Here is a 113,331-nt window from a genome sequence, read left to right as displayed (position 1 = left end):
TTAGTTAGATGCCAACAAGGATTATTTGGATTAAAAGTGAAATTACTAGATTTGATTATAAAAATAAAAGAGGGAACAATGTTACTTGAGCAATAGAGTTATTTGTTGTAAAGGATTGTGGAATATGTTGGAGTTCTGGAGATGCTTTGTCCTTTGATTTCAACTCTTCCTTGAATTCCTCTTCTCACCGCGGTTCCTTCCATGGCAAGCTCTATGTAGGGTGTCACCGTTGTCAGTGGCTACTTCCCATCCTCGCATGAAAACTATGCTCACGCACTCTGTCACAGTACTGCTAATCACCGGTTGGTTCCCGCTCCTACTGGAATAGAATCCCTCTTTTGCGTCTGTCACTAACGCCCAGCAGGTTAAAGTTTGAAGCACGTCACAGTCATTCAATCCCGGAATCCTACTCGGAATACCACAGACAAGGTTAGACTTTCCGGATTCTCATGAATGCTGCCATCAATCCGGCTTATACCACGAAGATTCTGTTGGGGAATCTAAGAGATATTCATTCAATCTGATGTAGAACGGAGGTGGTTGTCAGGCACACGTTCATGGGTTGAGGAAGGTGATGAGTGTCACGGATCATCACCTTCTCCACAGTTAAGCGCGAATAAACATCTTAGATAAGAACAAGCGTGTTTGAATGGAAAACAAAGGAATTGTATTAAATCATCGAGACGCTGCAGAGCTCCTCACCCCCAACAATGGAGTTTAGAGACTCATGCCGTCACAAAGTATGTAATTCAGATCTGAAAATGTCATGAGGTACAGATAAGTCTGTAAAAGTTGTTTAAATAGTAACTAGTAACCTAGGTTTACAGAAATGAATAAACTAAGATAATTGTGCAGAAATCCACTTCTGGGGCCCACTTGGTGTGTGCTGGGGCTGAGACTAAAGCTATCCACGAGTAGAGGCCTTTCTTGGCGTTAAACTCCAGGTTTTGACGTGTTTTGGGCGTTCAACTCCGGATCATGACGTTTTTCTGGCGTTTAACTCCAGACAGCAGCATGAACTTGGCGTTCAACGCCAAGTTACGTCGTCTATCCTTGCGCAAAGTATGGACTATTATATATTGCTGGAAAGCCCTAGATGTATACTTTCCAACGCCGTTGAGAGCGCGCCAATTGGACTCCTGTAGCTCCAGAAAATCCATTTCGAGTGCAGGAGGTCAGGATCCAACAGCATCAGCAGTCCTTTTTCAGCCTAAGTCAGATTTTTGCTCAGCTCCCTCAATTTCAGCCAGAAAATACCTGAAATCACAGAAAAATACCACACTCATAGTAAAGTCCAGAAATATGATTTTTGCTTAAAACTAATAATATTTAACTAAAAACTAATTAAAACATGCTAAAATCTACATGAAATTACCCCCCAAAAAGCGTATAAAATATCCGCTCATCAACTTCATGGGGCCATTTCCACCATCATACTCAACACTTACATTCGGTGGCAGTGGACTATGTGTCTAAGTGGGTAGAAGCAATTGCTACACCCACTAATGATACCAAGACTGTGCTGAAATTCCTCCAGAAAACATTTTCAGCAGTTTGGCGTCCCCAGAGTGCTAATCAGTGATGGGGGCACTCATTTCTGCAATAAACAGCTATACTCTGCTATGGTTGATATGGAATCAGCCATAAAGTGGCAACTCCGTATCATCCACAGACAAATGGGCAAGCTGAAGTCTCTAACAGAGCTAAAAAGAATCCTGGAACGGACGTAATGGCCCGAAGAAAGGATTGGCAAAGAGCTTGGATGATGCTCTGTGGGCATACAGAACAGCATTCAAGACTCCTATAGAAACCTCTCCATACCAATTGGTGTATGGGAAGGCCTGTCATTTGCCTGTAGAACTGGAACATAAAGCCTACTGGGCAACCAGATTCCTAAACATGGATGCACATTAGCTGGTGAGAAAGACTGCTCCAGCTGAATGAGCTAGATTTCAGACTCAATGCCTTTGAAAATGCAAAAATTTATAAGGAAAAGGCAAAGAAATGGCATGACAAGAGATTGTCAACCAGAGTCTTTGAGCCAGGACAAAAAGTTCTGCTCTTTAACTCTAGGCTCAAGTTGTTTTCCAGGAAAACTCAAATCCCGATGAGGGGTCCGTATGTGATTACGGAGTCTCACCATATAGTATGTTGAGCTTCAGGATATTGATTCTGACAAAAGTTCATTGTTAATGGACAAGAATCAAGCATTATCTTGAAGGCAATTTTGAGCAGGAGTGCTCAAAACTGAGACTTGAGTGATTCTCAGTGAAAGTCCAGCTAAAGACAGTAAAGAAGCGCTTGCTGGGAGGCAACCCAGTCATTAGGAAGTTTGTATGAATTGTTCTTACAGAGGCAGTATCAAAAATGAAGGAATTCACAGAGTTACAGAAGGATTCAGCTCAAAAAGCAGAGAAAATGAGCTTACTGGCGAAAAACGCCAGTAAGGGCATTTTGGGCGTTAAACGCCAGAATGGGTACCATTCTGGGCGTTTAACGCCAGTAATGGTACCATTTTGGGCGTTAAACGCCAGAATGGGTACCATTCTGGGCGTTTAACGCCAGGTGTGCAGCATCACTGGGCGTTTCAGAAAAACGCCCAGTGAGGAAGGTTTTCTGGCGTTTAACGCCAGCCGGGTACCTGGCTGGGCGTTAAACGCCCAAAAAGGGTGCCAAGTGGGCGTTAACGCCAGAATGGGTGCCATTCTGGGCGTTAACGCCAGAAAGGTGGGGGGACCACATTTTTGTTTTCAACTCAAATTTTTTCAAACTTTCCTCTTTTTACCCATAATCTTCTACATAAATGCACTTCACCTTTCATCATTCACTTTCAAATCTTCACAATCAAAACCATTCTTCAAATCTATTTCAAAATAATCAAATCTTCTTCAAAAACTCACCCTTTTCTCAAATTTTTTCAAAATCTTTTCAAATTTCCTTTCAAATCTCTCTTTTGTTTTCGAAATTCTCCTCCCCCCACTCTATAAATGAACGTTCCTCACCCCTCCTTCCTCACACCATTCGAATTTCCTCTCTCTCTCTCTCTCTCTTCTCTTCTTTCTTTTCTTTTTGCTTGAGGACAAGCAAACCTCTAAGTTTGGTGTGCTTTTTTCTGTGATCACTAAGCTAAGATCTATCAAGATCATGGCTCCCAAGGGAAAACAAACCAACTCAAGAGGAAAGAAAGAGACTAATCCAAAGAATCTTGGAATGAAGAGAAGTTCTTAACCAAAGAACATGAAGACCATTATCACAAAATAATGGGTCTGAGGTCAGTGATCCCGGAAGTTAAATTTGATCTGAAAGAAGATGAATATCCGAGATCCAAGAGCCAAATTCGAAACAGAGGTTGGGAAGTTCTGACCATCCTGAGACAAAGGTTGGAAGGAACATGGTTCAGGAATTCTACTCAAATCTGTGGCTAACAGATAAGCAAAGAATGACTGGAACCGCTTACCATACCCACAGAACCATGGTCAGAGGGAAAGTTATGTACTTCCATCTGGACAAATAAGAGAAATCTTCAACTACCTCAACTACAATGATCCTGATTCCTTCAATAGGAGGATGGTGAGAGTAGATAAGGGTTGGATCAAGTTTTAGAGGACATCTGCCTCCCTGGGACTAAGTGATAACCAATTCAAAGGGTGTCCCAAACCAACTCAAGAGGGGAGACCTCAAGCCAATTGCAAGAGGTTGGCTAGACTTTATTGGGCGTTCCATATTGCCCACTAGCAACCGTTCTGAGGTCACCATCAAGAGAGCAGTGATGATTCACTGCATTATGCTTGGAAAAGAAGTGGAGGTTCATCATGTGATTGCTTGTGAGATCTACACCATTGCAAATAAGAATTCCACTGAGGCCAAACTGGCTTACCCAAGCTTGATTTCCTTGCTCTGTAAAGAGGCTGGGGTGAAGATGGGAGTAGATGAGTTCATACCCATTGAACATCCAATCACCAAGAAGTCAATGGAAGGACAAGTGCAAGACAACTCTATCAAAAAGAGGGCGCATGAGTTTCTCCCTGAATTTCCTGAAATTGGCTACTGGGCCAATCTAGAAGCATCTATTAACAAGTTGCAAGAGACTATGAGCAACTGAAGGAAGAACAGCAGAATCAGAACTTCATGCTCTGCAAATTGCTGAAGGAACAAGAGAAGCAGGGCGTGAACTCCAAGATTAAACGCCAAAGCTCTCCTCTCAAGCTGAGGGAGCATCCACTTCTCAAAATCAAGGTTGTTGAGTCCTAACTCTGTGAAAACCTCTATCATTAGGACCTCTGTTTTTCGTTTTTTTTATTTATTTTCCTTTAGTTTGTTTTTATTTTTCGTTTTTCTAGTCTCATTCTATATCTATTTTTGAGTCTTGTTTTTAATTCATAATTAATAAAATAATAAAGTTTATGCCTTGAAGTTATGAATGTCCTATGAATCCATCACCTCTCTTAAAAGAAAAATGCTTTAATCAAAAAAGAACAAGAAGTACAGGGTTTCAAAATTTATCTCTGAAACTAGTTGAATTAGTTTGATGTGGTGACAATACTTTTTGTTTTCTGAATGAATGCTTGAATAGTGCATATGTCTCTTGAATTTGTTATTTTTAAGATGTTAAATTGTTGGCTCTTGAAAGAATGAGAGAAAGAGAACTGTTATTGAGGATCTGAAAAATCATCAAATTGATTCTTGAAGCAAGAAAAAGCAGTGAATACAAAAAAAAAAAAAGAGAGAAAAGAAAAAGAAAAGAAATAAGAGTTGTGATCCAAGGCAACAAGAGTGTGCTTAAGAACCCTGGACACCTCTAATTGGGGACTTTAGCAAAGCTGAGTCACAATCTAAAAAGGTTCACCCAATTATGTGTCTGTGGCATGTGTGTATCCGGTGGTAATACTGGAAGACAGAGTGCTTTGGGCCACAGCCAAGACTCATACACTGGCTATGTTCAAGAATCAACAAACTTAACTAGGAGAATCAATAACATTATCTGAGTTCTGAGTTCTTATAGATGCCAATCATTCTGAACTTCAAAGGATAGAGTGAGATGCCAAAACTGTTCGGAGGCAAAAAGCTACTAGTCCCGCTCATCTAATTGGAACTATGTTTCTTTGATATTTTGGAATCTATAGTATATTCTCTTCTTTTTATCCTATTTTGATTTTCAGTTGCTTGGGGACAAGCAACAATTTAAGTTTGGTGTTGTGATGAGCGGATAATTTGTACACTTTTTGGCATTGTTTTTAGTATGTTTTTAGTATCTTTTAGTTAGTTTTTTAGTATATTTTTATTAGTTTTTAATTAAAATTCACTTTTCTGGACTTTACTATGAGTTTGTGTGTTTTTCTGTGATTTCAGGTATTTTCTGACTGAAATTGAAGGTCCTGAGCAAAATCTGATCCAGAGACTGAAAAGGACTGCAGATGCTGTTGGATTCTGACCTTCCTGCACTCGAAGCGGATTTTCTGGACTACAGAAGCCCAATTGGCGCGCTCTCAACGGCGTTGGAAAGTAGACATCCTGGCTTTCCAACAATATATAATAGTCCATACTTTGCCCAAGATTTGATGGCCCAAACCTGCGTAGCAAACCGGCCTCAGAAATTCCAGCGTTAAACGCCGGAACTGGCATAAACTTGGAGTTAACGCCCAAACTGGCATGAGAACTGGCGTTTAACTCCAGAAAACGTCTCTACACATAAAAGCTTCAATGCTCAGCCCCAAGCACACACCAAGTGGGCCCGGAAGTGATTTTTCTGTCAATTACTCATTTCTGTAAACCTTAGGATGCTAGTTTACTACTTATAGGACCTTTTGACTTTGTAATCAGTACCGAATGCTACCTTATGACCTCATAACATTTTGTACACGTTTCTTCCACAGTATGAGTCTCTAACCCCATGGTTGGGGTGAGGAGCTCTGCTGTGTCTTGATGGATTAATGCAATTACTACTGTTTCTTATTCAATCATGCTTGCTTCGATTCCAAGATAACACTTGTTCTTAATCCGGATGAATGTGATGATCCGTGACAATCATCATCATTCTCAACCATGAACATGTGCCTGACAACCACCTCTGTTCTATCTTAGATTGAGTAGTTATCTCTTGGGTTCTTTAATCGGAATCTTCGTGGTATAGGCAGGACCTGATGGCAGCATTCAAGAGAATCCGGAAGTCTAAACCTTGTCTGTGGTATTCTGAGTAGGATTCAATGACTGAATGATTGTGACGTGCTTCAAACCTGTAACCTACTGGGCGTTAGTGACAGACGCAAAAGAGTGATTCTATTCCGGTAGGGAGGGAACCAAACCGGTGATTGGCAGTACTGTGACAGAGTGCGTGCATTAGCTTTCACTGCGCGGATGGGAGGTAGCTGCTGACAACAGTGAGACCCTACACGAGTTTGCCATGGAAGGAGACTTGCGTGTTTGATGAAGAAGACAGTAAGAAAGCAGAGATTCAGAAGATGGAGCATCTCCAAACCTCAACCCATTCTCCATTACTGCAATACAAGTAACCATTACATGTTCTTTTGCTTTATACAATCAATCCTGATAATTTCTGATATCCTGACTAAGATTTACAAGATAACCATAGCTTGCTTCAAGCCGACAATCTCCGTGGGATCGACCCTTGCTCACGCAAGGTATTACTTGGACGACCCAGTGCACTTGCTGGTTAGTTGTGCGGGATTGCAAAAGTGTTATTGCAATTTCGTGCACCAATAACATAAAAGATAAAGATAGAGATACTTATGTAATTCATTGGTAGGAACTTCAGATAAGCGCATGAAGATGCCTTCCCTTCCGTCTCTCTGCTTTCCTACTGTCTTCATCCAATCCTTCTTACTCCTTTCCATGGCAAGCTCGTGTAGGGTTTCACCGTTGTCAATGGCTACCTCCCATCCTCTCAGTGAAAGCGATTGCTAATGCCCTGTCACGGCACGCGGAATTCAGCTGTCGGTTCTCGGTCAGGCCGGAATAATATCCATTGATACTTTTGCGTCTGTCACTAACGCCCCGCCTGCTAGGAGTTTGAAGCACGTCACAGTCATTCAGTCATTGAATCCTACTCAGAATACCACAGACAAGGTTAGACCTTCCGGATTCTCTTGAATGCTGCCATCAGTTCTCGCCTATACCACGAAGACTCTGATCTCACGGAATGGCTGGCTCGGTTGTCAGGCGAGCACTCGGTTGTCAGGCGATCAACCATGCATCGTGTATCAGGAATCCAAGAGATAAACACTAGAGCCTTGATTGCTTGTAGAACAAGAGTGGTTGTCAGTCACTTTGTTCATGGGTGAGAATGATGATGAGTGTCACGGATCATCACATTCATCAAGTTGAAGAACAAGTGATATCTTGGACAAAGAACAAGCGGAATTGAATGGAAGAACAATAGTAATTGCATTAATACTCGAGGTACAGCAGAGCTCCACACCTTAATCTATGGTGTGTAGAAACTCCACCGTTGAAAATACATAAGCATAAGGTCTAGGCATGGCCGAATGGCCAGCCTCCCAATGATCTAAGATAGCATAAAAATGAAGATAGCTACCAAAGTCTTTTTAATACAATAGTAAAAGGTCCTATTTATAGATAACTAGTAGCCTAAGGTGTACAGAGATGAGTAAATGACATAAAAATCCACTTCCGGGCCCACTTGGTGTGTGCTTGGGCTGAGCAATGAAGCAATTTCGTGTAGAGACTCTTCTTGGAGTTAAACGCCAGCTTTTATGCCAGTTTGGGCGTTTAACTCCCATTTGGGTGCCAGTTCCAGCGTTTAACGCTGGGATTTCTTGAGGTGACTTTGAACGCCGGTTTGGGCCATCAAATCTTGGGCAAAGTATGGACTATCATATATTGCTGGAAAGACCAGGATGTCTACTTTCAAACGCCGTTGAGAGCGTGCCAATTGGGCTTCTGTAGCTCCAGAAAATCCACTTCGAGTGCAGGGAGGTCAGAATCCAACAGCATCTGCAGTCCTCTTCAGTCTCTGAATCAGATTTTTGCTCAGAACCTTCAATTTCAGCCAGAAAATACCTGAAATCATAGAAAAACACACAAACTCATAGTGAAGTCCAGAAAAGTGAATTTTAACTAAAAACTAATAGAAATATACTAAAAACTCAACTAAAACTATCAAAAACATACTAAAAACAATGCCAAAAAGTGTATAAATTATCCGCTCATCACAACACCAAACTTAAATTGTTGCTTGTCCTCAAGCAACTGAAAATCAAATAAGATAAAAAGAAGAGAATATACTATAGACTCCAAATTATCAATGAAACTTAGCTCCAAATTAGATGAGCGGGACTAGTAGCTTTTTGCCTCCAAACAGTTTTGGCATCTCACTTTATCCTTTGAAATTCAGAATGATTGGCTTCTTTAGGAACTCAGAATCCAGATAATGTTATTGATTCACCTAGTTAAGTATGATGATTCTTGAACACAGCTACTTATTGAGTCTTGGCCGTGGCCCAAAGCACTCTGTCTTCCAGTATTACCACCGGATACATACATGCCACAGACACATAATTGGGTGAACCTTTTCAGATTGTGACTCAGCTTTGCTAGAGTCCCCAATTAGAGGTGTCCAGGGTTCTTAAGCACACTCTTTTTGCCTTGGATCACAACTTTATTTCTTTCTTTTTCTTTCTCTTTTTTTTTCCTTTTTTTTTCGTTTTTCTCCTTCTTTTTCTCTTCTTTTTTTTTTTGTATTCACTGCTTTTTCTTGCTTCAAGAATCATTTTTATGATTTTTCAGATCCTCAGTAACATGTCTCCTTTTTCATCATTCTTTCAAGAGCCAACAATTTTAACATTCATGAACAACAAATTCAAAAGACATATGCACTGTTCAAGCATACATTCAGAAAACAAAAAGTATTGTCACCACATCAAACTAATTAAGCTAGTTTTAAAGATGAATTCGAAATCCTGTACTTCTTGTTCTTTTGTAATAAAAACAGTTTTCTTTCAAGAAAGGTGATGGATTCATAGGACATTCATAACTTTAAGGCATAGACACTAAGACACTAATGATCATAAGACACAAGCATGGATAAACATAAGCACTAAATTTCGAAAAACAGAAGAATAAAGAACAAGGAAATTAAAGAACGGGTCCACCTTAGTGATGGCGGCTCTTTCTTCCTCTTGAAGATCCTATGGAGTGCTTGAGCTCCTCAATGTCTCTTCCTTGTCTTTGTTGCTCCTCTCTCATGATTCTTTGATCTTCTCTAATTTCATGGAGGATGATGGAGTGTTCTTGATGCTCCACCCTTAGTTGTCCCATGTTGGAACTCAGTTCTCCTAGGGAGGTATTTAGTTGCTCCCAATAGTTTTGTGGAGGAAAGTGCATCCCTTGAGGTATCTCAGGGATCTCATGATGAGAGGGGTCTCTTGTGTGCTCCATCCTTTTCTTGGTGATGGGCTTGTCCTCATCAATAGGGGTATCTCCTTCTATGTCAACTCCAACTGAATAACAGAGGTGACAAATGAGATGAGGAAAGGCTAGCCTTGCCAAGGTGGAAGACTTGTCCGCCACTTTATAGAGTTCTTGGGCTATAACCTCATGAACTTCCACTTCTTCTCCAATCATGATGCTATGAATCATGATGGCCCGGTCTAGAGTAACTTCGGACCGGTTGCTAGTGGGAATGATTGAGCGTTGAATGAACTCCAACCATCCTCTAGCCACGGGTTTGAGGTCATGCCTTCTCAATTGAACCGGCTTGCCTCTTGAGTCTCTCTTCCATTGTGCGCCCTCTTCACATATGATTGTGAGGACTTGGTCCAACCTTTGATCAAAGTTGACCCTTCTAGTGTAAGGATGTTCATCTCCTTGCATCATAGGCAAATTGAATGCCAACCTTACACTTTCCGGACTGAAATCCAAGTATTTCCCCCGAACCATAGTAAGATAATTCTTTGGATTCGGGTTCACACTTTGATCATGGTTCTTGGTGATCCATGCATTGGCATAGAACTCTTGAACCATCAAGATTCCGACTTGTTGAATGGGGTTGGTAAGTACTTCCCAACCTCTTCTTCGGATCTCATGGCGGATCTCCGGATATTCACCCTTTTTGAGTGAAAAGGGGACCTCGGGGATCACCTTCTTCAAGGCCACAACTTCATAGAAGTGGTCTTGATGCACCCTTGAGATGAATCTCTCCATCTCCCATGACTCGGAGGTGGAAGCTTTTGCCTTCCCTTTCCTCTTTCTAGAGGTTTCTCCGGCCTTGGATGCCATAAATGGTTATGGAAAAAAAAACAAAAAGCAATGCTTTTACCACACCAAACTTAAAAGGTTTGCTCGTCCTCGAGCAAAAGAAGAGAGAAGAGAGTAGAAGAAGAAGAAATGATGGAGAAAGGGATGGCTTTGTATTCGGCCAAAGAAGGGGAGAAGTGGTGTTTAGGTTGTGTGAAAATGAAGGAATGAAGAAGGGTATTTATAGGAGAGAGGGGAGATGGAGTTCGGCCATTATGGGTGGGTTTGGGTGGGAAAGTGGTTTGAATTTGAATGGAAGGTTAGGTGGGGATCCTGTGGTGTCAAGGAAAAGTCATCCCTGCACCAAATGTTGCTCAAAATCACGTTTTGAGCCATTTCTGGCGTTAAACGCCGGGCTGGTGCCCATTCCTGGCGTTTAACGCCAGGTTCTTGCCCTTTTCTGGCATTTAACGCCAGTCTGGTGCCCCTTTCTGGCGTTAAACGCCCAGAATGGTGCCAGACTGGGCGTTAAACGCCCAACAGCTAACCTCACTGGCGTTTAAACGCCAGCAACATCTTCCTCCAGGGTGTGCTGTTTTTCTTCCTGTTTTTCATTTTGTTTTTGCTTTTTTCATTGATTTTGTGACTTCTCATGATCATCAACCTACAAAAAAGATAAAATAACAAAAGAAAATAGTTAATTATAAAACATTGGGTTGCCTCCCAACCAGCGCTTCTTTAATGTCATTAGCTTGACAGAGGACTCTCATGGAGCCTCACAGATACTCAGAGTCATGTTGGAACCTCCCAACACCAAACTTAGAGTTTGACTGTGGGGGTTCAACACCAAACTTAGAGTTTGGTTGTGGCCTCCCAACACCAAACTTAGAGTTTGACTGTGGGGGCTCTGTTTGTCTCTGATTTGAGAGAAGCTCTTCATGCTTCTTCTCCATGGTGACAGAGGGATATCCTTGAGCCTTAAACACCAAGGATTTTTCATTCACTTGAATGATCAGTTCACCTCTATCAACATCAATCACAGCCTTTGCTGTGGCTAGGAAGGGTCTGCCAAGGATGATGGATTCATCCATGCACTTCCCAGTCTCTAGGACTATGAAATCAGTAGGGATGTAGTGGTCTTCAATCTTAACCAAAACATTCTCTACAAGTCCATGAGCTTGTTTTCTTGAGTTGTCTGCCATCTCCAATGAGATTCTTGCAGCTTGCACCTCAAAGATCCCTAGCTTCTCCATTACAGAGAGAGGCATGAGGTTTACACTTGACCCTAAGTCACACAGAGCCTTCTTGAAGGTCATGGTGCCTATGGTACAAGGTATTGAAAACTTCCCAGGATCTTGTCTCTTTTGAGGTAATTTCTGCCTAGACAAGTCATCCAGTTCTTTGGTGAGCAAAGGAGGTTCATCTTCCCAAGTCTCATTTCCAAATAACTTGTCATTTAGCTTCATGATTGCTTCAAGGTATTTAGCAACTTGCTCTTCAGTGACATACTCATCCTCTTCAGAGGAAGAATACTCATCAGAGCTCATGAATGGCAGAAGTAATTCTAATGGAATCTCTATGGTCTCATTTTGAGCCTCAGATTCCCATGGTTCCTCATTGGGGAACTCAGAGGAGGTTGGTGCACGCCCATTGAGGTCTTCCTCAGTGGCGTCCATCTCCTCTCTTTCCTCTCCATATTCGGCCATGGTTATGGCTTTGCACTCTCCTTTTGGATTTTCTTCTGTGTTGCTTGGGAGAGTACTAGGAGGGAGTTCAGTAATTTTCTTGCTCAGCTGACCCACTTGTCCTTCCAAATTTCTGATGGAGGACCTTGTTTCATTCATGAAACTTTGAGTGGTTTTGATTAGATCAGAGACCATTGTTGCTAAGTCAGAGGTATTCTGCTTAGAACTCTCTGTCTGTTGCTGAGAAGATGATGGAAAAGGCTTGCCATTGCTAAGCCTGTTTCTTCCACCATTATTGTTATTGAAACCTTGTTGAGGTTTCTCTTGATTCTTCCATGAGAAATTTGGGTGATTTCTCCATGAAGAATTGTAGGTGTTTCCATAGGGTTCTCCTAGGTAATTCACCTCTTCCATTGAAGGGTTCTCAGGATCATAGGCTTCTTCCTCAGATGAAGCATCCTTAGTATTGCCAGGTGCATTTTACATTCCAGACAGACTTTGAGAGATCAAATTGACTTGTTGAGTCAATATCTTGTTCTGAGCCAGTATGGCATTCAGAGTGTCAATCTCAAGAACTCCTTTCTTCTGACTAGTCCCATTGTTCACAGGATTCCTTTCAGAAGTGTACATGAATTGGTTATTTGCAACCATTTCAATGAGCTCTTGAGCTTCTGTAGGCGTCTTCTTCAGATGAAGAGATCCTCCAGCAGAGCTATCCAAAGACATCTTGGATAGTTCAGAGAGACCATCATAGAAAATACCTATGATGCTCCATTCAGAAAGCATGTCTGAGGGACATTTTCTGATTAATTGTTTGTATCTTTCCCAAGCTTCATAGAGGGATTCTCCATCCTTCTGTCTGAAGGTTTGGACTTCCACTCTAAGCTTACTCCATTTTTGAGGTGGAAAGAACTTTGCCAAGAAGGCATTGACTAGCTTTTCCCAAGAGTCCAGGCTATCTTTAGGTTGTGAGTCCAACCATATTCTAGCCCTGTCTCTTACAGCAAAAGGGAATAGCATCAGTCTGTAGACCTCAGGGTCAACCCCATTAGTCTTGACTGTGTCACAGATTTGCAAGAACTCAGCTAAAAACTGATGAGGATCTTCCATTGGAAGTCCATGGAATTTGCAATTCTGTTGCATTAGAGAAACTAATTGAGGTTTAAGCTCAAAGTTGTTTGCTCCAATGGCAGGGATAGAGATGCTTCTCCCATAGAAGTTGGGAGTAGGTGCAGTAAAGTCACCCAGCACCTTCCTTGCATTGTTGGCATTGTTGTTGTTTTCGGCTGCCATGTGTTCTTCTTCTTTGAAGAATTCGGTCAGGTCCTCTAAAGAGAGTTGTGCTTTGGCTTCTCTTAGCTTTCTCTTCAAGGTCCTTTCAGGTTCAGGATCAGCCTCAACAAGAATGCCTTTGTCTTTGCTCCTGCTCATAAGAAAGAGAAGGAAACAAGAAAATGTGGAATCCTCTATGTCACAGTATAGAGATTCCTTGAGGTGTCAGAGGAAGAAAAATGGAAGACAGAGGTAGAAAATTCGAAATTATCAAAGAAGATGGAGTTCGAATTTTGCATTAAGGAATAGTGTTAGTCCATAAATAGAAGGATGTGAGAAGAAGGGAAGTAATTTTCGAAAATTAAGTAAAAGATTTTTGAAACATTTTGAAAAACATTTAATTGATTTTCGAAAATAAGAGTGGAAAAGAAATCAAGTGATTTTTGAAAAAGATTTTGAAATTAGAAATAAAAAAATTTGATTGAAAACTATTTTGAAAAAGATGTGATTAAAAAGATTTGATTGAAAAGATTTGACTTGAAAATAATTTTAAAAGATATGTTTTGAAAACAATTTTTTAAAAGATTTGATTTTGAAAATCAATGACTTGTCTAACAAGAAAAGATATGATTCAAACATTAAACCTTCCTCAACAGAAAAGGCAACATATTTGAGATGTTCAATCAAATCATTAATTGTTAGTAAGTATCTTTGAAAAAGGAAAGGAATTGATTTTGAAAACATTTGATTGAAAAGATATGATTTGAAGAAGATTTGATTTTGAAAAACTTTGAAAACTTGAAAAAAAATTGAATTGAAAACAAAATCTTCCCCTTAGCACCATCCTGGCGTTAAACGCCCAGAATGGCCTCCATTCTGGCGTTTAACGCCCAAAATACTACCTCTTTGGGCGTTAAACGCCCAACCAGGTACCCTGGCTGGCGTTTAAACGCCAGTCTGTCTTCTTCACTGGGCATTTTTGAATGCTCAGCTTTTTCTGTATAATTCCTCTGCAGCATGTTTTGAATCTTCAATTCTCTGTATTATTGACTTGAAAAGACACAAATTAAAAATATTTTTGGATTTTTAATAATCTAAATGCAACAAGAATGAAATAACAATGCATGCAAGACACCAAACTTAGCAGTTTGTATACTGCCGACACTATATGAGACACATAAACACTCAAGCCAAAAGAATTCAAAGATCAGAGTAAGAAATCATCAAGAATTACTTGAAGATCCTTAAGATACATGAATGAATGTATGCAATTGACACCAAACTTAAGATGAGACTAGTGTCTCAACAAGGAACATAACATATTTTTGGTTTTTATGAAATTTGTTTGATTTTTTTTTGTGTTTTTTTTCGAAAATTTAGTGGAAAAAGATATCAAAATTCTTAGTGAGAATTCCAGGAATCAGTGCAATGCTAGTCTAAGACTCCGGTCCAGGAATTAGACATGGCTTTACAGCCAGCCAAGCTTTCAAAGAAAGCTTCGGTCCAAAACACTAGACATGGCCAAAGGCCAGCCAATCCTTAGCAGATCACTGCTCCAAAAGCAAGATTGATAAAAATCAACAAGCTCTTGTGATGGTAAGTTGAAATCTCGGTCCAATGAGATTAGACATGGCTTCTCAGCCAGCCAGATTTCAACAAATCATCATGAAACTCTAGAATTTATCTTCAAGAATTTCGAAAAAAAAAAAATACCTAATCTAAGCAACAAGATGAACCGTCAGTTGTCCAAACTGAACAATCTCAGGCATTGTTACCAAAAGCTTGCTCAAAACTTGAACAATCCCCGGCAACGGCGCCAAAAACTTGGTGCGCGAAATTGTGAACAATACTTTTCACAACTCTCATAATCCCTGGTCATGAACTCCAAAAACTTGGTGGTTCAATTCCATGGCATTACACAACTTCGCACAACTAACCAGCAAGTGCACTGGGTCGTCCAAGTAATACCTTACGTGAGTAAGGGTCGATCCCACGGAGATTGTTGCTATGAAGCAAGCTATGGTCATCTTGTAAATCTTAGTCAGGCAGACTCAAATGTATATGGTGATGAACGAAAATAACATAAAAGATAAAGATAGAGATACTTATGTAATTCATTGGTAGGAACTTCAGATAAGCGCATGAAGATGCCTTCCCTTCCGTCTCTCTGCTTTCCTACTGTCTTCATCCAATCCTTCTTACTCCTTTCCATGGCAAGCTCGTGTAGGGTTTCACCGTTGTCAATGGCTACCTCCCATCCTCTCAGTGAAAGCGATTGCTAATGCCCTGTCACGGCACGCGGAATTCAGCTGTCGGTTCTCGGTCAGGCCGGAATAATATCCATTGATACTTTTGCGTCTGTCACTAACGCCCCGCCTGCTAGGAGTTTGAAGCACGTCACAGTCATTCAGTCATTGAATCCTACTCAGAATACCACAGACAAGGTTAGACCTTCTGGATTCTCTTGAATGCTGCCATCAGTTCTCGCCTATACCACGAAGACTCTGATCTCACGGAATGGCTGGCTCGGTTGTCAGGCGAGCACTCGGTTGTCAGGCGATCAACCATGCATCGTGTATCAGGAATCCAAGAGATAAACACTAGAGCCTTGATTGCTTGTAGAACAAGAGTGGTTGTCAGTCACTTTGTTCATGGGTGAGAATGATGATGAGTGTCACGGATCATCACATTCATCAAGTTGAAGAACAAGTGATATCTTGGACAAAGAACAAGCGGAATTGAATGGAAGAACAATAGTAATTGCATTAATACTCGAGGTACAGCAGAGCTCCACACCTTAATCTATGGTGTGTAGAAACTCCACCGTTGAAAATACATAAGCATAAGGTCTAGGCATGGCCGAATGGCCAGCCTCCCAATGATCTAAGATAGCATAAAAATGAAGATAGCTACCAAAGTCTTTTTAATACAATAGTAAAATGTCCTATTTATAGATAACTAGTAGCCTAAGGTGTACAGAGATGAGTAAATGACATAAAAATCCACTTCCGGGCCCACTTGGTGTGTGCTTGGGCTGAGCAATGAAGCAATTTCGTGTAGAGACTCTTCTTGGAGTTAAACGCCAGCTTTTATGCCAGTTTGGGCGTTTAACTCCCATTTGGGTGCCAGTTCCAGCGTTTAACGCTGGGATTTCTTGAGGTGACTTTGAACGCCGGTTTGGGCCATCAAATCTTGGGCAAAGTATGGACTATCATATATTGCTGGAAAGCCCAGGATGTATACTTTCCAACGCCGTTGAGAGCGCGCCAATTGGGCTTCTGTAGCTCCAGAAAATCCACTTCGAGTGCAGGGAGGTCAGAATCCAACAGCATCTGCAGTCCTCTTCAGTCTCTGAATCAGATTTTTGCTCAGAACCTTCAATTTCAGCCAGAAAATACCTGAAATCACAGAAAAACACACAAACTCATAGTGAAGTCCAGAAAAGTGAATTTTAACTAAAAACTAATAGAAATATACTAAAAACTCAACTAAAACTATCAAAAACATACTAAAAACAATGCCAAAAAGTGTATAAATTATCCGCTCATCAACCATGCACCGTTACTGCGAGCTATTGCAGCGTCGATAGAGGTATGGCGGTCAGAAATAATACCCACACCATCAATGGTAACAACATATCTCCGCAAATTGGTTAGAAAAAACTCCCATGCGTCTGCCGTCTCGCCCTCGACTATCACAAACGCAATAGGCACAATGTTTTGATTCCCATCTTGTGCAACTGCTACCAAAAATGCACCTTTATATTTTCTGTACAGGTGCATGCCATCAACTTGCACCAGTGGCTTGTAGTGTCTAAATGCTACAATACACGGATAGAAGCTCCAAAATATACGGTGCAGAACTCTTACACCTTGAACCTCATCATTCTCACAGTAAACAGGGAGCTTTTTTATTTGAACACGAGACCTTGGCATCTTCACTGTCATTGCTTTCAACCATACTGGCAGAGTCTAGTAAGAAACTTTCCAATCACCAAAAACCTTGACAACATCTTTCTGCTTTGCCAACAAAGCCTTGTGGTAACTCACAGTGTAGTTGAACCTGGATTGAACTTCTGTAATAACAGACTTCACCTTTAACGAGGGGTCTGATTCGACCAACGGCCTAATGGCATCCGCAATTGTGTCTGAGTCCAACTTGGCATGATCTTGTGAAATCGTGCCCACAGTGCACGTGTTCTTGCCATTGTATCTCTGATCTCCTGGTGCACGAAATTGTGATCATCAATGGCGCCATCAACATGGTACGCTCATTGCAATCTCAACTCTTTATCATAACTTCACACAACTAACCAGCAAGTGCACTGGGTCGTCCAAGTAATAAACCTTACACGAGTAAGGGTCGATCCCACGGAGATTGTTGGTATGAAGCAAGCTATGGTCACCTTGTAAATCTCAGTCAGGCAGATTCAAATGGTTATGGATGATATATGAATAAAGCATAAAGATAGAGATACTTATGTAATTCATTGGTGAGAACTTCAGATAAGCGAATGGAGATGCTTTGTCCCTTCCGTCTCTCTGTTTTCCTACTGTCTTCATCCAATCCTTCTTACTCCTTTCCATGGCAAGATGTATGTTGGGCATCACCGTTGTCAGTGGATTGATAAACCCCAATTTGTCGGTTTATCTTGTATTAAATTTAGAGTATTTTGATGACCTTTACCCACATTTATTCAATGAAATAGCATGGTTTTATAACTTCTCCTTTAATTGTGCTTAAGAGTGAAAACATGCTTTTTATGTCTTAAAATAGTTAAATTTAATTCACCTTGATTCCATTAGATGCCTTGATATGTTTGTTAAGTGATTTAAGGTTTAGGAGGCAAAGATTGGATCAAGGGAATGAAGAAAGAAACCATGAAAAGTTGGAGAACTCATGAAGAAATGAAAGAACCGGAGAGCTGTCAAGCCAATCTCTTTGCACTTAAATGACCATAACTTGAGCTACAGAGGTCCAAATGATGCGGTTTCAGTTGGGTTAGAAAGCTAACATCCGGGGCTTTGAAACGATATAAGATTTATCACAGTTGCTACACGTATGGTGGCGCGCACGCGCCGTTGCTGCCACCTGGTTCACTTAAAGCAAAACGTGGCCAGCGAATTCTAAAGCCTTGTGGGCCCAATCCAACTCATTTCTGATGTTATTTAACCCAAGGAGTCAAGAGGGAAACGGGGGTTAGTTACCATTAGTTTAGGATTAGTTTAGAAGTAGTTTCTAGAGAGAGAAGCTCTCACTTCTCTCTAGGATTAGGTTTAGTTCTTAGATCTAGATTTAGATTCATCTTCTTCTACTTCTATCTTCTCAATTCCTTGTAGTTACATTCATTCTTCTTCTATTCTTTTGGTGTAATCTCTTTTATGTTGTTCTTGTGTTTTGTTGTAGATCTACTTTTGTTTCTTCCTTTTTCTTTCAATTCAATAAGAGGTAATTCATGTAGATCTTGTTCCCTTTAATTGTTGTTGTTAATTCTTTACATTTGATTGTTGTTAGATTTTATTCTTGTTGTTGATTTACTATGCTTTCCTTTTATGCATTCCAAGTGTTTGATGAAATGCTTGGTTGGATTTTAGAGTAGAATTTTATGTTCTTGGCTTGGAAAGGTAACTTAGGAACTCTTGAGTTACTAATGTCCAAGTAATTGATGATTGGGATCCATTGCCTCTAGTTCTCACTAATTGAATTAGTGGAGAGTTAGGACTTATGGACTAGGATTGATATAGCTCATTTGACTTTCCTTTACTACTAGTTAGAGGATGACTTAGTGAGATTAATCCTTGCCAATTCTCATATTATGGTTAGTAATTAGGATAGAGATTCTTGACCACCAACCCTTGCCAAGACCTTTTTAGCCATTAGTTTACTTTTTAGCATTTAACTTCCATGTTTCTTACCAAAACCCCAAAAATAACTCATAACCAATAACAAGACACTTTATTGTAAATCCTAGGGAGAACGAACCGAGATTTAAATACTTCGGTTTATAGATTTTAGGGGTTTGTACTTGTGACAAACAAATTTTTGCATGAAAGGATTATTGTTGGTTTAGAGACTATACTTTAACGAGATTTCATTTGTGAAATTCTAAACCGTCGAAAATCCAATCATCATGGCTACAGTCCCGTCCTCTCAGTGAAAATGTTCAACGCACCCTGTCACGGCACGGCTATTCATCTGTCGGTTCTCAATCAGGTTGGAGTAGAATCCATTGATTCTTTTGCGTCTGTCACTAACGCCCAGCCTTTAGGAGTTTGAAGCTCGTCACAGTCATTCAATCATTGAATTCTACTCAGAATACCACAGACAAGGTTTAGACCTTCCGGATTCTCTTGAATGCCGCCATCAATTCTAGCTTATACCACGAAGATTCCGATTAAGGAATCCAAGAGATAAACATTCAAGCCTTGTTTGCTTGTAGAACGGGAGTGGTTGTCAGGCACGCGTTCATAAGTGAGAATGATGATGAGCGTCACATAATCATCACATTCATCAAGTTCTTGAGTGCTAATGAATATCTTGGAATAAGAACAAGCTGAATTGAATAGAAGAACAATAGTAATTGCATTAATACTCGAGGTACAGCAGAGCTCCACACCTTAATCTATGGTGTGTAGAAACTCCACCGTTGAAAATATATAAGAACAAGGTCTAGGCATGGCCGAATGGCCAGCCCCCAAAACGTGATCAAAAGATTCAAAGATCTCAAGATGAAAATACAATAGCAAAAGGTCCTATTTGTAGAGAACTAGTAGCCTAGGGTTTACAGAAATGAGTAAATGACATAAAAATCCACTTCCGGGCCCACTTGGTGTGTGCTTGGGCTGAGCATTGAAGCATTTTCGTGTAGAGAATTTTCTTGGAGTTAAACGCCAGCTTTTGTGCCAGTTTGGGGGTTTAACTCCCATTCTTGTGCCAGTTCCGGCGTTTAACGCCGGACAGTTTTGAGCTGATTTGGAACGCCGGTTTGGGCCATCAAATCTTGGGCAAAGTATGGAATATTATACATTGCTGGAAAGCCCAGGATGTCTACTTTCCAACGCCGTTGAGAGCGCGCCAATTGGGCTTCTGTAGCTCCAGAAAATCCACTTTGAGTGCAGGGAGGTCAGAATCCAACAGCATCTGCAGTCCTATTCAGTCTCTGAATCAGATTTTTGCTCAGGTCCCTCAATTTCAGCCAGAAAATACCTGAAATCACAGAAAAACACACAAACTCATAGTAAAGTCCAGAAAAGTGAATTTTAACTAAAAACTAATAAAAATATACTAAAAACTTACTAAAACATACTAAAAACAATGCCAAAAAGTGTACAAATTATCCGCTCATCATCTCCCAACAAGCTTTCTTTCGAATCAAGCTAGATCGGATAAGCCAATCGCATCCTGAACCATACCCCTTGCATTTCGCATAGAATGTCTGCGGCTCAGACTCATACACAGTGTAATCAACAGCTCTCGAGATAGTGTAGCTTTTGTTTGCAGATATCACCGACTCTCTCGAACCAAATTCCATTCTAACACTAAACTCGCCATCTTCCGCCGCAACGTTGCCTTCACCTGCGACATGCGCACCACCATTAGTCAGACGAGGCAAATAAAATAAACACTATAGGAAACTTGAGTTAATAATCATAACATACCCGTATTCGCAAACTTAGGAAATTCCGGGGCATGCATGGCTTCGAGATCTAGAGTCCGCATAAAAGATGGAACACCAAACAGGTGCTGGCTTACAATCGCATTCGCTTCATTTTGCACCTTCGAATTGCCTGCCAAGTCGCCGTCATCGTTTTTGTCATCGACTTCATAGTTAGCTTCGAACTCCTTTTCACTGTTATTATTATCTTCTTCCCAATGTATATCCCCGAGCTCATCAACATTGACCTCCTTACCGACCGCACCCAACGCTGACTGCTGTTCAAACTCAACGTACAGCTCTATCATCGGCACGTGAAATTGGGTTTGTTGATAAATACAGAACATCTGTTGCATACTGGCATCGTCACTGATGGGCATTAATTGAAACTGTATTAGCTCACCAAATACTTGCACAGGACTTCTGTATAAAAGGTTGCTCACCCTTTTCAAAATGTGGCTTTGAATGATATTACAAAACCCATTTTGCAACTCGACAAAACTCATGTCACATGGAATAGCAAATGACAACAGACATTCACAAACAAAAGTTACTTCTTCATGTGTGTTTGGTATAACTTCACCGTTATAATATACTTGCAAATTTGCAATATTTTCCATAACTTCAACTTCACCTAATCCGATTTTTTTGCCACACCTAACTGCCAAAAAAACTAAGAACTACAACATATGTATAAGAAAGAAGAGTATGATGAGTAGAAGTGGAGCGAGGCCATTTGGGCGAAGCTTGCTTCGTATTTATAGGCAGGCCTCTTCATTAAAATATTTTTTTCACAAAACGCAACCTGCGTTTTTCATTTCTCAAAAAATTAACCTGACACCACAAAAAACGCAACATGCGTTTTGCATTTCCCAAAAAAAAGCTAACATACAGCACAAAACGCAAGCTGCATTTTGTTATTACGAAAAAAATAAAAAACTAAACCCATCACAAAACGCAGGCTGCGTTTGGGTTAAATCACAATAAAAAAATTTGAAAAGCATGCAGAAAGCAAAACGCAGCCTACGTTTATTCCCTTTCCTGAACAAAAACAAAAAAAATAAAAAAGTGCCAAAAGTAAAACGTAGCTTATGTTTTAAATCTAACACCATAGCAGAGAAAAATTTGTCCATACGTCCATTACATTGAACAACACCAATCTTTGTTCCATGACAAAAAAAATGAGCCACGAACCCAATGCATTTTGAGACTAAAGGGATGTCAGTGATAAAAGTAAAGGAAAATAATTAAGTATAGAGTGGTATATATATAATTTACTCATTTCTAAGGTTTACTTTTAAATTCAAGGGCAACATAAGTACATAACCCTAATAGAACCATGTTCAATAATTCTGAGAATCACACATGTAATACCAAAACTAATGTAATTGACATAATAATGATTAAAATTGTTATGCAATTCAATCATAAAGTGACGCCCATTTGCAGAAAAACAACAAGTTTATTTGAAAATATATATTAAAAAAGAATAGATAAATAGAGTAACTACATATAGATATTGCTGCATGTTTAAGTGCCGCTAAAAATTTGAAAACAAGAAATTACGACTGCAACTGAAATTATATCAACAAAACTCCATCTAAATACCATCTTAAGAAAAGAACTAAAGTGGTTGTTGAGATTAATAGAAAATAAAATCTGTAAATATAATCAATGTGTATATTCTAAGTTATATGAATTACAACTGACAAAAATATTTTCGAAGATGAACATGTTCCATAATTTATGTACATATTGAATTAATTATGTGTTATAAAAAAAATCATCACACAATGTGCATAAAACTTAAGTATTTTGAAAAAAAAAGAATATATATATATAGAGAGAGATAGAGAGAGAGAGAGACTTATAGCTTAAATATGTTTATTTCCCTTAAAAACCACTCTTCCTATATGCTAGCGACCTCGCCCTGGAAAATCCAAAAACATGTTCCTAAGACTCCTAAATTTACTTAATTGTTGCTGACACTAGGGCTAGCAATGGGTAGGGTAGGGTAGCGTTTGGACCCTACCCTAATCCTACCCGCGAGTAGAAAATCTCAATAAAACTCTACCCTACTCTATTCGCAGGTTGAGAATCTCTCAACCCGAATCTTACCCGCACCCTAAATTACAAAACTCTACCCTACTCTACCCTACCCGCAGAAATATCAATTTTATTAAAAATAAATATAAAACTCAATCATTCTAAATTTCATACATATTAATAAAATAAAAAAATAAACAACTAAATTCAAATTAACATAAAAGACAATAAAATCTTAAAGAAATTTAACATAAAATTACAAACATACATATTGTTATATTAAGAAAATAAAAACTAAGTTTAAATTAAAATTAAAAACAATAAAGTCCTAAACAAATCCAACATAAAATTACAAATAGCATAATTATCAAGTTCTTAATAAAATTAAAATAACATAAACAAAGATAAATGTCTTCAAACATTTCTTTTAATTCTAAGTTCTTGCAACATTATTCTTCCGTCAGTTCAGAAAATGCATCATCATCTTCATTAGCAATTTGATAATCAAGTTTTCCACTTAAAAATCAAATACAACAATTTTATTATTTATAATTTTAATACAATTATAATTTCTAAACAAATTAAAAAACTTGAAAACATAAATAACCTCTTTTATAATATTCTGCCCACAACCAATTTTGATTGCACATAAAAGCTTCTACCGTATCTTCATGAAGACTAGCATGATGAGTAACAATTATACGGCCACTTGTACTAAAAGAAGACTCAGAAGCAACAGTAGCACAGAAATGGCAAATATGTCTCTTGCAATTTTCTGAAGAGTTGGAACCTAACTCTATTTACCTTCCACCAAGCTAATATGTGATCAAATTCCGTCTTCACAAATGAACCTTTTTCCTTCTTCTTTTGTCTAGTATACAATTGATAACCAACATCATCATCTTTATCTATATTAACCCTAAGTTCTTGTGTAGATTCCACTGACATATTGCTTGAATTAGATGTATTCTTTTGATATTCATGAAGTAACTCATAACATGCCTGTTTGATTCTCTCAACTTTCCTTGTGCATTCATTAGGATCTTCACATACCCTAGCAAACTTATATTCAAACCCATCAAGCTTATAGCTAGGATCTAGAATTGCAACAACACCCATAATGCCATGAATTTCTTCTCAATACTTATCAAATTTTCTCTTCATCATACATGTCATGCTACTAATAACTGAATTAGGAGAAACAACCCATTTTTCCAATCCAACATGTATCTCACATACTTTATTAAAGTAAATGTTGGCAGTTGAAACTTGAGTTCTAGAAAACAACTGAGTCACATCATAAAAAAATTTTAATTTACCACAAATTTCTTTTGCAAGTTTCCATTCCTCATTACTTGGCACATTTTTATAATTGGAGTCTTTTTGTTTTAGTCGAGCAAAGACATCTCTGTACAACCATACAGTTTCTAACATCACATAAGTGGAATTCCATCTAGTCATACAATCAATAGATAATTTTTTGGTAAAAGGAACACCTAACTTACTACACCAACTCACAAAGGTTTCATGTCTTTTACTAGTTGAAGTCCAATACACCACACTATTACAAATTTTCTCCATACTTTCTTTAACTAAATTGAAATCATCCTTCACAATTAGGTTTAAAATATGTGCACAGCAACGCATATGCAATAACTTACCCCTAACAACAAATCATTTGAGTCTAGACGTCCAACAACACATCAATCATAGCATCATTTATAGAATAATTATCCAATATAATAGTTGATAATTTTCAATCTAAGTTCCACTCCAACAAAACTTTCATTAATGTATTAGAGAGAACTTCACTTGAATGAGGAGCAGGAACATAAGTAAAGTTGAAAATTATTATAAATATATCAGATAAAAAATATCATAAGTACATCAAGTATTAGAAAGCATATCTTATACTAGAAGCAAAGTTTAAGGTATTACCATAATACTCGCATTTGTAAATTTCATAAACTATCAATGTAGTGTGCTGTAACAACCATGTATCCTTTTTCCTGGTTGGAAGTCCACATGTCAATTGTAATAGCCACTCGACTATCATTTGCATCCATCATCTTGTTTATGTTAAGCTTCTCCACTTCGTACATTTCTAAGATATCCTTCTTGATTGTGTTTCGACTTGACATCTTAAATGTTGGTTGCATTGAAGCAAACACTTTTCGTGTTGCAACATGATCCACATATGACAAATGATACTCATGCATACAAATAGACTTGGCAATTAATTTTCTTGTGTGAGATGCATCAAATATAAAAGCATGTGAACTATTCTTTCTATGTCTTTGAAGAGATTCGACAATTGTTGAATGTCTTGAATTTGTTAATTTTATTCTCTTACAATAATGGAACACATGTTTCTTTAAATTTGTAGGCCCATTCTTTGGATTGGCACCAAGAACAGACTTACAATGATTGCACTTTGCCTTTCACTCTTCTCCTTCCTTATATCTACTAAAGTATTGCCAATAAACACTTTTCAATAAAGATTTGTTGCTATTTTCACCGAAGGAAAATTCGTCTGGGACAAAATTAGCAGTTTTTTCAACAGAAATTTTTTCTTATTGTTCTTGAGCCACTACATCCATGTTGGTACTATCCATTATTGCTTACACAATAATAAAATAAATAATTAAATATTAAAAATTCAAGAATTCTGAAAAACTATTTATGCATAAAAAACTTAGAAACCCAATAAAAATTAGGAATCCAATTAAGATTCCAATATGTGATTACTATCCAATTAAGATTAGGAATCCAATTAAGATTCCATTACTATCCATTAAGATTTAGAAAAACCATTTATACATAAAAAATTTAGGAATCCAATTTTTATACATAAAATTTATCAAACTAAATTTACCATTTATCCAATCCACTTTCACTCTTTTTTTCAATTACAAGTTTCTCTCCTTAAAAAAAATAATATCCTTTTATAAAAATTGAAAATTTCTTATGGTCTGACTTCATATTGAAAAATCGTATGTGATTAAACTGATTTTTCATCGATTTTTGCCAAGTTCTGACCCTTACTTATTTGGGGGCTTATTTTTTCTCATCGTAAAATTAAGTATTTTTGAGGATAATATTTAAGAATAAAATATTTTAAAATATATTGCATTCACATCAACTGTAAATCTGAAGCAATAAATTTGATCAATTCAAGCATTTACATTCCAAGAAAACAAAATCGAGCTGGTTGGGCACAGCAAGCATTGAATAAAACTAAACAATACAGATAATTAATAGTGTAATTATGTCTTGTTGGGACCTCTAGACTCAAATTATTTGTTGTTAGGGGGTAAGTTATTATATATGCATTGCTGTGCTCATATTTTAAACCTAATTGTGAAGGATGGTTTCAATTTAGTTAAAGAAAATGTGGAGAAAATTCATAATAGTGTGGTGTATTGGACTTCAACTAGTAAAAGATATGAAACTTTTGTGAGTTGGTGTAGTAAATCAGGTGTTTCCTTTACCAAAAAATTATCTCTTGATTGTATGACTAGATGGAATTTCACTTATGTGATGTTAGAAACTGCATGGTTGTACAGAGATGTCTTTGCTCGACTAAAACAAAAAGACTCCGATTATAAAAGTGTGCCAATTCAAGTAATGAGGAATAGGAACTTGCAAAAAAAATTTGTGGTAAATTAAAACTTTTTTATGATGTGACTTAGTTATTTTCTGGAACTCAAGTTTCAACTGCCAACATTTACTTTAATAAAGTATGTGAGATACATGTTGGATTGGAAAAATGGACTGTTTCTCCTAATCCAATTATTATTAGCATGGCATGTATGATGAAGAGAAAGTTTGATAAATATTGGGAAGAAATTCATGGCATTATGGGTGTTGCTGCAATTCAAGATCCTAGGTATAAGTTTGATGTGGTTGAATATAAGTTTGATAGGGTATGTGAAAATCCTGCACAAGGAAAGTTGAGAGAATCAAACAGGAATGTTATGAGTTACTTCATGAATATCAAAAGAATACATCTAATTCAAGCAATATGTCAGTGGAATCTACACAAGAGCTTAGGGTTAATGCAGATGAAGATGATGATGTTGGTTATCAATTGTATATTAGACAAAAGAAGAAGGAAAAAGGTTTATTTGTGAAGATGAAATTTGATCACTATGTAGAGGAAGATGTTCATCCTTTAACTCCTGATTTTGATATATTAGCTTGATGGAAGGTAAATGGAGTTAAGTTTCCAACTCTTCAGAAAATTACAAGAGACATATTTGTCATTCCTGTGTCTACTGTTGCTTCTGAGTCTTCTTTTTGCACAAGTGATCGTATAATTACTACTCATCATGGTAGTCTTCATGAAAATACAGTAGAAGTTCTTATGTGCAATCAAAATTGGTTGTAGGTAGAATATTATAAAAGAGGTTATTTATGTTTTTAAGTTTTTCAATTTGTTTAGTTGTGTTAAAATTATTGTTGTATTTGATTTTTAGGTGAAAAAACTGATTATCAAACTGCTAATGAAGATGATGATGCATTTTTTAAACTGACATAAGAATAATGTTGTAAGAACTTGGAATTAAAAGAAATGTTTGAAGACATTTATCTTTGTTTATGTTATTTTAATTTTATTAAGAATTTGATAATTATGCTATTTGTAATTTTATGTTGGATTTGTTTAGGATTTTATTGTTTTTAATTTAAATTTAATTTTAATTTTTATTTTATTAATATAACAATATGTATGTTTGTAATTTTTTGTTGAATTTCTTTAAGATTTTATTGTTTTTTATTTTAATTTGAATTTAGTTATTTATTTTTTTATTTTGTTAATATGTATAAAATTTAGAATGATTGAATTTTATATTTATTTTTTTAAAAAAATGATATTTCTGCGAATAAGGTATGGTAGGATAGGGTTTTGTAATTTAGGGTGTGAATAGGTTCAGGTTGAGAGATTTTTAATCCGTCCGCAGATAGAGTAGGGTAGAATTTTATTAAAATTTTTTACCCGCAAATAAAATTAGAATAAAGTCTAAATCCTATTCTACTCTATCCATTACCAGCTCTAATGTGTATTGAGCAGGAAGATTTGGTGAAGAAAAATCACAGTAATAAAAGATGTGTGCGTAAAATAGTATGTAGGTAAGCTTGTACTTTTATTTTATTTTGTTCATTTTTTAGATATGTATGTGATCGTCACATTATGATATGCTTATATAGCCACAGAATTTTTATTTATTTTATTTTATTTTTTAATTACCTATAACAATAAGCTGTGGCAATAACCACGCATACGTATGCCCTATCTTAAATCCACGATCCTATTTACTATTTTATGTTTCATTTGTCTTATTAGTTATTCCACTTCATTTTATCCCACAATAATTTATATAGAATTTGTTTCGTTTCTACTCACATGTAATAAAAAATTAAATCTTAACTCATTCTGTTTTTATCTATTTTTATAATTAATAAAATTTAATAAATAAAATTAAATATTAAAATTTATATAATTATTATTACATACGTAATATAAATTAAAATAAAAATCTAAATATAATATAATATTATTAATTATTTTATAAATATTATATATATTATATATTAAAATTATATATCACGACGGATATTATTTATTATCTAAATCCGACTCTCTGCCACGCTCAAAATCCCATCCCACTAAAAATTCACTATCACATCAAAATAGGTCTAAACAGATAGGCGCGGAGTGAATATTCGTAGATTTGGATATATAGTGTTGCTATCTCTATTTGTGGCTTAACTCTATTGATTCATATGTTACGTTTGACTCTATTGATGCATATGTAGTAACGTGAATCTTCTTTGTACAATGCTGAAAGGCATCACTATGTAAGTATGTATAATTATTGAGAAATAAATGAGACACAAAATTAAACTTTATGAAGTTTATTTGCCTGTTTAATTTGATGATGGCGTGTTCCATCAATAGATAATATAAAAATGGTTTAGTCCACTCAAATTAAAGTAAAGAAATTACTCCAACTACTAAAGTATTAACATTTTCTCCCACTATATATAGATTAATAGTAAAAATAAAGAAGAGGCTCGTAATTAAGTTTGGTGTTAACTTTGAATAATGATAGACTAATTATCTTTATACATATATAAGAAGACATCCATATACATCAATTTCTACCCTATTCTTGAAATAATACATAAAAGAACACTTTGACGAAGAAAGTAAACCCTACAATGGGGATTAGGAATCTAACATTTATTTATATCTTAATTCAGTTAATTGTCTTATTTAAAGCAGGGATATAGAAAAATATTCAGATTGTAAATTCTACTAAATTTTCTAAGGCCGTCTTAGAAAAAGGGAAAAATGAAGAATATATATATATATATATATATATATGACAACATGCTCGTCAACACTATGTATAGAAATTTTAACACTCCTAATGTTGGATTCTCATCTTTAGAAAGTAGATAGGCAGATATAACTAAAAAATTGATATTGACTTAAACTATGACATATTATCATAATTTAATTGAATGGCACCTTCTATACCACCAGTATGAAAATCTTCTTCTTCGTAATTCTTTGTTTTTCCAAATAAAAACAATTTTTTTATGGTTGTAAGAAATTTCATGAAAAGAGAGAATGGAATAAAAACTAACAATACATAAGATATCAAGTTTCTGCTTTTCATTTTTTTTTAATGTTTTTGTCCGTTTGGTGGTGGATTTAGATTTTGTCCTCAAGTTCAGACAAATTTAATATAATTTAAGAGAGCAAGTCCGTTGTTATGTTTTTTTTTTTTTTTTTGTCTATCAATAACCATATAAGCAGATAAAGGAAGCCCATTACATTTCTCGCATATTGAACAATATTGAAGTCCAAACCCTAGAGATTGTAATTGAAGAAAAAATGTGGTAAAAGTGTGAGGAGTGTGTGGGTGTGTAGTATATCTAAGATTGAAGTCCAAAAAAAAAGACCAAAAAAAAAAACAATATTGTATCTTACACAAAATAAGATGAATGTTGAGAGTGGGATTTGAACCCACGCCCTTTCGGACCAGAACCTTAATCTGGCGCCTTAGACCAACTCGGCCATCTCAACTTCGATGTTAAATTTTTATATATTTTATAATTATTAAATTTATCTGATGCCAACAAATTACAAACGGAATTTGATAACGTGTGCCATTGTTCTTGTCATGTTATATAAAAGAAAACACAAGTGAAATTATATTTAATCATGATAAACCTTATACAAATAATATATATAGCTGAAATGTGACCCAGCAAGGGTAGCACTAGCAAGTAATGCAGAGGCAGATGTTCACTTCTTCCTTTTCACTATTATTTAATTCGAATGTTAGTAAGAAATCATGAAATAACCATTAGTGGGTATTTATTTAGAATATTCCCGCTTTCCGTTATAATTCCTCTCCTACCATTGGCAAAGCCAATAGTATAGTTTGATGGCACATATTTTTGGAACAAGTTATACATGTAAAAAAATCCAATGTCGGAAAAGGAAAAGTGGCCACTAGAAAAGAAGATGCTACTAAGTTAAACTAACTAGAACTACGAACTATGCTCTATTTAATGAGGATCAAATCAAGATTGAAAAATTGCAACAGCAACAATAAATGCATATAGTTTGGTTTTTGAACTCTCTTGATTTGAATTTGAAAGTCTACTTGTTAATAAAAGAGAAGAGACAATTTGGGTCAAGGCCGTACATAGATAGCACAAAAGACAGGAACACCAGTTGACTTAAGCAAGCTTTAAATAGTTGACACGTGACATGTGTGTGTGTATATATATATATATACACACACATGTCCCGCTTGATTATTCTGCTCCACCCGTTTGATCATCTGAACTCTGAAGAGATTCCTTGGAGTAGCTAGCTCTGCTAGTTTTATGAGATTCTTTAGGGTGAACTCTATGAAATAATTGCCACATTCTTGTCTTTGCTTTTAGGATGGGCCATCATATATATTGGGGAATCAAAGTGTTTTAAATTTCCCTTGGTAATACTATAGTAGCAATAAGTTTAGAAAGTAAAAGATGATGTTTTAATGAAGACTAATATGGCATTAAGAATTATCAGAACCTAGCTATAATTACTAGTCTCTTAATCCTAAAATCCATAATAAGATATGGTGTTGGGGCAAATGGACAAATTAAGTTTGGTATGTATGTGTTTTCTGGCACGCATGAGTTATGAACATGACTTGCCATACTAAGATACAGCAAAAATTTCAGACTGTTTAGTCAACACAATGACTTGTCCATTATTACTATGGTACTGTTGCATTTGTATTTTAGCTATATGCCATTTCCATTTATCAAATCAAATACCAACCATAACCATAACCTCTTTGCTTCACACTTTCATGTACCACCTTATTCCCATTTCTCAAGGGAATACATCCTTGTTTTTACATCCTTTAACTTTTTCTTTGTCTTCCTCAAACAGGTTATTGTTAGTTTGACCATGGAATGAAATCCATTCACCCTTTTTTACCTTGTTTTCATAACTTTTCACTCTTTCACTAATGCTTGGTAAACTTACTTTCTTCACATAGTGCGTGGATTCAACAATGAGTCACAACTCAGAATTACTATAAAAAATTTAACACCCACCATTCAACAGTGAATAGTAACTACTCAAATAAAGTTGTCTTCATGTGAAAACGATATATGAAAACTGTTCGATGATTCATGACATGTTTAACTAAATACTCATTTAACAATTTTTATCAATAATTTTTATAAAGATAATTTCATGTGAGTAGTTCTGAATATTTATCATTTTAATCTACAGATTTTTAGTTTCTCTTAATATATTCCTTCTCTTTTTTTTTTTTTTTTCTGGATGATAATATGATACATATAGTGGAATAACACAGCTTTAAAGAATAAAGAACTATATAGAGCTATCACATTATGGTTTAAGGCACGTAATATTAACTAATCAAGCTTTAGAATAATCCAAGTCAGTTCCCAAAGGAATTGATCTCAATTCCGACAATGGGTTCTTTTCCTTTAAATTGTTTATTACGCTTAGAGCAAGAGACAGAAAGATTTAAATCTTCCAAAAGAGGAGCAAAATCTAGGCTTCAAATCTGGCTCTAAATTAATATACACTATTGATTCCACAAATCACAATAAGACCCGCTAACTCGAAATTCCAAAGTGGAGCAACAACATAGTAGTATGCAACAACTTTACGCAATTTCCTATACATATATAACATAACACATACACCTTGCACTCCGCGAGGGAATATTAATTGGAATCTGCCATATTTTTTAGATGCACATTAGCAAGTGATGAAGCACTATCAGTATTAAAATTAAATAAATCAATATGAAGACTTATCCAAGGTTCATAAGTTTGCCAAGTATCACAAACGAACGTTACATGGTGAATTAAAGTACAAATATATAATTAATAAAATGAATAATTAAGCTCGATCATAATTGAAATGTATTTGGAAGCATGCATATATATGAGAACCGTGTCTATCAATGATTCAATATAATACTGCCAATGAAGATAAGAAGAAAGTCATTGCTTGCATGTGTGTATGTGTGTGTGTCTCTCCCTCGTTCTCTTTTTATATATATATATTCTGATGTGGCACTACAAATGGTGGCTTTGCCACTGATTTTGTTTTCATTACCAAGTGGAGAGGCAACTTCGAAGCATTCTATTCATTTTTTAGTATCTGAAAATTTCTCAAGACTGATTTTATTTGCCTCTATCACTAGAATTTAATAAGTTTAAAAACTTGATCTATGATATTTGTATCAAGATGAAGAACGTGCAGTTATCTTTACATGAAGTTATTAGTTGAGAATTCGTTAGATAATTTCACACGTTTGACTAAATTATTATCTAATGATTCTCAACTAGCAGCTTCTCATAAAAACATCTGCATGTTAATTTTTACTTTATAATAAACCTGAATTAATATTTTTTATTAGATATAATATATATGATAAGCGCACAAAAAAATGCACCTTTAGTTATAATTTATGATATTAAAGTTTTAATGGCTAAAAATCTAAAATTAATTTTTTATTGACTTTAAAAGAATAAAATTTTAATATAAAGCAAATAAAAAAACATATATAAAATTTACACAAACTAAAAATAAATAAATTCTTGTGTGAAGAAGTGTGTTGGACATATAAATAATTATATATCTTCCCTATTTTTATCAGGTAAATGATAGTTTTTTGCTTTGATTTAATTCAATCTTTTAAGATGATGAGTTCTTGTGATGCCTTAAATAACAAGGCAACTTCAAAATCAGAACAAAAAAATAGATGGCATGGTGGACTGATGGTGATGAAGATTTTGGCAAAGGTGAAGAATTTAATAGTTAAGAGAGGAGGGTTGGACAACAGCTGTCAGCAAGTCCTGATCAAAGGTTGACTTTTTGTTGACAGTGTGAAAAGAGTGCCACTATTTGCATTGATGTGGATTTTTAGGCAGTGTGTGACTGTGTTGCTTTGGACCACTGCTATGGCAGACAATGACTAAAGCACCTTTCACTTGCTACCATCAAATTGTGGTCCTGTCTTCTCTGGTCTCATCACACACTACTACCATGAACACTAGTTTATTAAGAGAGAATGATAATATAGTAAAGATTACTTACCTAAAATTGTTTTCATGTGAAAATGATTTAAATGTTAATATATATTATGTCAAGTAATTAAACTATACATATTAAATTATTTGATGATGGTGAGTGGGGCCATGTTGTGGTGAGTTTTTTTTTTTTTAATGGAAAAAAATTGCCTCATTTTTTTAGGAACCTTCATGTGAACAACAGTGTACTACTTTAATTAATTTGCTTGCATGATATTTGTGTGTATTTATATCCACTTTCTGCAACCTCTTTCTTTCAACACACACCTATCTATCCATTCCTCTATACTCTGCAGTTTGAATGATAATCATGATGAAGCCAACTCTTCACTATGGACTTTTTCTCCTTTTCTTTTTCCTTTTCTTTCAAGTTTTCTCATCAAAGCTAGAGGCTCGTCCACTTATCACTCAGCAAGGTACTAATAAGCAGTATTTGGTAGCTCTCAGTTATTTTGATTGTATCTGTTGAATGTTATTTGACCAAGTGGAACTTGCTTTCTTCAGGGGAAAACAGAATATTGGATGGATCCTCTGGAGAAAGCTTTGTTTTTCAGGAAGGTGGTGAATCTTCCAAGGTAAATCCTAAATTGAAACACATAAGAAATGTTTCTAAACATAATTCATTGTATTCAAGTGTAAATGAAGCTCGCGCAACATTCAAAACCAATTTTCAATAGATTATATGTCGATACAGAATACGATAATAACTACTGATAAAATAATATTGCTGTTGAAGTTGAACTAAACCTTATTATTATTATGTTTGCTTAATTGGAATCTAGCAGCTGCTGGGGGTGGAGGAATGCAATAGTGGAGATGAAGAATGCTTGATGAGAAGAATGACTTTAGAAGCTCACATAGATTACATCTATACCCAGCACCACAAGCCTTGATTATCTCAGATCTTCAATGACTACTATCTTCCATATATGGCTTAGATGTGTTAAAATAGGATATTTGTATCTCCTATTTGCTTTGTTATCACTACCATACTTGGGGCTTTGCACTAAGCTTATTATTAAAGTAGTATATGTGTCATAACAAATGCAACTGATGCTGAACATGTATAGAAGAAACCATGACTATTATTACTTTATTAGGTATATAATGTTATGTAACATGTGATGACTAATAATTAGTTCATCCAATATGGGCTCCTTTAATGGTTTTGAAGTTTGATCTTTGGAGTTTGGAGTGAAGAAAATTATTAACAAGTATATGAATAATCAATATATGTATTTATAGGTTTTATTTTTATTTTTTTCCTAGTTTCCCATCTATTTTTTTTATTACATAACCAAAGTCCAAGTAGGAAACTATATTCCTTTTAACTAACTTGATTTGGCCATTTCCGTTTGCCAAGTTTACTGTGCCATGTAAAAGCTCAACCAATTATCATCTTCGAATTTGGGGTTGGTTCTACATTTCTAGATTTCTTATGTAAAAGTCAAACAAAGTCATGACATGTTTATTTTATTCCACAATGTTATAGTGGTGGTTTATTTTATATCTCACTTCAAAAGCAGGACAGCATGGAAAGAATTTGTGTTTTCAATTTATGTCACTGTGAATGATATTGCATTTTGGTTTGCCCAATTTTGGCATTATAGCTTAAATAGAATTTTTACAGTGATTATCTTATGTCTAGTAGCATGTAAAGTTATTATAATGGTGGATTCAAAACAGAAAAAAGTCACGCGCCGAAAGCAGTGATACGAATATTTGTACAAAAGAAGATAAATCAAAGCAAAGGATGGGTAAAGCCAAACAAGCATATTTGCGCAAAGATAGAAAAACTATATGAGATTAGCCTATCAAATGCAAGCCTTGCATCATCGCCTTATTAATAGACAAAAAAAGAGAGAGGAAATTATCTTTATTTAACTTGTTCACAAAAATTGAGAAGCATCCTGGCCTGTTTCTTTTTCCTTGCTTTTCAAGAAACTCATGTACACCGATCATTAACACAAGAATGCTGAATTGCTGATCATCATCTACATTCGAATTAACACCCTACTTGTTTTTCAAATGGATTTAAATATATAGTAATTCCTTTCTTACCTTGTTTGTAAAAAGAGATGATTAACCTCTAGGAAGTTGGCAACCTCCTCAAAATAGTTGAGGAATGGTACAATGTAGAGTTTTTCATAGCAAAGCACTCTCTTCATTGTAGCAAAATGTACACACGCGATACCAATAAAGGTAGGATAGGATACATAATTTTTTCTGCCCTATCCATGTTTAAAAACTAACTTTTGACAAATTACAGTGTCCTCGTTACTCTATTAAATTCTTAAATCTTACAATTCCTTGTCTCCCATGGGTTTTTCTAATTAAATGTTAGAAAAGGAATGATAAATTATGGTTGATATTGGAAAAATCATAACAAGTCCACAAGGGAAATAATCAAGTTTAAAATGATGGAATTCAAATGAAAAACTAGAAAACCAGTATATCAGTAGATGTATAGAAGTAGAAAATATTTAAACTTTCAAATAATTGAAGTGGTAAATTTTTAATCTTAATGCGTAAAGACTTAACTTACGGAAATTCTTAATGCTATGGGTATAACTAGGATTAGCAAAAAACTTCATAATTTAATATCCATGATAAACCTTGTCTATCATAACATGCATTTGGCATTTATGTTAAAAAAAATGGCAAAAGCTAGGACTGCTTGTTATTCAGCAAAGACCGAATTAATGAGAAGCTAATCTTCTTCATAACTTAAGAAGTCAAGCAAACAAAGAAGAAATCTCTAATTATAGAGGCAAGTTTCAAACTGCTCTTACTAAAGCAGCCAGTAGCCCCTTCACCCTACGGCCACCCTAACTCAAGAGGGAAGCACTATGCCTTAGGCGCATCATCAAGCAAATCCCCATTGCTTGTGTTCAACAAACAATCCAAATATAAATAAGATTAAAACCTAACCCAGAAAAGCATAAAAATACATATAAGGTCCGGCTTTAAGAACCAAAAGTAAGACAAATCAAGCAAAAAGAACTACACACATACATAAGAATCAGAGTAATATGAATCCAACATGTAAGATAAAATTAGAAATCTACCAAAATCATATGCAATATCATGAAAAGGCTAGGTAGTATCATCAAGTTCTAGAGAAAGTTGTAGAACAAAGAGTCTTACAATTTAACAAAACTAAATATAAATATACCATAAATAGTTAAACAAAGACAGAAGGCATTGATCCTATCTTAGAACAGCAAAACTTTCAAGAACTAAAAAGCAAAAAGATGTCACACCGATTTAATCCCCCTTCTTCCTAAAAGAGCAGCCCTCCGTCAGCCTCGCTCGGCCGCCTGTCGGCTGGCACAATACCGTCTGGCAGTTTCCGCACACCACGACGGTCTGAGAGTGGCTGAATACAGTGGTGCTGCATTCAATCACAAATTTGAGGCGAAAACAGTTAAAACTAATTGAAGTGATTTAAAGCAAATTAGATAACACTAAATAAAAATCAACAAAAAAAAAAGGCAGAATCATCCAACTTACATGTTGAAACAACCTTGGCACTTCACATCCTGCAACAATAAAACGGGCAAACAAGAGACATAAAGGCTTGTTAGAGAAACAAATATCCGAAAAAAATAGGGAAAGATAATAAAAGAGAAAATACCATGAAGAAAGAGTTAGGAGACTGAACAAGACGCTTGAGCTTGTGTTTCCTCTTCTCAAGCTCAGCTGGAGGGTTAAGCAAATCGATGTCATTCTGAAGAACCTACTCAATCCACAAAAAATTTCAGTTATTCAAAGAAACCACATGGATAATCAAGAACAATCACGGATCTAATGAAATGCGAGGAAGAAGGACACTCACCATGATGGCTGCGGCACAGGATTTGGAAACCTTTCAGAGAAACCCTAATTGGGAGTAGAGTGCAGCACCAACAAACTCAAAGACTGTCCTCGGCGTTTGTGAATCAAAAACCAAATATTACTCCAAAATAGAGAAAAAAAAAAAACCATGCATACAGAGGGATTGGTTTTACACGTGGCCCAACAAGTAACTGGCCCAAAAAATAATAGTAAACGTTTTATGAAGGTTAGGTCCAAAAAAAAGTTGTATCATAAGTAATGACCAAAACGAGGTTTATGAATTTAATTGACATAGAAGATATTACAAAACAATAGAAGATATTATAACCTAGTTATAGATGGCAAACGGGCTTAAACCTGCCGGACCGGCTCGCATAACTCGCACCACTAAAATTGTAGGTTTTGTCGGGACGGACTTTTTTGTCAGGCTTAATTTCTTTTATAAGGGGGTATTTTTGTAATTTTTTTGCTAAAACCCAACTTTTCTCAACCCAACTTATAAGAGTATGTTTTGGATTATGTTTATATTGCTTTAGAGACAATATTTATAATTATATTTTAGATTATGTTTATTTTGCTTTGGAGACAATATTTATAATTATATTTATTAGATATTTATAATTACAAAGACTTTTAATATTTGTGAATATAAAAAATATAATTTTTTATGTCTTAAAAATTATAAAGACATTAATATGGTTGTGAAATTATATATTACTTAGTAGTTAATAATAAAAAAAAAAGAATTTTAGCGGGTTTAGCCGGTCAGTCCGCCAGTTAACAGTTAGGCGAAGCGAAATAAACCAGTCCACCAAAAGACGAATTTCTGACAGGTGGGGCAGACTTTCTCGCTTGCCACCCCTAAACCTAGAGTAGTTGCTAGATTTGTGGTGGGGGTGTTAAAAAAGATAAAAAAAAAATATTATAACCCAAAAAATATATAAAAGAGAATCCATGTATTCGTTTTGTATGTACGAATATGTTGGGTATGACCAAGATGCTGAGATCATTGTCTTTTATAATTTGTATTTTTTTTCTATGATAAAAAAAATTATATTTCGATTATAAATTTAATTATTTTATTATAATAAATTTAATTATTCCATAATTAATTATTTAATTAAAAAATATATAAATTAATATATATTTATATATAAATATATAATAATTATTTTAATAATTAATTTTGGTATCACGAAATATTTTTAACCGTTTGACATCTCACATTACACAAAGGACTTACACGAGAATTTTCCATTAAGCTTTTGGCATTACTTAGCTAAATTGATATACATATTGTCAACGGAGCATTTCAAAATTTTTAATATAAACTCAACCTCACACATCAATAACTTAGTAATAGCTAGTCCAATACTTTGGAGTTTTAAAGGCTTAGTTTGGTAAAATTTTGATTTTTTTAAAAGTAATTTAAAAAAGTTAATTTTTAAAAGGTGGTTTTTTAAAAATTGTAGTATTTATGTTTGGTAAATCAAATAAAAAATTGTTTTCAATAAATACAAGTAACATCAATTGCGTTTGGTAAAATAGTTTTTAAAATTTAAAAATATTATAATAGACATAAATGTATGCATTAAATTTAAAAATTAGTTAACATACGATGTTATATTAAATTTTTAAATTTTTAAAAGTACAAGCCAACTTTTAAAAGCTCTATTTTAAGTGCTTTAAAAAATACTCCAATCTTTTAAAAACTATAAGCACAAACATGTGATCTTTTTGATTTACCAAACACAAAATAAGGAATTTGAGCTTTTGAAAAGCACAAGCACTTCTTCTAAAAATTTTACCAAATCAAGCCAAGACATAGGGCTTGTTTGGGTGAGCTTTTAAGAAAAGATTTTTTTCGAGTTATCTCTTTTTAAAAGATCTTATAGAGAAGTAAAAGTAATTTTATGTTTAGATATCTCATGTAAAAAGGTCTTTTTATCTATCAATTATGTTTGGGTATAACAATATAAAAGTACTTTTTTGTTTATTTATTACATGAAAAACATCTTTTTTTTAAGGAAAAAAGATCTTTTAAAAAAAGATGTAAATTACAGCTTCTCAAAAAAAATCTTTTTTTTTTTATTTTACTAGTGCTTTTACTTTTACTACCAAAAATTTGCCAAATACGTTAAAAAATTAAAAAAGATCTTTTTTCATTGAAAAAAGATCTTTTTTTAACAAAATAATGGCGCCCAAACATGCACATACATTAAAAAAATTATAATAAAGTCTTACTATTTTTAATTGTTTCAATTAAGTTATACTTAAAAAAATATGTCAATTCTTTGAATTGTTTTTTTAGCGATAAACCCTAATTACAAACTCTTATATTATACAAAGTTTTAGTACAGAGACCAGCTAACAAATTTAATATACCTACAGATGTTTGAATGAATTAAATTTAATATAACTAGAGATGTTTAAATGAATTAAACCTAATAAGCGCAGGCAGGTAAAAAAAAATATATTTCCTTGAAAGCGATAATTTTATGCAATCAGAAATTAAAAAACATCTAAATCTGAGAAGGCAGAATGTCGAAAAAAAAAAATTAGTTGTGCATTAATAAACATTACCTACTTATCATGCAATGATATATGGATGCTAAAAGAATTTAAATATAACTTATTTTTTCCAAGGCAGAATGTCGAAAAAAATGAGTTGCGCATTAATAATCACTTACCTACTTATCATGCAATGGTATATGGATGCTAAAAGAATTTAAATATAACTTATTTTTTCCTACAAAACTCTACTTTTCTATCTATATTTTACTATTTAAAATACATGATAAAAATCCAAAATGTTCCATTCCTAGTATTGCATCAACAGTTCTTCACACAGTTTTATATTTAAAAAAATGCATAAAACTAAGAGTCTTAATATAAAATAAATAAAAGTAAAAAGTACTATGGATAAATACATAATTCATTATGCTTCTTTTTCCTGGGTTGTCTTGTCAATTTTAACTTCTTTCTCCTGAGTTGTCTTGTTACCGGTTTTAGCTTTGACAGTTGTATTGCGGTGAAATCTATATGATAATGGCCTTGGCGCTCCTGTCTTTGCATCAATTGCTCTCACACACACATAACCTGCAAATATGCATGTTGATTTCAATAAAAGAAAAGTCTAGTTTCAACTTATTTATGTGTACATTGTTATCTTACCTTTCCAGAAACAATCTTTAATCTCATCAGCTGACAAACCTATTTTGATGATTGACAATAATAAAAAATAAGAAAAATAATCAATTTATATTTGTTTTAAAATATATATTATTGAAAAAAAAAAGCAAATTAAAGATATATATTTCAATTGAATAAATATATATAGCTATACGTTATAATAAATATTTTGTAACCTTTCAAAATAGACGATGCTCCAGCCCCAAAATATGCTATTCTTTTCTCTAGATGCCATAACCAAGTTCTGGGAACATCAATTGGATTTTTCATTGAATCATAATCAGCAAAGACCTGGGTCAGAGATAGATAAGTATCAAAATAAAAATATTATGGGATGACTCATGGGACAACATATACTAGCAAAACATGTACATGTAACCTTCGCTAACCTCATTGACTTGAAAGTAGGTTCCGTTCAATGGAAAACGGCCTCTCATTGCAGTGCGACATGGTATCTATGTCATAAATTTATAAATCAGTACATATCTCACATATTACTGTTTATTTTTTTTGCTTTTTCTACTCACCAAGAGAGTTCCAGGTACTGTTAGAGAATCATTTTCTTGCAAGTTATTCATAATTGATTCGTTTGATTTTTCTAATTCGTCTGTAGACAAAATATTGTTAGATAAAAAAATATTAAAATTAAGCTATGACTATTAAACATTCATTTATACCTGCACTCCATATAACTAGACTATAAGGACTAGGATCACCAGGTTCTAGTGGAGTACGCTGCAAATAAATAAATAAATGAAAAGGTCAATATTGCATATACAATATACATGTATAGCTAACTTAGAGAAAAATAAAGATTAAGACTATCTACCTCTGTAAGAAGGGGGTGCCCATCATTAAGTACATAACTGCATTGAAGAAACGAAAAACAAATAAAAATAAACATAAATAGGTTTATTAACTCAGTGTATTTTCGTAGAAACATTTTCATTTTATTCTCAAATTTGCATTAATTTAGTGTGTAGTAGTTATTTCTATGCTAGTTAGTTACAACACATTCAACCTAACTATAAAGTCTAAATACCTAGGTTTTACAAATAAATCACCGTGAAAATTGTAATGGCTACGAAATTAACAACCAGAGTGTACACTAAGAAAGTAAACGTGATTAACAAGTGATTAACAACAAAAGGAAACTTACATTATTAACAAGTGATTAACAATTTAGTATAACAAAGGAAAACTTACACAAGGCGCTCGGTTCTTAATCGACTGGCATTTTTCATTTTTGGTGCAGGCATGCTTCCAGTATAAGGCAATGTTACTAATGACGCTGTTATATTCATATGATTCTTATCCTCCTGTGCAGAATGATTATGAGTTTCCTTAGTTTGACTGCTGAGATTCATTTCCAGAATCTTTTCATCATCAGGACTAGGATAATTCTCTTCCTCGTTGTTTGCTTCATCAGAAACATGATAATCCTCTTCCTCATTGTTTGCTTCAAATTCAAGCATATATATCCTCTCAGATTCTGCTTCTGGTGATGATGGCATTTCAATGATGGGCTCACACTCTCTGTATGCTTGGTATTTTGTTGTGGTCGAAGATTGATTCACCTCAAAAATAGGCATTGGTAAAAGGTTGTCTGTCACTATCTTGTTCTTATTTGGTTGCCTCGATGTTGTTCCAGGTAAGGATTGTGCACTGTGGATATATCAAAATGATTTAACAATAAATTAATTATTTTTTCATCTTTCACATTTTTACATTCTTCCATGCGTCAAAATTTAATGTAACAAATACCTTGCAAAGGCACTCTTGAAATGCTCACAATTTGTACTCATTGGACAAGCATTGCAATTTGGATTTTTCTTTGTGCAAAAAACCTACAAACATGTTGAAATGAATTGAATATCTCTATTAACCTGATAAAAAAACATTTGTCAAGACAATATAAGTTTTTTTCATAACAATATTTCTATATACCTTTCCAAAAGTTATTAGGTGATAATGCAACTGGTACCTACATATATAACATGACATGACATAAATGAAAAGAATGATAACTAAATATAAAATAAAAAAAAAGTAAAGTTTATGTTAATTACAAGTCCTTTGGAAGGAGATGACACAACCGTGGCCAAAGATATTTTTGAATATTATCAAACAATGGGTACCTAGTTGAAAAGGGAAAAATATATATTAGTGAATAAAATGACAGAGAAATGAAAAACTTAGTATTAAAATTATTGAAAATTTACTTCTCTAAATTATGTATTTGTGTTTCTTCAGGCAAGGGTTGGAGAGGAACCCATCCTAGGCGTACAGCAATTCTTCCAACATTTACGTCCACCTAAAATGAATACCATGCAATGAAATAAAATAAAAATATTCATGAAGTGAAGAATTTGATATTTTCTATACTTACAGGAAAAGCTTTGTTCTGAAGGGTTAAAAGTCGAATGCACTCTACACTTTTCAGTCCTAATCCATAAATGTCCAAAAGGCATCTCCTGTGATATAAAAAATTAAGAGAATTCATTATTTAATAAAGATAATCTAAATTAATTGAATAAAAGTGTGTAATCATTACTTTGCTTCCGTTGGCGGAGCATATCGCAGCCATTCTAAATCCAAATCTCCATACGAGTCATGTAATTCATTAAGTAAACTCTGAAAAATAGCATAAACTCATTTAATTGATTGGGTAAGCAACACAAATTAATTTAATTGATTGAGTACTTATTGATAGTTAATCTAACAATTATTTTGTACCTTTATTCTTTCAGCAATAACATTGTGTTGACCACGACCTGCAATAGCCGTAGCAATTTCCTTCACATCTGCACATCTCACTGCTTCCCAATCAACAGAGTCATCATGGTCACTGTGTCTTGTACTCTTACCGTACTCTTTTCTAAGTTTATCCCAACGTTCTCTAGTTTCTTTATCCACCTCTTTTAGTAACTTTCCTCTTGTTTCTTCTTCCTGCATGTTCATTTTTTTTTCTTGCTAAAATTCATATCATAAAGAAAAAAAATTCACTTCTACTAACATCTGTACCTTATTATTGGATTTAAAAGGCTCTTCCTTTATATTACTAGCTTCCATTTCTTCAACTTTGATTTTTTCTAATTCTTTGGTAAGTTCATCTCCTGGAAAAATCGCATTACTTTCAATGAATTGTATTCTTTCAACACGAGGTACATCCTCTATACATAAGTTAGAGCTGGTTGATGATTTGATGGGAAATCTTGCAGCAAGTGACATGTAGGCAGAACTGTAAAAAGATGGATAAGCATTAAATTTAAGTAAATCCTACTTAAACAAACATTATATTTATATAACTCGACCAAAAAAATATATTGCGTTGCATAATTCTAAAATAAAAAATTCTACGGTGTAATAGAAGTTTATTTATTTATTTCTAAAATAATAAAGTTTTAATAATATAATTAAATAATGATATGATACTGGTGGATGCATGATAGATTCTTGTAGGTAATATAGCATGGCTATCTTATTCACTTATCTGTGAAAGAAGATGTAACAGTTAAAGAGCTATTTGATTATAGTTAATCTATTTTTCCATTTTTAGGTGCATATAAGAATTGTTTTAGAAATTCTAAAAAATTGGATGCTAAAATGTATTATCTCAACTAATCACCTTTAATGTATGTACAAAGAATAATTAATAATATTTTTTAAGTGAAATGAATTACAATTATTGTATAATAAAAAAAATTTGACATTATTGAATACAGTAAAATTACCTTGACAAATGATCAGATACATTTTGAGTAAGGTAAGCTCCAATTACAGAATCTAAGACAGAACCTTTCCATGGTGAGAACTCCCTACTTCCTGTGAAAATTTATAATATAGCTTCAAACACACATCTATCAAATTTATATACAACAGAAGTCCATTTTGAGATGTCAAATTAAGTAAACCCTCTTATATATTTTTTTAAAATAAGATTATCAACTAAATATTTTAAATTCAAATGAGATATGCATGAAACTTAATAACTTTAAAGGAGAACCGAGAAGATCATACCTTGCAACTCATGCATTTTAACCATGAATACTCCAACCTTACATTTATAAGCAAATCTTTCACGTTCCCATTGCTGTTGCTTCAAGTCATCACTGTCTTCGTGTGTTTTTCCATCCATGATTAAGTTCCACACCCTCAACGTCTCTTCATCAAGTGCAACCTCAACTCTTAGCTTCTTATTATTAGGATCATGTCCCTTATAAGGTACTAACATTCGATCACCACCCAATCCTTCTTGATATTCAACTAGTTGACCATTTTTTCCGTTCGTTCTACTTTTTTTCATCCTCTTCAGTGATCGTATCCTCCTGATCAGAGATTTCATTTCTTTTTTGGTAGTAGTCAATCCTTCTATGGTAAACTTTTCTAGGGAACTTTTTTTCTTTCTAATGAAAATCTTTGACCTTAATCCCTTTTTGAAAGGGGTCAAGTATTTCTCTAACCTTGCTCTGATCCTTTTCATTCTTTTTCTCCTGCACATGCTTGGAAAATTTGCTCCAACTTGCCTACTATGCATCAAACAAGAACTTGAAAATGATGCCAATTTTTGGTAAGTCTCAAGTAAGTTGTATTGAGAACCTAATGCATTCTTGCAAATTGAACTCTCAAAGTCAAAATATTCTTGATCAAACTTATTGACATTATTCCCCAAGAATGGAAGAGAGGCTCCTCCTTCATCGTTAAGTAATGGCAATAGTAATAACTTGCATGAAGGAGCTCTTCTTGGTTGGTTTTTCTTCTTACTGGGAATTGAAGGTTTTGGGGTCCTACTTGGAGTCTTTTTCTTCTTGGGAGTTTTTGGGGCTTTGGGTTGAGATTTTTTTCCTACTTTCTTGGTATCTAGGCTTTCATCAACCAATATTCTTGGTCTATATATTTTTTTTCTAAGTTTTGTGTGCTGCCCATTATTATTTGACCCTTTCTTCTTGTTGTCCCCGCTTCTTTTCTTTGAAGATGGTGGATTTAGAGTTTTCAATTCATCATGGCTGGTATTGCCATCAGCACCTGCATTTGAATAAAAGCATAGACGAATTTAATTGAATATACGAACTAAGTAGCTATTCACATGAAATAGAATATTATATTAAACAATTTAATTAAAATATTAAATACACCAAGTTGTCTAAGAGTTCTCAACTAATTATGGATAAAAAAATAAAATTCACCATGAATTTTATATTAGTTATTGTTACGATGTCTAACAATAAATACCAAAAGCTCTTACATCTTGTACTCTTTCTAAAAATGTCTAAATTTTGAAAAATAATAACAAAACATACAAATCTTAAGATGTATTTTTTTTTCTCTAACTAATAACAAAGTCTCTTAATTTTGTGTATTTTCAATGGACTAATTATTAATTTAAAAAATGTTTGATTTAAAAAATTAATTAAAAAATATTCTTGAAAAATATATATTAATATTCATTCATAGTTTCATACCCACTTATTTTTACTATTGAATTTCATACAAATGTGACTTTATAAACTTAAAATTTTAAATTTCAAATTTTAAAATTTTTCTAAAAAATAATAAATTTCATTTATTGAATAAGGAGTATAAATAACAACAGTAGGATATATATAAAGGTTAAGAAAATAGTGATTTATCAATCAATTTGATTATTCAAAAGAAAACACTAAAAATTAAATCTAAAAAAGGCCGTCGTTTTAGTCAATGGAGCTTTTCCCTGATAACTCAAAATGTTGGATTGTAAAATACAAATAATAACAGTAGGATTTTTAAAGATCAAGAGGATAGATAAAATAGAATAATGACCCATCAATCAAAATATAAAAGAATAATTCAGTCGGTTGAGTTTTTTTATATACTTCAAAACTTTGGATTATAACTACAAATAACATTAAAGATTAAGATAATAGACAAAATAGAATACTGATTCGTCAATCAAAAGAGAGAAGTAGAAATTAAATTAAAAAAAAAAAGCCAATTCAATTAGTTAGTCAATGCAGCTTTTTCTTAATAACTCAAAATTTTGGATTGTAAGTACAAATAAAATAAAATAATGACTCGTCAATAGTGCTATTCCCCATACCTCAAAACTTGGATTGTAAAAGACACCATTTTTGCTAATTAAAAAAAAATAAAAAAACCTTATTTGATAAAAAGCTTAATCTAAAACAAAAATACTAATTCAATTATGATAATTAAAATATTTACACGGTATTAAATAATTTAAACAAACATATAACATCTTTTACCGATTAGAACACTCACATTGAGAAGGTGCATTTGGGACTTGATTGTTTGCAGCAGCGGCAGATGCATCATCCTCATCTCCGAGGTTTAGTATATCAAAATCCAATTTAATTGCAGAAGAAGAATTATCGTCCCTATTTGATAGTTTTTGTCTATTGGGAGAAGATTTTACCGGAGTTTCTGGTATCCATGAAAACTGTACTTCAGTCTCCATTTCCATGATCTTTTGTCGACTACAGTTCTTCGGTTGAGGTTGAGTAGTGTTTTCACTCATCACTCGTCACCTCAATTAATTGGGAGATTTTGAAAAGGTTGCTTTGAAAAAGAAATACGCCCCTTTAGAGAGAGAATGGAAATGAAATGAAGAGAGAGAATGGAAATGAGAACGTTGACAGAAATTAATGAAAATGAAAATGAAGAGAGAGAATGATAATGAGAATGTTTGCCGGGAATTATATGAGAGAGATGTGGTAGTCTGTTATTGATATCTTCTTTCTTTTTAGTTGACCAGGGTTTTATAACTAATATGAGTAGAGGGGAGTACACATGAGTACATAAGATAAGAGTACTCAGAATTTTAATATTAACTCACATTTTCAAATTTAATTGTGTATTTTCCTTAAAGACCATGAGAACAAATAATACTATAGGAAAGTTTTCAAGTGTAGCGTGATATCCGTATTTCAGTCATTTTTAACCGTTGATCTTAATTATATATATTATATATATTTTTATAATTAAGATCAACGATTAAAAATCAATAAAATACCGATATGACAGTACACTTAAAAATTTTTCAAAACTATATATATGTTCGTTAAAAAGGACAATAACAATAAATTAGATGAATAATTTTATCAACTTTAATTTTAATTAGAAGTGAATGAATGTTAATGTAATTTTTGTTTTGTAATTTTTATATTAAAATAGATTATATTATTTAAATTTATTTTAAAATAAAATATTATTAAAAATTATATAAATTTATATTATTCAAAATCACATATTTCTTTCTTTAAATTTGTTTCAATAATTTTTTTAGTATAATTTTGTTGAGAAAAAATTAGACTTATATGTTGAAATTTAATACAATTTTGACTATAATTTTTTAGTTTTTTGATTTGGAATTATTTGAGATTCAATAATTTATATTATAAAAATTAACAATATTAAACAAAATATATAATATTTTAAAATTGTACAAAGCCAACAAAATGGAATACATTACTAAGAATGACGGAAAAAATTGAAGTAGATAGCTGAAAAAAAATCTTGTATAGAGTTTCTAATGATTAATTTAATCTCTTTTTAAAGATGAGATTGAAGGATAAAGTTAATAAAAATATATTTGTGTTTTATGTGAATAAGAACTAAAACATATAGTTACGTTGGTTTTTGAAAAAAAAAATTGGATCCTCTAAATTTTAAATTTGTATTTTAAAGGGTAAAGTGTGATTTTTTATCTCTGAATAGTTTTTTTTTTATATTTATTTTTTGTCTCACTTATAAAATAAATGGTAAGAGATCATATTTTATTCTCTAAAATAAAATTCAAACTTTAAAAAATTTAAATTTTTTAAAAAAATAAGAAAGAATAAATAAAAAATTAAAGCATTAAAAGTTTAAAACATAGTAACTCAGATATTATGGTCTTGGAATTGATAATTAAAAGTTGTTATATAATAATTTAGTTAAACATATAAACTAATTCAGTATCATTCACTAAACTAAACACATTTGTTATTCAAGTTGGTTTTTACACAAATAATTTGATAGGTAGTGCTTTGTGCCATAAATTTGATTGGTATTTCCGATACATGTTCATATTTGGTTATTGAAGAGTAGAACGGGAGAAGGCACAAGCGAAACGACGTGCCTGGATGTTGTCGTATTGGTGATAAGCCCAACCAACGAAACCCTCTCTAATCTTTCTCTGCTTTGTGACACTCGCCACTAGCTGCTACCCACTATCACACTCACTCACTTACCTTATCTTTATCAAATTCACTCGCTCACTCACTCACTCACTCACGGAAATGGCGAAAGAACAAAACCAAGAGCCGAACCCCGATGAGCAGCAACGAGTCCCCAATGGCTCATCCGATTCCTCCGACTCCAACTCCGACTCCGATTATCCCTCCGATTACTCCTACTCCGACTACTCCGACGGCGAGCAGGACGAGGACCAGGACCAGGACCAGTACTTCCGCAAGGCTTTCAGTTTCCGGCGCGGCGACGAGCCGCTCCCTCCTCACAAGAACAACCCTGAAGTCAACTACCGCGACTTCGCCGAGGTGCTTGACAGCAAGGTCATGCAGAGTATCCACGAGGAGGAGGACCCTCTCTTCCTGGAGGACGAAGAAGCCTTCAACTTCCCCAAGGACCCTCGCAACTGGACCGAGGAGGATCTTGGAGAAATGTGGGCCGATGGGGACAACAACATTGGTGGCACCGGTTGGGACCCCGTTTGGGCCACCAAGGACGAGTGGGAGTATGTTAAGGATGAGATTGCTGAGGGCGGGAAGCCTCCCATTGCTCCATTTTATCTTCCCTATCGGAAGCCTTTCCCTGTTGTTCCTGATAACCACTTTGACATTGACAGCCCCAAGGCTGTTGTTCATGAATTGGATAGGATTGAGGAGTTCTTGAAGTGGGTCAGCTACATTTTCGAGGATGGAAGCTCGTAAGTCATTGATATTGTCAAATGGAGGGAGTGCTTTGTTTCTAATTTGTTTTGCTACTGCTAATTCTTTTCTTTTGCTGATTGAATTGAAGGTATGAAGGCACCGTTTGGGATGACTATGCTCAGGGAAAAGGTGTTTTTGCCTCTCAAGATGGTCTAGTCAGGTTTGTATCTTTTACTTGATCCTTGATTTTTGTTTATTTTTATCATGCTTGTTCTTTTAAGGCTGGGATAGTCTAGGTGTTGTATATGGAACATGAGTAGATATGAGGAATTGATTTTAGGAATAAGCCACATTGTAATTTTGAGGGTTAGAGTTCGGGTTGGAGCAGAGAAAATTGTTGAAATTGTTACTGTAGGCATGGTTTGCTTATAATTTAAGATTCAAATGTGGTTGGGCAATCAAATTCTTTATAATTATAATTAATAATTAATGACCGTGGATTGTGGTTCGTCTTGGGAATCCTTGGGGACTATGATTCTTTGCTGACTGTCAACTTTTACATTTGCCTCTTCCTTTTATATGTATAAGCTCATCATTTCTTCATATGTCATTGTGTCTTGCATCTGATGTTGCCTGATTAATGTGTTCACAGTGTATTTTTTCTTTCCTAGGTATGAAGGCGAATGGCTCCAAAACAACCCGGAGGGTCATGGGGTAATTGAAGTAGATATACCTGTTGTAGAACCTGTTCCTGGATCCAAGTATGTACCTTACTCAGAGGATGCTTCCTTATATGTTGCAGTGTGAACGTGCATTCATTTATTTGTAATCAAATTGGATTGTTTTTATCAATTCTCTCAGGCTTGAAAAAAAGATGCGAGCTCAGGGAAAAATACTGCAAATGGATTTTATGTCTGAGGAGGACAGAAAATGGCTTGAGATGGATATTGAAGATAGTTACCGTCTTGCAGATGGAAGATTAGAAATCCCATGGTATGAGAATCAGGAATGGGTTAGGCAATTTGGAAGCAAACCGTAAGTGTTACTTTACCGTATCTTCATGGATAATGAGAAATTGCAACTCCCCTGCATTGTTCTTTTATATCTTGGTCTGGTGCATTATAATACATTAACACTGACCTGAGAAAGCTTTTTATATATTGATGACAGGGAGAAAGGTCGGTACCGTTATGCTGGTCAGTGGAAGCACGGTAGATTTCATGGATGTGGTGTTTATTCAGTTAATGAGCGTATCACATATGTAGGTCCTTCCAAACTAACCTAACGTTTAAATTTATTAAGTCCAATAAGCCTCTTTTTACTTTACAAATTCTATAAGTGGGGAGGGAGCCGGTGTACAAGGTGGAGAAATAATTGAAAAAAATAATAGATGAAGTGCTTTAGCCTTTAGCTTCCTGTAGAGTGTCATACATTCTTCATGCTTATTGAGTCATTTACTTTTTATTGTGCATGACACCATTTTGGGCGTTACTATCAGAATTATTTGATTGAACCTTGCAACTTAGTATATATACAGTGGTGGAGGATATCCGTCATCTCAAGTCTCAACATAAGGGGTGATTGCATCATCACCATATAGAACCATGTTCAAAAATTATTTCTTTCGTACTCACATAATTTGTTTGTGTGCAGGGTAGATTCTATTTTGGAGAATATGTGGGTGAAGGTGAGGGATGCAATGACGAAACTTCAGCGGTATTAAATGCTCTTTTCATGTACAAACTTTTAATCTTTGAAAGAACTTTACATTCTGGAGCTATGGTGATAATGATATGTATTCTGTCAAATTCAGCTGCATTCTGGTATAGCAGAAGTTGCTGCTGCAAAGGCTCGCATGTTTGTGAACAAGCCAGATGGAAGTACGCCGTTTGACTATCTTAAACTTGCATTTTATTGAGAAACTTAAATTCATGTATTTATTTTTTCTTTAATGGGTTTTTATTGTTGATGGTTTATTTGCTAGTTCCATTGATTACCGAGTCAGATATTTTAGATTTAGGATTAAAACTTCATTCTTCACCTTGTCCATTTAGGCTTTCCACAACCAGTTTAGTAACCAGTTTCTGTTTCCTAATATATGGTTTTGTCTCATTAAATATGGGCCTACAGCTGGGATTTTATTTTATATATAGAATGTTAAAAATGACGAGGTTCACCTCTCTGTCCTTTGGATGTTAGCATGTGTGCTTGGCATGTTAGTAGAGTCTGTTCCTTTTCTTATACAACAAAAACCAAGTCTTTTCCAAGTAAGTGGAATCAAATACATAGATCAAGTGATATTGTCGCTTCATATTGTAAACCTTGTCTATAAACAAACTATTTAAATCTAAACTTATCTTTGTTGTGCATCCGCTTATTCAACAAAACATTCTCGTAGGTTTAATACTGAGCTTATTCTCTAGCCGACCAATGTCAGCTTTTTAACGCCCAACATTCAGTCCCATTTAATATTTCAAGTCTTTCTTCTTTGTTATATGTTGAAAATTTGTTGCTATATTGTAACAAGAACTTAAGTTATCTTTCTCCCCTCTATAGATTGACTCCATGCTGGTCATATCCTTTTCGTTGTTACTTATCATTTAATACTTTGCAGTGGTTAGAGAACAGAGAGGTCCATATAATGATCCACAACATCCCTACTTCTATGAAGAAGAGGATGTCTGGATGGCACCTGGCTTCATCAACCAATTTTATGAGGTAAGATTCTGTTGGCCAAGTTTCATTCTAGTACAGTTCTTATTTTCATTGGATATATTAAAATAAAAAATGGATACAATCCTGTTGCAGGTCCCTGATTACTGGAAAACATATGTGCAAGAAGTAGATCAGGAAAGGGAAATGTGGTTAAACTCTTTCTATAAAGCTCCTCTTAGGTTACCCATGCCCTCAGAGCTTGAATACTGGTGGGCAAATGGTACTAGTACATTCTTATCTCAGTTTTGAACGGTTTAGTTATATACCTTTTCTCATCTGTCAATGAATACACATCATTTGTAGTAATTCATTGTGCAAATTTTAATCAGAAAAGTATCATGCGCCTCCTGAATTCATCCTCATCAACAAGGAGCCAGAGCCTGATCCAGAAGATCCATCAAAACTTATATATACTGAGCTTCCTCTTATCCTTCACACACCAACTGGACATCTTATCAATTATGTTGAGGATGAAGAGCACGGGATTCGTCTATTCTGGCAACCACCTTTGAAAAAGGGAGAAGATGTGGACCCAGATAAGGCCCAATTCCTACCCCTTGGTTATGATGAGTTTTTTGGGAAGGTTACAGAGAAAGTCACGGGGGAGAGCCTGTGGGACCGACTTTTACTTGCAGTTGGAAATACATGCAAACCATGGTTTGACAAGCTAAATAAATGGGCGGAAGAACAGAAGAAAAAAATTGAACAGAGACAGAAGGAACTTGATGAAGAAGCTGAACTAATAGAAGCTGAAGTGCGTCTGGCAGATGCCATGGAGAAGATGGATGAGTTGTTGAGGTTACGAGAGAAAGAAGCACAAAAAAAGGCCGAAATGGGCTTACCAGATGAGGACGAAGCTGAGGATGACGATTTGTTCAAAATTGAGGATGAGGCCGAAGATGAAGATGAAGATGAAGATGAAGATGAAGACGAAGACGAAGACGAGAAAAAAGATAAAACTTCTGTAACCAAACAAGATAAAAAAGCTACAACTGTATCCAAACAAGAAAAACAAGCTGCTACAGTAGCCAACCAGGATAAAAAAGCTGCTCCAGTAACCAATCAGGATAAAAAAGCTGCTCCCGTATTCAAACAAGATGAAAAAGCTACTTCTATAACCAAACAAGACGAGAAAGCTCCTGCAGAGGAGGAAGAGGAAGGGGACTATGAAGGGGATGAAGAAGAGGAAGAAGATGATGCACAAGCAAGTTTTGGGTCTGTTGAGCAGGAACAAACAACGGATCGGCAGAAGGGAAAAAATGGGAAATCTCCATTTTCTACATCTTCACTTGCATTTGCCTCTGTCGGCCTTATCACTGCAGTGAGTTATGATTCCTTGCATTTGATGCATGTTTTTCTAAATGAACGAACATGTTCAGAAAGATACCAAAATCACTTTGTGTTTTTTAAAATAGAAAAAACTTCATAATTAGAAAATCAACTTTAATTAAAAACTAATAATTTAAGTTCAAAATATAGATCAAAAGCATAAGTAGCTTTTTGAAGATTATGATTATAAGCAAGGTCGATTATTTTGGAATTATTATGTTTTAACCAATTTGTCCTTAAGGATAAAAAATATAGTATAATTAATCATTCCATACCCTTTATAGTAATCTTATCATAGAAGAACAAATATTTTCATACAATTCAAATAAAACAAATTATTAGCTAAAATACGCATACATAAATTAATTCTCATTTAGTTGACTATATAAAAATACAATTATACAAATAAATGATTATCAAAGTAGTTTCAATCTTACTGCCTTTCCAAACATATCCTATGTATGGGGCTACATTTGATCAAACTTGTTAAAACATATTCCAGTATTCTTGGGTCAGATGTTTCTCTTTATTACATATTATGTCCCACTGAATAACTTTGAATCTGACATTTCATACTAAAATATTTTTCTTATCAACAACTTAGTTGACAGGTTATTTTACTTTTCTTCATGCTATGTAAATAACTTCAATGAGTCTCCTTGCCATTTACTATGGAGTTAATCAACCTAGTATTTGTCATTTCTCCTGCATATCTTGTTCATGGAGTAACATATTTTTTATATAAGTCATCTTAATTTCAAGTGTTTTTGTTGTCTTTAAAAACTTGTTTGCATTCAAGTTTGGATTTGATCAAAGTCTGATTCCTGAATCAAATTTGTCTGTTGCCTTATCAGGTTCCATGCATGCTGCAACAATCATTTACATTCTGGAACAAAGGTAGATCAAAACCGGAGCCAAAGGCACTGCACAGCTATCGAACCAGTGACCTAAAAACAGTTGATTCAGTCAAATTTCATCATGTAACTGGCCAGAAGATTCGCTTGAAGGCTATAGGCAAAGCACATAGGAGTGTCAAGGCTATAAGCTATTCAGGTGGCAAATTTAGCGAGGTGCGTTCTTTATCTAAGACTCGATCTTATTTATTGGATTCTGGGAATTCCAAAAGAAACTTGATGGAGCCAAGACCTAGTTGCATCATGTGGTTGCATGAGGCACCAGAGAGGGATTTAGACAGCATACTGTCGTTGCATTCGTCAATATGTAGTTTTAATGCGAAGAGAGGTTCACAACCTTGTTTGTAGGATTATTCAATTCATGAAGGCCATTTTTAATGCTTTGCTGGCCTTTCTGTAGCATAAAACCGGCATATTTTTGGAGCTTCTTGCCTGAAAAGCACCTTCCGATTGAATTGTTGAGTATTCTATGCATTTACACCTTCATATTCAAGGTTTCATTCTATTTCTTTTCACGCAATTTTGTAGTACTATAAATGGTTTTCTGCTTCTAGTACTTCGGTAAGTCAAAGCTTTATGTTTAGATATAAATATGTTAGCTTAGAGTTATTTTATTCTCGTGTAAAAATTGATATAAATAGTTTAGTTATAGGGCTTGTTTGGGTGAGCTTTTAAAAAAAGATCTTTTTTCGAGTTATCTTTTTTTAAAAGATTTTATGAAAAAGTAAAAGTAATTTTATGTTTGGGTATCTTATGTAAAAAGATCTTTTTATCTATTAATTATGTTTGGGTATAACAATATAAAAGTATTTTTTTGTTTATCTACTACATGAAAAACATATTTTTGTTAAGGAAAAAAGATCTTTTAAAAAAAGATGTAAATTACAACTTCTCAAAAAAGATGTTTTTCTGATTTTTCTAGTGCTTTTACTTTTACTATTAAAAATTTGTCAAACACATTAAAAAATAAAAAAAGATCTTTTTTCATTGAAAAGAGATCTTATTTTATCAAAATAATGGTGTCCAAACAAATACATAATCTAGTCAATTTTAAATAAAGTTAATCTCTTTTTTTGTTACCCATGTTTATGATAAACACAAACCCAAACTAGGATTGTGAAGAATGAGCGACATTATAGAAGTAACAACTAGAATTTATGTCTGAAACAGTGAGCTTGAGCTTTTTACATTTAAGTTTTATCTCTTGTTACTTGTTAGCAATTTATGTGTGCAAAGTAATAGATGGGTGTGAAGCGAAATTTACATATTTATCCTTTGTATATATTGCTTTAATTTTGTGATAATATTGGACAAGGGCATAATAGGAAAAAAGGACTTAATGAAAGTGGTTGAAGGTGCCACAAAGGTGTCACATAATAATATATAATTGTAAGTATAAATATAGTATAGATTAGTAAAGAAAGAAAATGTTTTTTTTTTATCTTAAAAGTTTATTTAATCCTTTTATCTCATTTAGACATGTTTTTATGAAATAAAATAATTATTCCCCTATTCTATATATCATAGAGGAAATAGTAAAATGTATTGCCATTTCTTTTACTTCTAAATTAATTATATACACTGTTGCTAATATAAGTTAAGATAAAATATTGATTTATTCTTGAAAATTAGAAAATGTGAATGTCAGAATGGACAAGCACGACAAGCCACCAGTCGTTAAAGTTGGATAATTATGTTACACACAAGACCCATTAAAGTTAGATAATTATGTTACATAAGACCATATATACTTATCTTCAATTAGAATATTATTAAGAATATTTGAGTGGAAAAAATGTCACCTACATAGATTGGAAATTGTTTTCAATTGCGTTAACCGTGTTGCACATGTGGTAGGTCAGTATTGTGTAAACCAACGATAAATTAGTGTTGATAATAATAATAATATTGCGCAGATGTTTGTTATTTGATTTGTAGATTTTTGTCAACGACGACATCATTTTCGGTGGAATAATAATTTGAATATTTTACTCTTTTTTCTTTCAAATGCCACACCCTAAAGGCCTAAAGCCCACTATATATACACACATGCTTGGAATTGTCGATCTCGTAGCCAAGACACACAAACACATTCATGAAACAAGAATCAGTACTATAATATACAAAAGATGCAGTTCACGATAATTGTAGTAATCTTGTTCTTTATCGTTCCCTTGGCATTGGCTGATCTAAGGGTTGGTTTCTATAGTTCAAGCTGCCCAAAAGCAGAAGCCATTGTACGAAAAGTTGTTCAAAGGAACTACTTGTACATTGATAGATCCATCGCCGGAGGCTTGCTTCGCTTGCACTTTCATGATTGTTTCGTTCGAGTAAGACACAAAACACAGGGCTGCGTTTGACAGATGACACATTGTTTTAAAAACACTTAATTTGTGTATTTTGTGTCTATCTTGACACGAAGGACACTGAAACACTAAACACAACTTATTTTTTTATTTTTTCTTTTATTATTCTTATTAATTTTTTATAATTATACTTTTTATTATTATATTTTTTTCTAAATTTTTTTGAATAAAAAAATAAGAATAAATTGAATTTTCATAATTTATTCTAATTTATCACCAAACAAAATACAAAAACACTAATTTTTGTGTCTCTATCTTTTATGTTTTATGACTTTATCTTGTCTTATTTTCATAATCAAATACAGCCATACATACATACACGAATTATGAATCATTAATTCTTTCTTTGAATTATATTTTCAATATATTACCGGAAGTATATATAAAGCATATGGAATGATAAAGAGCATTATGTTATTTTCTCATTTACATAGAATACTTATTAAATTATCCCTTTTTTATGATTAGTTGATTACATATACACTCCCTTCTCCTTTATAAAACACGTATGTCATTTTGTTTATCTTTATTATTATTATTATTATTATTATTATTATTATTATTATTATTATTATTATTATTATTATTATTATTATTTACAAATTATCACTTCAATTAAGAAAGTAGTTGATAATATTTGAGTTACAAAAGATAAAAAAAAACATTTTATAAAATTATTTTTAATTTATATTTTCAGATATTCTTACTTATCCGTAAGCATTATTTACTAAATAATCAAAAATATATTCTTGGTCAATAATAAAAATCGTAGTTCGATACACTCTAATGCGTTCTTTTCTATTTCTATCTTTCTCATTATATTAAATAAATAAATAATTGAAAAACAAATTATATATGAATTTAATCTTCATGGTAAAAGAATTTTACACATTTATATCCTATGAAGCACAAACATTTCGCTAAGTTGTCGTATCCGCGTGTTGGACACATTTTGGACACGACACTCATCGATACTCGTCCGACACGCGTGTCTCTGTCTAACTGTATCTTAATAAAAAAATAAAAATTCTTTTTTGGACATACCTATATAACATCACGTGTCAGCGTGTCCAGTCTTATTTTTAAATATATTCTTAAACTAAATTTAGATATAGTATATATTATTATTTATTAAAACAAAAAAAATATTTTAAATACTTGATATAATTAAAATAAGACATTAAAAATAATTAAAAATTTTAATTTATATTTTAATATCAATAAAATATCAAAATATTATTACGATTTAGTTAAAAAATACTTTATATTGTCCCGTATCATGTAAGATTTAAAATTCGTGTGTTGGCGTATTCCGTGTCGTATCCTGTCCCGTGTCCATATCAGTGTCCATGCATCATAGGTTATATCTAAACACATAGATTTATGAATTTAATTTAATAATTTTTTAAAAGTCTTTTACATTGAGATTCAACATTAGAATTTAACTATTGTATATATCAATAATTGATCACTACATTAATAAGTAAATTAATCACTTATAAAAAAATATATATTAAAATATAAAATACATATTAAAAATAAATTTTTTTATTAAAAATAGAAAAACTCACACTCAGAATCTCTAAATGAGTATGAAAAAATTATGTTATTTGAATTATAATTCATTTACATATTAAATAATAATATAATAATTAATTTAATAATTAATTTTAAAATTAGTAAAAATTCACTCGGTTAACTTTATATAAAATTAATAATTAAAAATAATTAAATAATTAAACAAATTTAATTAAATTATCATCAAACAACTCCGTTTTTCACCTTTAAAATTAGAGTAAATAAACATGGTGTCATGGATGATTATTTCGTTTTCAGGGTTGCGATGCCTCCATATTAATAGACCCAACAGAGGACAACGAATCTGAGAAAGATGCAGAAGCAAACGAAACCGTTAGGGGTTTCGTGATCATCGACAAGGCCAAGAAGAAGCTAGAAAAAATGTGCCCTTCAACAGTTTCCTGTGCAGACATCATTGCGCTGGCAGCAAGAGACGCCGTCTCCATCACCGGAGGACCATGGTACGCCGTTCCCACCGGCAGACGCGACGGGTTTGTCTCGAATCCTTCAAACGCAGAGATCCTTCCAGGACCAAGTTCAACGGTGTCACATGCCCTTCAAATCTTTACATCAAAGGGCATGACACTTAGCGAAATGGTAACCCTTATGGGAGCACACACCATTGGTTATGCTCATTGTGGTTTCTTCAGGAAAAGGCTTGAAGGTAGAGACTCAACAATGGATCCTTCTCTGAACGAGAAGCTTGTGAGGCTTTGTGGGAATAGTAGTAGTAGTAATAACAACCCTACGACGTTTTTGGATCAGAACACTTCTTTTGTGTTTGACAATCAATTCTATGAAGAGATCGTTAACAAGAGAGGGGTGCTTTTCATTGACCAGCAGTTGGCTCTGGATTCTTCGACTAAAGGGTTGGTCTCCAAGTTCGCCACAGATGCTGAGAGCTTTCGACGAAGCTTTGTGAATGCTATTGTCAAGATGGGAAGCATTGGTGTTTTGGTTGGAGATGATGGCGAGATTAGAACACGTTGCTGGGATTACAATAATAATAATAATAGTGATCCTTAAATTGTGACTTTGGATTTGTTTTTCATGCTCACTCTCATGGAAAAATATACAAATTATGAACCGTGATAATTATTAGCCATCCTACCTGATGGTAATGTCGAAAGAAAAATGATATATATAGCTTATTTTTAATCGGGAGATAATGTAAATGTTAAATAACGTAAATAACGGTTTAGAAAAAAAGAAAGTAAATCAATTTTTGAATTTAAATTAATAAGATTAGGCAAGTTAACCTCTTTTGTGGTATTATATTATCATTGGTTCATCTCAATTATTTTTGTTCTCCAACTCACATTTTTTCTTTTTACTATGCCGCGACGGAAACAGTGTCGTAACTTCAACCACCGCAAAATACAGCACCGCTAAACGTTGTGTACCATCGCAATTTTCTCCTCGTGCACCGCAGTCACCACCAAATGCTGTCCATCATTGCGGCACCGTGTTCGTGCGTCACCGAACACCGTCCATCATCACGGTTTTTTTCTCGCGCACCACAGCGACCGTCATCGCATCCCCACTCTACTATTATGATTGCAAGCATTATTATGTGTGATGCCTTCAAAATCATAAAAAAATAAGTCAAGCATACGGGATTACAGTTATTGGAGATATACTGATAACAACATGGTTGGTTTCATTGATAATGGTAGTTGGTGAAAGAATATCATATGACAAGTTACTATCTTTTTATTGGTATTCAGTTGCATAAAGCTATTTATTTCTCATTTTAGATAACAAAATTTATGGAGGGAAGCTATATTCTAATTGTGTCTTTTCTGTTCTTGACAATGATCATAAAAATCTGACATTACGTGTATAAAAAGAGGTACATGTTCGAGTTTAGAAATAAAGTTTCCAATGATGACATGTTCATGATTGCATGCATTATTGTTTGTTCTGCCGATCACGGCCCTCTTTTTCTTATTTTCACCTTGTTGTGGTCAATTCATAATATGTCGGATGGTCATTTTAGTAGGTATGTAGATGATTATTTTAATTTTTATGTGAATGGTTATTTGATTGAAATAAGTTTAGTTAGATATAATTAAAATATGTTGGATGTTCAATTCACTAAGTATGCGGATCATTTTTTTCTTTAAGTGGATGGTTATCCTTAAGCGCCGATGAGGTTCTTTGTTGACGAACTAGAGACGGTGAGGTGGATCTCGACAACGACGATGGGGCTAGTTGGCAACCAAGCGACAATAAAGGGTTTCGGGTTGAAGTTTGAGCTTTGGTAAATTAGAATATAATGGTTAAAATTTTTGAATTATTAAATGAAATTTTTTTGGTAATTTCGGCAGAGTATTTTTTTTATTTCATTAGGCCAAATTTTTACTCTGTTGTTCACGTTGTTTAGACTTTTCGTTGTCTACCTAGCGGAACCAATTTTTAAAAGAGATATATTAGATATTTCAATTTTATATACACAAGTTGAATAAAGGTGGCAACATGCATATACCCTATCCACGGGTATCCAACCACGACTCAATCTGATCGGGTATGATTGTCAATCCGATTCGTAACTGGTAGGATAGGATTTTTGTGCAAGTCGGGTAACCTCAATTCTATCCGACCAATTCGCACCCTAATATGTATATGTTTTATACTTATATAAAAATATGTTTTAAGTTGATGATGAGCCAAAAATCTTTCACTAAATGAAAAAAATTCTTAGTTACTAATGAGAAGATCATTAATTGATTATTTTTATTTCATAAAAATTAGTTCTATTTTAAATTATTATCAAATTATATAATAATATTACATTTTTTTTGTAACCCGCAAATAAGATCGGATATCCACAAATTAAAAACAAGTAAGATATAGTTAGAATTTTTTCAATCAACAAATAGAATTAAAATTGAATCTAAACCCTACTCTACTTTACCCATTACCACCCATTAAAATCGTTAGTGATAATCAACATGCCATGTTATAATACAAATCAATTATGAATGTAATATTTTAATAAAATTGATTTATGTATCAATATATAATTTTTGTTGTTAGACTTTTTAGTTATGTATCTTGAGATCTTGTCTTATATATTTCCCCTTTAGTTGGGCTTGAAGTATTTATTAATAATAATATTTCCTAAATTGTGACTATATTATTATTGCCCCACGCTAACTAAGTTGAATGTCAGGTTATTGTATTTTTTTTTTTTTTACATTATTCTCTAATTTTACGGTTAATAGATTGCTACGGTATAAAGCGAAATTTAAATTTATAATATTTATTTAAATAGGCTAATAAATTAATAATCAGTAATAAAAACTTTAATTGGGGAGTTCCTTTTATTTTTTGTTGGATCAACCATTTTGAAAGTGCTTGTGAAAACACTACTAGAGTTTTTGGGCTTATACTATTGGGCCCTTCAGCCTGTATTGATAATTTGAGTGAGCAAAACCCAGTTAGGTCATCTGTACCAGAAATAGCTTGAATAATGTTAAGTTTAAATGTTTAAGTTTTGTTCATGTTCACTCAATTTATTTATTTATTTCATGATTAATGCTTTGTTGGCTATTAGAATTTTTGGTGAATAATATAATTAGATAAAAAATAAAATTTTTTATTGAATATAAAAAGAATATGTATATTAAACATTATGAACAATAGATAGATCGAATATTCAATTCAATAGGTATACAGATGATTATGTTGATTATTTTTAATTGGATTGGTTATTTTTTTATTCCATTTACTCATGCACATAGTTAACAATGGTTGGATATTGAATTCACTAGGTGTACGAATGGTTATCTAAATATTAAAGTTTAGAAGGTAATTTGGGAGTGAATTGTTTTTTTATTTTATTAGGTCAATTTTATAACCAATTGTTCATATTGCTTAGAAAAGTCATTGTCTATCTAACAAAATCGTATTAATAATAATAATATTTAGTCAAAGTTTTATTTTATAGTAACAAGAATGGATTTGGATTCTCTAAAGTTTGAATTTCACTTTAGAGAGTAAATTGTGATCTCTTACTATTTATTTTATAGGTAGACCAAAAATAAATATGAGAGAGAAATCATTTAAGGATAAAAGATCACACTTTATCCTCTAAAGTACAAATTTAAAATTTAGAGGATCCAAATTCAACAAGAATATATAGTTAGGGTTTAGTGAAAAAGATTGTGCCACTAGGCCAGTATGCAGTTATTATCATTGTGACAAAAGTGCCCCTTAGCTTAGCTTGTGTATATCACTGTCAAAAATGGTCCTCTCATAAATGTTGCTTTCTTTTGGGAAAAAATGCTTTGATAAACAGCATTATTACTCCTCTTAATTATGAAAGTCGTCTTAGTACTACTTTTAAAATAGAGAAGGGTCAGCTTATACGATAAGTGTGGCACAAAACGAACGCTTCAAGCCATTTAACACCACATTCTTTTCAAGTAGCTTATCCAAATAAACTATATTGGTTGACACCTTGACTTGATGAAGGACCACAGGGTCACATCTGCATGCGTCTCTTCTTTAATTGAATAGAATCAAACCCATGAATTATAATTAAATCTATATCAATTGCTGAATGACTATATATAATAACCGACGAACTTTAAAAATTGGGTAATACTCATAATATCTCCCATCTTCCAATATACTTATATACATGCATCAAGCTATAATAAAATATCAGTTGTCTATTTAACTTTGGCTCATTACATGTGTCCTGTAACATTATACACATGGCGCCAAAAACATTTCTGTCACCAAGATAACTTAATAAGCATAAACGGATGGTTTGCTAGCTATTGGTAATTAACTAACCTATGAGCATGCGTATGCATAATATATAATTTAGTAATTTACATTCTCTACTGGCAAAGTGGCAAGATTTGTTACTTAACATTTATATATATGTGTAATATCTAATTTTATATGTATATTTATATATATGCACCCACCACTCACTTCGAAATGATTTACAAAGGGAAAAGTGACCTGTGAAAATTTGCTTTCTTAAACAATACATTACAATAATTATAAGATAAAAGTTTCATGTTTTGTTTTATATATAAGTAACGTCATGATGATGAAAGTTAAGATATTTTATAAATTAAATAATATGCCCAAGTTAAGAAGATAATTAAACCAAAAGGCGTCAGAATTAAAAATACTAATTCAATGGAAGCAATAAATAATACATCCTTAAATTTAACGTTATTGTATTTCCAACCCCGCAGTGGGAAGAGATTTTTTGCGATATACTACTATTAATTAAGAGTAGGAGGCTATTGTGTTCGTAGTGGAAAGAGATATTTGTGAGTATTAATTGAATATTAAAAGTGATACATACATGTTAAGAATTAGTTGTAATAGGTATGAGTTTAATTTTAATGGAGGCATTGTTATGTAATTATATCCGTTTTTTTAATGATTATACATGCAGTTAATATAAAAAGTAATTAATTTTATTGATATAATATTATATAATTAAATTTATATATAAAATTATTTTATATTATAATAGTGTATTAAAATTAAATTATATATATTTGATATATTATATATAAATATAGCTGATTTTATATATAATTTTTTACGTAATATGAGCAAATAATATATTATTGCGAAAGAATTATTGCTGATATATATAGGGACAACAAAAATCATATAAATTAAAGGAGAGGAAATTTTTTAAATTTGTTCATTATCACATGAGGAAAATAATAATAGCAAACCATTATTTTCTAAAGTAATTCATGTTTCTTTTCATTGACACCGTATATATAGTTATTCTCTTATTAAAAATAACCGGAATCAAATATTTGAAATTTATAAAAAAAAAGAAATATAAGGCTTTTAAAATTATATTTTTTTGAAGGGTCGAAAATTAAAATTTTGTATAATTAAATACAATGCTATATATTTAATAATAGATATAATTATAATTAATTTTTTGATTAAAAAAATTAATAAATACTTGTCAAATAAAAAAATTATCTCAGCTTTTATAATTTTTTTTATAGTTTTACAATTAATAAAATATAAAATTATATATTTTAAAATATTTTGTTAATTAATTTACTTTATTAAGTATTTATGTGACAGTAAGTTATATTTTTTATATTTTATATCATTAAAAAATATAATATAAAATAATATAAATTAATTGCACTAACAATTTTGTTATGTGAATTTAAAATATATTAAAGTATTTTTATATAATAATAGGAATAAAATTTAATTAAAAAATAATAAAAAATAAACAACTAACTAAAATTAGAAAAAAATAATATTATTATAAATAATATTAAAGTATTTTTTATATAATTATAAATGTTAAAATTAATTTTAAAAAAATGTAAAAAAAAAATCCTAAATTAAAAAAAATACAAATAATATAAATATATGTAAAAAAATTTAAACCCTAATATATAAAGAATAGTAACTCTTTTTACTAGCTATCACTATACTATTAAATTTTACTCTATACAATACATCTATTATAATAGTATATAAGCTTTTAAAATTTGTTGGGGGCCTCTATATATATATATATATATATATATCATTAGTTAAAAGAATAAAGATAGTATTTCTTAGCTTCAATCAAAATGTTGGTGAGAGACTATATATATATATCATTAGTTAAAAGAATAAAGATAGTATTTCTTAGCTTCAATCAAAATGTTGGTGAGAGACAAATGTTTTAAGTTTTAACTTTTAAGCAAGCTAAAATCCTAAAAGTAGACAACCTAATTAATACGCATATGGTACTTAGATTGAATGAATCTATGTCCGTTTTTGTTCTAGAGAGCGAGAGAGAGAGATTAGAGAGAAAGCTAAGGGGGTTGGGGGATGCATGGGGGAGTGATGGTTCATCCATTGAATAAGTGAATCAAGTGGCTTCTTGATTTGTCTTTTCAAACTCCCAAGGAATAATATGTAAATTGAATTATACAATATACAATATTTAATTTCTAACAACGTAATTAGATATATAAATACCTATCAAGCGCAATTAATAATAAATTATGAGAAATTTTTATATTAGCTATAGCAATTTTTAGTATTTTTGTTATTATTTAATCAATAAAAATACTAAACTGTCTTTAACAAGTAAATTTTATTAATTTATACTTATAACTTCTGAAAAATAAAACTGTATTAATTTAGGTGTAAAAATTTTGCCAAATATAAATTTAAACTATATACTTTTTGTATGTAAAATTTTTATAAAAATGAGTGTATATAAATTATTATTGGTCAAAACAAAAAATAATAATATTTACTAACTATGTTACATTACTCATAAATTATAACTATATATATAATTATTGTTTTCTTCTTAACTTTGTTTTTCTCTCCTTCAAGATTAGTATTATTATCTTTTTTAAGCTTTTATGTTTTGTTAAAATGTTTCATTATTTCATGTTCTGCTAAGGATTTTAATGGCACATTCTATATTTAATCTCTTTTGTGAATGAGTTTTTCCTTAAAAGACAGAAACTAAAATTAAAATAATTTGTGGCTGCCATTTTCGCATCCTTGCGCCCCTACCATGTTTGTCCCGTTTGTAATTGGAACATGGCAATAAGTTCATTATTTGTTATACATTTGTAACTGTCCCTAAACAGAGGCAAGCACTGAAGCACTCTCCTCGAATTAAAACAACTTGTCATATAAAAAAAATTAACTAATAATATACACAACTAAGGTCTAATCATGTACTTATATTATCTCACGTAAGACCAGAGATGAGATTCTAAACTTGCCAAACCTTATCTCCAATTAAATAAGATTTTATTTGAGTGGAATACCCCACACTCACAAACTTTAACTTGTTTTTCTATTGGTTAAATTTGGTTTGCACATGAAGTATCCCTGGCCAGTTAGTGAGGCTCTGACTGTGTAAGCCAATGTCAAGTTAGTGTTGATAATTGAATCTTTTAAATATGGGTTAAGTATGATTTTAGTTGTTAGACCATAAATTAAAAAAATTTTTTGTTTTGAATTTTTATTTTTATATAAAATTATTTTTAAAATTTAATTTAATTTTAAAATTATTTTTTATTAAAATTTTAATTTTTATTAATAAATTATCTCTAACTAAAAAAATTATAAAAAAAAAGAAAGAAAACAGATGAGAAGAGAAAGAGAATTACACAAGGGGGGAAGGAACAAGGAGAAAGGAAAAGTGGGGAGAAGGGAATCATGCGAGGGAGGAAGAAAATCCGCTGTGTTGTCGTTCTTCTCATCCTCTTCTCGCCAGTTGCCGTTGCTCGTCGCAGCTCGCCACTGCACCTCGTGTTCGCCGCTACTTCGCGTCCTCTTCCTCGCTAGCTTGTCGCTGCTTTTTGCTGCTTGGTTCTAATTCTATTTTAAATTAAGTTGATTATTCCGTTTTTATTTTTTATTTTGTTAATTAAGTTGATTATTCTACTTCTGTTTCTTTTGTTATTTGCATTGTTAGATTTGTTGATTTTGTTAATCACACTGTTGTTGTTGACTCTAATTTTATTCTGATTGATTCCATTATTCTTCTGTTTCTGTTTTGTTTCCGATTCTATTTCATTCTTCTACTTTTCTGTTTTGATTTGTTGATATTCGTAAGTTAAAATTTTGTTGTTCCTGTTGAAATTTTGTTGAAATTCTAGTTAAAGAAGAAGAAAAATAAAAAGAGATGATGTTGTATGGAGAAGAAGAATCGGATATTTTGGTAAAGAAGGAGAATGATATTTTAATCCGAGAAATTTTAGGGGACCAATAACTTTTGTATTTTGTAGCCAGCACTTAACCATCAAAAGAAAAAGGAGTGATCTCCTACCATTGATGTAATCTCACGCTATTAAAAATACTATTGATGGTCAATTGATGATTACAAAACACAAAAATTACTGGCCCCTAGCATTCCTCATTTTAGTCCGAATGACGATTTTAAAACTAAGTTAAACTTTATTAGAAACGATTTTTTATGCAAAAAAAATTGAAACGAAAACAATTTTCGACCTATATCTTAGGAACCAAAATCGTACTTAACCCTTTAAAAATTTATTCTATTAGTTAAAATTTATTTGTTTAATGAAAAAATAATCACGTCTATTCAAGTAACTGTTTTAATCATATATCAATAACTATTTATTTTTCTTTTAAAATTTATGTCTCTTTTGTTTTTAGACAATTATTATAATAAAAAAATACCGTTTACCCTCTATTATTTACTAATTTTGCAATAATCCATAATATGTATAAAAAAATGATACGTGCATGTAATCAATGTATTATTCTTATATACATTAAAAATATATATAAAAATCATAGTATACCAAAAAATTTGCATATGCATGATATATAGATGAAGCTAGAAAAATTTGAGATAGATCTATCTATGTGGCCAAAAGCAATTATATGGGACCTTATGAGAACTCGTGTAAGGAACATGGCAAATGGCCTAATAATTATATTGGTACCACAACACAAGCCTCTTAACTTGTTCAAATCAAGAAGGTTACATGGCAAAACCATATAATAATAAAATATACTCACACTCCAAAAATGGGCTCAAAGACAGAGAAGAAGGGCATAACTCAACTATATAAGTTGTCTTATCTTCTAAGTTCTCTCACAATCTCACATGTCTTGTGTTGGTGGAAGGTTAAGTCATCACTTGGCTTCTTTGACGATTCTCCATGCTGGACCAGTTGGCCACCATTTTTAGTTACAGTAATCTTAAGAGAAATAATATTTAAACTGTTTGAGCTTATTTTTGTTGTTTTCAAACATTATTGGTTTAGTTGTTGCCTACACTGGAAACGACGATAAAAATTGTATATAGGATATATGAATTGAATTCATGCAACTTAATCATTGATGCTAAAATAAATTAATATATAATTATAATAATGCCAACCACAGATTAGATTCCTCGTTAACCTATTCCTTTATTTTGGCCCCAATCAATTATTTTCGAGATACTATATGTTTATTTTATTTTAATCGAGGCGCTAAATTGATGTACACACAAAAATTAATAGTTGATCGCGTTATTATTATATATAATACAATTTAAAATATAAAAAAATTTAAAAAAATAAAATATATACATTAAAAATAATATATATATTAAATATTTTTTAAAATATAAAATATTCTCACATTTTATTTTGGATGCATACTACTTATATCTTCTTTAATTTGTGTAATATGATTAAAAACGTTTGAGAGGTCTAATTGAAAAATCTGTTTTTTTTTTTTTGTGTGTGTGTGTGTGTTATAAAACTGATATTTATCAAAATTTTATTTATTTTATTAATATGTATTTTTCTCTGGTTATCATCAATTTTTAATTATTTTTTATTTATATAACTACTGAATTACAATATTATTAAATCATCAGTTGTAATAAAATATTTAAAAAAGAGAGTAATATTTATTGTTTTTATATAATTATGTTTAAAATTTCAGGTTATCGTAATTCCTAAATGTATATGAAAAAGATAAAGTAATAGTTTCATCACTTTCATGCACAGAACAAAAACTATTAAATCAACATAATAACATAATAACAAAAGAAAAACCTAATACACTAATTAACTAAAAATAAAAGTAAAAAAAAAATAAATCTTCATCAAGTCTACTTTAATATGTGATGGCTTCAATTAATCAACTACAGCAGTGCCAAATAATTCCTATGGTTACTTTGGTGGGTTGATTGTACATGATGAAGGAATTGCAATTTTATGTGTTAGAAGATGATGATCATTATTTTGTATCTGAAAAATCCAAAAAATGTGAAAGAGAGTTCGAGGGAATAAGAAAGGTTGGTACGAAAAGAAAGTAAATAAAAAAATGTTAATCACCAGTAAGAAACATACATTTTTAATAAGATATGAAAAATTTTAACACATGTCAATTTTATATAGTTAACTAGGAAGACTCTAACCAAGTTGGGTTGGTCTAGTGGTTAGCTCACTAGTCCGCTTAAGCAAGTGTCGGAGGTTCGAATCCCACCTTGTGCATGCAGTAATCTATTGGCCAGCGACAAACCCTTAAATGGAGCTCAGTATCGCGGCGGATTAGTTCTTGACCTGTCGGGTTGGGGGATACGGTGGGAAACTAAAAAAAAAAAACTAGGAAGACTCTAACCATTTCTCTTATCTTGAAAAGTGAAAGCACATATTCTTAAACTTTAGGATTATAAGAGAGTCATTAGGCATTTATACTTGTTCAAATAACTATATGAAATAAGAAAAATGTGTTAAATATTTTGAAAAATAATTAAACTCAAAGGCTTGGATGTTTAGTTTAATTGCTTAAATACAATGCCTCCTCTTTTCATCATTGGCCATTCATACACATGACGATCGAGGACTTAGATCGATTTTCCTCCCACCTTTTTTATCTAACTTCTTTCCTTAAAATTCGAATAAGGCACACCAGTAAATATGTAACCTACATCTTGATATGAAATATGTACTCAATAGTGTTTTGGTTCACAAAAACATGACTAATGAATGATTGAAGAGGCAGCAGTCGGTGGACCTTGACAAATAGAAGGGCATAGATAGCGATGTATTCATGTATACATCACTCATAAACAAAAACATTGCTCAATTTGGGTGGCAGGTGCTTATTAAGGGTTGAGAAAATTAAATCATTCTAAACGCGGTTGTCGTCTGGTCCGGTGTCACATTTGAATAATTTGTTGCTAGGTCTATTGTTTCCCACGTTTTAGGAAAAACCCTTCCCATATTAATATTAATCTCACTCTATAATCATACATAAACTATAAACTCTTTAAAAAAAAATTCATTAAGTTTGTTTTGGTAGACATTCATGTATACAACTAGAATCTAGATTCTAGAACGATATACTTGAAAACACATTTTTTATGTCAATATAATGATGAATTATAACATATTAGGCATCCGTTTTACACGTGAATTGAATTTATGAATTTGGTAAAACTAGATAAATTATTAAGATTTCGGAGTGTTTAATTTAGGGTTAAATACAAAAAAAAAAAAAAAAAAAAAACCATGGAGTTAAGTATTATTCATGTTAAATTGTTACACATGTAAAAACCGTGGAATGACAAGAAAACCAAACAACTAGGCCATGCTCCAAGGACTCCGTCTCCGGCCGGCACGGCGACAGCCAAGTTGGCCTCACTCTCCACTCTCCGCTCTCCACAACAGTCCACGTCCAACTTCCTTCCGCAGTTTCTTAACGTCCTTAAACTGTTACTAATAATATAATAATAATTGCCACACACGTGTCCACCCAAAATTAAACATGACCGGAAAACTCTCCCGTCCCAATCCAAATCCGCATTACGCGCCCCTCCACCAAAACCGGTTTCACTAACCCTTATTCCCAGTCTCCCACCATAACCGGCTACCCCCGTTACTAACCACTTCTAACTAAACTAGCTCCTTTTCTTTCTTTTTAATTTATAATAATTATAATTATTCGGCATATAAATTGGGAGAGAGGGAGCTGCTTGGTTCTTCATAACAACAATCATTCCCATTTAACATTTGGATCCGTTCGCTGCCCCGGCGTAATTACAATTGTACCCTTACATGTTATGATATCTCCGGGTCGGCGTGCACCACAGAGCCGAAGCTCTTCCATAGCTCTCGGCTTCCCATGCCTCAGATACGTTAGGTACCGCCGTCTGAGGTAATCCAATTATCCAAAAAAAAAAACACCACATAGCCCTCTCTTTTAATTTGTGTATATATATTCCCTTCTTCTTTCTTTGAGGGGCTGTGATTCGATACGGTAACCACCATGCCGAGTCACAAGAGCAACCGTAGTGGCCAGATCGACACTCACCGGAAGAATAGGTTGTCCAATAAATCCTCATCGTTCCACAGCCACAACGCCATGACTCAAGCCGCCGCCGAACTCCGCCGCCCGAGGACCTTGCCTGACCTAATTTCATACCGGAACGCTGCTGTGGTGTCACCGGAGGTTACGCCGCGTCAACCACCGAAGATTCTCCTCAAGGTGACGTTGCTAGGGAGCGTGGCGCCGGTTCAGCTCCTTATGAGGCCGGAATCCACCGTCGGCGATCTGATATCCGCTGCTGTCCGCCAGTTCGTGAAGGAAGGCCGCCGTCCGGTCCTCCCGACCGATGAACCATCCGGCTTCGACCTTCATTACTCTCAGTTTAGCTTAGAAAGTGAGCCTCATCATCAATCTTATGATTTCCATGATTAATTATATTATAATCCTTAATTAATTAGTAGTATTAGGTTAATTTGATTGATTTATTGTACTTTGGTTGGAAATTGATTTCGGTGATTTTGGTTGTTTTATGAAGGTTTGAATAGGGAGGGCAAGCTGATAGAACTTGGATCTAGGAGCTTCTTTTTGTGTCCGAGAAAGGTGACTCACGGTGGCGCTGCCGTGGAAGGAGGTGTGACGAAGACGTATGCGTCGTGCGCCGAGGAGGCCGGAAAAGTGAGGGAGGTTAACGGTGGTGGTGCCTTTGGTTGGTTCAAGCTCATGCATTTCATGCTGTGATAGACGATATGTATATGATCCTATCCGCATGAAGACATGGAAACAAAATTATATATCTATATATGAATATATTCTTGGTTAGTTGCCGTTCGGATACTTTATTGTTTTGAAAATTGATCAATCCACTACTTTTTTTTTTTTTTATTTCAAGAATGAATGGCAGGTTAAAAGTATTATTAGTTGCATTTACAAATGTATATAGGTCGTTATTGAGTGAGTAGAGAGTTTGAGCTTAGGTCCTGACTATGCCAATCCAAAATAGAAAAAATGTATTAGTCTTGGCACGTTTGCATATGTGATTATTTTCGGGTGTATCTCATATATGCAAATTGTAAAGCAAATGTGACCAGATGGAATAGTTAGTATGATCTATATTTTATTGTAATATGATATATACTTGGAAAAAAAAAAAGAATATTGTAATAGTAAAATATCACATCACAGGTCAAAGAGTGTTGAACTAAATAATTTGCTTAAACAGTAAGATCTTGTTCTTATCAATGACTTTATGAAAAACTTAAGAGCTTTACTAAACAATAGCAGAATAGCTTCAGCAGTTGAGTGCTACACCATTCGGATAACTTAGCTTATCAGGCAGAAGTAATCAAATTATAACAATTTAATGAGAGAACAACATTTTTGGATTGAATAATAAAGATATTTCCGTAAAGTCATTAACCCAAAACTAAGATATCCATGACAAAATATAGAACAGATACTCCATTTTTTTCAGCGTGTTAAAAGAATCGAGGATTTTGTTTTTTATAAGTTTAATAATTCCTGTAATGCATGAGATAAAATAAAATTTATAATTTGATAAATTAAAACTATTGTATTAATTATATAAATTATAACCTTTTAAATATAATAAATAATATATAGAATAGATATATAACTAGGGATGCATATGGCAACGGTGGGGACGATAGATGCGTCCCTACTTCCCCTCTCTATCTCCGATTTTCTTTGCGGGTCTTATTTATTGGGGACCATTTTTTATTTCTCTAATAATTTTGATTAATCATTAATTTTTAATTTTTTGTAGAAGTTTCATTTTATAAAAAAAAAAAAATTTATATAAAAACATTCTACGTAGTATGTGATGATGCGTATGGTGCGTAAGAAAGGAGAATGACAAGAGAAATAACAGTATAAACAAAATTTTTAAATTGAAAAAGGGTTATACAAATAAATAAATAAAAATTAAAAATTTATAATATATATAACGTATAAAATGACTAAAAAATATATATAAGATATAAATTAATAAAAATAATTAAATAAATTTATAAATTTTGAAGATTAGCGTATATGAAATGAGATACTCGCTCGAATTCCTAGCTACCTCGGAAACATTTACCCCCCTTTCATCTCTAAAAAACAATTTTTATAATTGAATTTTTATTCGGGACAATTTTCAAAAATCTTCATGCCTCAAAAAATTTCACCATTCGTATATATAATCACTTGACCAATAGAAAACTACAATAGCACCATGCTATGATAAATTTATTATTTGTAACCTATTGTTAAAAATAATTATTGGAACATGCTTATTCTTATTCTTATGGTTTGAACTTTGAAGCAAAATTAGTCAAATTTAAAATTATTATTTCAATAAAGGTTTTTGTTCCGAGATTATTAATTGAACTGCATATGGAGATTGGACATCAGGTGATGATGATCCAAGAAAATCAACAGATAATTACATAAGTTAGTGGATGATAATTATCTAAATTTTTTTTATTGTGTAAATAATTTCAGCATGATAGAAAGTTATTTTTTGTTTTTTGCATGGATCTAGAGTAGAATAGGTTATGGGTCAAAAACCCTGATGAGAGCCCGTATGATTGTGAATGACCCGTTTTATCTATTGGATATCAATTTAGATTGGTTTATTGTTGGGCTTCTCAAATTATTGGGCTAGGAATATTTTTATTTTTAAATTATCTACTTTACTTTTTATTTGTTTTACACTTTTACTCACTCCTAATTTAAAAAAAAAAAATCAACACAACAAATAGAGCAAAAAAAATATATATATATTAAAAATTCTATTCACTATTTTACATCCGTTAAATTTTAAATATGAAAGCACTTATTACAAGATATAAAAGGATGACCACTAAATCAAGAAATTGCGAGTCTCATCCACCTTTTGTTTAGCAATCTAAAAGAATATGCAATATCAACTTAAATAATTGACTACAATTTTAACAACAATCATATTTTTATGTGTTGCTTTTATTTAAAATAAAAAAGAATAAAGTCAACTATACACAAGTAATTTTAAGTAAGACATTCATAATATGCAACTAAAACAATAGTTCAACTTGTTGTCATCAAATATTACTATGATATGTATAATTTATCTCAAGTAAACATCAATGTTATTTAAATTTCCCAAAAATCAACTTATCAAAAGTATTTTATGTCTTATAAAAATATATATGCACCTCAAACAACAACAATCAGTCAATCCGTTTATTTTTTTAATAAGTCCGATTTTTTCTTTCAAAAAGCATATTATTGTGTTGTATGTTAAATCTTATTTTTTACACCTTTCATGGATTCTCGGTAAGTTCGATTTTCTCCTTTCCATACCTTTAATTATTTTTTCTATTTGTGATTAATTTAATGATTGGATGACAAAAATTCTGAAACTGTTTGTGATTAGTTTGTGATCAAGGATTGTGCTTAATTTCTAAACCCTAAATATTGAATGATTCATTTGTGGTGCATTCCATTTCTGGTATTTTTCTGCAGTGACAATTCCAAAATTGTTGCTTCTAGATTAGCAGGACTATGTGGATGTAGTGATAGAAAAATTCTCATGGTATCAAACAGATTACATACATTTGCCAAAAGATTCTGGAGATGCCCAAATTGAAAGGTGATGTGTGAATTGCACAAATTCTATATTTTATTTAGAACTATTTTTAATTATTAAATCTGTATTTAATTTTTATTTAAATTTTGTTGTTTGTAGAAGGCAAATAGTTGCAAGTATTTTGAGTGGTATGATGATGAATTGGGGTCCAAGGTAGTTGGTACAAAGGCAAGGACACAAGTTTCTAATGATTACGAGGAAAAAAAGACAACCAAATGTAAGGAGAAGCTGCGTTTAGAAAGGAAGAAATCACAATGCTTGTTGGTGCTTCTGTTGGTTGTAACTACTGTGTTGTTGGTTCATTTAGTCATGTAATGACTTGTGGATTTTGTTCCTGTTTTTTTGTACTGTTATGAGGTGCAGTAGTGTACTTAGTAATGGTTGTATTTTAGTATATTATTAATTTATTATGGTCATGTAATCACAATATTTAGGAACAGCATCAGGCTCTTCAATGTTTATCTCTTCAGGAGCATTTTCCATGTTCATTCTTATGAAATTATGTAAGAGACAGCAAGCAATTATGATGCGATTTTGAGGGTGAATTTGCAATAAACTAGAGAGATAATAGGAATTTAACTCCTTTTAAATATACTTATAAAAGGAGAGGAGAAAAAGTAGCAAACTGAATTTTAAATTCTGAAACTCCACATTTTTAGGACAGTAGTTATAGGATTAGATATTATAAATAGAAAGACTGAAGAAGTTAGTAGGCAGGAAATAAGTGGAGTGAAAATCTAGAGGGAGAGAATTGACCTCTCGAAAGTCAATTATTCTTGTTATTCTTTCATTTAAATCTATAATATTACTCTGTCAGTGGGGTAATTATCACATCGATAATTCCTTCCTCTGTTCAGTTATTCTGTTCTTTCCTTCTACCCTTATCTTCTACACTAAATTCTGCCCTAACAGTAAGGATACTAGAGAAACCATAACAATTGGTATCAGAAGTTTGATCTGGATTTCTTCCTGTGAATAGTTTCCACACGCAGTGGAGGTGCGATGGAGGATCAGGTTGAGAGTCTGGAGAAACAGTTGAATGAGTTTCGATCTGAACAAAATAGAATAATGGAAACGATGACGCAAAGGATGGATGAATTAGTGATGCGAATCCCACAACAGGATTCAAGCAGTGGGAACTCACACATCAACGATCCGGGTGGAGGCCGTCAGTGAGATCCAACTCCAAACAGGGGTGATCTCAATCGTAGAGTGGACATTCCTTCGTTTGATGGCTCGGATGCGAGTGGATGGCTGGTTCGAATGGATCGTTATTTTCGCATATCGAGGATTTAGGTGGAAGAGAAACTCAAGTATGCGGTGCTTGCACTTCATGGGGAAGCTTTAACGTGGTTTGAATGGTGGGAGTCTCAATCCACATTCCCTTTATGGATTCGTTTTAAACAAGATTTGCTCAAACGATTTGAGCCATGTGCAGATGCAAATCCTCTTGCGTCATTATTGCAGGTGAGACAGCATGGGTCGGTTATGGAGTATCGGAGAGACTTTGAGATAGCGGCTAGGGCTCATAGATATTTGGAGGGGAGATACTTTGTTGTGCATGTTCCATAAGGACTCAAACCGTCGATCAAAGTGGAGATGAGAGTTGCCGAGTTTGAAAACCTCCAGGCGCTGATGGATAGGGCCATGATGTTAGAGTCGAGGAATGAAGCGTGGCGTGAAGAAGGAACGCATCCAGGAGGAAGACGAAATGAAAATACTAACCGTTTGGGCTGGAGCGGTGCCAGATCCAATAATTGGGCTCAGCCCACTTCACAATCACCTTCAATAACTAAACAGCCCACATCCATCCCACATAGTAAAACAGAATCCAATGCTTCCTCGTCCCCTTCCACCACTAATATAACAAAGCCTTCATCATGATAGATTTCAAATGAGGAATGGAGTGACAGACAGCATAAAGGTCTCTGTTTCTGATGCAGGGACAAGTGGAATCCTGGCCACGCATGCAAGTTCAGACATCAACAAATCATTCTCTTGGGGGAGGAGGATGAACAACCCGAGGATTGTTGCGAAGATTTGGCCTCAGAAGAACCTGTAGTAACCATTAACAGTCTTTCTCTTCATCTCTCTTCTCTAAGTTATTGGGGACTTACATCACACCAAACTTTGAAGGTACGAGCTACTATAAATGGTGTTGAGGTGGTCGTGTTGGTTGACCGAGGGGCTGAGGCAAATTTTATTTCATCTTTTCTCGTCTCCATACTGGGTTTGCCATTGGTACACCTGCCTCCTTTCCGAATTGAGGTTGGAAATGGAGCAATAGAGCATGGTTAGGTGGCTGTGAAAAGTAGAAATATTGGTACAGGGAATTTCTATTGTGGAGGATTTCTTGGTGATGGAATTTGGACGTTCTGAAGTAGTTTTGGGTGTGGGGTGGATTGCTAGTTTGGGCAAATTTGAAGGGGATTATAACACCTTCTCCTTGAGCTGGATGTTGAATGGGAAGAAGGTGACTTTGCATGGTGATCCCTCTTTAGGGAGAAGTCGAGCTAGTGCAAAAGTGACTTTAAATGCCCTGAGAAATAATGAAGAGGGCTTTCTCGTAACCCCTGTGTTTATTGTCGATTCTACAGAAGCCCAACTATCTATTTTGTCAGCAACTTTGGCAATTTTGCAGCAATTTGAGGATGTCTTTCAGTCCCCATATGGTCTTCCTCCACAAAGAACTCACGATCATGCTATAGTATTAAAAGACAGTGCAGAGATTCCAAACATTAGACCTTACAGATATCCACATTATCAGAAGACAGAAATGGAAAAAATAATTGATGAAATGCTGCAGATTGAGATTATTCGGCCCAGCAAAAGTCCCTTCTCGAGCCTGGTAATTCTGGTAAAGAAAAAGGATGGTGGATGGAGGTTTTGCGTCGACTATAGGGTCCTCAATAAGATCACGGTGCTGGACAAATTTTCTATTCCTATTATAGAGGAGCTATTGGATGAGCTCGATGGTGCCACAGTGTTTTTCAATTTGGATCTCAAATCCGAATATCATCAAATTCGAATGAAGGAGGAGGATATTCATAAGACAGCTTTTCGCACCCACGACGGCCATTACGAATTCCTTGTCATGCCTTTTGGCCTCACAAACGCTCCATCCACTTTTCAAGTTCTCATGAACACTGTACTTCGTCTGTTTCTCAGAAAATTTGCTCTAGTTTTCTTCGATGACATCCTTATTTATAACAAGGATCTCATTAGCCACATAGGTCATTTGTAGAATATTTTTGAGGTACTAAGACAGCACAGTTTATTGGTAAATAAAAAGAAGTGCTGTTTTGAAGCAACAAGTATTGAGTACCTTGGCCATGTTATTTCTGTTGAAGGGGTGGCGGCTGATCCTAAGAAACTCAGAGATATGCTTGACTGGCCTCCACCAAAAGATATTCGCAACTTGAGGGGTTTCTTGGGCTTAAGCGGATATTATCGGCCTTTTGTAAAGGGGTATGGTACTATTGCTGCTCCTCTCACCCAACTTCTCAAAAATGACTCTTTTAATTGGGGTAAGGATGCTGAATCTGCTTTTCAAATGCTCAAAACAGCTATGATTTCAGTTCCAATTTTAGCCGTTCCATGCTTTTCTAAACCATTCCAGCTGGAAACCGATGCATCCGGAAAGGGAGTGGATGCTGTCTTGATGCAGGAGGGTCGGCCAATTGCTTTTATGAGCCAAAAACTCTCGGAAACAGCCAAACAGAAATTTGTCTACGAAAGAGAGTTGATGGCAATTGTTCTAGCTGTTCAAAAGTGGAAACACTATCTCATGGGATAGCAGTTCACGGTTTTTACTGATCAAAAGTCCTTGAAGTTTTTATTAGATCAGCGAGTAGCAGAAGAAAGCCAGCAGAAATGGTTATCCAAGTTACTGGGATACAATTTTGACATTAAATATAAGGCAGGGACAGAAAACAGGGTGGCTGATGCCCTTTCTAGGAAATTTCATTTCTCCTCCCTGTCTTTTTCCATGGCAGTAGAGTATTGGCTGATGAGAAATTAAATGGGATTATGCAGAAGTTGTTGGTGGGGGAAGAAACTACACCCGATTTTGCATTAATGAATGGAAAACTCAAATATAAAGGGAGATTAGTGCTTGCAAAAACTTTTAAATGGATTCCAAAAATTCTGATGGAATTTCATAGCTCCAAGCTGGGAGGCCATTCGGGCTTCTTTAGAACTTACAAGAGGATTTCTGCTATCCTTTACTGGGAGGGTATGAAGGCAGCATTGATGAACTTTATTAAAAGCTGTGAAATTTGTCAGCAAAACAAACATTCTACCTTGCAACCTGCCGGTCTCCTACAACCACTGCCGATTCCTTCCAATGTATGGGTTGACATCTCAATGGATTTCATAGGGGGATTACCCAAAGCCAAAGGGATGGATACGATATTTGTGGTGGTGGATCGCATGACTAAATATGCTCATTTCTTCCCACTTTCACATCCCTTTACGGCAAAGGATGTTGCTGTTTTGTTCATTAAGGAAGTGGCACGCCTCCATGGTTTTCCATCTTCAATTGTCTCCGATCGAGACAAAATATTCATGAGTGCTTTCTGGACTGAAGTTTTTAAATCGGCCGGTACTACCTTGAAGATGTCCTCGGCCTATCACCCACAGACTGATGGCCAAACTGAGGCGGTGAATAAATGCTTGGAAACCTACATGCGATGCTTAACTGGTGCTAAACTTAAACAATGGTCAGCTTGGCTTTTTTGGGCAGAGTTTTGGTATAATACCTCATACCATGGCTCTATTCGGATGACACCTTTTCGAGCTTTATATGGCACGGAACCTCCAGCTTTATTACGAGGAGGGATGGAATCTTCAGTGGAGGAAGTAAGGGTCTTATTAGAGGAACAAAATCAGATGCTGGATGAAATTCAATTTCAGCTTAATAGGGCTCAGAACAGAATGAGACAAAGTGCAGACAAAAAAAGACGTTATGTGTCTTTTGAAGTAGGAAACTTTGTGTATCTCAAACCTCAGCCATATAGGATGAAGTCCTTGGCAACCAGATCAAATCAGAAGTTGGGTGCAAGGTTTTATGGTCCTTTTGAGGTGCTAGAAAGGATTGGGGCAGTGGCCTACAGGCTGAAATTTCCTGACACCGCAAGAATACACCCTGTTTTTCATATTTCCCAATTGAAGAAAAGTGTTGGACCTTCTTTACATCCTCAACCATTACCCGAAGCACTCACTGAAGAAGGAGAATTGCTGGTCAAACCTGAACAAGCCATTGACAGCCGCTACAATAATCAGGGAGATCTTGAGGTCCTTATCAAATGGAAAGAACTGCCAGATTTCGAGAACACTTGGGAGTCAACAGCAACATTACAGACAACATTTTTCTCTTTCCACCTTGAGGACAAGGTGGCTCTTCATGGAGGGGGGATTTATTGCAACAAACTAGAGAGATAATAGGGATTTAACTCCTTTTAAATATGCTTATAAAAGGAGAGGAGAAAAAATAGCAAACTGAATTTTAAAATTTGAAACTCCACATCTTTAGGACAGTAGTTATAGGATTAGATATTATAAATAGGAAGGCTGGAGAAGCTAGTAGGCAAGAAATAAGTGGAGTGAAAATCTAGAGGGAGAGAATTGACCTCTCGAAAGTCAATTATTATTGTTATTCTTTCATTTAAATTTATAATATTACTCTGTCAGTGGGGTAATTATCACATCGATAATTTCTTCCTCTGTTCAATTATTCTGTTCTTTCTTTCTACCCTTATCTTCTACACTCAATTCTATCCTAACAGTAAAAATACTTGAGAAATCATAATAGGATTGAATAGAAAGAAGGATTCTGTAAAATTGTCAATCTCTTTTTAAGGAGACCAAAACACCGCTATGTTACATTCTTAGCAAAAGAGTGTTTCTTCTTGAAAAATTCTTAGTAGTTACGAGGTGCACGGAAACCTTAAGCCCACTATTGCACATGATATCGCGTGCCTCTCTATATAGAGCTAAAAATTTTGAACTGTAGGTAATTACCTACGGATGAGAAAGTACTTACAATGGTGAAGGACAAAATAGTTAATACTAAAATAATGCTTTTCTCCTAAGTGGATTTGTGGTTATTATTTGAAGTCTCAAAGGCTGACCTCTTTTTTTTTTTTTTATTCTTAAGTATAAGTATTTACAAATTAAAATATTAAGCATCAATATGTCAAATTGTTGTCTCATGATGCAATAATATTGAAGCACCAAAATAATCAGTTCAGATCTGTCCATCGATACCTAAAAATGACAAATAATAGATTGGTTTAAATTTACATGACCAAAGTCCAAAGGCAGAATTTCGATATGCAGAACTCCATGAATATTATTTGTGTTTATCTCTAAAAAAAAATAGAAACAATATGATGAGTGAAAATACATAGAAAAGAAAGATTGACTATTGTTGAATGGATCCCGCTAGGGAGACAATGGACTATTTGTACAATGTGTACAATGGCTATTGAGTTATGAAATGAACATCCCCTATACTATTTAGAATAACCATCCGAGTACAAGGGATAATAAACATCTTCTCGAAAAATTAGTTTAAACTCTTGACCTTTCGGATCTAGCGCTTTAATACCATGTCATGATACCACTCATTCCAAAAACTTCAACTGATGGGAAAATGTAACACTAATGATTATATCTCTAATACTCCATAAACCTCCATTGTATATATTGTATAAATATTTCATTGGCTCCTCATACTTTCCCTTGTTGAATACCTAACAAAGCTATTAAGATGCTTTTGTGCAGCTACTAAGATCTAACCATGAAATAATAATCATAATAATAAAAAAAAAACCTGGTGTATTTTCATATTGGGAACTATTCCATTGGTTTATTTACTATATATTAATCAGGTAATAAATTTTATAGCACTTCAAGATTTGTTCCAGTGTACTCATAAGTTATGGTTGAAAAATTAAACCATATATATTTATTGGTGAAGACTACATTCAAAATTGGAAGACCCTTTTATTATTTTCTGTATATATGATTTTAATTATCTATGTATACATGTATCTTTCCATTGTTAATGATGATTTTCTATATATATATATATATATATATATATATATATATATATATATATATATATATATATAGAGTGCCAATTATAAAAAGGGGACAGAACAGTAGCATCTCAACACAATAACATTTAAACAAGGTATACATAAATGATGCATTTCATCTTATTGAAAGGAATAACACCAATTGCTTTAACTATAGGAAGATCGAACATAGATTTTTAACTTAGGGTGAAGCAGAAAAAATGATGCATTTCATCTTAGCACAAGATTAACACAGCTACAAAATTGCTTCTAGCACAAGATTAACACAGCTACAAAATCGCATCTAAGGAGAAGCAGAAAAAAAGGGACTGTAACACTCTAATTTTTAGTACCTCATGATCGTACTAAAAGTTTGAGCGGTATTTATCTCTAAATCTTTTTATTTTATACTATCTTTATTTAATATTGAGTTTTCGAGAATATAAATAAAAATTTTTAACAAAAAAATGAAAAGTATTTACTTTAAATCTCTTAATCACAAAAATAAATTTACTCATATAGCAATATATACATAGACTTATTTCAAGACTCTCTAATACAAGTCCTACCCTCTAAAAATCAAAGACAATAAATGGTGAGGGAAAAGTCTAAGACTAAACCAACTACAGAAAATACGTATACATATTTACATAAAGCTCTGATGTTCAGTCGCGGCTCCACGCCAAGGATTCCTGAACCTGTTACTTGAAGGAAAATCTGTAGGGGGTGAAAACGTCGTCCTCGCATGTTCTCAGTAGAGAAAGTGAATGCCGTAAAAGTAATTAACAAAATACGAATAATTGACTTTACTCAGTAAAACTATTCTTGTATCAAGCCTCTGAAAAATACTTTTTAATTTTGCTTTAGACAATCAGTTGCTTTCTTTAAAATTTCTGAACTTAAAACAAATCTCATTTACAACATTGATTCTTAATCACTTTAATACATAAATTAGTAGCACCAGAGACCCAATTGAATACACAAGCACGACAGAATAAGACAACCAGTATAATCACAGAGAAAATACAACAAGCAAAACACAACCAAAAGCAAATGCGTAAACAATATGATGCATGTCTGTCCTAAGCAAGCCATGAACTCATGCGTCGGTTGTCTACCCGGAACCCGAACTTACTCGGGGCGAACCCTAAATATGGTCTCTTTACTGTATCAATTAGGCACAACTATCATCATGGGCGAATCCATGTTAATTAAGATATCTTGGCATCACGATAAGAGACAGGCTATCAATTAGGCGAACATTCACGCATTAGCAATTTTAAGCTATCAGTTAGGCGGACACTTTCGCATTAACAATTTGGCACAAAGACTCATTCAACATACAATATGCTATCAATTAGGCGGACATTCCCGCATTAGCAATCTTAATCTATCAACCAGACGGGCACTTCCGCATTAGCACTTTGGCACAAAGCCCATTCTCTTTTTTTTTTTTATTATGCATTCACATCACCAATTACATACATATACCTCCGCATCACCTACATTATTAAACGTACCTCCGCATCACCGCTTAATTACACATACTTCCGTATCACCAAAATCACATATTCATTCATCTATCATAACCTTAAATCGATTAGTTTTTAAGTAGTCAAAATTTTTAACATTTAATAAAAACTCTTTTTCGTAATAAACCGAACTCAAATTATAACTTAAAACAAGAATTCCTTCTTAATGGCTTAAACTTAAAACATAGTGTTTTACTGGATAAATTGAAAACCAAGTAGTATGAATCTTAAATCAAATTTTCTTTTGAATAATGATTTAAATAACCTTCAAGAGTTCCAACCAAACCATTTTTCAATCTTTTCAGATAGCAAATAATTTTCAGTAATTAAAACGCTTTCTTTTAAGCTAAGCCACTTTCTATTTTAATAAAATTCAGCTCCCTTTCAATTCTTTTGCTATTGAATCAAACCGATAATTACTAATACATCAAACTGATATTTTTTCAAACTCTTTCCAACAGTTTCAAAACTCAAGTCACTTCTTAATATAAATTTATAACGCAAACTTTGAATACAAAATCCTTTTCTCAATATGAGTAAATATGCAACCAGATCTTTTTTAACATAGGATCATTTACTCAAAATAAGTTTATAAATAGAATTTCCAATACAATATCATTTCTTAATATATATATATATATATATATATATATATATATATATATATATATCAAGTTTTCAAAACAAAATCATTTTTTTGTTTGTTTTACAAAAATACAGACAGAACCTCTCCTTAAAATTTGACTTCACCATCCTTACGGACTCCCTCACTTTTATAATTTTTCGATAGTTTACCAACCTTTCACTACACTTAATCACCATCATACCAACACTATAATCAATTATCTTTCACTTCCACAACCATAAATTTCAACATCAATCACAATTTCAATTCAAACTCTATTTATAATTCAATTTAACAAGCAACACTAAATTTATCAACATTCACAATCACAACACAACTAATTCTCATCAATTAGGCATACAAAACATGTATAAATTATTTGCAATTACTCAATAAGCTTTTAGGCATTCTTAAATTAAAAACTGTTAATTTTAAAACGAAATCCCCTATCTCCATACGAAATTAAAATCAACAAAAATTTTGAAAAAACTTTTTGATCGAGTAGTTGAGGAAGAAAACGTTAGTAATTGCCTATACCTTCTAAAATTCTAATTGGCTGAACCCAAGGCGAAGAGAAGTTACATCACCATCAATTTCTATCGAACAAAAGTAACACCATTATGTAGAGAAAAAAGATACGAACACTTTTATCGAATTAAATTTTTTATTGAAATTACGAATCTCAAGAAATCGAAGTCGAAAGTTCGAAAGTTCCATAGTTTCTCACATTTCCTTTCTCTCTCGGTTCTTCTCTTTTTTTTTTCTATCCAAAAGTGATTCGGTCAAGAGAAAGAGAGAATGTGTTTTGTGATAATTATGATTAGGTGTTTATATATATAAAGGAAACGTGGCATGTTTAAAATATATGTATATACATGCATAATTTCATTTTCTTTTCTTTTGTTTCTTAGAGGCTTCGGCCATAATAATAATAATAATAATAATAATAATAATAATAACAATAATAATAATTTTTTAATTTTTTTTGAGATATTTTATCATAATCAAAATTATTTTAAAATCTTAATAGATTTTAAATTTAAAATATCATAATTTAATTTAATTATTTTTTAAAAAATAATTTTTTAAATAAAATTATCAAATTTAATAAATCATAAATAATTCAATATTTAATTTTCAAAAAAATTCGAGTTGTTATAAGGACAAACCTTTACTTCAGGGATTCAGAATAACGAGGAAGGAAAGGAATGGAGGATTAAGCTCGTTCTTGCAAGTCTCGGACTAATCTTGTCGGTGCGATGGAGGAAGAAGGAAAGCCACCTCGTCGTCTCCCTTTGATGCAGTTCAGAAGTAATGCAAATCTACACACACAGCCACTGTATAAACGAAAGAAATATGTTTAAGGTTAATCAGCGGCAATTGTGTGATTTTGGATGAAAAAACAGGAATATTTTTTAGAAAAATAAATAGTGTCTATGTTGACACCGTGTTTAACCTTTCTGTGTACCATCTTTAAGAAAGGACATAATGTCCTTAGTTATGTTAGGATACGATGTCTAACATTTTATTATTTGTGTATACAAATATTGAAATTTGGCACAAACCAAACATTAAACATACATTTCTGTGTCCACATATCAGTGTTAATCATACATTATCCAAACACACCCTTAGGGTTCATTTAACCGAAACTTCAAAAACACTTATATCAATAATTTAATTATTCTATGATTGTATCTATATCATTAGTTCAATTCTTCGTAATTTATAGGAATTGCCCATAATAACATTAAACTAATTTGACAAAAAAAAAATTAAATTAATTCAATATTTCACTATCACAACCTTTACATTTGTCTGCTTGTCAAGTGATCTGGTACCAAAAAAAGAAGTTTAAGCGATTTAAATATTATAATATTTTGATAACATTTTACCCTTACTCTTGTACGTATCTTAACCTTGAGGTGAAAATGAATTAATTGTTAACATTATAAAGAACAAAAACACTATGTTATCTTACCATAAGTTACAGTAACAGTTAGCAAATTTTCTCAATTGATTATAACTGATAGGACTTATACCCGAGACCTCTAAGTGAGAAAGGAGAAATTATGCCATTTTTTTTTGGACAAAGACCCGGATCAACAGTTCAGCCCAAGTCCAGAACAAAGGACCCATGCCCCTAACCGACCCGGAACCAATCCATGCTCCCCACCCCTTTGTGCGAGAGAGAGAGGTTGGATTCTAGGCTACGTTGCAGTTTCCTCTCCTCGGCAACTCGGCGCAGTGATCTGAACCCTGAGCGCTAGTGACGCCGCCGAAGACTATTTGTCTCTGGGCCGCCATCCAAACCGTCTTGCCTCCTTAGCACCAGACAAGACCTCGTTGTCGACGTCATCCATCGCCCAATTCACGACTTCCTTAGGTCGTTGCTGCTTTGACTGTAGCTGATACCTCGTTTGTCTCGTCTTACCGCACACCATCTCCTTTCATATCCCTGGTTTCAATTTCAACCCCACCGTAAAGATCCGGTTGACACTAAAACCTAGAACATCTACCTGTGTGACCGCATCGCATTGGGTTGCATGCAAACCCTGGTTCAAACCTCTTCGTTTTACCTATTTTGATTTTTCCTATTGGTCTTTCGAATTTTTACTTCATATTTGAACCTCACTTCTAATGATACTTTGTATGTCTGCAGATGGTTGAATACTCCAGCTCGAACATAGTGTTTTTTATTTTGTTACCTTTGCCACTGCATGAGCTAGACGATTTTTTTTCTGGGAGTCCAAGTCATTCCTTTTTCAGGTAAATTCTCCATTAGAATTTGAATATCTTGGATGATAGCCAATGCTTCTCCTATAGTTATCTTGGATTTAATTACTTGAATGAGCTTTAAGTTGTTTGATTCTATTAGAGTTTTTCCATTTGTAGATTGTTCATTATGATTAATGCTTGCCTTATTGCTTGGGCTTCCGCCACAGTACTTGAGTTGGCTTGAATCTTTTTTGAAAATCCTAATACAATCTTTTTTTACTGTCTTTGATCACCTCAATTTTTGCAAATGTTCCATTGACCTTTCTAAAGACAGCATCAACATTCACTTTTTTATTGGCTTCTATTTTTCTATGTCTACTGTTTTTTTACTAGTTTTTTTGTAAATTGTCTCTAGTGTTCTTGCCCTGCTGATTATCCAACTAGGATTCACTTCCTGTTGTTGAAAAAAATTGTTGCTTTTAATTTTTTATAAAAATTTGTTGTTTTTAGTTTTTTATATCTTCCCATATGAAAAATTCTAGTTTACTTATCCTCTTCTCCTGATCCTCTCCACCTTCTGCTCTAATCTTTCTTATGCATTTCAACATTCAACTTTCAATTGAGTTAATTGTCTTAACCGTTGGGATTCATTGGCATTCTGTCCCGAACCATATTGCTCTCTCCGAGTCACATAGCAATTTAGAGTTTAGGTAATTGACAATCTTTTTATTTATACTCTCTGTTGATCAAGTGTTTTTTTTTTTCTTGGTCTGGACTGTAAAGCAGGCAGAACCTTTAACCTCCGATGGTCATTTTAAGATAACATAGTAGGCCCAAAATGGCCATATTTGTAAACTATCGCAAACGTAGAATAGGCCCAATAAAACTGCACCAAAAAAGAAACAAGAAACAAGAAAAACTGCTTGACCAAAAAAAAAAAAGAAAAACTAATTGAGAGGGGAGAACCAGAGAAGATTGAAATTCGATCAGAAATCAGAAAAACCCTAGTATACTCAAAACCTTGCCATATATATAGTCACAAAACCCTTCGAACCTTCTTTCTCTTTCGGTAGTAGAAGTAGTCATTCTCTCCCAGCTCCGTCTCTTTCTCTCTCACTTTTGCTCCTAAAACCCTATTGCGATTCTTCCTCTCTCTTCATTCAATGGAGTTTTGGGGTAACATACTCTGTTCTTCACACATATAATTTCCCTCACTAGAAATGATTTCTGAATGCTAGTTATCATTCGTTATTTTTAGCTGAAAATAATCTGATTTTAAGTGTTGCTTTTCCCTTTATACGGCGTACATATATTTCTGTTTCTATAGCTTTTATTGTGTTGAACTTTATGCAATTTGTGAGAATGCTTGTGTTAGGGTTTCTTGATTGGACCGTGGTATGATTATTTGTTAGCCTTTTTTTTTATTCAGGTGCTGAGGTTAAGGTTGGTGAGGTTGTTAAAGTAGACAACAAGGAATCTGATGTCTGCATACACCTTTCTCAGGTTAGGGTTCTGATTGCTTGGTTCGGTTTTTCTACGTTTGTTATGTGTTTGGAAAAAGGCTTATGATCGGTTTATTGTGGTTTTCTCTATAGGTTGCTCTTGGTGAGTCCAAGAAGGACAAATCCAGTGAGCCTGTGGTTGTTTATTTGAAAGTTGGAGAACAGAAATTTGTTGTGGGAACCCTTAACAAGGAGAAGTTTCCTCAAATTGCTCTTGATTTGGTTGTTGAGAAGGAGTTTGAGCTTTCCCACACTTCCAAGAACGCCAGTGTCCACTTTTGTGGATACAAGACACCTGTCGCTGATGAATATCCTTTATGCTCCTAAATTATTATATTTGAAATTGCTGGTCTTTTTTACCCATAATGTTTTACACAACTTTGAATGCGTGTATCTATTTAATAGAATCTAAACATGCAACCTTAGTTTCCGTATATTTTTGCTCAATCTTTTATTTTTCCTTAACTTATGATTTGTTTCCTTCTATCACTGAGGAGGATGATTTTTCAGGTTAGGTTCAAACTGTCACTTAAACTTATCGCATGTAACATTTGAATTGGACTGTCTGCTGAAATTTGTTGTATTTTGTCTGACTTGTGCAGACGATAGTAGTGATGAGGATCATCCATTGCCAGTTGCACAAAATGGTATATTCTTCCTCTCAATCTGCCAAATATTTTTCTGTTTATTAATGTTACATGGATAATTAATTAATTTATAATACTTGTTCTAGGAAAAACTGAAGTAAAAGTTGAGGAAGTAAAGGTTTCTCAATCTAAAAAACCTGATGCTCAGGCTGGTGCATCAAAACAAGTAAAGGTAGTTGAACCAAAGAAAACAGAGGATTCAGACGATGAATCTGATGAGGATGATGAAATTGACAGTTCAGATGAAGAGGTATTTAGGATTGTTTAAAATAATCATAGGATGCACATTCTGTAATCCGTTATTTTTTCGTGAACTGCTATTAATCACTATCATGTTAGTTTTGTTCTCCTTTTGAGAGTATTTTTACATATAGGTAAAACATTATTATTCACCTTGAATGAATAGATGGTCCTTTTTTTATTTCGTTGGTTTCAATATTGTCATTGTAACAATTATGCCATTGGTTGTTCTAGATGGAGGATGGCGAGAGTGATGAGGAGGGTGAAAGTGATGAAGATGATGATGAGGAAGATACCCCACCCAAGAAGGTAATCATATATTCTGTATTCTTTGTATAATTTGCGTCCTTGTAATAATTCGTTCACGAAATGATATTTTTTTTTTAATTTGAAGGTGGACCAAGGAAAGAAGAGGCAAAATGAATCCGCGACAAAAACTCCTATTTCTAACAAGAAAGCAAAAAATGCTACCCCTGAAAAGACCGGTGAGACTTGTATATATAATATTGATTGATATTTGTTGGATAATTGGTTTATTTATAAAATGCTTCCTAGTGTGTTTGCAATGCATAGTTTGGTGTTTTGAGTTGCCCAATTGAAATTTTGCTTAGGATTATAGTTTGTTCTTTAGTCGTACATTTTCCATATTCTGGATTTCTGATAAAACAAAAAGTGTTCGTTAAATTTTGATGTAGATGCTAAGAAAGGTGGCCATACAGCAACTCCTCACCCAGCAAAGAAGGGTGGAAAGACTCCAAACAGTGATGGCAAGGACACTCCCAAGTCTGGTGGACAATTCCTCTGCAAAAGTTGCAACAAGTATGTTCTCTTAACCCTTGCAATAATTTGAAATTGTAGTTTTGTTTAAAGGAGTAAATTGTTAATTGGTTTTCATTGTTTTATCCAGGAATTTCAATTCTGAAACTGGTCTCCAACAACATAGCAAGGCTAAGCATGGTCAGTGATATTGGATTTTAAGCTGATTCATTTGGTATTTTTGCCGGATATATTAGTTTCGTAATGCAAGAACTTTAGGTATCATTGGTCACATTTTGACCTAGTAAGTTATTATGGGGTTCGCATGTTTGAAAGTTTTGTTTTGACATTGCTGGGCGTCACAATTAATTTCTTTAGATGGTTTTCTGTTTCATATTTTGATTTCTTTTTCTATATTTTATGCCAATATGATTCGACATTCTTGCTTAACGTAGGCACATTATCGATGATGGAAAAAAATTATCTTATAATATTTCTTGATTTCATAATTAAATGAAGGATTTAACTAAAATATGCTAACAATATAATGTATAATAATGAAAAACATTTTAAATTTTCATGTATTCAATACGTTTTAAATGTGTTATTGGATAACTTTATGTTGAAGTTTTTGTGTGGAGAACGAAGAGGAGTGTATAAGTTATCTGAAACTAATAAAAATTGAATGACACGTACTCTTAGTTATTTAATTTTCTACGAGAGAATCTTTATTTTTTCACTTTTTTTTTACCAGTGTGCATCATATTTATTGTCAGAGCTATTAAAATTTGATCTTTGGATCCATATTAGTAAGACCTTAAAATGAACTAAAGCTGTTATAATCCACACGCGTTTTTCCTTTTTGTTCAATTTAATCTGAACCCAACGTACGATTCAGCTACCGTGATGAAGTAAAATTTTTTCAGCACCTACTAAAATGAGGTAGAGGTAAGCAATTCTCGACACGTGTTATAGTTGTTGTTGCAGTAGCAGACATAGACTGAAAGAGAGCAGTGGTGACAGAAATTTATATGGATTGATTACGGTATGAAATCCGTAATATGAAGGCATTAAGGTGTTGTTAATGTGACATATTTTTGTTGGTTTTTGTTCTCATGGCGTGGGCTGTTTGGTTTTTAATAGAGCTAGATTTGGGAAGACAAAATTTGGTCAGAAAACAATTATGGGCCACGATAATATGGCAAGAATATAAACAGAAATAAATATACAAAAACTGAAGAATAATTATAATAATAATAAATTGATTAAATTACACAATTGATTCCTATATTTTCACTGAAATTATAAATTAGTTTTTACACTTTATATGCAAAAATTTATTAAAAAAACTAAACAAAAATATATATAATCATTTTCAGTATAAATATTTTACAAAGTTATACTTAAAATCAAAGTTTAATCATTTTTAATATTAAAGATATTAAATTAAAAATAATTAATATTTGTCTTAACTAATTTGAGTTGATTGGGTTTGTTTACTTAAGTGAGTATAAGAATTTAAATCTCGTGTTGTGCATTAATTTTTAGCCTACTGAGGTAGAAAATACTATGCAAAAGTGATTTTGAGTAGTGTAATCTAAATAACATTTATTTTATTATAATCCATTTTGATATAAAGATTGTCAAATATAAATCACTCTACACAAACTTATTTTTCATCAAAATTAAGTTTGCAAAATTAATTTTATTCAGACTCCCGTTTGTAAACTGTAATCCAAAACACACACTATGATTTTTTTCTTCTAGTGAACGAGCTTTCGTGATACAGAATCACGTTGGCGTTTAGAGGAAAAAAATTGCCAAACATCAAAGAACAGCGTTCAAAGCACTAAAACGTGTGTTTATATTTCAATATGTATTTTCTACTAGTGGCTACAAAAATATGACACATAAAAATAATAAGTTGTTTAAAATTAAAAAAATATTTTTTTAATAACATTTTAAGAATATCAACCAACTCTTGAATAATATCGTACAAAAAAAATCTCATTTTACTATATTCATGCCCACATACATATTTTTAAATTTGTTTTTATAAAAAATTAACGATTGCTTTTAAATTTTAATAATTTCTTCATTAGTTTACATCCGTTACACCATTAAAAATTACAAGTATTTGTTGAAAAATAACACTACTGCAAGTAATGTAATGTAATTATCAAGACCAAAGAATAAGTCAGCATATAACTATTGTTTAATAAAAATATAATTAATTTTACGACGACAGAAATAAAAAGATGGTGCTGTGATCAATATGGTTGTTGGTGGAAAGTGGTCAAAATGCAAAGTAATTTTCAAAGATAAAAAAAATAAGAAAAATAGAAGATAAAAATATGTATAAGAAAAAAAAATTTATAAAAAAATAATTATATACCGAAAAAAAATAAGAATTTGTATGAGGAAAATTTTGTTTAATTTTAAATTTTCTCTTTATTTTGACAATGATTTAAATTTAGAAAAATCAAAAATAAAAATATTGTTGAAATATAAAACATTGTGGTCTTTTGTTAAAATTTTGTAATATTTTAAAGAGTTAATAAATATTGTATAGTTATGGTGACAAGAAAAAATATTATATAATTACTAGAAGGAATTATAAGTGTCATCTATTTAAAAAATATAATGTCTAAATTATTTATAAGTATGACATTTATAATTCCTTCTAGGATTTTATAAGTATGACAAAATTTTGAATTTTGTATTTTGACTATGTACAGTTTAGAATTTTGGTTTTAGGGTTTATTATGTAAAGTTTTTGATGATTGAATTATGTGTGTTGTGTAAGATAGCAAGTGTAAACTTCAAAATTTAAACTTAAAGATTTTAGAATTTTAATTTGTAACGAGTCAATTATATTTATCGTTTTGTAATTAAATGTAAAACATAATATATAATTATCTAATTTATAATTGAAATTAATTTGTAATTTTATAAGTATGGTTACTATTATTATTATTATTATTTAATTTCTCGAGCTTTACCTTTTTTTTTATGTCAACACCCAACATTTGTTGGACCTAAAAAATGTCATGTCGCAAAAATTTTGGATACCTCAAAAAAAGTCCAACAATAAAATATGCTATCATAATTAAAATTAAATTATATTTAGAAATTAAAAAAAACTTTTGATAGTATTTTATAATTTGATGATTTTGATCTTTTAATTTTTTATAAAAACTTTGAAGAGCACAGTAAATACAAAGTAATTATTAATTAATAAATCATTAAAAATTTAGTTAATTAAAGATTTCATAACTTTTATTCAACTAATGTTGATTTAGAAGTTTTTTAAAGTTGATTTTAGTTTGCAATTTTTTGAAGTAAAATATAAATCTAATAGTATTATTAGTGCAAATTTATAAAATTCGAAATAAACAAAGATAGTAAAATATAGAGACTAATTTATAATTTCAGTGAAAATATAGAGATCAATAGTGTAATTTAATTAATTTATTATTATTATAATTATTCTTCAGTTTTTGTTTATTTATTTCTGTTTTTATTCTTGCCATATTATCGTGGCCCATAATTGTTTTCTGACCAAATTTTGTCTTCCCAAATCTAGCTCCATTAAAAACCAAACAGCCCACGCCATGAGAACAAAAACCAACAAAAATATGTCACATTAACAATCCCTTAATGCCTTCATATTACGGATTTTATACCGTAATCAACCCATATAAATTTCTGTCACCACTGCTCTCTTTCAGTCTATATCTACTACTGCAACAACAACTATAACACGTGTCGAGAATTGCTTACCTCCACCTCATTTTAGTAGGTGTTGAAAAATTTTTACTTCATCACGGTAGCACTGCCCATTGCTCAGTACCAAATAATGAGTAATGTAAATCTGCCAGAGCTGAAACGTGTAAACGACGATTTCAGCTGTTAGATAATGAGTTGCTTATCATTGTACGAAGTTTACCCTAATAAATTAAATCTATATAACGATTTTTTTTGGGTTATTCATTTATATAACTAATTTAATGTTTCGTTTCTTTGTTTTTTGGTATCAAATGTTTCGTTCCTATATTCTTTTTGAGTTTACAAATGAGGGCTTTCAAACCCAATATACTAATAGAAAAAAAACACTATATTTTCTCCCCACGGGGTACTGGCATAAGACAATGGACTCCTATGCAATCACGAATTTGTTTATATAATTTAATTCTAATTCAAACTGATCGCCTAAAAAGAAACTTTAATCATCATGTAGATCAAATTTTACCGTTGTTTACCATGCATATCTAGTTTTCTGGTGTCAAATTAGTTGGGCCAATTTTACTTTATTTAATCTTGCAAATATAATTGGGGCTGTGAAAGGTCATAACAACTACTACTACTACTATTGACTCTTTTTACTAGTAAATTTGGATTACAACAGTTATGAGCAAAATAACCAGGAAAAGAAAAAGCTTAAATGAGCAATGAGCAAGGCGCAATGCTTAAACACATGGAATAGGGCGTTATCAAATTAAGTACACCACCTCCAACTAAAAGGGAACAAATTTATTACATTGTTTCTTGCTATTAAAACGTTCGATCAGGACTCAGGAGTTAAAACAAATAACCAAATTAAATTAAACTACACATGAATGAGATATAACTAACTAACTAACTAATGGGCTAACGGTCTATGAAATGTTCTATCGAGTTTATTGTGGAAATTGAGGCTTTTGATTTCACCGTGGCTTGTGGTGTGTGTAGACTGTAGAGAATGAGAGAGATTTTATATTAGAGCTAGGGTTTTTCGTAGGATATTGTATTTATTAAATAAAGTAGAAGTAAATAATCCAACAAGCTGGTTTGCCCGAGAGGTTAAGGGGGAAGACTTAAGATCTTCTGCACATAAGTGCGCGTGGGTTCGAACCCCACAGCCAGCATTTTATAGTTTTTTAAAGCCTAAGTGTATTTGCTTTGTCAATTCTGCTCATCAAACCATTTTCCTCTCCATCTACATTTTCTTTTTATTTTCCCGTATGCATGTTTGATATGTTTTGGGAGCCTCACTTATATAAAAGAATTTGTAAATTCATTTGAAGAATACATATCTTATTAGTGCAATTTTTTACCATGTGCAATTATATCTGTCCAACAGATAGACTTTAAAGTCATATATACCTGAAAAATGAAACAATATTATATTTTGTGCGTAGGACATTGAAGGGGTGTTCATTAGTTTATAGCAATACCCACAATTGCAATGTGCTATCGCTCTCTTTCGTTCTAACCAATTCATATGATAAGCACGCCACAATGTTTTTTTGTGTCCCACAATGAAATATACTTTGAGGCCAGTAGGACCCATGTGGTCCAATATATTTTGTTATCCCACACTATACATTTGTTTCCACTTTCTATTTCTCTGCCTTCAATGTCTATGATATATGAGGTTGTTGTAACTACATATATAGCCTTAAATTTAGCCAAGCTTTCATCAAAATCACATCATTTTATTTACTTTTTATTACATTTTCATATACCATTAAACTTATCAAGAAGTAGTTATTAGGCTTTAAGAATGGTTTATGTTGAGTCAAGAATTGATTTGGTTTTTTTGTAATGACAAACATAATTAACAATATTTTAATGTATTTATTTTTTTATAAACATTGTAGGTATTAATAGAATGACAATTAAAGATCACAATCAAACAATCTATTATTCAAGCAAAAACAATTCATGATTAATTATTTATAAGCAAAAATCGATTCATACATAGAGAAAAAGTTGTTGCACATCCGATATAACCAAAGAGTGAAGGATTTCCTCTTCAATGCTAATGGCTACAACCATTAATGTGTAAATGACTAGTTTGATCAAATTAGGATTGATTCTAAATTAGGATCAAATTAGGATTGATTCTAATGTTAAAAGAAAATTTCATTCAAGGTAAAAGTAACTATTTTCGTGTATATTTTTAAACCATATAAATATTTTTATTTTCTTTGTTTTTGATTGTATTCATACTTTTTTATTGTCTAGATTTAAGTTTATATTGAGAGATATAAAAGATAAAGAGAGTTGATAAAAAAAAAAAGATAAATAAAGTAACATGAATTGAAATTAATAACAAAGATACATTAAAATGGAAATAAAAACAAAAAAGATAGATTAAAATTGAATACAAAGAGAATCATTCAACTTTTTATTCAATTTTTTGATGCAACAATAAAGAGAATCTTCAACCTAACTTGTCCATATCATAGTTTGAAAATTGAATCGAAGGAACTCCTCAACCTTCTACCTAATTTTTCGTGCAACAAAAGAGAGACTCATTCAATCTCATTTGTTCACACCATGGTTTCATCACAAAACAAAACAAAAAAGTACTTTCACACCTCTAATCACTCAATACTACGACTACAATAGCTAAAGAAATATTTATAACCTCTTATTAGGTTAAAATAAAGAAAACCTTAAAGCTCACAAAGTAAAGGCCAATCTAGTAACTAAATAAATAAAAATAAAAATATATCAAAATAAACTAATATCTTTTAAATAATATTTGATCTTTTCATATCACGAACATTTAAAGTACGTATCATTCTCCTCCTCTTAAAAAAAGATTTGTTCTCGAATCTTGTAACTAAAAAAAAGTATATGAAAAAGGACAAATATACAACAACAACAACAACATAAACAACAAAGCCTTGTCCCACTAGGTGGGGTTGGCTACATGAATCAAACGACGCCATTGTACTCTGTCATGTATCATGTCTACAGAGAGACCATTTATATGTAGATCTCGTTTGACCACCTCATGGATGGTCTTCTTAGGTCTTTCTTTGCTTTTCACCCATTGTCCATCTTCCATCTCATCCACCCTCCTGACTGGGTGTTCTGCCGGTCTTCTTCTCACATGTCCAAACCACCTGAGACGCGATTCAACCATCTTTTTCACAATGGGTGCTACTCCAACTCTCTCCCTTATATCTTTGTTCCTTATTTTATCCAATCGCGTATGACCACTCATCCATCTCAACATCTTCATCTCGGTCACACTCAGCTTATGTTCGTGCTCCCCTTTGACCGCCCAACACTCCGTACCATAAAGCATAGTCGGTCTTATAGCAGTGCGATAGAATTTACCTTTAAGTTTTAAAGGCACTTTTTTGTCGCATATAAAACCAGATGCACTCTGCCATTTTGACCAACTTGCCTAGATCCTATGATTTATATCCTGTTCAATCTCTCTATTATCCTATATGATGCACCCAAAATACTTAAAACTTTTAACTTTTGGTAGGATATTTTCTCCATTCTTCACCTTTATATTAGGGTTTTTCCTTCTCAAACTGAACTTACATTCCATATATTACGTCTTGCTACGGCTTATGCGCAGACCATACACTTCTAGAGCTTCTCTCCATAAGTCCAACTTCTTATTTAAGTCTTCTCTTGACTCTCCTATAAGGACGATATCATCGGCAAAAAGTATGCACCATGGCACAGGCTCTTGGATGTGCTCTGTGAGTACTTTCAAGACTAATGTGAAAAGATATGGGCTTAAGGATGATCCCTGATATAATCCTATACCAATAGAAAATTTCTCTGTCACACCACATTGAGTCTTCACACTAGTTGTGGCCCCATCATACATGTCTTTAATTGCACAAATATATGCGATTATTACTCTTCTCTTTTCTAAAACCTTCCATAAGACCTCCCTTACCACCCTATCATACGCTTTTTTCCAAATCAATAAACACCATATGTAGATCCCTTTTATTACTACGATATCTCTCCATCATCATTCTTAAGAGGTATATCACTTCGGTTGTGGATCTGCCTAGCATAAATCCAAATTGGTTCTCTATTACTTGTGTCTCTTTTCACAACTTCTGTTCTATCACCCTTTCCTATAACTTCATGGTATGGCTCATGAGCTTGATATGAAAAGGGACAAATATAAAGAAAATAATTTCTTTTTTTGTATTTTTCTCTTTTTTCTATATTTTTTAGACCGTGTGTTTTTTTTTTAAATATAAAATCAATAAGAACGATAAGATAATAATAAAATATAAACAAGAAAGACAAGAACATAAAGAAGGACGTGAGAGACACTTGACTCATTTTTTTTCGGATACAAGAAGAACATACATAGATTAATAAGGATTAATCCAATACCTGAGTTCTGATACCAAATGATACGAAAGAAGATAAACAAAATGACATCACTTGAAATTGGATAAGAAAGATATATTAAAATTGAAATAGAAATAAAAAATAGGTTGAAATTGAATACAAAGAGAATCACTCTACTTTTTATCCAATTTCTTGATGCAACAAGAAAGAGACACCTCAACCTAACTTGTCCACTTCATAGTTTGGAAATTGAATCGAAGGGAGTCATCAACTTTCTACCCAATTTTTCGTGCAACAAAGAGGAATTCACTCAACCTCACTTGTTCACACCATGGTTTCATCACGAAACAAAAAAAAAGTGTTTTAGCACTTCTAATAACTCAATATTATGATTTTTTTCAAAGATAATTATTTTTATTCCTTGAATAAAGTTGGTCCAAAACTGGACATCACACATAATAATTGCCCACATGAAAAAATTTCACCAATCAATTAAACAACTGTGTAATTGAAGTAATGAAAGAAACTGGTTAGGTCATCTTCAAGAAGGGGAAATGGAAAGGCAACGGGCCGTGCACTCCTCCATGAGCTTTCGCGCAGCGTGAAGAACTTCTACCAGCAACTTCCGCTTACTTTCAAAACTTGCTCATTTTTGGATTTTCAAATCTGTCATGCCACATTAGCTACAAATTTCTTTATCTCTTTCAATTGTCTTCGTCCTTTGTTCTGATTTTGCAATTCTTTCCAGTACCATCAAGGCTCATCGGTAACTGTTGGAAGATGAATACCCAATAGCCTCCAAACTTATGCTGAATCAGGACAGACCCATAAACAATGTGAAGTCGATTCCTCCGCTGAGTTACATCGTGGGCAGATAGGGTTAACTTGGGTTGGCTTTTAAGACTCCATATTTCTGACCATATGGATTTTTTTTGCACTGGATAGGAAAAAATTCTACTAGAGGATGATAAACCTGAAATGAAATTTTATAACCAGATAAGATTGAATAGCTTCCCTTCTTCACCTTCAGTCAGGTAATGTAGTCTTCTTCTTCTATAATTTCTGTGTTAATAATTGCCTCTGCTATTGCTGGGTTGAAATGTTCTTTTATTTTTGTTTGATTTTATTGTCTGTTTGGTAGCATTAGTTCTGCAACCCATTGTGGAGTGTATTCTGTATTTGCATTAGTTATAGGTGTTATGGTAGTAAACTCTTTGACCCATGAATCCTGTGTAATACTTATCATGCTGCCTCGTCCTATTCTCCAGAAAATGCCTTTTTCCAGAATTTTTTGACCCTTCTACACGCTCTTCCAACCCCATGACGGTTTGGTTCCTATCTCAGCCCGTAGAAAACTAGAAAATCTGTAGTATTTACTTTTATAAAACTTAGAAACCAGGAAATTAGGTCTAATTAATAGTCTCCACCCTTGCTTAGCTAACATAGCAAGATTGAAGGCTTTTAGATCCTTGAAGTTCAATCTCCCTTGTTTTTTGGCCTACAAGTAATTCTCCAACTTATCCACTGCATCCTCCTTTCGCTTCCCTTTTGTTCCCACCAGCATTATAGAATTGCCCTCTGAATTTTTTCGAGCAGCGTTTCTGGCAACTTGAAACAGTTTAAGGTGTAAAGTGGTACAACAGTTGCAACGGCTTTTATTAACACCTCCCTGCCACTTGATGAAGGTAAAGCCCTTTACCAGTGTTGAAACTTTTGCATAACCTTATTCTTTATGCAATTAAATGTTGCCCTTTTAGATCTTTGGATGACTAATGGGAGTCCTAAATATTTGTCTTAATTGACAATACGAGGAACTTGTAGTATGTTAGCTAGGGAATCTCGCGTATACACTGGTGTATTTCTGCTAAAGAACACTGATGATTTATCCAAGTTGACCTTCTGACCACTAATCTCTTCTTAGCTCTGTAAAATATGAATTAGTTCCCGACAATCCTCTTCCATAGCCTTACTAAACAGTATTGAGTCATCTGCAAAAAATAAGTGATTGATTTTGGGACATCGGTGATTAAGTCTCAATCCAAAAAATTTATGTCTCTGTTTTTCTCTGTGGAGCAAATGAAAAAGTTCCTCCGCACAAACTAGAAAGGTAGGGAGAGAGGGGGTCGCCTTGCCACATCCCTCTACATGGTTTAAAGAAACCATGAGGTTGACCATCCACAATAATAGAATAAGAAACTGTTGTCACACACTCCTTAATCAAGTCCACCCATTTATTACAAAAGCCCAACTTTCTCATCATAGACCATATGAAAGACCATTCCACCCTATCATATGCTTTACTCTCGATCTTCAAAGCGAAATTATGACTCCCCTATTTCTTGTTCTTTAGAAAATGCACGAATTCATGTGCAATTAATACGTTGTCACTAATCAGTCTTCCTTTAACAAAAGCACTTTGTATATCACTGATCAATCTATTCATAACAAACTGCAACCTATACACCATGATCTTGGATATAATTTTATAAAATACACTACTAAAGTTTATAGGTCTAATCTACTTCATATTCCTAGCATTTGAAATTTTAGGAATTAAGCAAATATTTGTATGATTAAAAGCCTTAAGCAGTTTACCTCCAGAGGAAAAACCTCTAACTGCTTTGATAACCTCCTCTTTAATCACATCCCAATAAGCCTGATAGAACTTAGCAGTGAGTCCATCATCCCCAAGTTCAGAGAAGGGGTAGATAAAAAAAATTGCCGCTTTGATCTCTTTTTTTGTCACTGGTTAAGCCTCCTGTTAGTTATTGCATCTATCTTCTTTGGAATATCCTGAATCTCTTCGGCTGGGTCGTTCGGGTTGGTTGAGGTAAAGAGAGTCTCAAAATACTTCTGGTCTGTTTCTGCTATTTCTTCCACCTCTATTGCTATATTCCCTTCTTCGTCTATATTCTATTTCTTCTATTACTCGCTTGGAACTTGGAGTGAAAGAACTTACTATTTTGGTCACCCTAATTCAGCCAATTAACTCTAAATTTTTCTCGTCAATATCCTCCTCTTGGTCCAGAACTTCCTCCAATTCAGCCTCTAGATTTCGGATTACGGTACCATTGACATGCCCTCCTTTTCCAACCTCTTTAGCCAAATTTTCTTTGACATTAAGAATTCTGACGTTACAGTTAGAGCACGAAGACTTTTGCCAATTCACAAGTTTATGTCTGCATTTTTTCAGCTTAGTTGCAAGTTGAAACATTGGTGAACCCTCTGTCCCTTCTCTCCAAGTCTCCTACACAATGGCAGTAACATCTCCCATCTCATACCATCTTTCTTGAAATCTGAATCTTCTCTTAAACCTCCTCCCTTCCTTTTCTGTACTTAATGAAATCAGTCTATGATCAGATCATGTGTCCTCCAAGTGTATGACCATAGCATTTGGCCAATCATCTCTCCAAACAACTAACTTATCTCCATAAATCTCCATAAGCTGTAACACTTATTTATATTGTTCAATCATTCTCACCTCTTTCGTACCCAAGTGCACTTCTATAACCTTTTATTTTTGCCCTGCTTGTTGATCATCAGCTGTGAAATAAATAAAAAATATTTGAGAATCTGAACTTGAATATTATCTTTCCACACTACTACCAGATCACCTACCAACCCAATCGGGTCCACTAAGAACATAGAATTATATCCTTGGGAAATTGTTCTTTGTCTCGCATAAGAACAAAACCTCGGGAGAATGAGATTTAATACTCTTTTTGATGCCGTGAACTGTTAGGGATTCCCCCAAACTCTGAAAGTTCCACATTTCCATCTTCATATCTCTTGGGGTACCAAATTATGGCCGGCACCCTCTTCCTTTTCAGCCAAATGTTGTTCTTCCGAGCATAATTTTTTATTTTGTGATCCTTCTCCAGCGTCTTCAGATTGTCGCTTAACCTCCGAAATTGATTTGAAAGAATATTTCCTCCTTGCTATATATTTCATATTCTTCTTCTTACCCCCTTATTACCTCCAAATTCCTCCCCTACTCCAATAGAAAATACATAATCCGAACAGCTTTTTTGTATTTGTTCAGCTCCATTTTCATTCACATTCTCCTTGTCTCTCAGAATATGTTGATCCTCCAATGCACCTTCATTTTTTTCCACTATATTATTATCATTCTTTCTGCTCTGTACCTCATCTTCTTCCTCCTGCACCTGTGAATTATTATCCTGGACAGATAGGTTGGCAAAATCTTTGATTAGACACACCGGTGTTGGTTTGTTTGATCTCTCTCTCCTTTCTCCAGTTTTGTTCCTCCAATTTGGGTGCGGATGTTTCTTTTGGTTATCAATTCTCCTCCCAAGTTGTTCAGCTCGCAGCCAAGGTCCCCACTGTTCCTCTTGTTAACTTCCCTTCACCAAATCCTCCACATATTGGTTACAAGCTCTGATTTCATGCCCTACACAACCACAGTAGTGGAAGAAGTTTCTGATTCTCTCATACTTGATCTGAATCTCTATGACTTTGTTATTTCTACCTGCAATTCTTAAAACCTTTCTCAAAGGCTTAATTATGTCCAATAGTATTTGAATTTTGAGAATTGTTTCTTCTTTCTCTCTCATAGTGAACACTTCAGCGTCTATGACCTTTTCCATCGCCTCTCTCCCACCTTTTTTCCTAAACGTGCCATCTTATATTGTTCAAGTAGTAACCACATCTGCACCCATGTGAGAACTAAAGTAAATTTCTTTTCATTAATCTCAATCTCTACTGACCACCTCCATAGGTTTAAAATGTAATTTTTAAATAGTCACGGTGCCCGTTTCTCTATTCGAAGTAGGTCAATTTTCTTTTCAAATAAAAATTGAAATAGATTTCCTCCATGGTCCATTACCTTAAAGCCCTCTGGTTGTCTCTATATAGCATATAGCACCGATTCAAGAGTTCCAGCACTGAATTATCTGTATGCCATGAGTCTGCCCACTAGGCTTTTTGTGCATTTTTTCATTCATTTCTTAATATATTCATCCTCAAAGTGAAAAACCTGATCCTCCTCTTTATCATGCACGAACTTGTCGTGATCTTGATTAGCAGGCGAAGCTGCCATGGTTACTGGTGCACGAAATTGTGATCACTACAACTTTGCACAACTAACCAGCAAGTGCACTGGGTCGTCCAAGTAATACCTTACGTGAGTAAGGGTCGATCCCACGGAGATTGTTGGTATGAAGCAAGCTATGGTCACCTTGTAAATCTCAGTCAGGCAGACTCAAATGGGTATAGTGATGAACGAATAAAGCATAAAGATAAAGATAGAGATACTTATGTATATCATTGGTGTAAGAGCTTCAGACAAGCGTATGAAGATGCCTTCCCTTCCGTCTCTCTGCTTTCCTACTGCCTTCATCCAATCCTTCTTACTCCTTTCCATGGCAAGCTCGTGTAGGGTTTCACTGTTGTCAGCAGCTACCTCCCATCCTCTCAGTGAAAATACGTCCCTGATGCTCTGTCACAGCATAGGCTAATCATCTGTCGGTTCTCGTTCAGGCCGGAATAGAATCCATTGATTCTTTTGCGTCTGTCACTAACGCCCTAGCCTGCTAGGAGTTTGAAGCACGTCACAGTCATTCAATCATTGAATCCTACTTAGAATACCACAGACAAGGTTAGACCTTCCGGATTCTCTTGAATGCCGCCATCAGTTCTTGCCTATACCACGAAGACTCTGATCTCACGGAATGGCTGGCTCGTTTGTCAGGCGAGCACTCGGTTGTCAGGCGATCAACCATGCATCGTGCAATCAGGAATCCAAGAGATATTCACTAGAGCCTTGGTTGCTTGTAGAACAAAAGTGGTTGTCAGTCACCTTGTTCATAAGTGAGAATGATGATGAGTGTCACAGATCATCACATTCATCAAGTTGAAGAACAAGTGATATCTTGGACAAAGAACAAGCGGAATTGAATAGAAGAACAATAGTAATTGCATTAATACTCGAGGTACAGCAGAGCTCCACACCTTAATCTATGGTGTGTAGAAACTCCACCGTTGAAAATACATAAGAACAAGGTCTAGGCATGGCCGTGAGGCCGGCCTCCCAATGATCTAAGAACTAGATGTCCAAAGATGAAAATACAATAGTAAAAGGTCCTATATATAGAAAACTAGTAGCCTAGGGTGTACAGAGATGAGTAAATGACATAAAAATCCACTTCCGGGCCCACTTGGTGTGTGCTTGGGCTGAGCATTGAAGCATTTTCGTGTAGAGACCTTTTCTGGAGTTAAACGCCAGCTTTTATGCCAGTTTGGGCGTTTAACTCCCATTTAGGTGCCAGTTCCGGCGTTTAACGCTGGAATTTCTGTAGGTGACTTTGAACGCCGGTTTGGGCCATCAAATCTTGGGCAAAGTATGGACTATCATATATTGCTGGAAAGCCCAGGATGTCTACTTTCCAACGCCGTTGAGAGCGCGCCAATTGGGCTTCTGTAGCTCCAGAAAATCCACTTCGAGTGCAGGGAGGTCAGAATCCAACAGCATCTGCAGTCCTTTTGAGTCTCTGGATCAGATTTTTGCTCAGATCCCTCAATTTCAGCCAGAAAATACCTGAAATCACAGAAAAACACACAAACTCATAGTAAAGTCCAGAAAAGTGAATTTTAACTAAAAACTAATAAAAATATACTAAAAACTCAACTAAATATACTAAAAACATACTAAAAATAATGCCAAAAAGCGTATAAATTATCCGCTCATCAGTTACCTTTAGGCACTCTACGAACAAAATTTGTAAAATTAGGATTTCTCTGCAAATCCTGGCAGAGCAAGAAAATAACCCTAGCAGCAAGACAACTACTCAATACTACGATTACAATAGTTAAAGAGGTATTTATAACCTCTTATTAGGTTAAAATAAAGAAAACCTTAAAGCCCACAAACATAAAGTCCAATCTAGTAACTAAATAAACAAAAAATCAAAATATATCAAAATAAACTAATAACTTTTAAATATTATTTGATCTCTTCATATCACAAACATTTGAAGTACGTATAAAGAGTTGTTCACATAAAAGTCATTTAATCTTTGTTTGAGTGTTTTGATTTCAAAAGTGTGCTACGTTAGAATACACTTTATTTCCCTTAATTAAGTTGAGTTAGCATCTAGACGATTTATTAAGTTTGGGATAACTTAAATAGTTTAGAAGAGTGTGAATCTCTTAGAATTAGAGATTGTAATCTATTTTGATTATAATAAAAATTTTAATATTATTATAGTAAAACTGAACGTAGATCATATTGCATTTCATAACCAAATCAAAATATACCAAAGCGTCACTCTTCTCTTTTCCTATTTTCTTTACTTTTTGTTCCGTATATTCTAAAAAACAAAATTGCAAACAATCTCTTAATACCAAAATTCTACATAACTTTTTTTTCAACTCACTTATACATATATATCCCAACATTTTTCTTCCACCCTTCAATTAAAGAACTTGGTTTCAGGACATAAATTAAGCTTTTATTTACACAGCTGCCAATTAGACAGCTCAGGAGAATCAATCTCGAACAATTACCAAACAATAGACAATAAGAGTAAAGGAGACAACTACTTCACAATACAATGTACTTTATCTTCAATAACGTAAATATTACTAGCCTTACTTTTTATAACTCTAGGTTCCCCCAATAAATACCTTGACCAGATCTCTGCCATTGATGTTGGGACATAATTAGTAACTTTCTGGGTTTTTTTTTTTGTGCTATATGTTCAATCAAAAATACTTACATGTTTCTAGAAAAATAATATATTTAAAGTGTAATATAAAATTATTTGTAATTATTTGTTTTTATTTATAATATATAAAAAATTTATTAAAAATTTAAGAATGAGTGATTGTAACATGAAACATGCATTGAAAATATTTAAGTATATATCATGTCAAATGTGCAATCTGGCAATTTTCTCATTGATCAATCTATACAAATTGCCACATGACTCTACCAATTTTTTCAATTTCTCATCACGTGAAATAAATCATGTAAAAGGATCATCGTCAGTCTTCTTTTGGTTCCTGGCCAAAATCAATTCCTTTATTTAATTAATAAAGGAACAATGCCAAAAAACATGAATCTTCTAAGGATATTATTGTGCTCGAATTAGGCCTAATAGACAAAGAATGCTACTAATATTTTTATAATTTTTCACTGAAATTAACATCTACATTTTGTCTTTCTTACAAATTTAATGAGAGTAATAATACTTAATTAGTATTTAGTACAACAAGGTAATTCAACTTGACTGTTCATTTTATTTTAATTTTTTCCCCCAATTACTTGCAGTATATTATATCCAAATCCAGGGGAATCTATTTAGAGCCACAAGAATACTGCAGTGTTACAATAATTGTCAAAATGCTAATAACTTAATGCTTATCAATATATTGTACAGTGTTATTATTATATGTATGTGAGATCTGAGTTGTATTAAATAGATTTTTTTTTTTTAAATGCAATAGATCTGAAGAAATTTGATGACATGGAACAATGGAACCAAGGTTGAAGCCCAACTTTGCTAATAAATAAATATTACAGCGTAAAGAAGAAATATTAGTTGACTAGTGGTTAACAATGTGTTTTTATTTTTTGTTTTTGTTTTTATTTTTAGTATTTTTTGTTTTTTAGATTTCATAAAGAAAAAAAAAAGTAAAACAGAAAGTGAAAACAGAAAATAAAATTTTATTGTTTTTACTATTTTTATTTTTTCTTAAAATACAAAAAACAAAAAATATTAAAAATGATAATAGAAAATAAAAACACAAACCCAACATATCCTAAACTTCATGGCCTCTTTATTTTTCTTTAGTAAGTTACGAACATGTATATAAAAGATCAACTATTTGTATAAATATATATTAAAATATAAAATACATTAAAAATAAATTAAACAAATATATATTTATATATAAATATATAATGATTAATTTATTAGTTAATTTTTTGCATATAAATAGTATTTTTTTAATCTGTTAGCATGGTCACTTTTTAGTATATTTTATCTGAATTAAAGAACATATTTATATTAAAAATGTATTGATTTAGAAATGTACTAAAGAATTAGTAACCATGAATAAAAATAACAAAAGTAATAGTATTTTATTCATAGGGAGGATTAGAATGCATGTGCTTAAAATATTTTAATCGGGAGATAAAAAAAATTAGGGAAAATTTGTCACAACTCACAACTCAGAAATGACAAATGATGTCACTTTGGCTTGAAGAAATCAAAATGACAGTTAATATTTCGTGCCATGGCAGGGTTTACACATGATTGGGCACGAGGCATAAGATGAAACATGAAAATGTTTACAAAAGGGTGGTGCTTTTTCTTAATCTTTTAGGTTAAGCACCTAAAGGGTTACATCATGCTTAAAAAGTTTGTTAACAAGTTAAGAGTGTGTTTGGTGTGTACTTTTATTTTTTGTTTTTATTTGTAATATTTTTTATTTTTTAAACTTTGTGAAGGAAAAAAATTGTAAAAACAATAAAATTTTGTTTTTATTTTCACCTCTAATTTATTTATTTAATTTCTATAAAATTTTGATATATAAAATATTAAAAAAAATACAAAACTAAATTCCCCTTAAAATTGTTATAATGAGGTTATAATTAAACCAATTGGGTTAAGACAATTGTCTTAATAACATTGGATACTTGAGGCACAAGTCTTGCTTATGGTAAGAACCTATGTTTGATAGTGTGTGTACTGAGAGGGTATAACAAACAGCATATGCTCAAGGGCATGTGATCTTTGGCCAAATGCTAAAAAATATTGCATGTGATCTCTTATCCGTTTATACCAGTTTTTATTTTATACGGCATTGAAGATGTGAACAAAAGCTGAAATTATGGTATCCCATGCTTTTAGCCTTATGTTACGTTTGTTGAATAATTAAATAAGAAAAAAAAAATAAAAGGTGGCCCACTTTATTGCAAATTCAAAATGAATTGATTTAATGACTTGAAAAACTTTTGGAATTATTTTTTGTTTTTTACGATATTTTTCAACCTAACAAGTCAAGAATTAATCTATGGATCTAAGTTTTAGTTAACAATTTATCACTAGTCAGTCGATTATTGCATGCATAAGACAAAATTCGAATTCTCAACACTTATTTAAGCAGAATAGTGAACTAACTACTAAACTAACCTAAGTTAATTTCTTTCGAACTATTATATACAAATATACTATAACTAATTATAGCTCATTTTTTTATGTCATATTAATATTCGAAACAAAAAAAATACTAAAAACAGTTCACACTCTGTAAGTCACTTTATAGTGAGGTAATTTGCAAGCACTCTATCAATATGGCATGAAAAAAGGAAATTGATGGTGTCAAATGTGAACATGTTAAGGTTTTGGAAATCAAGTTTGCTTACAACATAAGAATCAAGTTTTGCTCTTAGTAAAGGTGAATCATTATGAAGCATTCATCCACTCTGGACTATTTACTAGTCCATGTTCTCACTAGTATTGCTCCATATTATACATATAACATCAAAAAATCATTCCTCAGGAGAAAGAAACAAAAATGGCAAACATCATGAATTAAATAAAGTTCATGTTTTATCCAATACATTTATTTGGCTTGAACTATGGATAAAGAAAAAAAAAAATAGAGGAACCAAGAAAAATAAATAACTGTAAAAATCTCACAAAAACAATTCAACCTATGCAAACAAAAGAAAAAACATTATCTAACTTGCTGACTCTAAATTTAAGACCATATATAATGGTACAATCTTTTTGCTTGTCCTTAAGCCTGTTGTGATGGCGATTTCAAAAGGCACACTCTGATCTTTGCCTTTGAATTTGTTTGGAACTTCAATTCTTCACCGAAAGGCAAGGAAATCTTGGGAAGAACAAACTTCTCTTGCTCCACATGAAGAAAATGATGGAGATTGTGCTCTAAAGTAGCTGTAGATTTTTTGGTACAGCTTTAATTTGTTGCTTCAAGAAATCATTCTGCCCCTTTTATATAATGTTACAGAGGAGGGAAACTACAAAGATATTGACACTGACACGGATGAAACTTTAAGTAACTGGAGACATTGGCTTAGACAATGGTACCAACGTAGCCAAATCCAACAATTGAGAAGGTTATGGTCTGAAGGAATAGGTACACAAAGTAGTTGTTCTTTCCATGCACAAAGTCATAGCATCCACAGAAGAAGAGGAATGCAGCAAATCCAAGCTCCAACGTGTTAAGTCTGTTTAGCCAAGAATAACAATAATCAAGAATAATTCATTTCAAAAATGCTATGTGCAATTGAAAAATTAGTCATGAAATTAACTATTATGTATTTGTATATAAATATATGTGTTATTAACTCATTTTCAATGTGTATTTTGTGTTTGTGGCTGATTTAGTAACTAATTTTTTATGTGAACATAGCATGGTTGTAATAATTTCAATCACGTGTTGCTTCTAAAATATTGTACCATGCGCAACTGGAAGATACTTATTAATACAGTGAAGAACATAAAAAATGGATTTAGAACAATGAAGAATTTCTAAGTACTTCACTGTCATGACATGTTCAGTTCTTCTACCTATCAAAAGAATCCTAAGTAGTATTATTGCTACAAAATTAGGCACATTAAAAGTGCTACACAATCATTAATTAATTTGGGGGCCATCTGAATGATGATAATGCCAGCCAGGGTGCAAATGAATTTATTGTAGAAATTGAACTGACCTTTCGAAAAACTTGGATCTTGGTTTCTTGACTGGTGCTTTGATGGCATTATTATTGGCTTTGTTCTTGGAAGCATCTTTGTTCTTGTTATTGACAGAATCACCAAGTTTCTCAGTAACAACCCACTCATTGGCTCTCCCAGCTTCTAACAGACCTATGAATGTTGCTTTTGTTCGATGCAATGACATCACATTCTCAAAAAGGATCCAGTAGAACAACAGGTGAATTGACCTGCATACATGCACGCCATGTGTTTGTTAAATTTCCAGCTTAGCTTTTTAATGTTTTAGGAACTGGTGGTTAGTTTAATTAAAGAATAAAAAGATAGATACCTTGGTGTTCCAACTGAATTGAGGATGGTGATGATGGAAGGGATATAAACAGCACCCCAGATTGGAACATGAACCTCAGGGACCAAGATTGTGAGTGGAAGCACAACACAGTAGAAGAAGAATGTGACCATGTGAGCTATGATCTTTCTAACAAAGAAGAAGCTGTATATAACGTACACTTTCTTCCAAAATCTCACTTTCTGCAAATCAAATAGAAGAAAAAACACTGATCACCAACTCGTTCATTCTCACTTCGTTCACTACTAATCATATAATAATTAATTAATTCCTATAGCTCACCTTGTTCCTTACAATCTCCATCACCATTTTGCGGAACAGATTAGCAGGACCACAAGACCATCTGTGTTGCTGGAACCTGAAGGCCCTCAGAGTACTTGGAAGCTCACTTTTGGCCTAGTTAGTTAGTTAGTTAATTAGTTGGTTTATTAACTCCCACATCATTAACTAATTAATTACTTAGATAATGTGTATATGTACCTGGAGGTCTCCAAGGTAGACAAATTTCCATCCCCTAAGACTAGCACGAACAGCAAGATCCATGTCCTCCACTGTTGTTCTGTCTTTCCACCCTCCTGCTTCATTGATTGCACCAATTCTCCAAATACCTGCTGTCCCTGCAATTTTAATTTGCAACTTTATGTTATAATGTTTTGGAATTGCATGCACAGCAACAACATCTAATTAAGGTCAATAATTACTACGTACCATTGAAACCAAAGAAAGCATGAGTGGCTGATCCAACTTCTTGCTCCACTGTGAAATGGTAATCAAGGGACATCTCTTGCATTCTTGTCAGCAAACACTCGTCAGCATTCACTGTCACACACAAACCATAATTAATTCTCAGTTTTAATTTTATAGATATTCTTCATCAAAATTATTACACTACTGTTATTATTATTATTATTTGGAATTGAAAGAAAGAAAAGCGAAAAGAACAAATCTAAAAGTATATGAAAATGAAAGAAATTGAGTGAGTGTGTTTGTCGTCACGTGAGTGAATAATAAGAAAAGATGCCACGTAATTAGATGCAAAGAAGGATAAGTGAAGTGGAAGTGTCGGCAACCAAGGACCGAGGTCCACACCATTAGGCACATGGTAAGACCCACAACCACAACGTATACATAATATAGATTGGGAAAATACTATATACTAGCGATATTAAATTATAACAAAACCACGTGGGAAGTGGTCTCGTTGAATTCATGGATTTGCAACTTTGGAATCATGGAAGAACGGAAGCGCTATTATTATTATTATTATTATTATTCAAGGGGCCAAATTTGATATAGTATATTGACCAAACAACCCTGAAATAATTTGACAAACTTGGCTCCATCTTCATTCTCATGTTAAAGAAACATCCCACCGACGACACCATTGACTGTGACCATCACCCCTTCAACGTTTTTTCGTTACTTATATTAGAAATTTGATGATTCAGTGACCATAATTGAATGTTGTTCACTTCATACGCTATGACACTACACACCCCACCACAGATTTTCCCTTATTACGATCTTGATTTTGATGCATGGCTAAGTTAGGGGGTGGTAGAAGGGGTATGTAGCATATATAATTGCAGATTTTGTCTTTTAAAAGAGAGGGGAGAGGGGGGGCCAGAAAACAAAAACAAGCTTCAGAACCATGGTCATAGCTAGGGTGGTCCCACCCTTCTTCTCAGCTTAACAAAACTTCACTACTCCAATGCCTCTGTAAATTTATTTAATTATTTAACTAAAATAAATAATTGCGACCTCAAGATCACAGGTTCAAGCTATTATGAAGTACATTATACCTTTTGTACGACTCTTTTTCATAATTTGCTTTAAGACGAGATGTTTGTGCACTGAGTTTCTCTTATTTAACTAAAATAAATAAATAAGACGTAATGATAAGCAGTGATTAGTTGTCACCGACAGCTGGATTTGATAATAATGAAGTTATAGATGTAGTGATTTAATTATAGTTAGGGAGTGGGGTTAGGTGATGGTGGATAAAATAAATAAATAATTACCAAATCTCCAGCGAGCTTGAACAAGAGCGATGTCAGGGTTGCCAATCAAGAAAGGAACGGCTCTACGGAGGAAATCAGGCTCGGGCCTGAAATCAGCATCGAAGATTGCCACGTACTCACAGTGCTTGACGTAGCTACGTTTTAGACCTTCTTTGAGTGCACCCGCTTTGTACCCCGTTCTGTTCTCTCTGATTTGGTACGTTATGTTTATCCCTTTGCTCGCCCATCTCTGACATTCCATCTCCACCATTTGCTGCAAAATCAACACAAATTAATTAATTTCACTTCTTAATCTCTCACTACACAATTAAAATATATGCACCTTAACCACGGGGTCCGTAGAATCATCCAGGACTTGGATCACGAGACGGTCAGCAGGCCAAGAAAGATTACAAGCTGCTCCAATGGAAACCTTGTAAACCTGAAATGAACGCCATAAAACTAAGAAAAATTCTTATAATAAAGTCACTTTAGAGAATGGAAGTGAAAGAATGAATGAATGAACCTCTCTTTCGTTGAACATTGGGATTTGGATGAGGACGACAGGGAAGTTAGAGCTGCCAAGCTCGACATCGTCTTGGATGGGCTCGTAATTGTAGCGTTTTTCCGGTTTCTTCCAGAAGAGCTTGACGAGGATGATGACAATGCCCATGTAGAGCCTCTCGATGAAAAGCATGAGCGCCATTGCTAAGGAAATGTAGACGGAAAGCTTCAACAGTGGTACTATCAATGGCGCCTTCACAACCTCCCATATCATCTGAATCTGCCCCGCCAAGTGGTTACTCACACCCTGGATTGACTCTGGTATGAATACCTTCACTCCTTCTGCTCCCTCCATATCCATAATGATACTACCTACAATCGGCACTTAAGAATAGTGACAATAAAGAAAGCAGTGAAGTGGTTATGAGCTTTCAAAAGCTATGGATTTTGCAGAATAGGAAGGGTAGTTATTCATAAATCTCCCTCCACCCCACATATGGAAAAACTAACAACAAAAAACTAAGAATGCACTCACTTTTTTTTCCCTCTTTCTCTCTCTCACACACACACTAGTGTGGTTGGTTCAGCCAAGAAATGCTGGGGTGTTTTATGGTTTCTTTCTATCTGAGAACACAACCCAACAGAGGCATGAACAGGGTGTGTGTGAGACTCTGAGAGCAGTGAGAGAGAGAGAGAGAGAAGGGGCAATAGATGGAGAGAGAAATAGGTTACTTTATAGTTAGATTTTGGTGATTACATTTTGCATTTACTGCATTTTTTTATATTATATTTTATTTTTATTCTTTTTCGGACGTTTGATTATAT

General features: G+C 33.3%; 9 protein-coding genes and 3 non-coding genes across 13 annotated transcripts; 7 read left to right on the top strand and 5 right to left on the bottom strand.

Annotated features, from left to right (window-relative positions):
- Positions 1 to 12,677: 12,677 nt before the first annotated feature.
- On the top strand, positions 12,678 to 12,785 carry LOC130947032 (small nucleolar RNA R71). Its single transcript, XR_009072446.1, has one exon. It is a non-coding gene; the product is annotated as a small nucleolar RNA R71 (small nucleolar RNA).
- A 4,355-nt stretch (positions 12,786 to 17,140) lies between these two features.
- On the bottom strand, positions 17,141 to 23,988 carry LOC130945756 (uncharacterized). The gene is made up of 4 exons (XM_057874462.1): positions 23,674 to 23,988; positions 20,828 to 21,503; positions 20,577 to 20,744; positions 17,141 to 17,391 (listed from the first exon to the last, which is right to left on the bottom strand). The coding sequence occupies exons 1-4, from the start codon at positions 23,986 to 23,988 to the stop codon at positions 17,141 to 17,143; spliced, it is 1,410 nt and encodes a 469-aa protein (XP_057730445.1).
- Positions 23,989 to 29,884: 5,896 nt separating this feature from the next.
- On the bottom strand, positions 29,885 to 29,965 carry TRNAL-AAG (transfer RNA leucine (anticodon AAG)). Its single transcript has one exon. It is a non-coding gene; the product is annotated as a tRNA-Leu (tRNA).
- A 3,719-nt stretch (positions 29,966 to 33,684) lies between these two features.
- LOC130945015 (phytosulfokines 5-like) lies at positions 33,685 to 34,773 on the top strand. 2 transcript variants are annotated; one of them, XM_057873653.1, is made up of 3 exons: positions 33,685 to 33,938; positions 34,027 to 34,097; positions 34,308 to 34,773. In XM_057873653.1, exons 1-3 carry the CDS (start codon positions 33,824 to 33,826, stop codon positions 34,413 to 34,415), a joined length of 294 nt encoding a protein of 97 aa, XP_057729636.1. In that variant the 5' UTR covers positions 33,685 to 33,823; the 3' UTR covers positions 34,416 to 34,773. The 2 variants fall into 2 exon arrangements, with proteins under 2 accessions (XP_057729636.1, XP_057729635.1); XM_057873652.1 differs by having other exon boundaries at positions 34,305 to 34,773.
- Positions 34,774 to 36,578: 1,805 nt separating this feature from the next.
- Positions 36,579 to 37,506, bottom strand: LOC130945107 (40S ribosomal protein S27-2-like). Its single transcript, XM_057873784.1, has 4 exons — positions 37,361 to 37,506; positions 37,160 to 37,261; positions 37,036 to 37,064; positions 36,579 to 36,916 (listed from the first exon to the last, which is right to left on the bottom strand). The coding sequence occupies exons 1-4, from the start codon at positions 37,361 to 37,363 to the stop codon at positions 36,790 to 36,792; spliced, it is 261 nt and encodes an 86-aa protein (XP_057729767.1). The 5' UTR covers positions 37,364 to 37,506; the 3' UTR covers positions 36,579 to 36,789.
- A 2,791-nt stretch (positions 37,507 to 40,297) lies between these two features.
- LOC130945755 (transcriptional activator DEMETER-like) lies at positions 40,298 to 47,065 on the bottom strand. The gene is made up of 19 exons (XM_057874461.1): positions 46,810 to 47,065; positions 44,572 to 45,576; positions 44,286 to 44,376; positions 43,576 to 43,792; positions 43,288 to 43,524; positions 43,106 to 43,185; positions 42,941 to 43,025; positions 42,774 to 42,865; positions 42,621 to 42,689; positions 42,499 to 42,535; positions 42,316 to 42,398; positions 41,758 to 42,216; positions 41,381 to 41,417; positions 41,229 to 41,286; positions 41,079 to 41,158; positions 40,941 to 41,006; positions 40,728 to 40,842; positions 40,534 to 40,572; positions 40,298 to 40,458 (listed from the first exon to the last, which is right to left on the bottom strand). The coding sequence occupies exons 1-19, from the start codon at positions 47,063 to 47,065 to the stop codon at positions 40,298 to 40,300; spliced, it is 3,267 nt and encodes a 1,088-aa protein (XP_057730444.1).
- A 1,580-nt stretch (positions 47,066 to 48,645) lies between these two features.
- On the top strand, positions 48,646 to 54,869 carry LOC130946414 (protein TIC 100). Its single transcript, XM_057875153.1, has 11 exons — positions 48,646 to 49,474; positions 49,567 to 49,638; positions 50,090 to 50,179; positions 50,280 to 50,453; positions 50,589 to 50,679; positions 51,072 to 51,134; positions 51,232 to 51,298; positions 52,033 to 52,136; positions 52,227 to 52,353; positions 52,463 to 53,454; positions 54,317 to 54,869. The coding sequence occupies exons 1-11, from the start codon at positions 48,828 to 48,830 to the stop codon at positions 54,722 to 54,724; spliced, it is 2,835 nt and encodes a 944-aa protein (XP_057731136.1). The 5' UTR covers positions 48,646 to 48,827; the 3' UTR covers positions 54,725 to 54,869.
- Positions 54,870 to 56,464: 1,595 nt separating this feature from the next.
- On the top strand, positions 56,465 to 59,522 carry LOC130946427 (peroxidase 44-like). The gene is made up of 2 exons (XM_057875180.1): positions 56,465 to 56,706; positions 58,579 to 59,522. The coding sequence occupies exons 1-2, from the start codon at positions 56,506 to 56,508 to the stop codon at positions 59,344 to 59,346; spliced, it is 969 nt and encodes a 322-aa protein (XP_057731163.1). The 5' UTR covers positions 56,465 to 56,505; the 3' UTR covers positions 59,347 to 59,522.
- An 11,256-nt stretch (positions 59,523 to 70,778) lies between these two features.
- Positions 70,779 to 72,207, top strand: LOC130946768 (uncharacterized protein At4g22758-like). The gene is made up of 2 exons (XM_057875611.1): positions 70,779 to 71,491; positions 71,633 to 72,207. The coding sequence occupies exons 1-2, from the start codon at positions 71,098 to 71,100 to the stop codon at positions 71,833 to 71,835; spliced, it is 597 nt and encodes a 198-aa protein (XP_057731594.1). The 5' UTR covers positions 70,779 to 71,097; the 3' UTR covers positions 71,836 to 72,207.
- Positions 72,208 to 87,658: 15,451 nt separating this feature from the next.
- Positions 87,659 to 90,257, top strand: LOC130943598 (histone deacetylase HDT1-like). Its single transcript, XM_057871539.1, has 10 exons — positions 87,659 to 87,861; positions 88,115 to 88,188; positions 88,281 to 88,495; positions 88,678 to 88,697; positions 88,790 to 88,834; positions 88,921 to 89,084; positions 89,309 to 89,383; positions 89,469 to 89,559; positions 89,770 to 89,893; positions 89,982 to 90,257. The coding sequence occupies exons 1-10, from the start codon at positions 87,849 to 87,851 to the stop codon at positions 90,037 to 90,039; spliced, it is 879 nt and encodes a 292-aa protein (XP_057727522.1). The 5' UTR covers positions 87,659 to 87,848; the 3' UTR covers positions 90,040 to 90,257.
- Positions 90,258 to 94,654: 4,397 nt separating this feature from the next.
- On the top strand, positions 94,655 to 94,737 carry TRNAL-UAA (transfer RNA leucine (anticodon UAA)). The gene has a single exon. It is a non-coding gene; the product is annotated as a tRNA-Leu (tRNA).
- A 13,738-nt stretch (positions 94,738 to 108,475) lies between these two features.
- Positions 108,476 to 113,219, bottom strand: LOC130944451 (glucomannan 4-beta-mannosyltransferase 2-like). The gene is made up of 9 exons (XM_057872782.1): positions 112,529 to 113,219; positions 112,346 to 112,444; positions 112,024 to 112,276; positions 110,711 to 110,821; positions 110,483 to 110,619; positions 110,285 to 110,398; positions 109,985 to 110,184; positions 109,653 to 109,883; positions 108,476 to 109,163 (listed from the first exon to the last, which is right to left on the bottom strand). Exons 1-9 carry the CDS (start codon positions 112,865 to 112,867, stop codon positions 109,010 to 109,012), a joined length of 1,638 nt encoding a protein of 545 aa, XP_057728765.1. The 5' UTR covers positions 112,868 to 113,219; the 3' UTR covers positions 108,476 to 109,009.
- Positions 113,220 to 113,331: the final 112 nt, after the last annotated feature.

The sequence above is a fragment of the Arachis stenosperma genome, chromosome 8, assembly GCF_014773155.1.
Source record: "Arachis stenosperma cultivar V10309 chromosome 8, arast.V10309.gnm1.PFL2, whole genome shotgun sequence".
Lineage (NCBI taxonomy): Eukaryota > Viridiplantae > Streptophyta > Magnoliopsida > Fabales > Fabaceae > Arachis > Arachis stenosperma.
The sequence above is the reverse complement of the archived record's forward strand: the minus strand, read 5'-3'. Positions and strand labels throughout refer to the sequence as shown.

Bases quoted from the DNA above. Each gene is read 5' to 3' on its own strand.
- LOC130945756 (XM_057874462.1), bottom strand. From the start codon at position 23,988: ATGGGTGTTGTTGCAATTCTAGATCCTAGCTATAAGCTTGATGGGTTT. The intron at 20,745-20,827 runs GTATGTTATGAT...CGCATGTCGCAG, and splicing joins TCCTAAGTTTGCGAATACGG to GTGAAGGCAACGTTGCGGCG. The intron at 17,392-20,576 runs GTTCAGGATGCG...TTCGTGCACCAG, and splicing joins TGCGAAATGCAAGGGGTATG to GAGATCAGAGATACAATGGC.
- LOC130945015 (XM_057873652.1), top strand. From the start codon at position 33,824: ATGATAATCATGATGAAGCCAACTCTTCACTATGGACTTTTTCTCCTT. The intron at 33,939-34,026 runs GTACTAATAAGC...TGCTTTCTTCAG, and splicing joins TCCACTTATCACTCAGCAAG to GGGAAAACAGAATATTGGAT. The intron at 34,098-34,304 runs GTAAATCCTAAA...ATTGGAATCTAG, and splicing joins AAGGTGGTGAATCTTCCAAG to CAGCTGCTGGGGGTGGAGGA.
- LOC130945107 (XM_057873784.1), bottom strand. The intron at 37,065-37,159 runs GTATTTTCTCTT...TTATTGTTGCAG, and splicing joins CTCCTAACTCTTTCTTCATG to GATGTGAAGTGCCAAGGTTG. The intron at 36,917-37,035 runs GTAAGTTGGATG...GATTGAATGCAG, and splicing joins TGCCAAGGTTGTTTCAACAT to CACCACTGTATTCAGCCACT.
- LOC130945755 (XM_057874461.1), bottom strand. From the start codon at position 47,065: ATGAGTGAAAACACTACTCAACCTCAACCGAAGAACTGTAGTCGACAA. The intron at 43,026-43,105 runs GTAATGATTACA...TTTATATCACAG, and splicing joins GCTCCGCCAACGGAAGCAAA to GAGATGCCTTTTGGACATTT. The intron at 40,459-40,533 runs GTAAGATAACAA...GCATATTTGCAG, and splicing joins TAAAGATTGTTTCTGGAAAG to GTTATGTGTGTGTGAGAGCA.
- LOC130946414 (XM_057875153.1), top strand. From the start codon at position 48,828: ATGGCGAAAGAACAAAACCAAGAGCCGAACCCCGATGAGCAGCAACGA. The intron at 50,680-51,071 runs GTAGGTCCTTCC...GTTTGTGTGCAG, and splicing joins TTAATGAGCGTATCACATAT to GGTAGATTCTATTTTGGAGA. The intron at 53,455-54,316 runs GTGAGTTATGAT...TTGCCTTATCAG, and splicing joins CTGTCGGCCTTATCACTGCA to GTTCCATGCATGCTGCAACA.
- LOC130946427 (XM_057875180.1), top strand. From the start codon at position 56,506: ATGCAGTTCACGATAATTGTAGTAATCTTGTTCTTTATCGTTCCCTTG. The intron at 56,707-58,578 runs GTAAGACACAAA...TTTCGTTTTCAG, and splicing joins TTCATGATTGTTTCGTTCGA to GGTTGCGATGCCTCCATATT.
- LOC130946768 (XM_057875611.1), top strand. From the start codon at position 71,098: ATGCCGAGTCACAAGAGCAACCGTAGTGGCCAGATCGACACTCACCGG. The intron at 71,492-71,632 runs GTGAGCCTCATC...TGTTTTATGAAG, and splicing joins CTCTCAGTTTAGCTTAGAAA to GTTTGAATAGGGAGGGCAAG.
- LOC130943598 (XM_057871539.1), top strand. The intron at 89,560-89,769 runs GTGAGACTTGTA...ATTTTGATGTAG, and splicing joins TGCTACCCCTGAAAAGACCG to ATGCTAAGAAAGGTGGCCAT. The intron at 89,894-89,981 runs GTATGTTCTCTT...TGTTTTATCCAG, and splicing joins CTCTGCAAAAGTTGCAACAA to GAATTTCAATTCTGAAACTG.
- LOC130944451 (XM_057872782.1), bottom strand. From the start codon at position 112,867: ATGGATATGGAGGGAGCAGAAGGAGTGAAGGTATTCATACCAGAGTCA. The intron at 110,620-110,710 runs GTACGTAGTAAT...TTAAAATTGCAG, and splicing joins TGCTTTCTTTGGTTTCAATG to GGACAGCAGGTATTTGGAGA. The intron at 109,884-109,984 runs GTATCTATCTTT...GCATGTATGCAG, and splicing joins AATTCAGTTGGAACACCAAG to GTCAATTCACCTGTTGTTCT.